This window comes from Ictidomys tridecemlineatus, chromosome 9 (genome assembly GCF_052094955.1).
Source record: "Ictidomys tridecemlineatus isolate mIctTri1 chromosome 9, mIctTri1.hap1, whole genome shotgun sequence".
In the NCBI taxonomy this organism is placed as follows: Eukaryota; Metazoa; Chordata; class Mammalia; order Rodentia; family Sciuridae; genus Ictidomys; species Ictidomys tridecemlineatus.
The window spans coordinates 112,046,952-112,187,380 of record NC_135485.1 but is presented as its reverse complement, the minus strand read 5'-3'; the positions used below and the strand labels follow the sequence as shown (position 1 = coordinate 112,187,380).

Genomic DNA, 140,429 nt, shown 5'->3' with positions numbered 1-140,429 from the left:
GAGCTTTAACTTTTTAGGTGCAAACAACATGAAAAAGGTTTGAGATACAGTCAAATTGGAGAGACAGATCTCAGTAGATTATACTAAAATTTATATATCGAGTTGAGCATTGTCTGCGACCAGAAAAGAACTCAACTGTATGATGGTAGATAATCTTATCTCCTACATGTGAAGTCATGAATAAATTCCACGACTCTTTAGTCACCCCTGCCACACAACCCTCAGTTATTTTTCTGGTTGTTTCCGTAGCTTCTGGACTATTGTGCCTGTTTCCATCCTTGCTCATAGCTTCCCATATCACTCAGTATAAAAACAACTCTATAACATCTATAAAATGGCTTCTAGGTTTTCCACGATCTCTCCTCCCCACACCCTATTCTTCCCTTACTTCATCATGGATTCCTCATCCTGCACACACTGACCTCCTGAATTACCCCAGGGCCTTGCCTTTGGAACTCTCTTTCCTCATTTATCCATGTGGATTAAAAGTCCCTTCACTCTTCTGGTGGGTGCTGCTAATTTTCCCTCCTTATTTTCCTCTGTAGTATCTATTGCCACCTGATAGTCTAATGTTTGTTTCTATCTTATACATATTATCTTAACGATTTTTCAATGTACAGTGAGTGCTAAATATAGTCATATTGTTGTACAACAGATCTTCAGAGCTTTTTCATCTTATAAAATTGAAACTCTAAATCTATCCAATACTAATTCTCTCTCCCTCAAGTCCTTGGAAATTATCTTTTAACTTTTGTGTGTTTCTATGATTTTGACCACTTCAGAGACTTTATATGAGTAGAATCATATAGTACTTGTCTTTTGTGACTGGATTATTTTGCTTAACTGCTTAACATTCCATTGTATGTATGTAATAATACATTTTCTTTGTCCATTTATCTGCTGATGGACACTTGGGTTCTATCTCTGTTGGGGCGGGCTATTGTAAATATTGCTTCAGTGACTCGGGTGTGCAAATATCTCTTAGAAATTCTGCTTTCAATTGTTTTAGATTTATACACAGAAGTGGTATTTCTTTCCTTTGTAACCAATTATCTCTTTTTCCCCACTAGAATATAAGCCCCAACAGGTTAGTAATATTGTTTTTTAAAAAATATTTTTTTTTAGTTGTAGATGGACACCATATCTTTATTTTTATTTATTTTTATGTGGTGCTGAGGATGAAACCAAGTGCCTCACATGTGCAAGGCAGGTGTTCTTCCACTGAGCTACAGCCCCAGCCCAGTAATACTCTTAAATTCATTAGCATATCCCCAGCGCATGGCACAGAGATACAGAACAGACCAAATGCATATTTTCTCTTTATTTGATGCTGTCTGCCTTTCCACTACAATTCAAGCTCTCTGAGGGCAGCATTCTTTTATGCTTCATTTACAGTGGCCTCAGTGTGAAGAATTACCCTTGGCCTGTGATAGACTCTTAATAAATATTGTTTTAAATGAATGAATTCACGTATTGATATGGGCAGATAAGAGAGACAAATCTAAACTGCAAAGAAAAATATGAAAAATTCGTCTTCACTAGTGATAAAAATATAAATTCATACACCATCACTTTGCTTTATCAAATTAGTACATTTTCAAATATAGACTAAACTTTAAACTTAGAAATTGTGAAAATAGTACAATGAATATCAGTATGCCCTTTGGCTGGATTTGCCCTTGTTATAACTTTCCAAGATTTACTTTTTCTTTCTCTTTCTCTGTGTTTATTTTACTGTACCATTTGAGAGTTTATTACAGAGATCTTGAAACTTCACTCTCATGTTAGCCTGTATCCCATGAGATAAAGGAAATTCTCCTAATTTTCATTATTAAAAACCATATTCAGGGGCCAAGGTTGTGGCTCAGTGGTAGAGTGTTCACCTAGTATTTGTGGGGTGCTGGGTTCAATCCTCAGCACTACATAAAAATAAAATAAGGGTATTATGTCCAACTACAACTAAAACAAAATATTTAAAAATGAAAACAAAACAAAACAAAATTCAGATAAATTTTTCACTAGTGTAATACTACAGTATAACATACAACCTCTATTCAGTTTCTCTAGTTGTCCCAAACATGTTTCTTATTGGTTATCTCTTTTTTTATTTAATTGAGTTTATTTTTTAAATACACAACAGTGGAATACATTAAAGTTCTTATTACACATATAGAGCACAATTTTTCATATCTTTGTATATAAAGTGTGTTCACGCCAATTCATGTCTTTATACATGTACTTTTTTGCATTACAATTCTTATTACACATATATTCCACAATTTTTCATATCTCTGTATAGAAAGTTGGTTGGCACACAATTTGTGTCTATATACATGTACTTTGGATAATGATGTCCATCACATTCCACCATCCTTGCTAATCCCCTGCCTCCTCCCATCCTCTCCCACTCCTCTTCCCTATCTATCATTCATCTATTCCACCTGTGCTCCCCCTCCCTACCCCACTATGAGTCAGCCTCCTTGTATCAGAGAAAACATTCTGGCATTTGTTTTTTTGGGATTGGCTAACTTCATTTAGCATTATCGTCTCCAATGCCATCCATTTACCTGCAAATGCCATGATTTATTCTCTTTTATTGCTGAGTAAAATTCCATTGTGTATAAAACTTAGAAATTTTTCTTTATCCATTCATCCACTGAAGGGCATCTAGGTGGGCTCCCACAGTTTAGCTATTGTGAATTGTGCTGCTATAAATATCGATGTGGCTGTGTCCCTACAGTATGCTGTTTTTAAGTCCTTTGGGTATAGTCCGAGGGGTTATCTCTTTTTCAAATTTAAGATCTGATCAGGAATCATGCATTGCACTTAATCATCCTGTCTGTAGTTGCCTTTAATCTAAAACAATTTTCCATTTACTTTTTTCCTCTTTCACTACACCAACATTTTTTTAAAGCATAGACTAGTTGCTTTGCACAATATCTCAATTAGGATTTGTCTGATTGCTTCCTTATCAGTATATTTAGTTTAATCATTTTTGCAGGAATACTACATTATTGGCATTGTATTCTCAGTGCATCCTGTTCAGGGAACATTATGACAGTTGGTTCCAAAATTTTTTTCTTAATTAAAACCCCAGGTTTAGAAAGAGTAGTTTATAATTACTTATACAGTGCTGTGTACAATTTACTAATGACTTCTATTTTATCAATTGGAAAAAAAACTTGTACAAAGTTTACTTTAATTATTTTTTTCCACATTTTTATTGGTGCATTATAATTGTACATAATGGTGGGATTCATTTTTACATTTTCATACATGCACACAATATAACATTCCCCAGTTATTTCCCTGCCTCTCTTCCTCCCTTCTCTTAGTCTCCCTCCCCTACTTTTTTTTTATCTTCTGATGTTCCTTTTGTACAGTTTAGATAGCATAGTTAAAGAATAGGCCTTTTCTCTTGGAGAAAGTAAAGTCTGTTGTTACCCCTCTTCTCTGGTAGAAGATAAAATGAAGTCTGTCATGCAAACACTGTAGCCATTAGCTATGAGAATGATAAATTTGAAATTCTGAACACTGCAGCAGTTCCTGTCATTAGTGTCCTTGGACAAATTATTTAGGTATTGGTCACCTTGTTTTAGCTTCAAAGTGATGAAAAAATCATGCCTGATAGTCACCTAATTTCTTCCATAAAGATATTGGTGGTCCAAACCAAGCAAAAGCATTCAAAGGGGCACCAATTTTGTAATTTAAATGAAAAACACACAGAGAGGCAACACTCTAGTATTATACAGACTGTTTTCATAATTAGCTTAACAGCCTTCCTTGGAAGCTGCAATTTCAATATATTGTACATTTACTAAAAAGAAAACAACAGCTGAGGCTGGGGCTAGCATATCCTCAAGAGCAAATAAAACACTTATCTCTAAAATCTCCCCTGCAATTAAGAACCTACCAAGTTAAATACAACCCTGTAATTAAAATGAATTTCCTTTTTATTAAGAAAAATTAACTGGTCTTTTGCACAGGAGTGGTTTATCAGATGAATAGGTCAAAGTCTATTAGAGTAGATATTCTCATAGTTCCAGGTGTTAGAGCTCTGAGAAAATGGCATTGCAATTATTACAGTGGTATTTGTGTAAAAAGCAGACACCATATAACTGAACAAAATCAACCATATTTTAGTTAGATGTATTCTGCAATAAAGTCTAGGCATCTGTAAAAATTGCATATAAGAGTTCTCTTCCTTCTTTGTTGTATTGACTCAAATTTTGTCCTTGACAGAAGATCCCACTCTCTATGCAGATTTCAGGTGCCAAAAGCTCACGAATAGGACTGGCATTCTTCTGTCTATTGCTTCCTGTCCTTGGCTGTTTTATTGCTGTGTGGGTTAGGTCTAGCTAGAACCTTCAAAATCCCTTTCCTGTCAATGACCTGATAATCTGACTTCTTTCCTTGATTAATTCAACCTCTTGAGTCCTTAATGACCTATCTACCACAACTCCTATAATAAAAAATTTCTAAGTATATAGAGGTTATTGTGGGACCAGCTTCAGGGCTATGCAACCTGTACAGTCACATCAAGCTCTGTGCTTAGAGGGCCCTTGAATGAAAGTTGGTTTTGCCATCTTGAAGTTCTTACTCTTGAACAAGCTCCTTGCAGTTTCAGTTTGCTCTTTGATTCATAGATTATGTAGGCAGTTGGCTTCCCAGGAAGCAGATTGTGAGCAGGAGATTAACGTAGTGGAGGTTTACTGGGAATAACTCTTGATACCCTACTTAAGTGGAAGGAAGAAAGAGACATTGAGCAGAGGGGGAAACTTGAGTTCTGATGCAGTCTCCATAGAGATATCACCAACTCCACAGGGCGCTTGGATGCTAGGATGCCTTTCAGAAATGTTCTAAGTTCAGGCCAGTTCAGTCATGTTATTGTATAACGGTGTTAACCAGCCATTGTTTGTGGGATTCCCCAAGATGGGAAGATGGCCTTGGGAAAGCTGAGGAAATTTCACTGACAGCTTATAGCTGAAGGCTGTTTCTCTGCAGCTGGAGTTGCACATCACAGTGTCCACTATAGCCATCTAACCAACAGTTTAGCGCTTAGTTCATCAGCATCATTCTTCGAATAGCCTCCAAGCATTCCTGGGTACTTTGCCATTGTGTGAACTTGCCTAACGTTAGAAATCTTCATGTGCTAACTACCAGTACTTTGGCTAAGTCAATATTCTGTTTATCTCATAATTTTCCTCTTTATAGGAACAAAGGCAGACTCTATTTCTCTTGTGTTTAGGTTGAAGCTGGGTCTCTGTTGGTAGGAATATGAGTGGATATATTGTATCTCTTCCCATTTCAGATAACTAAGGGTGGATGTGGTGCTCCACCCTCTCTTTTTATTTCCTGTTTGCCTGATGGATGTAAAGATGTCCAAGGTGGCAGAGTTACAAGTCAGAAGCAGTTCAAGTCCATGAGTCATTTCTTGGGGAAAGTATCGAGACGATTTCTACTATACTGCACTATGATAAAAAGTGACTAAAGTCCTGGTCTTCCACTTAAAACAAACAAAAAAACAAACAAAGCAATTCCTCTTCCTCAAAACTTCTGAATCAGAATTTTGCATTTTGGAGGTCAGGCTAATTTTTCTCTTGATGTGTCCTCTTAGTAAAACTTCAACTTAGGAGAAGTTCAGGCATCCATTTTTTAATTTCTATACCAGAATGACCACTGCTAGAGATAGTCACACCATTGTGTGCCTACCGTCACTGAAATGTCATGATATCCATTCTCATTTGGGGCTTTAAACACTGCCTGAAAGACCTGGGTCAGATCACTCTTAATCTATCTCTTTCCCTAGCTCACCCCTTTTCATGGCTCTCTATTCAGTCCTTATGCCATTTCATCTTAACAGAAACTTTACATTCTTTCAGAAAAAGAAATTTTCTATAAACAATGCTCCTCTAACTTCCTTTAATGATCAAGTTTTGGAAAGTAGTCAAGATAGTAGGATGCATAGTTTTCCTCTTTACGTTTCTTACATTTACATTTCCTCTTTACATTTTCCAAACTAAATTGCAAATTAATTTTGCCTGTGAGTTCCCATATGCTAGAGTTATGAGAAATTGCATCTTTATTCTGAGGTTGTCAAGGATCCAGGGAAATTGTGTGGGGCCTGGGGACTCCCATCTGTTATGGTTGCTGTTTGTGAGAAACATGGTCACCTGCACAAGCCTAAAGAATGGACTAAGAGACACAAGATACAGCAAAAAGTGAGGCTTTACTTTAATGATGATCTTTCAAAATTGGGTGCCTGGTGGTCAGGGACCCACAGATTGTGTGCAGTCAGTGTTTGTTCCTAAGCACAAGATCCTTCCCCCAGTTGCTCATTGGCTGAGTACAGTCTTCCTGAACATCACCTAGGTTTTACTATTCCTTATTGGGTTATTTAAAGAAATGTAACTTTATTTGTCCCCACCTTCCTTTGTTCCCTTGTGGTTGGAAAGTCCTCTTGGATGGAGTGCCTTTTGGTTTATCTGTGTTTGTCAGGGGCGGGTGGGGGCCTTCCTTCTCACCTTCTGTTTGTCAAGGGGCTGTGAATTTTTACTCTCTGGTGTTAACTGCTTGTAATTTTACATCTTCTTTCCCCTCCAGCTTACATCCCAAGACATTTTACATTTAAAGCTAAATACTCTATTCTGAAAATGGACCACTGGGCTTTCTTTTTTCTCACAAATCCCCCCTTTTTCCTTTTATAGCTTTTGGTCTTATTTTCATTTTTGTTTTTGTACCATTTGGCATGGCCATTCATCCTGGCCATATTCACATTTTGAGGTGGAAACTCCCATGGTAATGAGTTCACCCCTTTAAAAGTAGTTTGGATAGTCCTCAGGTGATCAGGAGCATGTAAGGTCTTTTCCAGCTTGGTTGAAGCCTGTCTTCTTTTTTCCAGGTCTTGACTAAAACCAAGTCACCAGGTTGGAAGTGATGATTTTCAAGCTTCAGAGGAGGAATCTGAGCAAGGAGTTCTTTTAACCTGACAGGTGATAAAGGGGAGGATATTGCCATTATGTATTTTCTTAGAAATTGGCCTTTAGTTTCCAAAGTATGGAATTCTATAGTTTTTCCTAAGTAAGTAAGCCCATAAAGCAACTCATTATAAATTCAGGGCTCAATAATTGTAGCAGCACAAAGATAATCCAGAAACACAGGTTAAGTCTGCCTATGTAGGAAGTTAGGAAAACTTGTAGGTCTTAAATGGACTCAGAACAAATTCATGCCTATGACTTACAATAATTCTTTAACCTTGACCTCTATCACTTCTCCCTTTTATCCACTGAAAATTGATAAGGAATAAGGAATGTCTCTTTTGACTGTACCTCCAATATTTGCTTCTCTTCTTCCCTTATCCTGGAAACATACTCAAGTCTCTGTCTTCACTCCCTGTCCCTCTTGGGTTTTTCTAGTTCTCCCTTTGCTTCCTATCCAAACCTTCTCAGAGTCAGTCTTTACTTCCTTGTTTTCCATTCACTTGTTAAGCCCCAGGTGCCTGTCTTCTGATCACAGTTCATTGAAAATGCATTTTCTAAGTCACTGTGACCTCTAGTTGCGAATCCCAGGGAAAACATTTTGGCCAGACCACCTTGCTGTGTTTGAAATTGCTGATCAGCACTCTTTCTGGAAATTGTCTATACCATTTTTACTTACAGCCTCAATCTTTCTCTGCCCTATCTATGTTGGTGATTCTTAGGGACTGACCAAGAATCATTGCTTTTCTCACTCTTCCTGAATTATTTTATTCATTCTCATGCTTTTTTTTTTTACTTTAAATAGGAAAAAAATGCTTAAAAATATATGCCAGGACTCAGAAGATGGTGGATTTGAAGAATGTGCACTCCCCACTAGTTCCTCCACTCAAGATTTAAACAGCAGTAAGACTGTACTCTTAGTTAAGGGGATTCACTGAAATTCAGCACTGGACAATAAAATAATCACACACGCACAGAAAATTGGAAACTTTGAACATAAAATAAGAAATACATTTTAGCTTAGCTGGCAGCAGTGTAAGTTCCATCATAGTGGGGAGGGGAGCATAGGAAGAGAGAGAGAGGAAAGCATAGCAAATAAAATTGGCTTGGGGAACATGCAGAATAGAGAGGGAGGCTGACCTTAACTGACCCAGAGATGGTGGGGGAAGTGGTTGAGTGAAAAGCAACCAAAATTGCTAGGCTAAGGGGTGGAGAGTCCAGTGGGTACCAGAGTTTCCAGCAGGACTCATTTATTTAGAAACCATGGAGCAAGGGGCTGAGGGTGAGATTGGGGATTCATGAAGAAAGTTGCCAGCCTGACCCAACAGTCACCGATTGTGGGTCTCAGAGTATGTACCTGATCCAGGGTGATTGAAACAGGTGCAGATAGAATGAGAGAATTGTGCCTAGGGCAATCCAGATTGGGGATACTGAGGAGAGAGAGCCTCCCCTTTCCTGGCATCCCATGCAAGCAACTGAGAGTATACCAGTAACTGATCAAACAGGAATGTCCACACTCCAGATCTCATCTTGGGTAATTCACATCCATGGTGGTAAACATGTGAGGCCTGTGGAGATTTAGATTCCTCACCCTAAAAGTAGAATTTTCAAAAGGCCTCTGAGACCCAGATGTCAGCAGAGACCAGTATCTCACCAGCAATGGGGTGAGGGGCGTGTCATGTGGAGCAGACCTTAAGTATCCACCTTCAGAGCTCCAAAATTAGCCAAGACTCAACCCTACTCAGCTGCTGGAACTTCTAATTTACAACTCTGCAACAGTCCTAATATGGGAGTACATGATTTGTCAGTACTCACAAGTCTGTCTCGTCCTACATTGGAAGATGTGAAGCTGAGAGATGCTATAACCAACTTTGGCTTTAGGCCACTATGGCTGGAGCTTGGTGAGATACACAAAGACCTGGGACATAACCTCCAGCCCTTGACCAAAAGGTTACGAAGCCCCCTCTCCAAATACATACTTACATACAAAAAATAGTACAGCAGCATAAGCAATGAACATCCATCCTTGCCAACAGTTTTGACTACATCAGCAGAAATAAGCCCTATATTTCTTATTCACTTTTTCCTTTTCTTCAAAATAAATATTTTATTTTAAAAACTTTATTTGCTTTTTTACTTTTTTCTATCTGCATGATTTCATGTGCGTATTCTTGCTGTGTTGATAGGCTCTAGAATATATAATATATATATAATGCATATATATTATATATTCATATAATTTTGATTTCATTTTAATTAGCTTTCTTTTTCACCTGCTTATTATTTAGACTTGGTTTTACTCTTGTGGGACAAAATTTTATTTGGGTTTGTCTTGTTTTGATCTTATATTTGTTTGGAACTTGGCTTTTGTTCTTCTTATTCTTTCTTCACTCTCTTCCCTCACTAATAGCCATTTTTTCTTGTTTCTTCTTCCTCTGTTTTTAAAATTTTAGTATTAAGTTATTTTTTTACTCTTCATTCTTTATTGCTATCATCTGCTACTCTCTCCTGCTTCTCCTCAGTTCACTTTTTAAATATTCCAAACCTTCTCTTGCTTTCCTACACAATTTTATTTTCACTGAAGGAACTATAATTCCATTATCTAATAGAATTATGTAGTTCCTACCCTGTTCATGTTGTTGTGATTATTAATATAGTGGATTATATGGTAGACACCTGCTGGTTTTTTTTAAGAGAGAGAGAGAGAGAGAGAGAGAGAGAGAGAGAATTTTTAATATTTATTTTTCAGTTTTCGCCGGACACAACATCTTTGTATGTGGTGCTGAGGATTGAACCTGAGTTGCACGCGTGTTTATCTTTGGTGCTGATATTAAATGTTGACCTCACAATTTCTATACAGATAGTAATTAGTATTACATGTATCAGAGTAGACACTGGACATTTTTATTAAGGCTGTACGTCTGTGGCTGGTGTTTGTGTTATTCCTGACTTTCCACTGCCTCTACAAGGGGGTGGAAAGTGATTGGGACACTTCAGGCTTACAGAGCAGAAATCCTCTACTCTGAGCAATCCTCACAACTCATTCAAGTAACAGCAAATCTCATTCCATACCTGAATTTGTCCCACTTGAACCTTGACAATAGCTCAACTTATAGAATAGGGGAGACAAAAACTCCACACCAATAACCAGGCCTCAATTGGTAAAAACTAGAGGGAGCACTCAGGTTCTACTCCTGAACTTCTACTCATTCAGCAAAAATGAAGAAAAGAGTCCCTAGAACAAAATCAATCTAACCAGTAAGCAACAACAACAAAAAGGTAAAAAATGAAGAAGAATCCATCTTAATGTAAGTGCAAATCTACAACCTCAAAAAAACATGAAGAAAGAGGCAAACAAATCTCCCTCACAAATTCACAGTCCCCCAACAAAGGAACCCACAGATACAGAAGTGGATAAAATTCAAGAGAAAATTTATAAAATCTGATTATTACAATATTCAATTAACTAAATAATCACTGAAGGAATGAATTAAGAAATAAATGCAGAAGATGAAAGACCATTTCAATAAAGTAGTAGTGATAATAAAAAGAAACCAATGAGAACTCCTGGATACAAAAGACACAATGAATCAAATTAAAAATTACTTAAGAGTACCACTAACAGATTTTATTACATAAAAAACAGATCTTCAGAACTTGAAGATAGGGTATATGAACTTGAGTACTCAGTATGCAATAAATAAAAAGAGAAAAAGGCCATGATTGGAATATTCAAGAACTCTGGGACAACAGCAAGAGTCTAAACCAGGGTGACCAGGATAGAAGAGAACATGTAGATACAGGCTAAAGGTATTAAGAACATCTTCAGTGAAATAACAGCAGAAAGTTGCCCTAACCTTAGAAATGAGAGAAACAGCCACATAAGGAAGCATACAGAACCCCAAATAGATTAGATAAATAAAGAACCTTTCCAAGACATCATAATCAAAATGTCTAACATAGAAAATAAGGAAAGAGTATTAAAAGCTGCAAGAGAAAAACATTAGGTTATATTTAGAGGAAAACCAGTAAAGCTCACTTCAGAATTTTCAAATCAGATGCTAAAATCAAGGAAGGCTTGGAATGAGATATTCTAAGCTCTAAAAGAAAAACACTGCCAGTCAAGATTGCTATATTCAGCAAAGCTAAGTTTCAGAATTGATAAAGAAAAAACTTTTTATGAAAAGAATAAACTAAGAGTTCATGACCATTAAGCCAGCACTACACAGAATACTAAAAAATATACCATACACAGAAGAACTCATAAACAAACCCCAAACCTCTTAAATAGATATAGCTCATTAGAAGAGCAACTAATGAATGAAAATAAAGTCTGAATTAAATATAGCCAACAAACCAAAATTGCAGGAAATAAAAATAGCTATCTGTAATAATTTGAATGTAAATATTTTCAACTTTCCTATTAAAAGTCATGAATTGGATGAATGGACTTAAAAACAGGATCCAACTATATACTATGTGCAGGAGTGCAAGAGACTCTTCTCATAGGCAACAACATCCATAGGCTAAAAATAAATGGATAAAAAAAATAGCATGCAAAAACAAGCAGGAGTAGCTATTCTCATATCTGATGAAGCTGATTTCAAGTAAAACATAATCAAAAGAGACAAAGAAGGCCAGTAAATACTGAAAAGGGAATAATTCGACAAGAAGATATTATGATAGCAAATACTTATGCTTCAAATTTCAGTGTACCTAATGACTAAAAAATACTTATTGACATTAAATTCTAGACAAACCCAAATACAATAATACTGAGGTGATTTTCATACACTGCTTTCACCAACAGATGGGTCATCCAAAAGTAAAATCAATAAATATATTTCCCAACTAAATAATACCATTAATCAAATGGACCTAAGTGACATCAACAGAATACTACACCTCAGAACAGTTGGTTCATTTCCTTATCAGCAACTCATGAAAAATTTTCCAAGATAGATCATATTCTAGGTCAAAATGTAAGTCTTAGAAAATAAACAAATTGTTTTTATATAATCTTATGAATTCTACCAGTTCCTAATGAAATGAAACTAGAAATCAACAGCAAGAAAAAGAAAGAAAAAGAAACCACATAAACACATGGAGATTGAACAATATTCTTTTAAATGAGGAAGGGATTAAAGAAGAAATGAGAGAACAAATCAAGAAATTCTTAGAAATACGTGAGAACAGAGACACAACATATCAAAGTATCTGGGACTGTATGAAGGTAATTCTAACAGGAAAGTTTATAACACGGAGTGCTATAGAAAAAGAAAGATTACAAATAAACAATATAATGCTATACATTCAAGGTCTTAGAACAGGAAAAACAAAATAATTTCTAAATCAGTAGAAGAGAGAAAAAAATTAAGATAGAGTTGAAATTAATGAAATTGAGAATAATAATAAAAAAAGAACAACACAAAAGATCAATGCAACAAAGAGTTGGTTCTTAGAAAAGAGAAGCAAGATTGAAAAACTCTTAGTCAAAGGGTTAAAAAAGACCAAATGAAATAGAATAGAAGGTACAGAGACAAACCCACATGCTTGACAAAAGTGCTAAAAATATGTATTGGAGAAATGATAATGTTTTAAAAAATGGTGCTGTGAAAACAGGATATATATATATATGAAAGAATGAAACTAGATATTTCTTTCTCACCCTTCACAAAAGTCAAATCAAGGTGGATCAAAGACTTAGGAGTTAGATCAGAAATCTGCAACTGCTAGAAGAAAACAGGGTCAACACAGGTACTAACTTCTTTAACAAGACCCTAATGCTCAGGAAAGAGGATCAAGAATCAATAAATGGGATAGCATCAAATTAAAAATATTCTGCTCAGAAAAGGAGAGATCAAGAGCGTGGAGACAGCCTACATTGTGCTAAGTGAAATAAGCCAGACTTAGATAATCAAGGACTGAATGTTTTCTCTCATGAGGAAGTTAAAGCAAAATAAGGGAAAATGTAGGGATGGGCAGAGGAAGGGTTTGGATATCAAAAAGATCAGTGGAGTAGAAGAAAGAGAAGAAGAACGGAGGAGGGCTAAGAAACGGGAGGAAAAGCAGAATGAATTTGACCAAGTTATACTGTGTGCATGTGTAAATATACCACAATGAATTTCACCTTTATGTATCCATAAAGCACCAATTAAAAAAAAAACAAGCAAACGAATAAGTGGAAGACCAGAAGAGTAAAGGAAGGGGAAAGAGGAGGCTCTGGAGACTGAAATGAAGAAAATTAAATTCCATGTATGTATGATTATGTCAGAATGAACCCAGCTACTATGTATAACTATGAAACACGAATAAAAGCATAAAAGTCTATGTTCAGATGTTTGCTAAATCAAAAGTCCCAATCCTAAACTCTCTGCAAAGGCCTAGACTTTCATATTCAATGGTCTACTGAGCATTTGTGCCAGATCAGGAACAAATTTATTATTGGATACTTCAAAGTGGATATAAATAGCAAATTTCTGATAGAATATGTTGTGATAGAATATGTTGTGATAGAATATGTTTTGATATCTTTTTATTACTTTAAGATACAAGCCCATGTGTAGTGCAAAAGTATATATGTGCATAATTTTGCATAAGCACAGTATAAGAGTTTAGTGAGCCCTGTGGGCTGTAACTCTTAAGATAGATTCTTACAGTGTCCCATAGGCCCCAAGTAGCCTATGGGACACTGTTAAATAAAATAGCCTGCCAAACCTTCTCTCCGAAATGGCTTTACACTGGCCTCAGGTAAAGCTTTTCATGGAAACTATTTTTGGAGTACCATAAAGGACAAAGAACTGAGACTTCATCATTCTTCAAGAATTGGTTGCATGACTATGTTGTATCTGTTTTCTAATTATGGAAGATTGAATTTTCCACAGCTGGCTGGCACAGATTTTATTTTCCACAGAAACTAAATGATCTTCTAGAATGTGACCTTGTCATCTCCATCAAGCCATGAGAATCTGTTTCTTTCACCTCCTCTTGAATCTGAGAAGTCCTTGTGGCTGTGGTGATAGAATATGGCAGAAAATGCTCTATACCAATTCTGTGCATAGTCTTAATTGGCCTGACAAATGCTGGTACCAGCTGCCATAATATGGTAAGCTCAAGCTGCTTGGAAAAGATATCTATAGGTGTCATGGCTCCAGCTGAGCTTCCAGTCAAAGTCAGCATCAAAAGCCAGATGTTCAGTACAATATGTCCCCAGAGACCCAGCAGATATGAGATCCTAAGAAAGAACAAGCTAGCTGAGACCAGTCACCCTTAGAACCCTGAGATACCATAATGACATAGTTTTTAACCCATTAAGTCTTAGGGTGGTTTGTTTTAAGAATAGTCAGGACACTAATAAATATCCATTTGTATGACAGAGCTTGGTATAAAATTTGCTTTGTTCAAACCTGACATTGAAGCTACATGGGGGGGCTTAGCCCTTATCTATTTACTTCTAAATATCATTGACAATTGAGATATTTAAAAAAAACACCAAAAGTTGTACATGCCCAAATTAACTTGGGTAGATAAGGTGACTCCCTAGTGCCTAATACACCAAGAAATATCAAAGCTCAGAGCCCAGACAGTAGGCATAAATGATGTGGTTTGTGGAATAGCAAAACTGTAGCTTCAAATGTTGGTCTAAGTCACTGGGTGCTGACATGGCTGAGAGTGCAAAAATCAGCAAGCCCACAGATCTGTAATTCTTTTGTCTTACAATTGTAATCTGTAGTTTCTATTCATTCTTTGGGATATTATAGCTTTAAAAGTCCACACAATTTGCTAGGGCATTGCATTTGTACACCGCTATTCAAGATAAAAGGGAGATAATGAGGAACTACATCCGTCATCAAATATTTATCTCTGCATTACTTATTTGCTGCTTCAGAAGCAAGCTGGAGGGGAACAACCTTGAAGAAGTCCAAGCCAATATTCTGTCCCATCCTTAAACCCAGACCAGGTGGCCTAATGCCACATCTCCACCTGAACACTCCACAGGCATCTCAAATACATTGTATCCAAAGCCAGCATATCATATTTCCTTCTAAACAAACTGTTATTACTATCTTCTCTGTCCCAGTAGGTATTAATCTCCATCCACCTGTTCACCAGATTTCTTTCTACCTCATTCACCACATGCAAATGTAAACAATACTTGAGCCCATCTAGTGTGACTTCCCAAACAATTTTTAGGAATCTCTTCCCTGACATTTCAAGATTGGTACTCTTTTTACCCCCGCCCAGTTCTGAGGCCTTGTGCATGCCAGGCATGTACCCTACAACTGAGCTACTCCAAGATTCTGCCCTTAATTATGCCTTGCCTAGAATTTCTTGATATGTCTTCACTCAGCTATAGAGTAAGGCTATGATCAGAATCTGAGCATGCCATTTCCTTCCCTATCTGTTGTCCTAAAAGCAGCATCTCCTCCCTGCCCACCTTCCCTGCCTCACTGCCCACCACTCCTGTAGTCTGCACTCAACACTGGAAGCTTTGCTCTACCCATCATGCCCCCCCCCTTTTTTTTGGCTCAGTGCTTTTTCTTACGCTGTTCTCTGCTTGGCGTGTCTTTTCATGCCCCTTTCCACTTTGCTCTCAGTTGAGCTAGTTTCTATTCATTCTTTGGGATATTATAGCTTTAAAAGTCCATTGTAATGCCCCAGGCCAATTACAACAGAATGTATATGAGTGGCTCCCAAGAATGAGTATTTTTTTTAAAGCTCTCGGAGTGACTTCCATGCCAGTTACAGCTGGGAACACTGCTTTAGAGCAGTTCAATGTTCATCTCTCCAAGGACACCTTGCAGATACGATGTTCCTCTCCTCCCCAGATTGAAATGCTCTTTTATGATCCCATAATGTTCTGGAACATCTCTATTATTGCACATTCCACAATGCATTATAATGAGCTGTTTACAAGTCTGTTTCCCCGGAGTGGGAGTTCCTTTAGGGTAGGGACTGTAATTTCATTGTGGTTTATATTTTCAGTATGCAGCTTAGTTGGTTCAGCCACCCTTTGTAAAAGAATGAATGAATGAGAGAACAACTAAGCTTACCCTAATGAACATTTTCACAATATTCATATAAAAATAAATTAAACTGGCATCCTGCTTCATTTCAGCAGTATCCCTTTTCTGTAAGTCCAAAAGCAAACAGGCAAGAGTTGGAATGAATAAAATTTGCTTTATGATTTTGAAATGAAGATATTATTATACCTGTGCAAGCACTGTGAACCTTGAGCAGTGTTCCCTTGAAGAGGTACTGACAGGCCAAAGAATGTGATGGGTTGTGAGCTGGCAGTGGGAGATAAAGTCCTCTTTGATACAGAGAAATAGAAAAGGGAAACATTTAAGATTTACTCTATAACTTTGTACAAAATAAAGACTTTTCTCCTACTTAGAGGTAGAAAAACTTCAGTGGTATGCACCGCATATATTTATACATATGAGATGGAGTGTATATAAATGTACACTTTTGAGAATTGAAAACATTGTAAAGAGGTCAATTGTAATTTAGAGCAGAATACTGAGTAAAATGACAATGTTCAAAAAACATATAAACTTGAAAAACTATACTCTGGAACATCTTTAATTCACTAACCATTACTGGGCATCCACATTTCGAGTTTCTTTAAACTTGAACAAGAAAATCCTGTGCAAGGAAACTTAGTCTAATAGTAGTAGCAATGGGAACAATCATGCTCAATAATTTTGAGCATCAACTATGTTCCAGGTATCATCCAAGGATCTTTTTGCATATATATCATCTAATCTTCACCATGGCTAGAGATAACTTGTCTTCACTTTTCTTAGAAGACACTAAGGCTCAGGGAGAGCAAGTCATTCCCTCAACATAGAATTAAGAAATAAACTTGTAGTTTTTAGGCTGTAAACATTCCTGCCTTTCATAGGTGGGATTCAACATATACACCAGGGATAAAAGTTTGAATGTGATATGTGTTGTACAAAAATAAAAGGTCATGAGAGTAAATAAAACAAAATTTTACCTCTCATTGGGATATAAAAGCAGATAGCATGGGGAAGATACCTAATAACAGACCTAACATGAGGAGCAGAATTTTTATTGTTTTGAGTTTTGTAACTCTCTTGCAGTTTTTTTTTCCTTTAGTGGTTGTATTTTGAAATATATTTGGACTCAGAGAAAACGTGTGTGGGAGACTGGAATATGCCATTTTGAGACAATGAAGACAGGGTTAGACCCTCATCAGCTTGGAGATGATTCCAGAGGAGTTGATATTAACTAGCCTTTATCTGTCCTTTACCCAAGTTGCCACCCATACAGACTCAAAGCCCTTTTCCCTTGTCCTGCTGTTCTTTGTTGAATATGGAATTCAAAGTCCCCTTTTTGAGAATTTCTCAGTCTGAGTGTCCCTTCATCTATATGAAATATAAGTGTTAATAAAATCCTATTTGTTTTTCTTTTATTCATCTGTCTTTTGTAACGGGACTGCTCTATTACAAATCTGTGGAGATTATTATTTCCCCCTGAATCAAAAAGATAATACAGAGTTCCCATATGTCCTTTACCTAATTTATCCTCATATTAATAACCACCCCCCATCTTACATATGCTTGGCACAGTGATCAAAACTAGGAAATTAATGTTGACTCAATATTATTTACTAACCCACAGATTTTGCCTAGATTTCCCCCTTTTCCATACTGATGTCTTTTTTACATCTCAGTCTCCAAGGAATAGAATTTCATCAGGAGTAGATGGAAGAGCAAGATATTCCAGGGAAGGGGAAATACCTTGACAATGAAAACAAACACAATCCAGGGTACCTAGAAGATCATGGAAGATGACAGGTTTGTTTATTGAATCTAAACCACTCTATTAACAAGTGGAGGGTTTTTCATTGCTGTTTTCCTTCCTGCCAGTCAGCCCTGTCAAGGTTGAACAGAAAGTGATAAATAAAGAAGGAAATAACTCATTTTGTGCCCTTGCTGCTCTCCTGTATTTTCCTACTGCACCAGCAGTCACAGAAGCGAGGCTGTGAGTGTCTGGGTGCTAATGCGCTCTCAATGGCTGTTCTGCCTGGGTCTGACAGCTCTGGTCCCATCACAACACTCCACAGATCAGGGGAAAATATGCTGGTCAATGCTGTTTTTCCCAAACAGCTTTTCATTTTGCACAGTGGAAAGAACCTATGATAACCTACTCTATAAAAAAGGATAAACAAAGGCATTAAGTTCATCCTGGGCCTTCTTTCTGAGAGGCTTTCAAAACAACCTATTAAAAAAAAAATACCAAACACTCCTGAACCTCATAGAACAATAATGTGGTAGACATAAATTTAAAGAGTATATTTTCATTACAAACAATTATATCAGAAACATTCACCTAAGTCCTTGGGGAAGCATAAATGACAGAAGATATTGAACTTTGCCAAGTTCTATATTAAGCACCAAATGAGTATTTTCACAAAGGAATAGCAAATATGTCTCACAGTTAATTTTTGTTTTTATGAGATTTGATGCTGTTCTCCTATGTTCATATACTTTTCCATTTTGCCCTATAAATGGTCTCTTTCTCTCATATATATATATATATATATATATATATATATAATCAAATATATATATATATTATTTTTTTAAAGGTGATTCAGGAAAATGATAGTTTTTTTAAAGAAGTTTGTTATAAGAACCCTTAATATCCACTCTCTTAATCAATTTCAAGTGTGAAATATAGTATTATTAACTGTTATCATCATCCTGTACAATAGATTTAGATCCTCAGAATGTATCTTATCAGTGAAAGTTTGCAACCTTTGAACAACAGTTCCCTGATTCCCACACTCCTCACCCCTGGCAACTATCATTCTACTCTTTCTTTCTCTGAGTTTGAGTTTTCTAGGTTCCAAGTATAAATGAGATAATATAGTATTTGTTTTTTCTTTTTTGATATAAAACAACTACTGTCGGCCAGATGTATTGGTGCAGGCCTGTAATCCCAGTGGCTTGGGAGACTGAGGCTGGAGAATTGCTATCCTCAGCAAAAGTGAGGTGCTAAGAAACTCAGTGAGACCCTGTCTCTCAGTAAAATACAAAATAGGGCTGGGGATGTGGCTCAGTGGTTGTGTGCCCCTGAGTTCAATCCCTGGTAGCAAAAAAACAAAAACAAAAAAGTTACTGTCAGCTCCCTTTTTTTGAATTTAAAATTAAAGGCATGTACATATTCTAATATAATCCAATGAAGACATAGGTTTGTAAGGTAGATGTGGCCAAACTATCATGTCCAGCAATGCAAAGGTCATGAATTGTCACTATTTCCTTTGTCGATGGAATTGCAAACCAGTACATTTTTAGTGACATTACTCATAACCACACTGTAGTTGTTTAAATTGGTAAGGATGATAATGAGTGTAATTTGTGGGTAATTAAGCTTCTCCTTTCCACCTGACAGTTATGCAAACTAGAAGGAGATGAACAGCATAGTCATGTGTTGCTTCAATTAAGAAACACTTCATGAGGACTTTGAATAGTGTGGGTGGGTGATTAAAATGTTAGAGGAAAAAGTTGAAATCGGTTATGCTTAAAAACCTAGTTTTATTGAGATATAATTTACATCCCATAAAATGCACTCACTTTAAAAGTGTATGATTCTATGAAATTTCAGAACACTTAAAGAATTGTATAATCACCACCATGATTCAATTGTAGAACATTTTCACCACTTTAAAAAATAAGCATTATGTCTATTTATGATCACTCTGTAGTCTCACCTCCAGGTCTAGGCTACCACTAATCTTCTTTCTGTCTTGTTTTTGTAGGACATTTCTAATAAATAGAATCATACAAGTGTTCTTTTGTGTCATGTTTCATTTACTGAGAATAATGTTTTTAATTTTTTAAAAAAATTGACCCATAAAAAATTGTACATATTTACGAGATCTTGTGATAGTGATATTTGTACTGTGTAATGTTCAAATCATATCTACCTCCTCAAACATTTCTGAGCAGGTAATTGAGGTTCATTCAAGTTGTAGTACATTTCAGTACTTCATTATTGGTCCTTGCTGAATCACTATTCATCTATTCTATAGTTGCACCACATTTTGTTTATCTATTCACTCATTGATGGACAGTTACTTCTAGTTTGAGGCCATGATGAATAATGCTCTAGTGATTATTTGTTTGCATTTTTGTTTTGGTGGACATACTTTTTTCCACCTCTTTGTTGGGTAGGCATTTAAGAATGGAATTGCTAGGTCATATGGTAAGTCTATGTTTAACTTTTTAAAGAAATTTAAAAAACTGTTTTTCAAAGTGGCTGTACCATTTTACATTGTCAACAGCAGTATATGAACTTCCAGTTTATCCACATCTTTAGCAATGCTTGTTATTGATTCCCTTTAAAAAAAATTATACCCGTCTTAGTGGATAAAAATGGTATCTCATTAAAGTTTTGATTTGTACTTCCCTGATAAATAATAATATTGAGTATCTCTTCACATGACCTTTTGGTTTATTGGTATAGTCTATTGGAATTCTTTGGTTAATGTTTATTCACATTTTCACATTGGGTTATTTGCTTACCCCATCTTCCTGTCACCTCCTGGAGGAAAGGACTATCTCAAATTGAGATGTCATTATTCCCTTGCATTTAAAAATTGATTTATGTATTCCTAAATAATACATTATTTTATTTTGCTTTTTTTGAGCTTCAAAAAAGTGTTTTTATACCACATAAAGTCTACAACAACAGAATCTTGAACCTTCTAGATTCAATTGGCAAAACCAATTGTTTGCCAACAATGGTATTTACAGCAGAAATTTATCTTTAAAAAATAAAAAAAAGAATACAAATGAGAACATGCAACTTCTGATTCTTGTCATTTGGAAGATTTAATGGAGTTATTGTAAGAAGGTATAAGGTTGTCAAAAGATGTCCCTAGTATTTGTGAACATCAATTGTTGGCTAATCTGATGTTAGATTATACAGCTATTTGCTTCTAAGTAGCCTTATGCTGCTTGGTTTCTTTCTTTCTTTATTTTTCAGTTTGTTATAATAATTTCTGTAGCACTTGTGTCTCTTATTTTGAAAAGGTTAATTGCATCTCTTATTCCTCTCACTGCTTTAAAAATGCTGCTTCTTATCTGACAGAGTCAGAAAACAGATAATCTGGAATTATGATAGGATTAGACTGAATAGGCTCTGATTAAGGGCCTGAGGGATTTCCTTGGGGACAAATTAATAAATTTTTAGCAGATGGACTTTTGACATTCATTTTGGTAGCAGAGGGCTTTTTTTTGTTGTTTTCTTTCTGGTTCTCTGAGAAGAAATATGGGAAAGTGAACTTGAAGATAGTTTATTGGATTTGAAGCCTTGTTCTATCATTTTGTTAACTAAGGATAAATTACTATTTTTATCCTCTAAACAGGAATAGGAATGCATTTATCACAATATGGCAAAAATTAAGATGATATCTCTAAAGTGTTAAATAAATTATAGATATTATTATCTTTCTGTAATATATAAAAAGGCTTATCATTGTTAATCTCTTAAATTGCTCTTTGGTGAGATATGAAAATAAAAACAGTTTAGAGAATAAAGATTGTGAGACTACCCACACCAGCCTGCGCAGGATCCAGGCTCACAGTTGGTCTGGGTCTACCCCTCCACTGAACGGCACCTGCTGGAGCCCAGCCTCCAGCACAGGACTGCCTCTTGCCACCAGCAGACTACTGCAGGAGCCTCGGCCTGGCCCAGATCTGTCCACACCGACTTGCGTAGGACCCAAGTCCAGGGTGGGTCTGAGTCCCTGCCCTAGCCTAAGCCTAACCCACTTCCATCTTGGGACACTGCAGTCATTGCCATAGCCTTCCCCAAGCAGCAGCCCCTAACTTTTTTTGACAGTAGACAGGGCCTAGAAGCAGCTGCATCTCAGAGTAGGCATCCCAAAGGGAATGTGAGGCCCACTCTTGCAGCCTTATCTCTGTAAGACAGTGCTTCCATCTTTGGGCACCATGTCTATTTTTTATCTCAATTTACCTCGGCTATTGCCACTATCACCTTTAGATGCAGTAGCATACATTGAGGGACACCAGTAGGGTCTGAAAGCCCAACATCCAGGTGAGGTACAGACAATCTGCAAGGGTACTACAAGAATATAGGGAAGAAACTGTAATATCTCAGATCCACACTGCAAGAAAGGAAGACATATAGACAACATGAAAAAACAAGGGGGGACAGTGCCCCAAACAAACCAGCATACTATAATAACAGAACCCATGGACAGAAACTTTGATGAAATATCAGAAAAGGAGTTCAGAAGGTTCGTGATTAAAATGATCTGTGAATTAAAGAATGACCTAAATGAGCAATTATAGGCCAAAATTGATCACTCTAACCATAAGATAAGAGAGCAAATATAGGTAGCAAAAGATTCCTTCAAGAGAGATAGAGACTCTTGAAAAAAAAAAGTCAGAAATCCTTGAAATAAAGGATACAATAAATCAAATAAAAAAATCAATAGAAAGCATAACCAACAGATTAGATCACTTGGAAGAAAGAACGTCAGATAAGGAAGACAAAGTATACAATCTGGAAAATAAAGTTGATCACACAGTGAAGATAGTAAGATACCATGAACAGAACATCCAAGAATTATGGGACAGCATCAAAAGATCAAAGCTAAGAATTATTGGGATAGAGGAAGGCACAGACTTTCAAACCAAAGGAATGCACAATCACTTCAAAGAGATAATATCAGAAAATTTCCCAAGCATGAAGAATGAATTGGAAAACCAAATACAACAGGCTTACAGGACACCAAATGTATAAAATTACAACAGATCTATACCAAGTCACATTATAATGCAAATGCCTAGCATACAGAATAAGGATAGAATCTTAAAAGCCGCAAGAGAGAGGAATCAGGTCACATATAGGGGGAGATCAATTCGTATCTCAGCAGATTTTTCAACCCAGACCCTCAAAGCCAGGAGATCATAGAACAACATATACCAATCTCTGAAAGAAAATGGATGCCAACCAAGAATCTTATATCCAGCAAAACTAAGCTTTAGATTTGAGGATGAAATAAAAACCTTCCATTATAAACAAAAGTTAAAAGAATTTACAACTAGAAAGCCTGCACTACAGAACATCCTCAGCAAAATATTCCAAGAAGATAAAATGAAAAACAATGATGAAAATCAGCAGGGGAGGTATTACACTAAAGGAAAATCTAATCAGAAGAGAAATCAAGTCAAGTTAAATACCAAAAATAAACAAAATGGCTGGGAACACAAATAATGTCTCAATAATAACCCTGAGTGTTAATGGCCCAAACTCACCAATCAAAAGACATAGACTAGAAAATTGGATCAAAAAAAGACCCTACAATGTGCTGCCTCCAAGAGACTCATCTCATAAAAAAAGACATCAACAGACTGAAGGTGAAAGGTTGGGAAAAATCATACCACTTACATGGACTGCAAAGCAAGCAGGGGTTTCCATTCTCATATCAAATAAAGTAGACTTCAAAATAAAGTCAATCAAAAAGGATAAAGAAGGACACTACATATTTCTCAAGGGAACCATACACCAACAAGACTTAACAATTATAAATATATATGCCCCAAACAAGGAGCATCTATGTTCATCAAACTCTTCTCAAGTTCAAGAGTCAAACATACCACAACACAATAATTTTGAGTGACATTAACACACTTCTTTCATCTCTAGATAGATCTTCCAAACAAAAGCTGAACAAAGAAACTATAGATCTCAATAATACAATCAATAATTTTGACTTAACTGACATATAGAGAATATTTCATCATTCGACAAGAGAACACACTTTCTTCTCAGCAGCACATGGAGCCTTCTCTAAAATAGACCATATATTGTGCTACAAAGCAACTCTTAGCAAATATAAAAAAGTAGAGATATTACCATGCATTCTATCAGATCACAATTAGAAATTAAAAATTAATGATAAAATAAAAAATAAAATCCACTCCAACACCTGGAGACTAAGTAGTATGCTACTGAATAAATAATGGGTTACAGAAAACATCAAAAAGAGATTAAAAAGTTTTTAGAGGTGAATGAGAACACAGATACAACATATTGAAATCTCTGGGATACTATGAAAACAGTTCATTGCATGGAGTTCATTCCTTAAAAGAAGAAAAAGTCAACAAATAAAGGACTTAACACTACATCTCAAAGCCTTAGAAAAAGAAGAACAATTCAACACCAAAAACAGCAGAAGACAAGAAATTATTAAAATTAGAGCTGAAATCAATGAAATTGAAACAAAAGAAACAATTGAAAAAATTGACAGAACAAAATGTTGGTTCTTTGGAAAAATAAATAAAATTTACAGACCTTTAGCCATGCTGACGAAGAGAAGGAGAGAGAAACTCAAATCATTAACATACGTGATGAAAAAGGAAATATCACGATAGACACTACAGAAATACAGAAGATAACTAGAAATTATTTTGAAAACCTGTACTCCAATAAAATAGAAAATATAGGAGGCATTGACAAATTTCTAGAGTCATATAATTTGCCCAAATTGAATCAGGGTGATATACAGAATTTAAACAGATCAGTTTCAAGTGACGAAATAGCAGATGCCATCAAAAGTCTACCAACCAAGAAAAGCCCAGGACCAGATGGTTACACAGCTGAGTTCTACAAGACCTTTAAAGAAGAACTAATACCAATACTCTCCAATTTATTTCAGGAAATAGAAAAAGAGACAGCACTTCCAAACTCATTCTATGAGGCCAGTATCACTTTGATTCCAAAACCAGGCAAAGACACTTCAAAAAAAGAAAACTTCAGACCAATATCTCTAATTAATATAGATGCAAAAATTTTCAATAAAATTCTGGCAAATCGAATACAAACACATATCAAAAACATCATGCACCACGATCAAGTGGGATTCATCCCAGGGATGCAAGGTTGGTTCAACATACAGAAATCAATAAATGTAATTCATTACATCAATAGACTTAAAGATAAGAATCATATGACCATCTCAATAGATGCAGAAAAAGCATTTGACAAAATACAGTACCCCTTTATGTTCAAAACACTAGAAATCTAGGTATAACAGGAACATATCTCAACATCGTAAAGGCTATTTATGCTAAGCCCCAGGCTAACATCATTCTAAATGGAGAAAAATTGAAAGCATTCCCTTTAAAAACTGGAACAAGTCAGGGATGCCCTCTTTCACCACTTCTATTTAACATAGTTCTTGAAACACTGGCCAGAGCAATTAGACAGATGAAAGAAATTAAAGGGATATACATAGGAAAAGAAGAACTCAAATTGGCACTATTTGCTGATGATATGATTCTATATCTACAAGACCCTAAAAGTTCCACCAGAAAACTTCTAGAAATAATAAATGAATTCAGCCAAATAGCAGGATATAAAATCAACACCCATAAATCAAAGGCATTTCTGTATATCAGTGGTAAATCCTCAGAAATAGAAACAAGAAAAACTACCCCATTTACAATAGCCTCAAAAAAAAAAAAAGATAAAAACCTTGGGAATCAACTTAATGAAAGAGGTGAAAGATCTATATAATGAAAATTACAGAACCCTAAAGAAAGAAGTCAAAGAAGATCTTGGAAGATGGAAAGATCTACATTGCTCTTGGATAGGCAGAATTAATATTATCAAAATGACCATACTACCAAAAGCAATAGACAGATTTAATGCAATTCCAATCAAAATCCCAATGATATTCCTCATAGAAATAGAAAAAGAAATCATGAAATTCATTTGGAAAAATAAGAGACCCAGAATAGCTAAAGAAATCCTTATCAAGAAGAGTGAAGAAGGTGGCATCCCTACATTAGTCCTTAAACTATACTGCAGATCAATAGTAACAAAAACAGCACGGTATTGGCACCAAAACAGATTGCTAGACCAATGGTACAGAATAGAGGACACAGAGACTAACCCACAATGGTGCCAAGAACATGCATTGGAGAAAAGATAGCCTGTTCAACAAATGGTTCTGAGTAACCTGGAAATCCATATGCAACAAAATTAAATCAAACCCCTATCTCTCACCCTGCACAAAACTCAACTGAAAATGGATTAAGGACTTAGGAATAAAACCAGAGACCCTCCGTCTAATAGAAGAAAAAGTAGGCCTTAATCTCCATCATGTGGGATTAGACCCCAACTTCCTTAATAAGACTCCTTTGGTGTAAGAATTAAAATCAAGAATTAATAAATGGGATGGACTTAAACTATAAAGTTTCTTCTCAGCAAATGAAATATTCTGTGAAATTAATAGAGAACTTTCATCCTGGGAGCAAATTTTTACCCCTTACACATCAGATAGAGCATTAATCTCTAGGGTATATAAAGAACTCAAAAAGTTAAACTCCAATAAATAAATAAATAAATAAATAAATAACCCAATCAATAAATGGGCCAAGGACCTGAACAGACTCTTCTCAGAAGATGATATACAATCAATTAACACGTATATGAAAAAAATGTACATCATCACTAGCAATTGGAGAGATGCAAATCAAAACCACTCTAAGATTTTATCTCACTCCAGTCAGAATGACAGCTATTATGAAAACAAACAACATAAGTGTTGGCGAGGATGTGGGGAAAAAGGTACACTCATACACTGCTGGTAGGACTGCAAATTGGTGCAGCCAATATGGAAAATGTATGGAGATTTCTTGGAAAATTGGGAATGAAACCACCACAGTCTATACCCTCTCCACAGTCTATACACAAAGGACTTGAAACCAGCATACTACAGGGACACAGCCACATTAATATTTATAGCAGCACAATTCATGATAGGTAAACTGTGGAACCAGTCTAGATGCCCCTTCAATAGATGGATGTATAAAAAAAATGTGACATATATATACACAAAGGAATATTACTCAGCAATAAAGTCATTCAATCCACAGAGTTTTAGAACCCAAGATTTTTAAATCATGTAAATAATTTCTTTTTCCAAGTGATTAGTATAGGATGAAATTAATTATAATTATATATTTTGTTAATAAATATAATTAAATTCTTTAGAAATATGATACTTCAGCTAGTATATGCATAGTCATTTTTGTGTAGGTCCCTCATGGACCACAGAATCTTTTTGTTACATTCTAAAATCTCTGTGGATTTGAGGACTTCAAATCAAAACAGTGATGTAGTTCATCTCTTTCTCTTCAGATGTGGTTAAAGGAGGTTTGGAATGATAATGCCATTCTTTCTTTGTGACGTGTTTTTCTATTTTTCACTTCATTCCTTCTAGTCATTGTGAACATCAGTAGCCCATACTCAGCAAATACAGAGAGCGCTTAGTGATTGTGCAGCAGTCAACAATACTGTACAATCACGAATTGCCCATCTAGGTTCTAACAATGAATACTTTTCTGAGGGATAGAACTGGTTGAGAAAGAAAGAGAGGGAGCGATGTCTCAGGCACCTTGGCTAATTAGTGGGGAAAGCAAAGATCCAAGACTTACTTACCTCTACTTAGGGACTCACAATAAAGACCCAGGATAAAAACCCAGAAAGGTGACAAGCTGGAGCAGGCAGAGCCAGGCTGTGGCAACTGGTTTAGAGAGGATTAGGGACTTAGTTGGCAGGAGGGGAACAGGACTCTGGGTGCTATCAAGGTGTGTCAGAGAGGCAGGTAATCTAGGTCTTTCCAATCACAGTTTGTTCTTTTTTCAGGTGGTTTTATTCCTTGGGGTTCACAACCAGGTCAAGGTTGACTGATTCCAAGGCTTGGGGTAAGGTAGTTCCCCTGTTTTTGCAAAGAAATCTTCCTCAAACCTCTTTTCAAATTCCAAAGAGGACTTTGGTGGAAAAGTAGCTAGCTATCTTTTTTTCCATGCAGGACACTGACGAAGAGTACACCCACCTGGGTATTTTCCTTCCTTGCTCTAAACTTTGATGAGTTATCTCAAACTCAGTTGTTTTACATAAACATATGAATTGTTTCTCTAGTTCTGTGAAGAATGCCCTTGGTTTTTTGATAAGGATTGCATTGAGTCTGTGAACTGTTTTGGTTAGTGTAGGCATTCTAACAATATTGATTCTTCTAATCCATGAACACAGGATGTCTTTCCATGTTTTTTTTTTTTTGTGTGTGTTCTTTAATTTCTTTCATTAATTTTTTTAATAATTTTCATTGTGGCGAATCGTCACCTCTTTGGTTAAGTTTATTCCTAGGAATTTTGTTATTATTTTTCATGTCTCCGGTAAATAGGATTGTTTTCTTTTTAAATTAATTAATTAATTAATTCTAATTGGGTATATATGACAGCAGAATACATTTTGATTCATTGTTAGAATTGTTTTCTTGACTTCTATTTCAGATGCTTTGCTATTGGCATATAATAGTACTATTGATTTTTGTATGTTGATTGTGTTAATCCTGAAACTTTGCTGAAATTGTTTCTTCTAATGGATTTTTTGGTGTTTTGGGGGGAGGTTTTGTATATATAAGATTGTAAATTGCCAACAGTGACAATTTGACTTCCTCTTTTCACTCTGGATGCCCTTTCTTTCTCTTGCCTGATTGGCTAGGGTTTATAGAACTATGTCAAACAAAAGTAGTGAAAGTAGAATCTTATTGCAGATCATAGCGGAAATGCTTTTGCTTTTCTCCATTCATTATTAAAAAGATAAAAAAAAAAAAGGAGATTTATTAGATTGGCTTTTGTGACCAGAAGCTGGATAGTTCACAATGGCCGTCTGCAGGCTGTCGAGGTGCAGGAACTGTGCAGTCCAAGAGACTGAAGCCTCAGAACAAGAGGGATCAATGTTGCTATCTTGATACTGAAGGTTTCTGGAAATTCCCTGGAGAATCACTTGGCAGAATCCACACCGCTTTAGAAGAGTGAAGAATCAAGAATCTGATATCCTCAGGTGATCATAGCAGCAATCAAGAATCAAGAAGAAATGAGCTTACACCTACTGCTGCTTCCTTTTCTTCCATCCAAGCCACCATTTTATTTGTCCGTGATGCTCACAATTAGAGAGGATCTTCACTTCAGTTTGCTATCTCATAAGCCAATCATTTCTAGACACACCCTCACTGTCATACCCAGAAGCCTCTTAATCATCAGCATCTGTTAATTCAATCAAGTTGACAATTCAAATTAACCGTTACAGATATGCCATTTTAATTTTTAAAGAAAATATTTATCTACTTTTGTAAAAGAATGAACAAAAGTAAAGTATTTTGCCTGCCCTTGAGGCAAGAGAGAAAGGCCATTATATTTGAAAGACTGGCCTTTCTTGTTTTGGAGGATGTGTATCACAGAGGATAGATTATAGCTTCTAAGCATGCAGCACCTATATAGTTGCTTAGTCTCACATGCTTTTTCAAAGTGATCAACACTTCTTTGAGTGGAATTGATATTCCCTCCCCTTCAATCTGGACAGAGTTTGTGACTGCCATAACTAATGGAGATTATAGATAGCAAATGCTTGCTGCTATCTGGTTTTATAAAATTAAACCAAGAGATATTTCGAAGACTCTCCCAATATCCAAGAGTGGAATAGAGACTGAAAAAGAAAACACAGACTACAGTAACCTTGTCTTTTCATAACCATGAGTAATACAAGGGCCAAACCCAAGATAAGCAGCTTGTAACAGAACTGGACAACATTTGACCACAAAGGCCAAGGTTAGTAAATATCTGGGTTGTCTCTCAAGAACTTGCAAGGACATACTGGAGAGTTTCTGAATAGTGGTGAACTTTCTTATCCACTCTTGTTGGTTCATTGTTCATCAACAGCTAGACCACGAGGAGCCTGTTCTCTGATCAGGCCTGCTAACATGATCCCTATGTCCTCTTATAGGAGTTCAGATTGCTTTTGCCCATTTCCTGACAAACTAAACTCCTGAGGGCTGTCTGAGAACATGCTCCCCTGCTCACCTGCACTGTAATTACTAGGGTTGAGCCCCTCAGGGTGAAGCATGTGAGAAAATCCCAAGCTGAGCATAATTTAATTTATGCCAATTTCGAGATGACTTTTCCACTCAAGAATTCTGAGTGATTTGTTTTTGTTTTAATAAGCGTCGACCATCCCCCCCCCCATACATCTGACATTCTTTGTTATGCTTGTACTCCAGAGAACCCAAACATAGTAAGTAAAAGTGAAAGGAAAGAATGGGGGGTGGGGAAGCCCTCTTAAAAAATTATTTTAGACTAGATGTACCTTCCTCAATTACTGGTTCTAAACATGATTTAAGAATTCTGGATAATAGTTGTTCATCTCTTCACACCATATACTATCATACCACCTTGTATTAAATCGTTTTGTTTTATATACATTTTATATAATGTACACTTTTTTCCTGTGTTCCTTTATACAATGACTTTTCATGATATTCTCCAGTTATCAGAGTTTAGCAATTATAGGATTTTAAAAAAAAGCATGTTAGTTACAATGGTGGTACTATATATCTAGTGACAATTAGTGATGTTATAATACAAGAGACTATAAATACACAGGCTATAAATAAACAGGAGTGCAAATATACTCTTAGGCATTCTGTGTACTGTTTTCCTCTTTCTATCCTTTATTTTCATGATTGAACTGTTTAGACAGGGGCAGGACTTTATCTTCTGGGCTCCTATACCAATGGACAGTATCTCTATTATGACCCTTCTCCTATTGCTGTGTTGAGCAGTTTATATATCCAAAAGTCTCTGGAGGGTAAGCCTGTGGGTCTTAGTTTACTAACACTTGCAAATGCTGCATTATTTGGTGAAGATGCATAATATATGTATAATGAATGGAAACTAGTTCTTCTGATGTCACTTTGAATCTATTTGTGTTTCAGAGTTCAGATTCAAATTGCATTTGACCTAGTATAGAAAATTCCCCTAAATATATGTGGAACTTGTTACTATGCTTGGGAAATTTCTCAGGAGGAAATAGGATCTGTTTCTGCTTTTGAAAAATTGAAAATTCACCTTCCAAGTCATCTGTGTCAGTGCTTATTTCATTAGTATTTCTAATATTTTTCCTGTAACTTTCTTTCCTTCTTTAGAAATTGCTTTTACATTAAAATCTCTCCCCTTAGCTTTATAAAGGTTCAGGTGACAAATAAAACTTGTATCTAATTTAAGGTGCATGATGGAATGTTTTGATATAAATATGAATTTTGAAGTGCTTTATTACATTCGAGCCTTCCTCTTCATCTCTTCACCTTCAGTTGATGTCTCTTTTTTTTTTTTCACATTACACCTCCTTTTAAAATAAACAAAAATACCCTTCTCAAAATGAGATGATTGGAGGTTTTCAAGATGGCGGAATAGAAGTTACTTTCCTGGCTGCTTCACAGAGTAAAACCAAGAGAGCAGATAGGCAGCTTCTCAGCAAGGTGGGTCAACAACAACAACAGCAGCAACAACAACAAAGCAGGGGGAGCTTTACTGGAATTCAAAACTTTTTTTTTTTTTCGGAATATGGACATAATACCTTTATTTAATTTATTTATTTTTATGTGCTGCTGAGGCTCAAACCCAGTGTCTCACATATGCCAGGCAAGCATTCTATCATGAGTTAAAACCCCAGCCCCACTTTACTGGAATTTAAAAGTGGATATTCAAAGCAGATTGGGGACCCAGGAGGTCAGATATAATAAAACAAGGAAGAAATCCTGCATGGTATAGCCACTGCCACAGCTGGGCTAAAAGTACCAGCCACAGTGGTCCCTCAGAGAGCATCGTGGAGGGATAAGAGAATTAAAGGATCCTAAATTTTTGGGAAGCTCAAGGCATGTCTGGGTGTGAAACATTTAGAGACCAAGCACATTGCCTGGCGAATCTGAAAGATGCGTTCCACAATGTCTAAGAAGCCACCATCTCTCCAGGCAGTGTGTGGAGGTCAAAAAAAGGAACCATTTTGTAGCTGCTGAGTGAGGGCCAGCAGCTGAGGGGGTTGATTCTTGGCAAACCTGAGTTTGGCCTGAAACACAGGCCCAGGAAACACACAATGTAAGAAATAGACTGTGCTGAAGTGACCAGGAGAAAATCAAATCTGAAGAGTGGTTTACACAGGGGACAACTGGTTGTGGAAGCCCACCCAGCTCACTTTCCTCTCCAGTCTGACTTGTTGCAGGACTGGCTGGGAGAGATTTACCTGGCTGGGAACTAGGAAGCGTGGGGTTAGGAGAAATTTTTTGGAGACTAAACTCAAGATTAGGAAATGTGGGGTCCAAAGGTGAAGTAGGGGTCTAAGAATTGGGTCCCCCACCAAATGAATGGAACCCAGGGTAGATCCCTGGGGTACAATCTTCCAGCATGGACCAGTAAGTATTTGGCACTGGAGGTGAGCTGATTTTAAAATCTCCGGACTAATTGGCATCAGTAAGGAGCCTGGAGCCCATCTAAACCCAAACCCTGCCTTCAGGAATTCCACCTATAGGATTACCTCTCTCACTCCAGGAATCCAGAGGGTGGAACATTGCACTACAGATGACCCCACCTAAAACTGCTGAGAAGAGAAGCTGAGAATCTTTTGAATCCAACAGAAAGAATTCTGTAACTTTTCATCAAGGTCTTTTTTTTAAAAAATTCATTTTCTCTGTTTAATTGTGACCTTAATGGTACATGGACATTTATACATATTCATATTTGTTTCTTTTCCCTCATTTCTAGCATTTTTGAAAAGGGTTATTTTTCATGGGTTAGTTTTTTGTGAACTAGGATGTTTGATTAGTATATTTTAGTTTTACTTTGTATTCTTTTATTTTTATCTTAAATTTAAAAATTTTTAAAATATATATGTATTTTTAAATATATATATTTTCTTCTGTTTCCCTTGATCTCTCTTTTCTTCTGCTAACAGTCAATCTCTATTGTTCACTCTTCCTTTAAATTTTACTTCTTCTTCTCTCATAATCATCCATCCTATATCACTTCTGTTCTTTCCTTGTCCACCATTTGAAATTATAAACCCTTTGCAAACTTGCTATTTTCATTGTAGGCAATAGCTGATCATATTATTTCTTTTTATTGTGATAATTAACATTATAGATGTCATAGTAGGAACTACTTGATTCAATGCTGTAAATTGTTTGCATTGGTTTTGTTATTATTTGTCTCCCCCTTTACAGTGAAGTACTGGAAACTTCAGGGACACTGTAAGTCCACAGGGTAGAAACTCTACTGCCTCAGATCCATACTGTTAGATGGGTAGACACACAAACAACATGAAAAAGCAAGGAAACAGGGGCTGGGGTGTGGCTCAGTGGTAGAGCAATTGCATATGTGAGACACTGGGTTTGATTCTCAGCACAGCATATAAATAAATAAGGAAACAATAAAGGTCCATCAACAACTAAAAAAAAGTTAAAAATAAAGTAAAAAAAAGCAAGGGAACAAATTGCTCCAAACAAACCAAGATACCCCAATAACAGGATCCATTGACACCATAGTGGAAGAAATGTCAGAGAAGGAGTTTAGAACATACATAGTTAAACTGATGCGCAAAATAAAGGATGATGTAAAAGAGCAAATGCAGGTGGCTAAAGATCACTTCAATAAAGAAGCAGAGATTCTGAAAAAACCAGAAACAGAAATCTTTGAAATTAAGGAAACAATAAAGTACATTAAAAATTCAATAGAAAGCATCACCAAAAGACTAATTAGACTACTCAAAAGACAGAACTTCAGGCAATAAAGACAAAATACACAGTCTTGAAAACAGAATTAACCATGGAAAGAAGATGTTAAGAAATCATAAACAGAACTTCCAAGAACTATGGGATAACATGAAAAGACCAAATTTAAGATTTATTGGGATAGATGAAGGTGCAGAGATGCAAACTAAAGGAAAGCACAATTTTTCAATGAAATAATGTTAGAAAATTTCCCAAACCTAAAGAATGAAATGAAAAAATTAAATCCAAGAGGCTTACAGGATCCCAAGTGCACAAAATCACAACAAACCCACACCAAGGCACATTATAATGAATATGGCTAACATACAGAATCAGGAGAGAATTTTAAAGGCTTCAAGAGAAAAATATCAGATTAATTTATAGGGGAAAAACAATTCAGATCTCAGCTGATTTCTCAACCCACACTCTCAAAGCTAGGAGGTCTTGGAATAACATATACCAAGCTCTGAAAGAAAATGGATGACAACCAAGAATCCTATATCCAGCAAAATTAAGCTTCAGATTTGAAGTTGAAATGAAAACCTTCCATGATAAACAAAAGTTAAAAGAATTTGCAACTAGAAAGCCTGCCCTACAGAACAGTCTTAACAAAATATTTCATGAAGAGGAAATGAAAAAAAAAGTGAAAGTCACTTAATTCAAATTAAAAACTGGAAATAAACCCAAATAACTGGGAATACAAGACATATCTCAATAATAACCTTGAACATTAATGGTCTAAACTCATGAATCAAAAGAAACAGACTGGAAGACTGGATTAAAAAACAAGACCCAACAATATGCTGTCTCCAAGAGACTCACCTCATAGGCAAAAACATCCATAGACTGAAAGTGAAAGGTTGGGATAAAACATACCACTCACATGAATCACATAAACATGCAGGGGTTTCTATCCTCATATCAGGTAAAGTGGACTTTAAGCCAAAGTTAATCATAAGGAACAAAGAAAGCCATTTCATATGGCTTAAGGGAATTATACATCAATAAGACATAACAATCATAAATATTTATTCCCTAAACAATGGAGCATCTATGTACATCAAACAAACCCTTCTCAATTTCAAGAATCAAATGGACCACAACACAGTAATACTGGGTAACTTTAACATGCGTTTGTCACCACTGGATAGATCCTCCAAACAAAAACCAAATAAAGAAGCTACAGAAGGAAAAAATACAATTGATAATTTAGATTTAACGGACATATGTAGAATATTTCATCCCTTAATGGCTAACTACACTTTCTTCTCAGTAGCACATGGATCCTTCTCTAATATAGACCATGTTATGCAAGCTATCACATATGTTGGCATGCAATTGTAATATTACTTTCATATATTTTTAGCAATTTGTAGGGTTATTTTGATAGCTTGCTTTCCATTGATACTAATTTTTTTTGTTCTTGCTTTTTTCTTGATTAGACTTTTTAAATCAAATTTTATCTGTATTATTTCTTCTCTATTTCATATATTTCTGCTACTCTCATTTTTTCCTTCTACTCTTATTTTTTCCTTCCTACTACATAATTTGAAAACAGTTTGATTGTTATTCTGCCTTCTTTCTGGTACAAGTACTTCAAGTTATAAATGTTCATCTGAGTACAATTTCATTCCAGAGATCCCGATATTGTAAGCTTTTATTATCACTTAGTTCAAAACACTTTTTATTTGCTTTTATTATTCTTTCTTCCTTGACTTCTGAGATATTTATAAGTGTGCCATTTAATTTTTAAATAGGTGATATGTGGGGGTGGGGTTCTATACATCTTATGATGATTTATTTCTAATGTAATAAATTATGCAGGAAACAGTCTGCATAATTTCAAATAAGAAATAATGTAAACGTTTTTATATTGGTTATATTGATCACATACATTTAACAACTGATCAAACTGTAAATATGAACATTTTATTATACTTCAATTTTATCTTAATAAAGCCATGGAAAAATGAAATGATTGTATCACTTATAAATTCCTAATTATATTAATGTCTTGGTCTATGTATTTGGTCAAGTTACTAGGATTTGTATCTTATACAGCATTTCATCTTCAAGAGAAAAAGGAAGTTATATCAGGCCTCAGTTCTTTCATACAAAAGGCTGGTGATATAATTAAAAATTTATACCTTCCAATACTTTTATTAATTATTTTAAAATATGCTCATGACTTTTTCATTTATTTTATGAGTTGCATTTATAAAGCTCATAAATATTTAACTTAATAATTAATTATTAAACACTAGTGAGGGAGAAAGCAATCTCATTTGCTATAATCTCATTTGCTACAAGAGCCAATCAGTAACTATTAGTGAATTTGTGCAACAGTGCTTCAGATTGAATGTAAAACAATGGCTTGGGACAACACAGATCTTTTTTTTCTTCCCCTTAAATAAAAGCAAATTATTTTATATAGTTTCATTGAGCATTTCTTTTTTTTTTGCATTCTTAGCATAAAATAAATTGTTGTTAATGTGAATGTGAGATTTGCATAGAGGATGAATGAATATTTTGATACTTTACTCTGTTTTTTTTCCTTTCTGCTCTATGTCCAGTATTTAGAAGAAATATGTTTGAATGAAAAATAAATCGGTTATTTTTTAGGAGTAATTGGTATTACAAACTGCTCTGGGTTTCGTCTGACTGAAACCCAAGGTGTCCCTCAGGCCGCAGTTCTCATCTAAACTTGAGGGTCCTCTTCCCAACTGTCTGGTTGCTATAGAACTTATTTCCTTGCAGTCGTATACTGGGTTCCTGTTTTCTTTCTAGCCATCAGCTGGGGACTGTTCCCAGGTCCTAGACAGTCTCTGAGATTCCTGTAGTGTGATCTTGGCAGGGAAATGACACAGGTTCTTGCTTTCTTACAGAACAATTAGAAACTGGAAGCTGTCTCTCTTGTGACTTTTTCTTCTGAGACCGTCAAAGAAAACTCTTTCAAAAAGCTCATGTGATTATGTAAGGCCCAGATAATCTTCCTGTGTTACGGCAAACTGACTTGGGACCTACTTTATACTTAGCAGTGATTGAATAAATTGAAGAACTTATGCACATCAGTTGCTGGGAATCTTAGGGGATTTCTTGGGAATCTGAAGACTGCGGCGGGCCCCAGTAAAGCACAATGACCTTCTCTCCACAACCTGTGAAGAGTGTGAAGTTCTTGCTGACCTCTAAAACCATGGTAATTTACAGTTCCTAGACTAGCAGGAGCTGCAAATGCAGATGGATTCATTGGTTAAATAGGTTACCGTGTTCAATCATGGCAAAGATAACCTTAGTGACAGCATCTATTTAAGTTTTAGAGACCCATTGCTTGATTTAGCCACAAGTCATTTGAAGTTGCTATTGTACTCTCAACTTAGAACCAAAATGCCCAGTATCACACAGTAATCGTGTGGTGTGGGTTCTATCCTTACCAACTGTTATGCTTTTAATATATAGTTATTTTTTTTTCTTCTTCTTGTGGTGCTGGGGATCAAACCCAGGGCCTTGTTCATGGGAGGCAAACACTTTGTCAACTGAGCTATATCCTCAGTCCCCATCTCTCTATATTTTTTCTGCCCAAAGGTCCATTGTAATTGAAGGGGTGGTGTGGAGGCTAGTGCTGTTGGGAGATGGTAGAAATCCTGGGAAGTGGGGCCTACTTGGAGGTCTGTAGGTGAAAGGGGGTGTGAGGTAGCTCTCATGTGATCCCTTTGGTAATTCTCATGACAGGATTGTTACAAAATGGCAAAGCCTGGCCCTGCTCATTCTCTTTCCCTCTCTGTTCTAGTTTGAGATGTAATCACCTGCTTGTTCCTGCGTGTGTTTCTACAACTGCTGTCCACCGTGCTGGGATGCACCTGAGCACTGGCAAACGCCAGCGCCTTGCCCTTGAACCTCCAAAATGTGAAGGAAAAAAATTCTTCTTCATAAGGAGCCTGTGTTAAGGTATGCCATTATACTAATGTAAAGCTGACAAACACAATAGCCCTATATGGAAAAAGGTAGCGATTTTGACTCTTTTTCTCTCCTAGAAGACCTGTTTCTGCCAAATAATTTGGTTGAAGACTAGGGAGGTAGAGAAAACAAGAGGGACTGGAAAGTTAATATTTTCCTTATTGGTGGACTCTCTGAATGTAGCAGGTATTTCTATCTAACTTGTTCTCCTAGGATTTCCATGGATTCTTCAGAAAAACCCTCTTCCTATAGCTTCTTACCCGGACTCAGGCATCGCCGATTTGCAGATCTCCAATTTATACAGCTATAATCACTAGTAGCCTGGCTCTTGCATGTTCCCATCTCCAATTTGCTGATCTCCTAATAAAGGTGAAATGTTGTAAGGAAGGCCCAATATGACTATAGTTGGGCTTCCTGGCTGAGACTTCCAGTGGGCTATGTTTTTAGGATGTGGCTGAGGTCACAAACACCCTGATTCAGCATAAGTACTCAAGGTCATAAATATCTGCTTGTGAGCATGCATTCCCTTACGTAACTTGTTGGCACTGTTGCTTTTTTGACTTGCATATAAAAAGGCTTATGGAAAGACTTGTGAGGCTGGGGACTGCTGCTGCCTGGAATACAGCTGGTCTACTCTTCCAGATGGACCTCACGTCTTCTTTCCCCTGCAGGGATCCCAGATCTGTTTCCCAGGGTCTGACTCTCAGCCCAACATGTGCTCTCGCTTAACTCTTAAACATAGCCTTCTAATTCAACTCCTATGAATCTGAAAGCTCTTTTCCAGTAACATTAAACTGCAGGAACCAGAGATTTGTTAGTGTATTTTCATACCTTTATGTTGCTTGCTTATCCTGTTTGACATTAACTAATCTCTATTGTATTGCTCATCATTTTAAACTGATTTGTAGGTGTTCTTCCTATTTTCTAGATTCCAATATTTTGTCAGTTATATTTTCTACTTTCTTAATTTGCATATAGGCTCTTCTCTCATATCTAAGTTCTAAATTTTAATATAGTTAAATTTACATTTTATTTCCCCTTTTCCTTCATTATTTGAATTGATAATATTTTTTGTTGGTATTTGAGTTTATATTTAAAAATAGTATTTGATGTGACAAAAATTAATCAAAATCTTTTCCTAATTCTTACAGCTCTGACAACTATAAATACTTGGATGTATTTTCTTCATGCTTTAAATATAAAAGGAAATACTTCTAAAGTCAAATTGGATGTGTCTCATAGTTGTGTTTAAAACTATTCCTAGTATTTATCAAGATTTATGAGAAATTTATTAGATAGAAGAAAATGGCAAAATTCCATGCTTTTGACAAGAGATTGATAAAATTTAAACAAATAAGAAAGCAAAAATCAAAGGATAGGGGAAGGAAATGACACCTTTTTGCCTATATAATTTAATTCCTTCAATTTTGCAAAGTCAGTATTATTACCATCAATTTGCAGATGAATGCACCGAGTCTCAAAAAGACTGTATGATTCAGCCAATTAATTCAGCTGCTTTGACTCAAAGCTGAGATTTGAACCCAGGGTTTTTTGATACCAAGCCTGAGTATGGACTGCTATATCTCATCTAATTTGTATGTCTCAAGTATCTGACACTTAAAAAAAATGGACTGAAAACCAGTGCACATTTATTCCCAGTATCATCCAAGGTTGAGACTTATGTGTAAATTCCCAGCAGAATTCTTGGCACATAGCTTTAATTTTTTGTTTCATGTGGTGCTAAAAGAACAAAAATAATAAGCAAATACTTTCTAGCACTTCATGAAATCTTATCTTGGTTTTGCATACCTATAATATTGTTGGAAATGACATTCTGCTTTTTTATATTTAATTTTTTTTAATGGCAGGCCAAGGTTTTTGTGCAGTTTGATTGAAAGGTGTCAAATGGGACTAAATAAAGGTGTAGGAAAACATCACTCTGGTGATGCCAGAACTCCCATCAGAAATCTCTGCAAGCACTTTTAGCTTCCATCCTGACAATCTGAATTTCAACTATGTTCATCCTTCATGATATATTTAGAAAATTGGCTGCAGAATATTATTAAGACAGTTATTGGGTTCTAAACATTTTAGAACTCTGTAAATTTGCTCACTGATAATTTAGAATGGTGTTGAGAAAAATTAAATAGTGTTGGCACTCATGAGTTCATTAAGGATGTGTATGGTCTGAATGTTTGTGATCACCCCAAATTCATGTTGAAATCCTAACTCAGGTAATTAGGCTATGGGAACAGATTCCAGGAATGGCATTAAAGCCCTAACAAGAGAAACCTGAAATAGAGCCTGCCCTTTCCACCACGTGAAGATACAGTAAGGCAACACCATCTGTGAATTGGAAAGTAGATCCTCACCAGACACCAAATCTGCTTTGATCTGTTGGACTTCCAAGCTTCCATGAGAAGTGAATTTATGTTGTTTATAAGCCAACCAGTTTATGTTTGTTTTAGCAGCCCACATGGAAGAAGACAGTGTGGTAGACTAAAAGTGATCCTATAAGATTTACAAATTGCAGAACACACTTCATAAGAAATTAGGTATTTTTGAGTTCACAATCAGTCCAATGAAACCAGATCATGCTAAAAAGGCTGGTTTTCTATGTTCTACTCAACACTGAAGATGTGGCTGAGTGGGAACAGTTGGCTAGAAATGGCACCTAATGAGACCACCAACTGCTGTTACAATAAGAACAGCTAGAGGCATAAGATAGATTCTCAGCTGCCCTGGGGACTATTGCCTGATTAGCTTCTCCATGAATGGCATTTATATCTTTGGAACTGCATGAGTTTAATTTTGCCAAGAATGAATGTCTAAGTATGCAAGAATTGGATAATGGCAGTCTTGGGATGTTATTTAAGATTGAAATAGTATGAATTTATACATACACATCAGTTGGAGGGAGTGTATGAATCTTGTAGGTTTAATATCTGTGGAAAATAAATCATTTTTTGAGATCTTGTATCTCTCCTCATTTTTCATAGATCTTGTATCTCTCCTCTATAATTCTTTGGTGAATTGATGATAGATGCAAGGAGACAAAAAGGAATCAAATTATGGCATTAGTTTTATTAATGGTCAAGCCAACGTGGAGGATATGGCTGGAGTTTTTAGAATCTAAGAATCTAGAAAGCAAGATTCCATTTACTTGCTCAGGGATAGCTAGAGAGGCTGGAACTGCACAGAAGATAGCTCAATGGCTCAGGGTAAGAGGTAGCTGAGACTGGTCATGAGACATTCCAAGTGCCCATACCCCATCCACTTGTATGTCCACCAATACTAACCTCTCATCACTTTCACCAAACAAGAACAACAGAACACACACACACACACACACACACACACACACACACACACACACAGCTTTGCCATCAAATACAGAAAAAACTGCTGCTTCTGGTGACCTGGAGACATTGTTTATTCTAAGGAATTATATTTTAATTAAAGGTAAAGAATTCCTTTATCGTAAATACTTTTAGTTTCCCTGCAGATTAATAGAAGAAATTTGTTCCATGGAAAATCAACTGACTGTAAATATACAGGGCTAAAAGGACAATTTCAACAACAGCAGTAACAATATCAACAAAAGCCAGTGAATTTTATTCTATATAATATTTATTATGGAAAGTGAAATGCAAAAAAAATCATATTCTAATTTTTTTGAGGGTGAAACTAAGTCATAAGTTGAATTTTAGTATTTTAACATCCATTCAAAATCAAATTTGAAATGAAGGTGGGAGTACATTTAATCCAAAATCTTTATTTTTTTCTTGTATAAATCATAACATTCTTTTTTTCTAGGAAATTAAATTTTATTGGCCAATATCTGGGGTATGGGAACTTGCTTAAATAAACCATTTTATCAACCGTGTACATAGACATTATGTCAAGACATAACTTTAGATTCTAATATTTGGTACATTTATAAATAGACTTTCTATTTTGAATATTTTTATTTCTTTACTGATTGAATGTTAATGTTTTGGTCTTTCTCAGCTGAGTATTTACATACAAACGATTCTCATATTAACAGTTATAATTTTTTGGGGTGTCATTTAAATTAATACATTTTCCAAAATTACATAAATTCTCCTTTTACTCAACAACAAATATTGACAAACATCAAGATTTTAGGTATGTTTCTCCTATAAACAAGTATATTTGTATTAGTTAAAAAACATTGCCAGCTATAGCTGTACATGTAGTGTTTATACTTGGTTAAGCTTTTCTTTTTATCTAGGTTAAAAAGATGGCGCATGATTCTCTAAAACATGAATATGTATTTAAATGTTATTCTTAACTCTTACTGAGAGGTGGTTATATTTGTACTTTTCCAAATGAAATTCTTTATCAAGGGGGTGATTGTGGTGTTTCCATTCATGTCTTCAGTAACCAGTTTTGTGTTGAGAAATCAGAGTCAAATGCTATTAGGCTTTAGGAACCAAATCAGACCTTTTGGATCCCTAACAGACCATTTTGTTAAGAAATGAGAGAAATTTGAACAATATAAATTCACAAATTAGAATTGTGATAAGTTGAAAAAATCTTGTCCAGTGTTAACACTTACCCACTCATGACATGAGGCATTCTAAGTGCCCCATACTCCATCTACTTGTATGTCCACCAATACTAACCTCTCATCACTTTCACCAAACACGGAATCTCTGATTTTCAACAAAAGTAATTTAGTTTTTGAGTCCTTCTTAAGGAACTCCCAATTACTCATAGTTTATTATTCTACTGACACCACAGAAGCCTTTGACTTCTCTTTGGTGTTAGTAAAATTTATTTAGCTGATTCCAAGAGAATAATGCCTGAAACTGTCTTCCATTTTGAGTGATTATACATGCTTTTGAAATCTAGGCATATAATTCTGAAAAAATGTAGGGCTTTTATTAGCCTGCGCAAATAAACACATTGATATATGTCCAGATGGAGTCTCCCAAACACAAGCGGTTTTGCCTAGTGTTTGTCACGTCTGGATATAAAATGAGGTGTTCAAAGACAGCATTAATATTTGGAAGCTTCTCAGGTACCAGGTTCAGTAAGATGCCAACTTGATTTTTATAACCCAGAGGGCTGACCCTTTCCTAAACATGAAATCTGCTACCAGAAAGAAACACCACTCAAAGGGCAGCATTGGGGTCAATATTAATTTTTGTAAAACAGAAAAGGAGTGTTGTAGCTTTCAATTAGTTGTTTTGTGATTTATTCAAATATACCAGTTTGAGTATGATGCATTTGTGTGTGCATATATAAATGTGGATAAGCTATTTACAGTTATGCCATGTATACATTTTTATGTGTAGAAAGTGAAAATACCCATTGATTAGCCCTTTTGAGGCTTTTGAACAACTGTTTCTTCTTCCTGCTTTCCTGCAACTGCTCTGAGGGTTTAGATAATTCATACAAGGTATGTACACAATCACACCCATAGTATGTACATCCTAGTCACACACTTAGCACACAGAGGATGTGTGAGGAATGTAAATCTTCCCAGTGGTCAAAGAACTGACCTTACCTGTGACAAACAGCATGGGTAATTAGCTCTGGCACATTTAGTAACATGCCAGTGTACTGATTACTGTATTCAGCCTTTGTGATAATTATGGTATCTATTCTCGGAGATGAAAAAGAAGCAAAACAAAATAGCCCTTTCTGACCTTGGAAAATGAAAGGACGAATTCCATTATTGAACATGGACGCATGCTTGTGTGGCCTTTATTCACTTTCATAGATATGCCTACCTGACAAGAAGAGTCAGCCTTTAAATGGGATATGGCATGTTATTTATTTTTTTCTACACATAAAAATAGCAAGCCAATCACTTACAGACTGTATACACTTATGGAATGCACTGACATACCACAGCAGCAACGCCATTATGCACAACATATTGTTCACACATTAGTACAGCAGAGATAAATACATTGAGAAATTTAGTAATTGCTAAGAGATATTTTTTTTTGAGTTGTCAGGTCATACTGACCTCTTTCAACCTCGAGAGAAAGGTATCTCTAGATGCCCTTAGAGTCAGAAACAGTCTCTCCTCTCTTCCTGGGATTGAGGAGTAAGATCATAATACTGCAATCTCCAGATTTACCAGCATCATTTTAAGACATGATAGAAAACAATTTGCTCATAAGATGTGGTTGAAAATAAATGCTAAGGAATCTAAACTAAAATCATTAAGGATACTGATTAATATGAGTAAATCCCTTCTACTCATTTTCTATAGTTTGCTCTACACATAGCCTTTACTGTTATTAAAAGCAGTGATAGGAATCTGAAAGAATTAACTGTTAAAAAGGTTTTTTTTTCCTAAAGAAGAGACGATTTAATTTTTAAAGTAACAAAGAGCAATACTAGCAATAATGTCAAAAAGTAAGCTATAATTTTCTCCCCAGAAATAAATTGATGACATCTCCACATATTAAAAAATCAAGAAAGAAGTTAGTATTTTTATCCCATTTAATTTTCCCTAACATACTTAAATCAGTAGGGTATCTCTTATAATTATCACCTTATTGGTTGATTACCAGTATCTTTTTCCAAAGAAAAAATATGTGATTTTAATACTTTTTTTTTTTTTTGCAGCCAATTAATCTTTTGAACTTCAACCCAGAAAGACACTTGAAGAATTGGTATTTAGAGATAACCATCTGGAGCATCATTTTCTGTAAGGCATTATTTGTGGCCCCTTTGGATACAGGTCCTCATGTTTTAGTGACTTTACATCTGGGAACCCATTTTTCATAGCTAAGATGGGCGATCCTCTGGGCAGAGTTGACAAAATTGCTTTTGAACGTGCTAGGGTCCAGGAAGAGGAATTACCATAAGTTTATCCCCTTCACATGACAGAAGTTTCTGGATGGCGTTGTCTTGAGTTTTAAGACAGCAAACCTTTTAGTGGCTCCTCTTCTCTCTTGGCTGGCATGAAAACAGACATATTGCCTGTGTCTCTACTTATGCTCACTAATGCTACACCTCTTTATGGAATTCCCAAACAAGTTTACTCAACAAGAAAGCAGAAATTATGCCTTCATTTCTTTTATCCTCTGGGTTATAGTCAAGTCTTTGTAGAGCAAACCATAGTTATATAACAGTGTGCCTGTAACAGATGCACTTGCTGGTATAACTGCCTCTTTTTGGCACATTATTGCTTGGCTTTAATTTCATATTCAACAGTCTTTATTCTCGTGATTAGTATCTGAGATATCTGTTAAAAAAAAAAACTGTAAATAACATCTTGTTGCACCATTCTGACCCTCAGAGTCATTTCACCAAATCCCATGGTTATTTGAATGTCTTTTATATTATCATCACCTTAATTTTCCCAGTAGCCCAAAAGTAATATTTCAGGACTCTTTGTTGTTTCCATCTACACATATATACAGGTGTATTGGATTTACTTTGAGAGAGGTTATTTGGTTGTGGCAAGTGAGTAGTTTAGCTGGTGAGTATTCACAGTTAAAAGTAGCTGTGATGACCTCTGGCAGATGTCACTGATTACTTGTGAGACAGAATTTTTCCAATCTCAGTTCATCCTTATTTATATCCTTGGTCATTGCTTATTCAATTTCTGTAGCCAAGGAGAAAACTTTTTTTTCCCCCCCAAGATCAGGATAAAGTTCATAGAAATTTGTTTCAGTATTTATAAGACTATTTTTTTCCCTTTTGCAAAAGTGTTCAAAATTGTGTTGTTATTCTTAAGCCCATGTGTCTGCACAGATGACATTTGTAATTACTGAGCCAGTTGCAGAATTTCATTAAGGAGGATACAGTTACAGGATGGACAGGAGATTCAGTAAACTGCCTGTTATTTGCCAGGTGGCAGCAGCTAACCTACATTTGGAGAGAATCAACCCAAAGGGCTACATATGACATTGAGAAACACTGCTCACAGAAAACAAAATGCTCAGATGAATGGGAAAAGCAAAAGTTGGAGTGGATGTGGAGACTTCTGATTCACTGGGTAGACAAAACAAGGGCTGGACAAGGTGATCCGCTCACTCATCTCAGATGCTGCTGAGCTCACTGTGTTATCACAGAAGGAAACTCACAAGCTTCGTTTCTCAAACACCACTCAGGACAAAGGAGGAGAGAGTACACAGCTTCATCTCCATGGAGCATTGTGGAGAATTAGTCAATCAGGCAGGTACGAGGTCTATACAAGTCTACAGGTGCCCAATTTTCAATAAGCACACACGCACACAAGTACACACACATATATATGCAAACCTATCCTAATATATTATTTTTCTTTATACTGGTTCTGGAAAAGTTCACAAGGAATATGGTGAATTCCGTGGTACCAGAGGTGGACAATTTCTTTAATACTTGCACAATATGTAGGAGGAAAAAAAGACAATAATTCCTCACATTTTGGCAACAAAACAGTAATAGAGTGAATATAGCAAAGGCCAGACAAGTTACATTAACAGCACATTGTATATATCCTCTGTAAACAAATTTTAAAGTCACTGTTTATTCTATTCTTGGTGTTATATATGTACAACCATTCCCAGCATGGCAGAAATTCCCTAAAATGAAAGGAATAATATTAGTATAAGCTAGGAATAGTAAAATCTCAATACTTTGGGATACAACCAAATGACAATTTCTTCTTTTGCTTTTTCCCTTAAGGTTGCAAGATTTGGTTTCAAAATCTAACCTGTAGGGTTTATGTTACATATATGTACTCAGTCCTATTTATTTCAATTTTTATGTTTAACTTATAACATGGAGAATATTTGTACCCCGAATAATGAGTATCAGATGATTCTCAAGACTAAAAAATTATCAAAGGTCAAATTATATTCAATATAGTGGAATTTATAAGGTAGAAAACATAGTAATCCATTTTACCAACACTTCATTTTGGACACAAACAAAAAGGTTTCTGGTTAACCTCTACTTAAAAATATTCAACTTATGCTACTAATTCAAAACAGAAAGGTTAATCAGGATTTTATTGTATATAAAGTAGCTAGTCTGTGGCATCAAAAGCCAGTAATTCAAAAAGACATGATTAGAAAGGCATTCAAGATAAACATGTGGCAGTGAAGCAATGCTATTTTTCTTATGATAATAAACCTAGAAAAATTAATACTTAAATAAAAATTCTAGTGTTCATTTGGTAAGTGGTATAACATCTTCACACTTTAAATGTTGAATGACCTGCCAGACACTAAGTTCTAACTCACTTCTTTTATTACTGGCTTAGGGATATTTTCTATTTCTCAATTGAATAAAATATTTCCTCTCTAAAAATCTAAAAGTAGAGTGTATTAAAATGGACAAATCACATTAAAAGAAATTAAGGACAAACACAAACAACTTTTAACTCAGTGGGTATCATGCAGGTGAAGCAAGGAATGATTGAGCAAGTTTAAAGTCCACCAGGATTATATTATATTTCAACTTCCTTTGTTGAATGAATCCAAGACATCCCAAATGACATACTAAATACCTAATTCTGTGTCACAGACTGATGTAAGGAAGAATCTCAAACATGGTTTTATTTTGAGAGTAGCTTAGGGTAGGTACTAAAATGTAAAAAACACTATCTTAAATAGCCTCCCATCTCATATATCTATTTGATGACATATTCCTGTTACTGTTTCTAAAAGCTGCTAGTTCTATAAAATTTGATAAGAACAAAACAAACAAGGTTTTGAACTATCTTATGACCATTTGTAGAGTGTTGAGAAATCAAGAATTTAGTTCTAGCACCAAAGAAAACCAAACTTACTACAGCAAACATTTTTGATTAAAGTTTTAGTTTGAGAGGCACAACTACAATACCAAATTGAGTGGTTCTGATTAACAATGTGTGACAAATACCAATGTTTTTCTCTTAGATCTCTGCTTCATCTCATTATTTATAAATCGTGTGGTTACTCTAATCTCATGAAAGTAAATATTATTGCCGGATTTTGAATTTTTCTTCTCTCCTATGTTAATACAGGAACAGCCTGTTCTAGCCACTTCACAGCAGAGGATTACCTGGGGCCCACCTATCTGGAGTAGGTGCTGTTGACAGCTGCTCCTGTGTGCACAGGGTGTACTCTGTGTATACACAGCAAAGTGTGCCATCATGTGATAGAAATGGCCAGTGAGAAAGAGGAGACAGAATAGTTGTGGCCAAGTTATCTGAGACAAATAGGTGCTTAAGTCCAGAAGAGAGAATTTTAGACTTAATCTCTAATCATTAAATGTAATTTGATGATAATTTCTACTTTAGATAGTGTTCTTAAAAGAGGCCAATGAGTAAGAAACTAAAAAATGTGCCTTATTAAAAAATTCATCATAAGTTCCAAGCATAACAACTGTAATTACCATTCTCAGGCTCCAAGAAGGCTGTCACTGTGGTCTTCTTATGCAGGCTGTATATACGGCTAAATTGCTTTGAAAGAAATCAAAGCTTTTTAGTAATTTAGTTAGTTCCCAGTGTAGGTTGCACACAGGGTAGAGTTTAGGTATGATTTTTCCCCCCTCATGTTCAGAACCTGCAAAGAAGAATTAAATTGAAATAAGCTAAAACAGATAATGGGAATTGACTGTACCAATGGTATTTGAAGAAAATTGCATGGTCAAATATTCTTTTTTTTGTCTCATCTGGGGAATGAGTTTAGAGAAGGCAACCAGTACCACTCCAACATCTAGCAGTCAAATTTTCTAAGGGCAAGATGGAGGCCCTATGATGAATCCAGGAAGGGAAGGGTTCCTAGGGCCTTGACTAATGCATTCTTCTTTCCATTAGTCAAAGAAAGCAGCTGCTGGTGGCCTCTGGCCAGTGTCTTGGAGGATGCCCCTATGTTTCAGGGATACCCTCCTCTTCTAGAGAGGAGTGAGTGCTGAGCTCAGATAGATGCCAATGTTCTCAAGGAATATCCTACTCCAAACTCAAACCATGCTTACATTGACCTCTTTTTTTGTTGGCTTTGAAGGTTGAGATATGATGGTATTTCTCTTAAAATCAAAAGTATAAAAAAGTTACCTATTTTTTTTTTTTACTCCAGATGATAAACAGGTGATATTTGTCTACATGTAAGAGAACTTCTGTTCCCTTTGGTGTTGACCACATTTGCTGTTAGAAACTACTGAACCAAATCAAAAGAAAGCCAAAAATTTTATGCTGTTTACATGAATACAGATGAAACATGTAGTTTTTGTTACTTAAAGGCTCTTCCTTTTATCAACACAGATAAAACAGATTTTGGTAATCTGCTATTTATAATTCCTTTCCAGAACCTTATAATTCAGTAGAATATCACTGGAGAACTTCTGTATCACATAAAATTTACTATTATCTCTCATGTGATGACTCTTCTCAAGAATCTAGTTCCATATGCCTCCTTTAGGGTAAGAAAATATGAATTCAATTTGGTTAGCCTCACAGAGATGCACCTTGCCTTCTGTGCAGGAACATGTGTATATGTAAGTCCATGTTGGATGTAATTGGACAGTATTCATATCTAAAGCCTTAGCTAATTCTCCTCACATAACTTATATTTTCTAAAAGCTATACAAGGTGTATGAAAAGGGCTATCTGCAGATGTTTTCAAATACAAATTCATATTTGGTATTTTACATATGTAAAAATTTTGTCTCAAATTTTTACATTACGGTTCTTATTACCTACTTAGATTTTGTGTGGTAACAGCATTCTTATTTCAATAGGACTAGAAATCATAACGTTTTTGCTAATAGTGTTTTTGCTATTTTTAATATAAAGTAGGGATTTTAATGCAAATACCATCATGTGATACACATTGAGGCAGTAATACAAAATGACGCATGTATAATGGTATTGTTATTTCTATAAGCAATGTCATAGTTTAAAAAAAAACAGTGAATATGATTTCCACTTAATTAGGGTTGCAAATCTGCAGTGAAGCTTGCTTCTCTTGTTCTTTCTTTCCCATTGAAATGGCATCTTTATTTATGAACCCTCCAGGGATCCCACGATTTTTAATAGCAATTTCCTATAGTTAATACTTGCTTTTTCTTCTTGGTCTCTCAGAAAACAACTTAGGCTTTGACATAGACAGACACATATGATACCATATGTGCATACGCGGACCCCCACCCCCCACCTCCATAGGTGTCCCCTTTCAATCTAACACAGAAGAAGGGGCAGGGCGAACACAGCAGTTGGGGCGACGGAAGTTCTGCAGCATGGACTGGAAAACGCTGTGCTGCCTCCCTTTCAGCTTCTTATTGGAGGAAGTGTCTGAGGAAATGGATCTCCGGGTCTGGTCGCTTTGCGTTTTGATTAATTTCTCATGTTCCCGAATTTGTCTCTGTAAGTGGTTCTGGATGGCGATCCCCAGGGACTCCGGGTCCAGGGAAGCCCCGTACACTTCCCAGGTCATGCCCTGCTCGTCCCACACCACGTCCTTGACCCGCTTGGACTGCTTCAGCTGGAGTTTGGCCTCTGTGCTTAGCTGCTTTTTCTTCTCTCCCGGTGTGAGCCCCACCTGAGCAGCAGCTGCTGTCACGTTCAACTCCTTGAGGAACTCGCTGACCCGGCTGGCCCGGCGAGGGCTGGCTTTGACCGAGCGAGAAGGGGTCCTCTTGCCAGAACCTGGGCTGGAGTCCCCCATGGCGTCCGGGGGTAGGCTCAGGCTGGTGGCTGTCTTGCTCTGTCGGTTTTCCTCTGAGACGCCCTCCTGGTTCTTTCTGTTTGGGGAGGGTATGGGATTGGCAGCTGATCCGGAGCCTCCGTTTTCTTGAGCTTTGGGATTGAGCAGTAGGGTTTTGGCATCTAGAGCATCGGTGCCCGCAGGCTCCTTTTCTTTTACTATCGGAGGAGACTTGTACTTTGTCTCCTTTGGACCTCCTTTACTAGTGGCCTCCAAACTCCTGGACTGGTCCTCTTTGCTCTCAGGGCTGCAGGAGTCCGATCGTTTGTAGTCTGGATCAGTCTTGTGATCAGATGTCTTGGCTTCAGAGGTCCCCAGTTCCTGGTTTATTCTAGACTGACTACCTGCACTGCTAGAAATCTGGTCAATGGAGCTAGCTTTCAGGGAGCTGAAATTAGCATCTGAAAGCTGTCTAGAGGTTGACTCTTCCCTCAATGGAGTCTCTCCTGCTGGTCTCCCATCTTCTTTACAAGTCTCCTGGGCCTGACTGCAGGCCCTGCTGATGGGTGAGGTCTTCAGGATCTGCTCTGGTAGGCTTACTCCTTTAAATTCCCCTTGGAAAGCTGTAGAGACAGGTGCAGCTGTCTGGATGTGCACCTGAGCCATGATGCCACAGCCCTGCCCTGCCTCCTGGGGGGCTTGTATCCTGTTAGAGAGCTCCAACACGTGGCTGCCAGTGCCACTTCCCTGGCAAAGGACACGCAGCTGCTCTTGATGTTCCAAGCACTCAGCAGCAGGGGTTTCCTTTAAGAAAGCCGCCAGGATGCTGGGGCTAGTGGAGACCGATCTGCTTTCCACGCTGGCCACCGCCTGCACCTCGGCATCTTGACGAACCTTGCTGGGGGCCTCCTTGATCTCACTTTCAGCTTGGTTGGTCATGGTACTGGCTTCTTTGAACCTCGACACCTGTTGTGTTGGCCGCAGTGCCTTCTCTGGATCTAGTGTACGTGATGAAACTTCTCTAGCGAGATGGGATAGCTGAGGTGTCCCAGATGATGTACCTTGGGTGTCTGAGGCAGTGGCAGATGGTTGTTTGTTCTCTGAACATCCATCTTCTCTTGCTGGAGGCTCACAGGACCTCGTTGCGGAGTGGCAGATGGCTTGCTGCCTGTCCCCTTCAGGCCCACCTGCAGGAGGGGAAGAATGACTGAACACCTCGGCTGCTGTGCTCTGTACCATTCCCTGAATCGTTGCTTGAGAAGGAAAATCACAGGATGCCTGATCTTTGCTGCTGCCACAGGTGCCCCCTGCAGGACAATTTGACTTCTCCGTTTGGGCTCCATTCAAGGTTCTCGGAGATTTCACCAAGGAATCTTCAGGTTCTGATGAGGCGCTGGCATTGGGCCGATCACCTGGGATGGCCTGGTGGGTGTGCTGATTGGCTGGCATTGTAAATGGTCTGTGTACAAGATCCTTTGCTGCCGTAGGGCTCGGGGCTGGTGCTGTGGGCTCTCTGCTTTCCAGCAGTTGGGGATCTCCAGGAGAATTGTGTGTGGGAGATGCTTTCTCCACCTCATTGAAGACACCAGGAGCAGACATGTCTGGTTGGGTGGTCTCATGCTCACAAGCCTGCATCATGGCCTCAGCAGCAGTGCTGGGGCTGAGGCTTGGTTCTGCAGGGGCACTTGCCAGGCCATTGGTATTCTTTCCCGGTTGAGCTGGTCGGCACTGAGATAAGGAAGCCTGCAGCTCTCCTTGAGCCTCCTCTTTTAAAGAAGCTGCAATCAGGGAAGTTTTAGTGGATCTCAGAGGATCAGGTACAGTCCCCATGGAATTTCTTTCCAAAAACACGCCAGAGCTCTCCCTTGGGTGGTGTTCCTGCTGGAGGCAGTGGGAGTTCAGAGTGAAGACACAGTCAGAGATGATTCCTCCGAAGAATCAGCCTGGGGATCAAGGAAACAGTACTGTTAATACAGCACATCATTTAAGTACTAACAGTGTACACAATTGCCATTTTTATAAGATCACATAAGCACATTGGCCTTTTCTTCTTATATCTGTGGCTGTAAAAATAGACCTTGGAAAGAAAGATTTTGACAAAAATGTTTTAACTTTATAAATATTATTTTGGTACTTTAGCTTCTACTTGTACCCAAACGCTTTCTAGAAAATAGGTTTTTAGTGTAAGTACTTACATCTGATAACTACTTTAAAAGTCATTTGTATAATCTAATTTGCCAGAGATCAGAAAATTGTGTAAAGCTACTATAATTATATCAGCAAGTATTGAAATAAGCCCAAACTTTATATCTGAGATAGAATATCAAGAAATAGATCAAAATGTAAATTTGAATTTAATATATGCCAAAAAGCATATATTTTGATTTAGTGGCAAAAGGATACACTACTTAATAGAAGGTGCTGATAAACTGCTTATTCATCTGGAAGAAAAAAAGAGTTTTTATCTTATAGCAATTATAAAAATAAATTGTATATAAATGGATCAGAGTTTAAAATAAATAAATAAATTAAAATTTGTAAGAAAATCTAGAATTCATCAATATAGGGATAGGACAGTTGGTTATTTTTAGACAAGGCAGAAACAATAAGATAAAATATAAATATAGGTGACTAAAATTCAAAACTTTTGCATGATAAAAGATGATAGATTTGAGAATTTGTTAGATTATATAATATAGCAAAAGGTTTTAAAAATTAAAAGGAGACCAAATAATCTGTTGGAAAAAGTTGGGTAAGGAATATGAAAACACAAATGAGAAGATAAGAAATCCAAATAACCAAGAAGCTTATAAAAGGATGATCTAATTCATTTTCGATCAAATAAATGCAGATAAATTAATGAGATTTTCTTTTATGCCAACTGCACTTGGAAAAACTTAAAAAAAAACCCAAACCAAAAATAGTATTATAATACAGTGAGACCTGGGGAGATGTAGGGAAAGCAAGTATTTTTACTAATTTTAAGTGAAAGTTTTAAGGGTATTGCTATAGCTTTTTTTAAGGAAGCAGTTTAGTTTTTAAAACTAAAAATGCACACGTCTTTGATCCTGTGATACAATCTCTATCAAAAGAAATAAAAACACCAGTCTATAAAGAGATAGGGATAAGTAGGTTTGTTTGTTTATTTATTTATTTTTGGTACTGGGGATTGAGCCAAGGGGCACTTAGCCACTAAGCAACATCCCCAGCCATTAAAAAAAAAAAAAAATTTAAACTGAGTCTTTCTAAGATGCTTACGGCCTCTCTAAGTTGCTCGGGCTGGCTTTGAACCTGTGATCCTTCTGTCTCAGTCTCCCAAGCTGCTGGGATTGCAAGGGTGTACCACTGTGCCCAGCAGGATAAGTGTGTTTATTCAAATGCTGTTTGTAGAAGAAAAAACTGGAAACATGAGTGAGGGAATGGTAATTTGTAACGAATAACAGGTGCCTACCTTAAAGTACTAAGCAACAATCAAAACAAGTTAACTGATTACGTTCTAACTTTTCACTTGGGGAGGATTTTCCCAAGATATGGGTACATGAGAAACGTAAGGTACAAAAAAGGGCACATATATTTTTATTTCTGTAAAAACAATTACCTAAGACACTTCATCTGCATGTACATGCACACACACACATACAGAAGGTTGTATGTGATTATATAGATTCTAAAAAAATTTAGAATGAGACATATCACTTATTTATTAAATGAAGGAGGAGCGATGAGTTAGGTACAGGGAGGGATGATGGAGGTCCCCAAAGTGGGAAAGTGATGAATTTTTTAAAACCTATCTGATATAACCTGGGGTATATGCTTATGTAAAATTATATATACATTTATGTGTAAACATTTTTAGAAAGGATAATTTGATATTAAGGCATGCGGATAAAGCCACGGGTCAGAAATTAGTTTAATATTATCTCTATCACTAAAAGGCTATGTTACCTCAGACTAATCACTTAATCTCTCTGGGTCCCAAATTAATTCATTGGCAAAGTGGATTATAAGCTTTCTAAGGGCTTTTCCAATTCCAGCATTCAAAGTTCCTTCTTCTTTGCATGTGATTGATGATACATTAAACAATCTTAATTTGGGCTGCGAAGTATCAAAAGAAGGCAAAGTCCTATCTTGTTTGGCTCAGATTTTGAAAGTACGAAATTTTATTTTTGATTCAATGCTATTTGACTGATCTTGTATTGTATGAAATCTAATGATAAATCAAACATTTTCTTCTGCAAACTAGTTTATCTTGTAACATCATTATTCATATTAATGGACTAAATATTTTTTCCATTGTTGGTCTTGACTGCTTTCTGCTCATTCAAACTACTCTTCTAGGTTTCTATTCCACTTCTCCTTTCTCTAGTTTTCTATTCATTTTCTGTACCCCAAGCCACTTTCCCTTTCTCTCTCTTTTGCATCTGTGTTGATCATTTGTTTCCTCCTACTGTTAGCTTTCCTTATCCTAAAAAGCCCACTGATTCTTCAAGATCCCACTTGAACCCCATTTCTTTTCTGAAGTTCTGTAAAGGCTTCAAATCAAAGATTTTATTTTTCAGAAACTCCTACAAGTCGGTCAGCTTGTTCTTCGTCTTGTGATTATATGTTCTGTTTTTGTACCATTCTTATCTATTTAAGTGTCCTATTTCTCCACAAATATTAAAAAGCCCCAGGAAGGCAGGGAGATGCTTATTGATTCTTTTCTGCTTACTCCACAGGATACAGTGCAGGGTTTTGTGCATAAAAAGTTGTTAATTGATCCTGTTTTCCTCTAAAATGGTCATTATTAAAAGCCCTGTTAAACTCCAAAGTAACAGGAAATATTTAGCCATGACATAAAATATTAATGGAACCACAATTAAAAGGAATAATATTTTTGGAAGTAAGAAAGTGGTAGTATCTTATTTATTTTAAGTTTTGTATCTGGAATTCAAGTTTAGACAATTTAAACCAAGAACACCGGACACCTGCTATGAAAAGTTGGTAGTTCTCATAAAGCCAAGGGTATAGCCTGTCTCCTATGTTACATGGCCGGAGCCCAGAAATCCTGTTTGCCAAATAGGACTGTAAAATAGAAACAGCACAAAGTTCAGCAACTGAAAATGAAAAGACTTTGATGAGATGACTTCATAAAATCCTCAGTCATTGTGTTTGCTTCCATTTCCCACACACAGCTGAGCGTGTTAGTTTAACTTTGCAAGGGCGTTTTCTTTCATTTGCTTTGCTAATAGAGATTAAATGATCCATCAATTTAAGAATCAAGAAACAAAGTCCAGATTGCTTGCCTCACACCTCTTAACTTGAAATCTATTGATTTATTAGTAGATAAGAAGTCATCACTGGTCTCAAACGTAGCTGCTAATGGAATCATTGCAGCATCTGTATGAGTCCAGGAGACACTCTTCTATGTTCCAAAACTACTTCTCTCTCCTTTTCCCTCCCACACCAAATAGGTAAAATCTACCTTTCCCTTGGAGCAGACACACCAAATAATTAAAAGGAATTATATGGTGGTTCAGAGTGAGGAGTATACAGCTTTATTGTCAACTAGACTCCATTAAAAATTAGATTTAATGACTTTAAAGAATAAGGTTGGGGGCTGGGTTTTAGCCCCTGTGGTAGAGTGCTTACCTTGCATGCATGAGGCCCTGGGTTCCATCATCAGCATGACATAAAAATAAATAAAAATAAAAAACAAATAAAAATAAAGATATTGTAAAGAAAAAAAAATAAGGTTGCAAACAGGTAGCCTCCAGACTAAATAAATTTCTTCGATAAGGGTGTGCATGTGTGTGTGTGTGTGTGTGTGTGTCCTAGATGGTTTTTCCTTCCCTTTCTTTTCCTTCTGAACTGAAGTGATCTTGCATAAAAATACAGATTTTTCCCTGTGTGCTTCTATTTCAAAATTTCAAACTTTGCATCTCTAAATGGAAACAACTAGATGGCACTGAGAAGGGCCTCTTGATGGGCATAGACACTCCAAGTGGCCCATGTCCCCCCAGGATCCTGCTTTGCTCATTAATATTAGGAAAGTCCTATGTGCAGCTGAGTTTGTTCCCTAAGGGTATTGACAGAGTAGACTTCCCTGTCTGATGTCCATTCAGTCCCCTAAGGGCAGTTTGAATTGGAGCTCAAGAACACAAACTTGGGGAGGCTCCCCTGAGTTGGAGTACTAGTTCCACTACCCAGCTTTATCTCTGCGGGCTTGCATAAGTAACCTTCCAGGGAACAGTTTCATCTATTAATTAAAGATAATGATGATAATACTGCCTCAATGCATTTTCATGAGAAACAGGCTTAGCATTTAGAAGAAATAGCATCTTGGCACATAGCATGCACTATGTAAGTGTTACCCTCTTTTAAAAACCTCAATATTTAAGCGTTGTTCTGTATTAAAGAAGAAATTATTTGGATATATGTTAAAACAGAAAAAGGAAGACTTTAATCAGGTCTCTCACAATTAATGTCAAGATGATCACAATAGGGGAGAGAGAGAATGGGCTCAAATCCAAATATGATAAGAATATGTAGGTATTTTATAGCCAAAGAACAGTTTGAGGGGGTTCATGGACAGAAAATTACTAAGATGAAACATTAAGGGTAGGGGCAGTTTTATGGATTGTATAACAAGTTTCTTGGTGAAGGTAGACCAGCTGATCAGGTATCTGTGATGAGGGATTCTAAGTTGGTTTAGCAGGGCTCTGCAAGAATATCCTGAAGCCCACAGTTGAAACAGAGTAACAGGAGGGCTCAGAGGAGTCTGACTAAAGTTTGGTCTAGGAGACAGTCTTTGTCACCTGCAGCAACTAATAGGATTTTCTTATAAGGTTGTCTGTAGCCTTACAAATCCTTCCCAAATTAGGCAAAAATCACACAGAATCTCCAGGTATCTCAAAGTGAGTCTGTATTTAAGTAAAGGGAACTGTGTTTTCAATAGCACAGTCCTTTGATGTTTCTGTCCTTAAATTGTGAGAAAAGATATAAAGCATTGCTCTGACAACACAGCCAGACTGCAGGGTAAACATTATCTACCTTTTATAGAGAAGGAAACTGAGGCTCAGAGATGATACCTGATAATTCCTGTTGAACTGAATTCTAATGAATATTCATGTTGGGGCCCTTTTTATTATCTATAACTATAGAAAGAAGAGGAAGAAAAAAGAATACACACACACACACACACACACACACACACAGAAGAGGAAGCATTTTTTTTTCAGATGGTTCACAGCCCAGGGGTAGCCTAGCTGGTGTTAACACAAATTACAGAGCCATTCATAACTGGTCACCTTATGCAATGCCAAGTTTACTGAAAATTGACACCACCAGTCTATGCCACACAGCCTGTTTTCATAACAGGCACCTACACTAATAAGACAGGCAGCAGGGAGTCTCAGCCCTTTGTGACTTCCTGCAAAGGGTGCTGGCAGGAATGGAGAGTGTCTCAGTGGCCCAGACCAGCAGGATACTGATGTACTGTAGGTCAAGGGGATACTACTGTGAACAGCAATTACCTTTTCCCACTGCAGAACTGCTGCATTGCTAGAACAAGGGCAGGCTTGTTCTAGCAGTCTCTGAAATGGTGTCATGTCTTCTTACGTGACACTGAGGCAGTGTTGCAGGGGCCTCAGTTAAGCACATCCATCACTACCCATCAGACAGCAGATATTAGTCTTCAGGTGACTGATGCAAAGACCCTTTGGAAAAGAGTGAGGCAAGAAGTGAGACTACTAAGCCTCAAGAGAAGGACAAAGACAAAAGGTCATCTGGCATCCTTTTCAATCTGTCTTCTGCTCCCTTTAACAGGAAGGATTTTCTCCTGCATTGGCATTTCAGTCCAGCAGATCCTGCCAGTGCATGACTTTAAGGAGAGGTGATCCAATCCCAAGAAATACACAGGTTGGGAGGAACAGTTCCTTCTTTCCTTAAAAAGGTCATACCCTGGCACTAACAGCACTAAATGCCAAATGCACTTTCCTAAGACATTGGCTGAAAAATGGTTTCTTTCCTTCCATTTGTGGCTAAAGCAAATCTGAAGGTCTGAAAGAGGCTGCTCTGCCTGGTGCCACTAACAGTGGCAGGTGCGCTTTCAATTAAAATCTTCACTATAACAAGAGAGTCATGAGAAATGTATTGTATCTTTTCTCTCAATAGATTTCTTTTGTTCAACAATTTCCAGAAAAATAAGAACATGGCCTGGTCTTTCATTGGAATACAGTAGGACTGGATTAAAAGCAGGAAGTTAAAATAAGGCTTCAGGAATCATGAAGATACCAAATAATCCATTTTTGTCAAATGCAATTCCAACAGACATTTTCTATGATTTGGAGCAGCTAGATCTTATGTGTTGCTTCCTATATTCCACACTGTTCTCTGTGAAACTCATTGCTCAGAACAATTCTATTCTAGCTGTTGAGAATGCACAGCCTTTAAACCATGTTACCAGTTCAAGCTAATAAAGACAAATTAAGAATAGAGAAATTTCTTCTCTTCAAACTGATTAATCTCATTCGGACTTTTTTTTCCCTTTTCTTTTCTTTTTTCTTTGTGGTGCTGGGGATCAAACCCAGGACCTTGTGCATGCAAGGCAAGCACACTACCAAAGGAGCTATATTCCCATCCATGATTTGGACATTTGAGGGTTCCAGATACTTCTGAGAAGCTGAATAAAACTATAAAACCTCTCTCAAGGAACACACATTTGTGAGTACACATACACATATTTGCAGATAATTTTAATACCTTTTTTCAAGGCATCAGAAAAATGTCATAGAATGGAATTTATTTTCCTCAAAGAGATATGATAGAGCTTAAGTGAAATAGTATATGTTAAACAAGTTTCATGATGCTTAGAATATGAGAGATAAAATGATGAATTATCATTTTTAAACATTTTTATTTTGGTACAGTTTACCTGTGAAGGCAGGAACTATGTGATATAGTTTATGTAGTCCATTTTCAGTGGTTCAATGTTTAAATAAGTTTACTATGTGTTCTCACAAGCCTCAACTTAAAGACTATCATTTGAAGAAGTGACAGCTAACTTACAAATTAACACAATCATGAGTCCTCTTCTGTTTTGTACAAGTAAAACATATATATATATATTTGGCAACCTTTTCAGGAAAATCAAAAACATTCTGATTCTAGTAACCTTGAGAAATTAATCTCTTAATTTTCCTGTGGAGATAATTCACAGATAAATATAAATTTGGTAATAAAAATTCGTAGAGTAAGTTTTTTTTTCTTATATATGAACTCTTCTTGAGATAGCTAAGCCATTTAAGTTTTTTTATTTTTTGCCTTCTCTAATCAACCTGGCTCCTTTCATCTACTTGGTTTGCCTAACAGATATTCAAATCTGAATGTTTCTCTCTCTCTCTCTCTCTCTCTCTTTCTCTCTCTCTCTCTCTCTCTCTCTCTCTAATCTCAGCTTCGATGGACTTCAATTGCAAGCTTATTTTAATTGCAAAGAGCAGGTAACAGGATCTCAGGGCTAAATGATGGTTAAATAACAAGCTAATAGAAGTAAACTAAGTTATGTGCATTTTAAAATCTCATGTTAGATAGGATCAAAGCTGCTCTGCATCCCAATTTTCTGTAGGATATATTTAGTACCAGTAACATACCACTCAGCCTTACAGACAAATATTCTTGACTTGCTTGTTCCTCTGTGACCTCCTTGATCCTGCTGCTTTTCTCCCTGGCTGTCTCCCCACCCCCAAGTCCCCAACCATCCAGGTTCTGCCCCAACTGCTCCCCTTCTGGCAAAGGCATCTTCCAACTGCAGAGGTGAGCACCTAAGTGGGAGACCCCTGCTAACCCAGTAGCAGGCTGATCGCTTATTAATGATTTCTGTTTTTAGCTCATGTCAAGCACCAGCGAGGAGTCTCTCTTCTGGTTCCCACGCTCGGGTCTTTAATCATGTTGAACGATGGCAAAGTGTCTACTGGCAATGTTTGCGACGATGGAAATAGATGTGAAAAAGGAGCTATACACGGAGCTGATCCATTGGGGTTGCTCTGCTCTTGGGGAACACAGAAGCCTCAGAAAAAGCAAAGTTATGAAATCCATCTCTCAGGTCTTTCAGTTTATTCTGCTCCTGTGCTGCTTTTCTGTTGTTTGTGTCTGAGCGAATCTGGGGTGCTCTGCTCCTGAAAATCAATGTTTTTTTTTTTTTCCCCCTGGGGTCAGAACCTTTGGGTTTGGCCAGTGAAGTGTGTATGTGTGTGTATGTGTGTGTGTGTGTGTGTGTGTGAGAGAGAGAGAGAGAGAGAGAGAGAGAGAGAGAATGAGAATCAACAAATCTGTCACTCTCTATAAGACACTAAATCAGGTATCACAAGTAGATAAAAAGTTTTGCTTTTTGCCCTTAAGGAGATTTCAATCCAACGGAGGAGTCAAGACAAATTCAATCAGAAGCTGTAAGTGATCGAGACTGTATATAATTAAGTGGCTTAATACTGTGATAATAGGCTACACTTTATAGACATTTGAACCAGGGAAAAGACCGATATTTCTAATTCAATTGACATTTCCTGACACAACTATTCTGTGGGACAGAAGAAAATTGCCCATGTAAGTTTAGAGAAAAATGGACATTTGAAATTAAGAGAATGCAAGTAAGGGTAAAGAAAAAAGGTCTTTGATTAAAAATAAAATAATTTCTTAAGTCACATTGAAACAATTAGGAAATACTCTTAACATCCACTCATTTAATAAGCTAAATGCCTTTTTTTTTTGTGCTAGCCATTTAGAAATATAAGTAAGATCAATGTAACTCATGTTTTTGAGGAGTTCATGCTTCCTGAAAATCATTACATAGAACTGAAGTGTTGTAAGAGGAAAAAAAACACAAAAGAAAAAGAAAAATGGAAAACAAAAATATACCCCAATGCACTACGGAAGTAGATTCTTCATTTTATTTAACAAGTAAGTTAGACTAGAGAATCCTAAGCTTTGTAAAATGTATCTAATGTGATCAGTAGAAAGTAGACATTTATCTAGGATAGAGTTTCTCACCTTGCCACTACTGACATTTTGAACTCCGTAGTCCTTTGTAGAGAGGAAAAGAAGGAGATATTGTCCTCCCCTGGAGGATGTCAGCAGCATCCCTAGACTCTACTCACTAGATGCCAGTAGCACCCTCACCTCCACTTGGGACCATCAAAAATATCTCCAGATTGTGTCAAATGTCTGCTGGGGATAAACTTGTTCCTTGTTGAGAACCACTGATCCAGAAGGGCAGGAGAGTTAACTTAGATGGAAAGAAATTTCCTTAGAATGAATACCTGTGAATAATCTCCAAAATACATTTTAAATACAATAACAACAACTGAAACAAAACCTAATAATAATAAAAACCCTCAATATACAGAGAAATATAGTTTTTTACTGTCTATATTAAAAAGGGGAAAATGAGCATCTCTGCTGAATATACAGGAAATATTTCTGCAAGGATAAATATGATACTGTCATCAGAGAAGTGGATTCACGAGGGATATTATAAGTGGAAGGCTTTTTTGCTCTATATGCCTTTGTGTGTTTTGAATTATAAAGTATGAATGTATTACCTATTCAAAAAGGATGAAAAATTTAAAAGTCAGTTCTCTTCACACAGGGAAAACTTAACATCCATGTACTCTTGAGTTTTTTTCTATTAGTGACAATGGATTTGCACTGCCCAGTTCTCCAATCCTCTGGTTTTTGTGGTGAAGGTCAACCTGACCATGAAGCTAGTTAAAGGAAACCATAATTTCCATGTTCCAGCTTGGTTATCTACAAGTTCCCAGCTAGGTAATGTTAGTATTTTTCAAAATCAACAGCCAAGAAATGTTTTTAGACGGATGTCTGCTAGGCCACAAAATAAAGGTCTTAAATTACTTTTCCCAGACTTTCTGACTCCTGTTTATCAGTTAATTTTTCCCCTCTCCCTCACTTTCCTATTCCTGGGAGCTCTTGCAGTTAGTCTTTGAATTATACACCCCTCAGATAGTAAATCCAAAGATGACCTAAAGTCAAACTCTATGATGTTGGATCAAAACATCAGCGGAAATGATTAAGAAAAAAATTTCATTTATTTTTATTTTTCTGTCCATATTTTGGGAACTGATTAAATGTCAAGATGTTAAATCTGAAAAACATATTTTAATTGCCTGTTATTAAATCCACCTGTTTTGTTTATCCCAGGCTTAACTGAATTATACTAACATAATAGGTTTCATTCAGTCAGTTATGAAAACTTATCCCATTTCTCGCCAATGTCAGTTTTATAAAATAAACATGCAAATGCTACTTCTTTGTGTAAAAATTCTAATGGCTTCCCATTGCCCATAAAATATGGCACATATATGTTATCAGTTTATATCATGTCCTCACTATCTGACCCATTTCTTTTTCAAGATTGCTATCATTTCTGTCATTTGTCAGACCCTGTATGTTATTTACTTATGACAAGCTTCAAAGGATTGTTGTCTTTGTACAGATGAGGAAACTGAGGCTGAGAGAAATTCAGCTCACCAAATGCACACACAGTTAGTAAGTGGAAAATTTGGAATTCAAAACCAGGTGAGTCTCATTTCCAAAGAAGTCCTTCCAGACCAGGCTACAGCTAAATTGCAAGTCCTTTGACCTCCACTCTGTTACTTCCGAAGCCAGCTGTGCTCAATTGTTATTCTGTTCTGTACCATTTTTCATCAAAACATTAACCCACTTTTTGTATTATACATTGACAGTCTTTCCCTGCTGGAATGTGGGCTCTGAGTGGCAACACTTTTGTCATTCTTGTTCATTGATGTACCCCGAGCACCTACATCAGTGAACAGCCCACAGTATGGCTCCCAGCAGACAGGCACTGAATGGGAGAATGCTGTCTTTTCATTTTGGCTTGCCTTCACAGTGTGCCACAGTTTCTATGAGTTTCACTTAACTTTTACTAATTACATTTGAGGATAGATTCCCCCCACCCCCCGCAGGGCACATCTATAGGTGAGATAGCCATATACCCTGGATGTTTTAGAAATAATTGTTCCAAATTTTGACTTATATTGCCACAATAGTTATTCTTATATTATCCTCAATTTTAATTTAAGGAGATATGGTTTTAATATATGTCAGTGTTCTTTTGGGTACTGGCTAATTTAGATGATAAATTCTATTCCTCTAAAATTATCTGCTATGAAGACAGGAAATCTCTAATTCTTTTCCTGGATGGGGTAAATCTTATTTGGGGACTTGTACGGAACTGATTATACTACTTCTTTTTGATTAATATACATTGAAAAAGATTAATATATACATTCACTTTTAAAAAAAATACTAAAAATTAAATAATATCCTTTATAGATTGTCTTTCTAACTTAGGGAATACACATATCTGCCCAATGGTTCTTCTCTTAAACATAGATATATGTTATGATTTTGTACAAGGCTGTTAAAGTGTTATTTCATTTCCAGTAGCATTTCAGCTGATTCTTATTGGCCATGTTATTGTAGCCATGGTCTCCTTTCCTTCTCTCCCTTACTTCCCTCCCCCACCCCCAATATTTTTTGTTGGTGTAAACCAAATATAATTTATTTATGAATACTTTATAATAGATTATAAAATAAGAAAATAAATCAATATGCTATTTACGTGGCTTATTTTATACCACCGTAGTATACTTTGTAACTAAAATGGTAAGACACAAAGACTTTAACAAGATTCCTAGGTGAAGTAGATGTGCATGCAGTTGAGAATTATCATCTTATATAATAACATATTCAGGTGAACTAACACTAAACACTATATTTTTGCTTATTTAATTGATGAACATTAAAAAAAAATTCAATGACTTTAAGGGCAGGGTGAGACTGGCATTGCCAGTTCTACTTGTGGGAGTACAAATTGAGTGATGAAAAATAGCATAGACATCTATGTCCTTTGAGCCAACAATTCTACCTCTAGGAATTCAGTCCAAGAAAGTAAAGAAAATAACTGGTATGTGTATAATGAAGTTCATTGTACGGTTATATAGTAGAAACTTCCTAAATAACCTCCATCTACTGACTAGCTTTCCATCCCCAATGTCCAATTTACTGAGGAGACCACCACTCCTAGAACTCTGGCTGTTGGCAGACCCCTCTCGGAGGGCATGCCCAGCTCTGCTCCTGTCAATGCTGTATTTATTCACTAATTTTTAAATTTGTTCTAACTAGTTATACATGACAATAGAATGCATTTTGACACATCATACATATATGGAGTATAACTTCTCATTATTCTGGTTGTTCATAATGTAGAATCACATTGATATGTAATCCTATATGCATTTAAGATAATGATGTCCAATTCCTTCTACTGTCATTCCTACTCCCATGCCCCCCTTCACTCCACTCTGCCTAATCCAAAGTATCTCTGTTCTTCACTAGCCCCTCCCCTTATTGAGAATTAGCATCCACATTCATATATCATAGAAAACATTTGGCCTTTTGTTCTTTGGGATTGGCTTATATCGCTTAGCATGATATTCTCTAGTTCCATCCATTTACTGGCAAACGCCATAATTTCATTCTTCTTTAAGGCTGAGTAATATCCCATTGTATATACATACCACAATTTCTTTATCCATTCATCTGTTGAAGGGCACCTAGGTTGGCTCCATAGTTTAGCTATTGTAGTCACTAAATTTATTCACATCAGTTCTTTAGCCACCACATAATTTGGCTATTACTCTATTATATTAAAAGGATGAAACTTTGAGTGCAAAAAAACATTTTTGTTTCTTTGAAACTAAGTCAAAAGCTTTAGAAAAATTTGACAAAGGTGGGTCCTGAAAAAAAGTTATTGCTATTGAATTCAGGGTGAGGAGACAGTTATAAAAGATAAGACAATAATTGTAGATACTTAACACTCTTATTTTTAACCGGGACTGCTTTGTATTTCCATAATAAAGTGAAGTACAAAATTACTGAGGGTCCTATGAATTTATGTAGGGAAGATGTAACAAAGCTCCAAGCAGTGGGTCCATTCTCAAGAAGACATCTGGCCCTGTTTCAAAGGTTAGTGAATACTACAGTCAAAAGTTATAAGCTGAAAGAAAAATTTTAGGAATATTTGTATCATTTTTGTAATTTGTTTTTATTCCTTTTTGATAAATTATATTGGTTTAAGTTGTGATGTTATAGGCTACAAGAAATATATATCTAATATAATATGTAGAGAAAAGATATTTAGTATATTAGAAGGGAATATATTAAAATATTAATGGGTTAATAATATATGGTGGAATTATGGATGATTTTTAAAACTTTATTCTTTAGAATTTTAAAATCCTGGAAACAATCTTATTTCAATTATGTGAGATGTAACAAAAAATGTGAATAAGAGTAAGAATAAAGAAAGAAAATTACTATCAAATCTATGGCTCAGAGGTTTGTTATTTTAAAATCTACCTTAAATCTTTGAGTTTCCCATTGTGAATTCATGCAAATAGGGAAGGATGTTCTCTGGAGTTGTGCATTTAAGTTTTCTTTATCTCAAAGCACTTTCTGGATTTTCCAATATTACAACAGCTCTTTGTCTAAACCAGCTCTGTACCCGAGTTCCAATTATAAAATGAGACTCCATTAGAAATCTGGGGTTAAACCGGCCCAGCTAAGGTAGTCACGCTGCTTCCCAGTGTGTAGCCGGCTTTAGAAGATTTGCTGTGACCCTGATACAGAGGCATGTGATGGCCCTGGTTCAACAGCCTTTTCCAGGAGTTGCTTATCAGGGCTCTTTCTTGGTCCTTGACATTCTTTCCAGTGTAAGCCCCTGTCGGTTTCTGGCTTCTGGTTTAAGATAGATATCACAGTCATTCTCTTTTACTTGTGATTTTTTTTAATCTATAGTGAATACTACAGTCAAAAGTTATAAGCTGAAAGAAAAATCTTAGGAATATTTGTATCATTTTTTGTAATTCATTTTTACTCCCTTCTGGTAAAGTTTAAGTTGTGATGTTATAGGCTGCAAGAAATATATATCTAAAACAATAGGTAGAGAAAAGATATTTAGTAAAGATGTTAGAAGGGAGTACATTATGATATATTCCAACTATACAGGAGTGAGGACTTTAGAGGCAGCCACATAGAGAAAGGTGTAGACATGGGACAGAGATATACCACTTATTCTGGGCAGGGTGCACTGTCATGAAGTTTAAGTCTGAGGATTCATTAAAAGTATTTAGTAGATGCCTGATGTGCCTGAATTATCAAATTGGCTGCTATTTGTATACCCACTGATGCTGGGATACAGTTGCATAAAAGTGGCTACTACTGGGAAGTAAAAGCTGACATGTTAGAGTCACAATGGCTTTGTTAATGAATCTGGGCTTTCCTGAAAGGTAGTAGAAAACTACTAACAGTTTCTAACAGATCCGTGAAACAATTAGGAAGTTCCTGAAGGAAGCATATTTAAAGTTGGACTGACTAGTAGTGAAGAACCCACAATGGAGAGATCCTTTATGAGGATATTTCATACAAGAGGCTAGGAGAAATCCGTGAATATTGTTAGTAGGAATATAAAGATAAAAGAGATATGGAAACTACTGCAGAGGTGTCACAGGCATATAGGAAGCAAGGCTGGGGAAAAAAAGCAGAGATGATCCCAAGATTTCCAACCAAAGTGCTCAGGAGGTTGATGGAAAGATTGCCAAGATGATTGAGGCATTGGGAACAAGGTTAGACCAGAACCCATCCACAAGTGACTATGGCAAGGGTGGGTGAATGGCATGGACAGGGGAGTTTTGGCCAGTCTTATCTCTGCTATCATTCCACACCGCCTGACTCACATGAAAAAACGTTCAGTCTATTGAAAACAGTGACTATTGTGCTGTGCGGCTTCCCCTTCTAATTAGGTTGGTCCTGCAATTCCCTTCCATGTAGAAATTCTGGACATTCCACATAAGTGGTGAAAGATTGACTGGCAAGCCTGGAGAGGTCTCACACATCTGACTCTGTGCAACTCTTGCCCTTTCCACCATTGGTGACTTCATGAAGGTAGCTGGAAACTGGCTATGGTGGGAACACTTACACCATGGAAATTGGCAAATTATAAATCCAGGCACTCTTCCCACCCTAGAAAACCAGTTGTTGAATATTTATGTGTCTGTTGAGGAACTGGTTATAAAACCAAGAAAAACAGTGAAGTGTTACAAAAGCCTTTGAATGATTGTAAGGTAAAGTTTCAGAATATTAATTGGAAGGAGAAAAGGAAGACGCACCTATGATTTTGAGGCACACTGGATGTACATGGTTATCAAGGTCCAGAGAAGGTGGCATAACAAGATTTATTCATCAACTCAGAAAAGATCTACAGATATTTCTAGATTAGTCTTTGGTTCCTGAGGGTAAATTTTCTTCTGATTTTAAAAACAATATTTAATATTCTTGTACTTCAAAGATGACAATTGGACATGCTTATTGTTTCTCATTCTTCCTGAAGGAATGATCTGGCTGGATTTCTCTACCATTTAGATGAATAATTCATTTTAGTAATAATGTTTTTTTTCCAGCAGGCTAACATGCCGAATGTATGAAGCAATTATTAGAGAGAGAGCAAATCACCACCACAGTATATCATTAATCTTCTCTTGCAGCATACTTTTTTAGAACTAGATCTGTGTTAGTGTCTAACATCCCTTCCACAAACCTTACTAGTAAGCTTTCCTCTACTTTCTACAAAAAGCTATGAATTTTGCATTTACTCTTTTCATAATGAATCAATTCTAAGATATAATCCCTGAATTGTGAAATTTATTACAAAAATTGTACACCAGACCAGGAAGGATGCAAGAGCCCATTTTTTCTAAATGATATTTTAGTAGAACTGAGGTTAAGATACTCCATATCTAAACCCACATTCCCCTATAGAAGACAAATGAGGTTCTTCAAGTCTACTTAGAGTGTAAGGAAAAAAAAGAAACCTGTAGAAAATGCAACAAGAATTCCCACTTAACTTTCAAGATAATTATTACAAGAGAATTTAGTCTCGTTACAGAGTTTGACACATAATTGGTACTCAAAGATGTTTGTGGAAAGAATGGAATACTTTCCTGTTGCTGTAGGATTTCCATTGAGCTAAACTTTAAATCAAATATTCAGGGGATAAGGGAATAAATGTCCCATTCACTTAAAATATTGCTTAGAACAGACAGATTAATTTGCTTGATCAATAGCATGTAAATCTTGAGCATTAATTAATTCTTTCAGCCTGAGTACCTTTAATTCTCATTAGAAGAGAAAATGTTTCACAAGACTTGTTGATTAATTACCATTTTAAAATCACCCAAACAGAATAAATGGTGACATTAAAAAAATATAAAGTGAAGAAAGAGATATGTTGAATTTATTTACTACATAAAAGCGGTGGGGGTGGGCAAGAGGCCTGTGTGGTGGTGCATGCCTATAATCCCAGAAACTTTAAATTTGAGGCTAGAAGATTACAAGTTCAAGGCTAGACTGGGCAAATAAGCAAGACCCTATCTCAAAATAAAAAAAAGATAAAAAGGGCTGGACATGTAGCTCAATGATATACACTGCTATATTCAATCCCCAATATTGAAAAAAATAAAAAGCATCTACAAAAAGTTATTTTAGATGAGCAGTAGAAGAAGTGTTGTCAAATTCCACATGAATCCCTTGAGGTTCTTTTTTTTTTAATTGACTTTTCTGATTAGTTTGGCAAGAATGCCTTTCTTTACAACACTCTAATTTATCCTCTGGGAACATTTATTCAAGGTTTTGTGACTTTTAGTAGAGCTTTGAAAGGCTTATTCATGTCCATTTTGTGTTACAGGTAGTCCTAGGTAATTTATGCATTTTGTTGCTATTATAAATCTACTATGTTTCCATTTTCTTTTGTATAATTAAAAGCTGTTTGGATCTTCATGTTTTATCCAATCCTTTATATGAATACTTATTAATTCCAATAGCATTTTAATCAATTCTTTGTTCTTATTGTTGCAAATAATAGTTCTATTGCTGTATTTTAAAAAATATCTAGACCAATATTTTTGTATGAAAAAAAAAAGAAATGGGAGAAATAAAGATAGAAGGTCTGCCTTCCATCTGATAGTGGTCCAGCTTCTCAGGGATGAAGAAAGTGGATAAACATTGGTAACTTTCAAAGTCTACATAAAATCTGGTGACTAAGTCAGTCTCCCTGCACTTCTAGGCCAAGAAAACATAGGTGAGTTACCTAAAATCAAATAACTTATTCAAGTTGCCAGACAAATATGGTATCTCACTGAGTGTGGAAATCCAAATGACCCATCTATTTCTTATTCTTTTAAACCTCTTCTTTTGTCTGTATTCATTACATTGTGTTTGGTATTTTGCTCTTTGTTTGCTATGCCAGCCCTCTGGTAAATTTCATCTTCAAGAGACACAAAGGAGAAACAAAAACTATTGAGTTCTCTTGCTAGGGGTCAAATGAATAAAAGAAAGAAAGTCCTATGCAGATGCTGCAATCTGGTGGAGTCTATAAGAACAGATACACATCCTCTTTGAGGAAGAAGAGGACCTAAACATTTAAAAGGTTACAATGCTTAAGGCATATGTGCTCAGACAATGAAGCAGGATCTCAGTAACATTATGGACAGGCTGTGAAATGCCTAGACAGTTCAGTGGTGGCCTGAAGAGCATATACCCCATCCTGTAGGATGGCAATGTGTTATGACATGAAGACACATTTTATTGAGCATGAATGTGCTCTACCTAGTGTTCTAAAGATTTCATAAGCATTATCTCACTTAAACCACAGAATAATCCCAGGAGGTAGTACTCACTGATAAAAAGTTCAAAAGATCTAATTAACTTACCTAAAGTCAAATAATTAATAAGCAATACTGCTGGTTTCAGAGCCTGGTTTCATTCTTTATCAATTTTTTGTTGGTTTGTTTGTTTTTTGGTACTGGGGATTGAACCCAGGGTGCACTCAACCACTGAGTCCTAATCCTTTTTTGTATTTTATTTAAAGACAGGATCTCCTGAGTGCTTTAGGGCCTCTCTACATTGCTGAGGCTGGGTTTGAACCTGTGATCTTCCTGTCTCAGACTCCAGAGGCACTGGGATTACAGGTGTGCATCACTGCACCTGGCCTATCAGCTTATTGACAGGCTTCTAGGATAAGAATGGTCAGATGAAAGACCAGTTGGTTGTACATCGGGAACCTTCAGGGGACTGAAGTAAGGGGATTGGACAAATGGTTAAAACAATAGTACGGTCAAACATAGATAACGGCAGTAGAAAGAGAAGGCCATGGATGGATGCAATGTTTGAAGAAAAAATTATCAGGCTTTAGATTCTGCTGTAGACTTACTGTTTATGTTCCTTCCAAACTCAGATGTTGAACCCTAATCCCCAAAGTGATGGTGTTTGGAGGTGGGACCTTAGCGGGTGTTTAAGTCATAAGGACAATGCCCTCATAAACGGGATTGTTGTTCTTATAAAAAAGATCTCAAGTGCTCTCAAATTTCCTTCTGCCATGGGAAGATGCAGAAAGGAGAACCCACAATGAACCAGGCAGATTGGCCAGACACTGAATCTACCAGTACCTGATTGGACCTTCCAGCATCCAAAACAGTGAGAAATCAATTTCTGTTGTTTAGAAGCCACCCAGCCTGGCATTCTGAATTAGTAGCCTGAATGGAATATAGCAGACTCCAACAGGTTCAGGAGGATGATAGAAAACGTAAGAACCTGGATTGTGCCTGAGTGGGAAGGCTGTAAAAATTAGTTTTCTAATAAAAGACTGAAGGAAATGGGCAGAAAGAGGGAGGTGGTAAAGTCACAAATTGGCAATGGCTATTGTTGGGATTTGAAAGGGATCTTGCTCGACCACACCACATACACACTTCTACTGACCCTGTAAAGCATCTCCTTTTGAAATTCATGGTAAGTCATACCAATATGGTAGTTATGATTATCACAGCACTTACTAGTTAAGAATTTATAAAAATGAAGTTTTCTTTTTATTTTCTCCACTAATCAAGCATTCAACTCAAACTTTTGTTTCTCCTGCATTTGTTTCATAGTTTTCTGATGGCAAGCTTCTAACTTTAAAAAAAAAAAAAGTTTGTTTGTGGTAGCACATGCCTGTAATCCCAGGGATTTAGGAAGCTGAGGCAGGAATATCACAAGTTTAAGGACAGCCTGAACAACTTAAAATAATATATAAAAAGAGCTGGGGATGGTGGTTAATGGGACTTTTTCGTCAATTGAATATTTAGGATATTACAAATTTTCTTTGTCAATCAGTTATACCTATAGATTTCAAACTTTTTGACCCAATTCAGTGTAAAATTGTATTGCAACCCAGTATACACATTCACATTCAACTGCTTATCTATTTCACCAAAATCAAATGTTAATAAAAACAATATGCATTTTCTGATATTTTTATTCAATGTCATTCCATCTAAGGTTGCTATCTGATGCTCACCAAATTGATGTCTACAGTGACCCACAGTTGGAAATAGTAAGCTTACCTCAGAGCTCCACATGGCTAGGAACCCATGTGTGCAGTGCAGCTCAGACTCTACCACACTGAATTTCAGAAATGCTGAAGAAGAGAGAGGAGTAAAGCATATCATAATAGCACTAAGAAATTACTTGCCCTTCCACGTTGATACTTGCACTGTTGTTACAAAAAAAGGCAATTATTTGTTAGTAATGTGCTGCAAAATGACATTTCGGTCAAGGACAGGCCAGCTGTATGAAGGTGATGTATGAGATCTCCTGAGAGTATAATGGAGCTGAACGATTCCTGTTGCGGAGTGATGTAGCATCGTAACATGTTATCAGAGCACATTGCTCCCTTGTCCGTGGGAATGCTGGTGTATACACGCCTCCTGTACTGCCATTCATAGGAAGGTGTAGCACATAAAAGCACAGTGCATAAAACTTGATAATAAATGATAATGTTACTAGTTTATTTGTTTACTACACTATAATTTTAACTCATTATTCTAGAGTGTACTCATAAAAAATGTGCATCGTAAAGCAGTATGCCATGGTACTCTGGCAACAGCCTCTGAGACCTTCAGTTCACTGCATCTCTTGATGGTATCTAGGGCCACCTGGAGTGACTGACCTACTCCATCTAGGCTTGTGCAGGTGTACTCCATGATATTCCAACAATGGAGATCTTCCCCAAAATGCATAATTAGGAATAGCTCCATTGTGAAGTGTCATGTACCTGTAATTATTCAAAATTTCAGAGTGTCCCTGAATGCATTTCCAAAGAAATTCAGAAAGGCTGTATTGGGCAATAGGAAGAACATCATTGTTTAGAAGACACGGAACTTCATCTTTGGGGCCTCAGAACCTTTGTCTGGGAAATGAGAAGGTTGACCTGGATGAGAGGATCCTAATTTAGCTGTGCATCAGAATGGTCTGGAAAGCTTTAAAAGAAATTCTGCAGTTGGTTTCATTCCTCCACCTCTGCAGAATCAATCTGTGGTTAATTAGGAACCACTTCATATGGAAGCCAGCCAAGATGGAGATGGACTTGCACCCTACTATGGAATTTCATTTGGTCTAAGTGAGCCTTTTGCCGGGTTAGCAGGTCATCCCTCCTGCCAAAAGGACTTCCTATGCTCAGGGTCAAATTTTTCTTTGGAAAGCTATTTTGATCTGATCCAAAGGCTCTAGGTTATGACACAGAGCTGCAATGGTTTAACCTTGGAAAAAAATATTTATGTAGTATTATTATTGAACACCCTCATAAAAACAATTTCAAGAAAACATACATGAAACCTCCAACGTTAAGCACTGAAGCTACCTGGTAAACACAGAGCCAGGTAACCTAGTGGCTGGCTTCCTGTGTCAGAAAGCCCTCTCAGGAACACATTTTCTGAGTTCACTCTCCCTCTACTTGCCAAAATATGTCTGGAACTCCCTGAATCCAACCACTCCCATAATGTCCCTTGCCTGGATGGGAGCTGGAGAGTTGGCAGCGACTGAGGCAACAGGGACATATAGGGTTAGGGCAGGCAGCAGCTTAGGAGAAATCAGTCAGGACTTAAGGGACCAGACAGAGATTTGTCCTGCCAGGATGATGCTGGGGGAAGGTGGAAAGACACTGTCTATGCCAGTGATTAATTCATTCCCAAACCCTTGTCTTCCCAATGCTTACTATTCTCCTGATAAGATTTATAGCTAATTAGATCCACACCGAGATAGGTGGATAAAGAGAAGGAGGCTGCTCTTCTACCCTGGCAATGGTCAGTTACTGACATAGATACATGGTTAGCTGTGGATGGCCCAGAGATAGGCACCAAATATGACCCTTGAGGCAACCCAGGTACGGGAGCTATAGATGTTGGTCAGAGAAACTTCATCCTCTTTGACAAGTACCATATCCCAATGGCCTCTATATTACCCAGTAAGGGGACTAGACAAAATTATGCATGTGTGTATATGGTGTGTGTGTGTGTGTGTGTGTGTGTGTGTGTGTGTGTGTGATTTGCGCATCTGTAGGTGTGGGTGGGAACCATTATCCTAATAGTAGAACAATGTCCTTATTTGGGAAGAAGGCTGGATTACAAGATAGGTTTGGCCTTGTGGTTTGGGTAACAGAATGAAAGCTGGATAGCTAATTTAAATGTTTACTGAGATGCCTGCATTTTTCTAGTCAAGATATTCTAACCAATTTAAAATGATAGTACCCTTCCTAGAGCCAGCAGCCTCTCAATGCTAGATGGAGTTCTCACATTCTTTGACCTTGGGTTTCATGTATCTTTGAATCTGTAGAAAAAGGAATCAAAATAGAAAAGATGAAAGGGTATTCTTCTTCCTTCTTGAAAACAATTCCATGACAGATGGGTAAGATTTGCTTGGGCAGTTCGGTGGCCTGGCTAACAAAATAATCATTGCATCTCCTTTTGGAGGAGGAGGAGCAGAATGTGGCTGTGCTTCCACATGGCCCGTTTCCCACCAGCCCTGCAAGGAGCTGCAGAGGAACTAAATGGGCACCCCTTTCCTTGGTTTGAGATTTTTTTTTCTTTCCTTTATTGAAATAGACCTTTTGTTTGTCTCCTTGTCCACGTCCCTAGCAAGGACTAACTGTAATGCTATCACTGTTAACGCAATCTGGAATACTGACCGGCCAGTTTGATATTTGCTGCTGTATTTCATAAAAAAAAAGGAAGAACAAGACTCCATTATGCCTAACTGATCTTAACAGGGGTTTGGTTTTATGTGGGGTTCTCAGTTTGATAATGAATAATATCTACAATTAACCTAGGCCAGGGAGACTTCATTTCAAGGAAAGAGTCTGTGAGCATTACCTGCCCCAAGAGAACTGGATTCCAGGAAATTCTTGCTTTAATTAGTAGAACAGAAAAAAAGCAGTAAGCTCTTTCTCTGAACTCAAAGCTATCTTGTCCTTCTGTCATGCTACGAATAATATAGGATATCTGATGTTAATAATGAATTTTGACTACATCAATCATTCTTCCAAAAAAATGTATTGAGCACCTACTATGCACAAGAAATAATCATGTAAAATTTTATCTTATATAACATTTACTTATTTATTCTACAAATTGTCCAGGTGTTAATCTTTAGGGCTCCTTTGGAATATTTATTTTAGTAAGATCATTCTAGCTTTTGCTGATGATAGTTTAATTCATCTTTAATATAATCTTTCTTAATTATTATTTTAGTCAGATTTTTGTATCACCATGACTGAAAGACCCGAAAAGAACAACTTAAAGGAAGAAAGTTTATTTTGGCTCATGTTTTCAGAGGTCTCAGTCCATTGATGTCTCACTCCATAGCTCCGGGCCCAAGGTGAGGAAGAACATCATGGCTGAAGGGCATTAGCAAAGGACAGAATGATCAGGAAGAAGAGAGCTCTACTCACCAGCACAAAACATATACCCCAAAGTCACACTCCCAGTCATCTACCTCCTCCAGCTACACTGTACCTGCCTACAGTAGTTGCCCAGTTAATCCATATCTGTGGATTAATCCACTGACTAGGTCACAACTCTCATCATCTAATCAATTCACCTTTGAATGTTCTTGCCTTGCCTCACACATGAGCTTTAGGGGACACCACATATGAAACCACAATAATTATAGACCCCTTTTATTAATTACTGTTGTACTAGTTACTTCTATTATTACTTAGAATTTAAGCCTTGCCTTTGTTTGAATCTGCAGAAAGACTAGCAGTTTCTGCCGAAACTAGGTATCTCTCTTACACTCCTCTACAGAAAACACAGGTAAGCTGTTTCATATGAGCAGTGTACCTACCCCTCACCCTTCCTGCAAGCCTTGAAAGAGAAAAGAGAAGTGCTATGGTTTCCATGTGGTTTGTTCTTCAGTGGTTCTTGGGTTGGAGGCTTGGCCCTTGATATTAAGAAATGAGGGGACATTTAAGAAGTAGGCCCTCAGAAGGTGGGGCATATGCCTGCAATCTCAGCTATTCAGGAGGCTGAGGCAGGAGGATTGCAAATTTGAGGTCAGCCTGGGCAACTTAATGAGACCTTATCACAAAACATTTTTAAAAATAAAATAAAAAGAGCACTCTTCATTGGAAGAGTGCTTGCTCAGTGGTGAGGCCCTGGGTTTAATCCCCAGTACTTACAGAAAGAAAGGACGGAAGGGAGGAAGGAAGGAAGGAAGGAAGGAAGGAAGGAAGGAAGGAAGGAAGGAAGGAAGGAAGGAAGGAAGGAAGGAAGGAAAGTGGAAGAGGTGGGGCCTCACGTGAAGTCATTGGGCAAGCTGCCCTTAAGAAATTAAGTTAGTTCTGGAGATAGAGTTTTTAATAAAAGAGCACCACTGGCCCCTTCTCACTCTCTCTGGCTCTTATCTCTCTGTGTGATCTCCCCTTCTGGCATATACTCCTGCCAGATGCCATCTGCTGTGATGTGATGCAAAGGGCCCCATGCAACAGCTGATGCCATGCCGTTTAGACTTTTCAGCTTTCAAAACTGTGAGCCAAATAGGCTTCTTTTCTTCCTAAAGTACCTACACTTAGGTAATTTATTATAGCAATAGAAAACAAATGAATACAAGAAGAAACATAAACATATTAGAAGATAGTGTGAGTACATTGCAACTTGTAAAGAAACAGGGGGGAAAGGCAGAGAGTGCTATTTGTCAGACATTAACATAATCCAGTGTTTCCCAACTTCTCCTCCATTACCCATGATGGAAATTCAAAGTTGCTGCCTCATTCCTCCAACTCTCATTTGTAAGTGGGCACGTTGGTGGGTGATCCTCTGCCCACCAGAGTCCAGCAGGAAGACATGAACTCCTGCAGCTCTGGTTGGAACTCATCATTAACACACCCATGTGGTGTGACAGGTATGTTCCATGAAATGAAAACTCATAAGAATATGTGTCAAATATGCTGGTTTGGGTAGATATAAGTATGATGATTTGTTTCCCTTTTAACAAATTTTTAATATCCTTTTTTCTTTTCAATATTTCATTCTGATACGTAGGCTTCTCAAACATCATGAGAAGAGCCTTTGGCCTAAACAATTTTTCTCTTAGAACCATTAAAGTTGGGGGTATGGTGGCTTCTGAAGAGTCCATTGAACATTTCAGATGAAACTGGGGGTCAAAAACAACAACAAAAAAGAAATTGGGGGTCATGGTTAGGTTCTCAAAATGATTTAAGAATTTTAGTTTTAGGTTCAAATGGTGACCTGCATGGCCACCATTCCTTCCTCTGAAGGCTGAACTCTGAAAAAGTGGCAGAGTTGTGTCTGGGTGGGAAGCCAGCTGATCCCAAGGGCTTTCTCTGTTGGTTTGGGCATGTGAAGAGAGGGACCATGACCTCTTGGGAAAGCAGGCTTTCCCAATTTCTTGGCATGTTTTCTGTCTCAGAACCATTTGAGCTGCCTGTGCTGATTCACAGGTCACTGTCTATGGCTGTCTAACCTCACTTCATCCATCAGATCTATAGCTTGGCATCACTCTCTCTGTCTCAGAAACTTGCATAGTTGGTGGACAATACTGACCTTAGACTACTTGTCTACAACAAGGAGATTATCATTCTGTCCTGTCCATTAACAGATGGGACACCTTACAAACATATCTTGATAGTTTCACACCTTTTCCACCCTCTGGGGTATCTGAGCCTCCTGGACCCAGAGTCTGAACCTATCACCAGTAACCCACTATTTGACTCATAAAGCCCAGCCTTCAGCACTAGATTCCATTTGATATCATACAACAATCATGGTGACCTTGATCTGGATGAATTTACAAGACGTTCTGCCACCATTTCAGTTGTGCATGTTTTTCTTTGAAATACAGGCTTGTCTTGTCCTCATGAACCACAATCTATTCATTATCTTCTTTTTGCCCATTATATCTTGGCTAGCTTCTCCTCCTCATCTCTACAGGCCAGACTTCTCAGGTCTACTTTTGGCCTTTTCTACTTCCCTATTTTAATCACTGGGTGATCTTACCAAATCCCTTAGCTTTATAACTCACTGTCTTAGTCTGTTTTCCATTATTGTAACAAAATACCCAAGACTGTGTACTTTTTAAAGGAAAATATGTTTACTAAGTTCACAATGTTGGAATCTGAAAGCCCAAGATCCTAGGGCTTCATCTGTATAGTATCTGGTGAGGGCTTTATGCTGGATGGCATCACAATGGCAGGAGTGGGTGCAGGAAGATCACATGGTGAGACAGGGAGCCAGAGAGTTTCAGGGGGGGGGGTTGGTCTGCTCTTTTTATAACAACCCTGCTCTCACAAGAACTAACCAGGGTCTAGAGACTACATTATTCACTTCTGAGGGTTTGCCTCCAATGACCTACTGCTTTCCACTGTCCCTCCTCTGAAAGTTTTTGCCATCTTCCAACACCACCTCACACATGGGACCAAGCTTCCCACCTGTAAATCTTGGGGAAACACACTTAAACTACATCCAAACCACAGCACCGACCCTATTAGCTATTGGTGTGACACTGGTGTGTATCAAACTATCCTGAAACTCACTGTCAGAAAGCAGCCAGCATTTTTCAAGGAGGAAATGAGAATCAGTGAGAAAAATTAACTTCTAGGGGGTATAAGTGATGTGGGCCTCCAAATCTGATTCCTGGGATGCAGCATTCCCCATTGTGTTATGCACTTGCACAGAAAGGATCTATCATCTATCTCATTTCTGTCAGCAGCAAGGTGGAGCTACTGCATTTCAAAATAATTGGAAAAACTCTCCCATATTTTTTTGTTTTCCAAAATTTGGTACAAACATGCCATTAACACCTCTTGTTATCTTCCTTTATTTGATTCTTAGATAAGAGCTTTTACCCATTTGCTACAAATGGCATATTTAAATCTCCTTCTCTCTTCAAACTGTCATATGTAGTCAACCTGTATCAAATCATTAATTTTGTCTACATTTTCAAATTCAGTATGATAAAATGCTAGTAATTTGGAAAAAAAAAGAGGTGTCCATTAGGATTCTTGGTGGTGCATAGCAACCAAGATAACAAATTATCCTAGACAACTTATAGGAATAATAATAACCAACACCTATAGCACTTACTTTGATTCAGCACCATTCTAAGTATTGGACTCATTGATTACTAGAACACCCAATAGAGTAGATACTGTTACTAGTTCTGATTTACAGATGAGAAAACAAAAGCACAGAGATGTTAAGTAACTTGCCTTGAGTCACTTAGTTAGGAAGGGGCCAAACCTGGATTTGAACTCCAGCATTTAATTCCAGAGTCTTAGGTACTACAGCCAGTCTAAGGATCTGCAACAGGCATAAAATTGAAGGGAAATCTAAGGAAACAGGTTTGGAAAAGGGTAGAAACCAGGACATAGTAGGGAATTATCACTGGGATAAACTCTAGTCACCCCATTCCTGAAACACTTGTTCCAATTTAAAGGTTCCAGTTTCAAAGTCCTGGGAGGGAAGTCCAGGACTTTGACCAGGAGAGGACAGGGAAGGGAGTGCAAGGCACTCCACTAAGGCTGAATGCAGAGGAGAAGTAATTCCCCAATAGGAAACAGCGGTATTGCAGAGAAAAGGAACAGATTTGGCAAGGGTGGGCAGTGAGCAAAGTCCATGTCATGGAGCATGAATGAAAGATTTTTATTTCGTATTAACAAAAATTTCAGGGGCAGTTGTGTGAGAAATCCCTCACCTTCCTTAAAAACATGTCTCCAATAGGATTCTTTATTTGGAAGAGATGTCGTCACTCCTTGTCTCACCACCTGCCACCTGCAAACCCACTCTATGAAGCTCACCGTTTTTCACTTGAGTTGGATCACAGCTTGGTCAAATCTCTAATACCAGGAAAATGCTGTCCTAACCCATGGAGCTATTTTTCCTGGTTTTCTTCTTTTCTCTCTAGAAGTCCTCTTCCTGATGCCATTTCTTAGATTTTCTTTTTCCTCTGTTTATTTCATAAATATTAGCATTTCCCAGATATTCTTCCAACTTCATACCTATACCCAGGGGACCCAATTACTAATGTGTTCATAAATCTCAAATCTGTGTCCAGCCAGAAATCCCTACTGATCTTCAAAAGTAGATCTCCATTTTGAAGTCTTATTGATATCACTAGTTAAATATGGCCCCAATTCCTTTACTTTTACCTCTAAGCATGTTCTTCCTTTTATGGATCTCAGTGAATGTCACCTCCATCTCCTCACTCAAGTCACAAACCAGGAAGCCATTCTTGCCTCCTGTGCACCACACCTAACCAACCACCAATTTGTAAATCCCTTCTTTGTAATATCTCCTTTATCTACCCACCACCTGAATCTCCTTGTGCTGATGTAACATAGGCTCTTTTTATTTCTTGCCAGAATTATTTCAAGGACTTCTTAAATAATCTCTCTGCTTCCAATCTGTACCTTTTTCAATTTTCTATACTGTTGCCAAAGAGGTTTTTCAAAATGCAAATATGATCATGTAACTCCCAGAATTAAAATCCTTCAATGGCACCCACACATTTCATGATGAAGTTTGAATTCTTGAGTTTGGTACACAAGTCTCTTTGCAAAGAGACTTTTATTTCCTCTTGAGCTTTATGCCTCTTATTAGGACCCCCCCCAAAACTTTCCATCCAACCATCTGAGAGGGATCTATGTATGGTTGGTTGTGCAAATATGACGCAGATTCTGCCTTCAGACACACTGCTTTCTGTTTCTTAAATGTCCTCCCTACTGGGTTGAATACTGTCCCCTAATGTTTAGGTCTACGTAGAACCTATGAACATGATCTTATTTGAAAATAAGATTTGCATGATATTATCAAATTAGGAACGGTTCATATTGAGATATAAATCCAGTATGATTGGCGTCCTCATAAGAAGAGTGAACTTTAGATACCCAGGGGAAAATCCTGTGAAGACCTAGAGACTGGAGTGATGTATCTATAAACCAAAGAATGCCCAGGACTGCTGGCAACCACAGAAGCCAGGAGAGACCATGGAACAGGCTCTCCCTCAGAGCCTTGGGAAAGAAAAGCCCTGCCAACAGGGCTTATCAACCTACAGATCAGGGACAGAACAAATTCCTGTTCTTTTAAACCACCCAGCTTGCAGCATTTTATTAGAGTAGCTCTAGGAAGCTAATATGCTCTACTTTCTCTTTATTCCGTTGTAAACATCAATTTGATGCCTTCCCACCCCAAAACCATCCCAGTCCCTGATTTGGAGGTCTTTTCTCTGTTCTCTTGTTGCATCCATGCTTCTCTATATCCTGATGCATTGCTAGGCTTTCTTCATCTTTTTTTGTCTTTTCAGTTAGATATAAACTTCAGGCACAAGAGAGGGTTGCCTGTCTGGTAGCCCCAGTATCTTGTACAGCACTGGCAAGGGTTAAAAAAAAAAGTGTGCAGTTAATGTTTGGTGAATGTCAACATGCCTCAAAAGATAAGATCTCACAGCAGACTCTAATATAAAATAACTGTTCTACTACTGATGTTAGTTTTATTCACTAGCCATGGTGAGAATGATGTGATGATATCTCAAAGGAAAAGCACATATCGCAGGAGTATCTAAATGATAGAAATATCCTTTGCAAATCAAAAGATAAGTAGAAGTCAGGGATGTTTACAATGTGCTGTGTTAACCTGACCGTGGAGGAGCTGTGCTCTCTCATTTTGCGTCAGTGGGGGTGCTTCCTTTATTGGGATAGGCCCACAGATACAGAAGCACTCATTAAGAAAGGAACAATCCAATGTGTTTAGAGTGGCAGCCTGAGAATTGCTTGTCAGAAGTATAGGCATTTATTCCCTAAAAATTAATTCTTGTGCCTAGTGTGGTGGTGCATTTCTATAATCCCAGTGGCTTGGGAGGCTGAGGCAGGAGGATCATGAGTTCAAAGTTGGCCTCAGTAACAGTGAGGTGCTAAGCAACTCAGTGAGATTCTGTCTCTAAATAAAACATAAAATAGAGCTGGGGATGTGGCTCAGTGGCCAAGTGCCTCTGAGTTCAATACTCGTTACCAAAACCAATTAACCAACCAAACAAAAAAACACTAACTCTATGGCCTGAGGTGGATTAGCTAGTTATTCCCACTTTGCTATCTCAAGACCTTCGAATCAGTCCCCAAATTTTCATTACAGATCTCACAATTTGGTGGAAATTCTCCTAATATAGCTATAATAAGCTGGAGCTGTTTACCTTTCAGAATCCATTAATTTGATGATTTCTTATAATTGCAATGATATTACCTTCAGAAGGTAAAGAAGACTTTTATTTTTCCCCCTAAAAGTGTTAAGAATGTCATCTACATATGTTTGGGCCTAAGAAGACCACCTATTGACAAGAGTTGGCCAAGAGCTTTAGTATTTTGCTTGTAAAATCCCTTGCTTAATTGAGGGCTAAGGGATGAGCTAAAACAAGTCCTGTATAATAATTATTTTTCTAATTTGCACTATGCAGCATCACAGAACCTAAGTACTAAACATGAAACATATTATTTTTTGGGTTGTCCCAAATCGTTTAACATCTACCACGTGCCAAGTCTGTGGTGGGTCCTAAAGAATCACAAAGACAGTCAAGACTCAGTCTTGCCTTCACAGACATCTGCTAGGGGGAGGGCCATTTCAGTGCTAGAGATTTTAACACAAGAGAATGACCCATTCCAACATTTGCAATTAGAGAAGGCTTCCCTGGGTGTCAGTGGAGATCTGCTGCAAATCTGGTCACTCAAAAGCCATAGGAACAGTGTAAGCATTAAACAGGTCAGAACATGTACAAGTGGGCTCAATCTCCCAGCTCTTGCCTTCAGGAGGCTCCTATCTAGTGTGGGAGGCAGAAGCAAAGGGAGACCAGTGCAAGGTAGTGAGCTCTGTGACAATGGCTGGCAGGGTGTCATGAGAACACACTGTTGCTGTGTCCAGCAGAGGGGCCACCGTGGCCTCTGAATGCAAACACTGGCAAAGCTGGCTGAGTTTGCCAAGGGGAGGAGAGGGCATTTCAGGTGCACATGAACAACACATGAACAGATGCACAGACGGATTGCTGGGAGGAGTGGCCGGGAGTGGGGTGGGGCTGGAACAAAGAGTTGTTGGGTGTCACAAGGCAGCCATCTGTTAAGAGACAGGGCTAAAGTGAGGACAAAGCGAGACTAGAGGGCACCAGGTTAAGGGCAGTCACTGAGGGTGTGGTGGGGCAGGTGTAGATTAGAGGCGGAGGGACCTTTCACAAGGCAATTGCAGATGGTGCCTGAGAACCGGTATCAGGAATAGGGAGGGAGGAACTGATTTAGAAATTCTTATTAAAGAGGTCAAGTCAGCTGGGCCTCACGAATGTGAAGGAGGAAGAGGGGCCAAAGGCTGCAAGCTCTCAAGATGAGGCACAACACTACCAGGGTGTGGTAGGTGCTATGACATGTGCCCTCACAGGGTTCCCACCTGAAGACTGTGAGATCAGGGACCTGGCCCACGAGAGGAGGCTCCAGGGAAGTTATGCTGAGCAGGATGACACCTGAGCCCAGACCTGAAGATTGAAAAGCAAGCCAAGTGAGGGGCAGGGAGGGTGGAAGGAGGCCATGAAGACAAGAGAAACAGCGTGGACAGAGGCAGGAAGCTGGAAATGACCAGCAGCTGACACAGAGAGGTGAAGAATGTGCTTCCAAGTATCAGAGGACTTGGGTTCACCAGCTGTTTGCCACTGACTAGCTGGGTGGCCTCAGGCAAATTAACTCTGGTGCCTAAGGCTGAGAGCACTTGCCACACAGGGTCAGCACAACCTTCTCATACAGTTTTGGCAAGCTCTTGGAAGACAGAGTAGCACAGGCCACGTGGTAGCCCTGGTAGCAGCAGCACTAATAGCGCCGAGGATGGGAGAGTTACCTGGGCCTTCTTGCTAACACAAGCTCATCACTAGGTCTATTTTCTCACTCCACTCCCCTCTTTTCCTCACCCCATCCTCTCCATAGGCCCAGAATAATCCAAATATCAAGGTCTATATTTTGACATTTAAATCTAAAATTCAGAAACTTCAGGCTGCATTGCGAAATTCTCACATCCCTGTTTCATCTCACGCTATGCTTCTTTTTACTTTTCCTAAATCCATCCTATGCGTATCTCCTTGCTTCATAATTATTCCCAAGGGGCATTATTCAATTATCACCTGTATGAGAAGAGAACTTGGTGTTGGGAAGGAATTATTATGGACAAGTAGCTTGTTAGACTATCCATTCTTTTGCCTAAATGTATAACTCTGCTGCTCCCACTACTTAATTTATCCTCCAGGAAAAAAAAGTAATACTCTAGTTTTCATTTAGATGAATCATTTTCTAGCTTGACTTCATCAGTTACTCAGATTCTTAGCTCTTTGACTTTTTTCCCCATAACTGAACATATCCTTTTCTTCAACTTTTAGATATTATCCTGTTTGTAGAGGCCATTCAATTTTATGTATGGATGTATGTGTGTACATGTGTGTATATATAAGTATATAACATATATATTATGTACATATATACATAATATATACAAGTTTTAAAACTCTTAAGAATAAAAATTCAGAAAAGCAATGCTTGAGTAGCAGCAAAATGAAGCAAAAGTTAGGAAGAACACCAGTTAGGAAGATGTAACAATGTTTTATGGGAACTGTGGCTTTGTTGATGGTCTTATTGAAGGCACACAAATGAGACTATCAGGTAGGTGGTGTTCATTATAAGCCCTGTGCAATGATGACCGCCCAACACCCTGGGCTCATTGTTTTGATTCCTAGTCTTCTGTTGGCTTTGGATCCCCTCCCAGCAAGTGCACTTCTACCAGTGCTTTCCTATGTTCTGCCTCTAAGATTTCCCATCATCATATTCCAAGCTTACATAAGAAGTTGTATAATTTTTCTGTTTTTCTCCATGGTTTTTAGAATGGGACTCCAAAATCATTTCCTATGTGCATCTCCCTGCCACTTACACATTAACTTCCCTTTTTTTTTTTTTTTTCATTCCTTGAATTGAGTTTCAGAAGCTTCTGGACGTTCAGAGTAGAAAACTCTCTTCCCCCACCCCCACTCCCTCTCTCTCTATATATTCACCAAGTACCGATGGAGAATATATATGCTTATTCTTATTATAACAAAGATATCAAGACACTTAAAAACAACTGTTGATATTAAAATAATTTGGAAGTGGAGCTATAAAAATATTTACAAAGCAAATTATTTTTAAAAAATCTATTCCAGTCTACTAATCTTCAAATGTTCAATATTGAACTCAGTGGAAAACTGAACTGAATTCATTGAATATATAGTGAGATTTCCTATGTATAGGGCATTATAAGTTCTGTGGGAACTATACAGAGATGTATATGAAGATATATAAAATTTGTTGCCCTCAAAAATTGAACATTTCAGGGAAGATTTATACCTATATTTATATAAATGCACACATACTTAGATACACACACACATACACACACACACACACACACACTTTATTTCCGTAAGCCACAGAAAAATTTAGGTGGTGTGTTATAGAAATTAGCTCCCTATGGTTCAATTTATTTAAACTGATTAAATTGAACTGTGTGCTATTTCTTAGCACAGCATAAAGATTTGAGTTGGGTTTGCAAAGCTGAGCCTTTGAGCAGAGGGAGGAGCCTAAGCAAAGGTTACAGACAAAAAAGTACAGATTGTGGTCCATTGTTGTCTGGAATTTACAGCGCATGTGAAGAAAAAGAGCTGGGTGGGGGGTATGTGAGTTAGGAAATATGGTTCTAAGATCAAAAGTACACTCTGAATAGACAATGCCAGCTTAAATAATTAGATTTAGTTTTAGAAATTATTTTAAAACCCTGTACCTTGAAGTGAGTGAAAAATGAATGACCCCATGAAATAAAATGTGAAATGAAAGAGGAAAAAAAAAAGGTAGGGTCTGTACAAAAATGTTTCTTAAGTATTGGGAAAACCATAGTGAATCCTAAGCTTAAGAAGACTGATGGAATGATTCAATAATCTTGATTTTGACTGACTTTTGCAAATATAGAAGAAAATGTTCACTGGTTTCAGTGTAAGGCCAACACACATGTCAAAAAAAAAGTGTTTATCAATTATCTTGGGAGTGACCATGATTTCTGATGAATCACTTGAACATATGGAATAATGTATCATCAAGGACAAAGGTCCTTAAATAACACTGTATCTGGCTTCTTGCATTGGATAGTTTTGCAGATGTCCCTGGGCCTTTTCTGCTTTCTCACTGTGACTCCTTAATTGCATGCATTTTTAAGGCCACTGATTTCAGAAAGTTGAAATATGAGATATTGGAAGAAAGGTGGCTTCTAATTTTTTTTTTTTTTTTTTTGCAAAAGCAAACTAGCTCTTGCTGGAATCAAGCAGAGGCTCAGCCTGTTAGATCAAAATTAAAAAATAACCAATATGGATTCAAACAGATGGATGATTATTCTATGCTATCTTGGTCACTGATACATAATAAATTTTGGAAGTGTATACACCATCCAATATTCTATTTAATTTTTTCCTGTTCACAATTATGTTTTCATAAATGCACATTGCTGCCACCTTCAGGGCTGGAATTCAGCTGTCATCTGTGCCACATTAGGGCAGAGGAAGGCTGATGAGCATGTTGCTGTTGTCCTGTGTACCTTGATAGTATTCAACTTTAGCCTGGATGAAGGAAATTAGTTTTCCATGGACACTAGCATGAGAGCTACTGAAAAACAATATGCTCTTGTCAGAACAGGATACAGCTCTTCTAAAACTGGGGATGAACTGCTTTTTACCCTTTAAAGGTCAGGAGATGATATTATGCAGCAAATTTAGCCTATGATTTATCAAAAAAAAAAAAAGCAACACTACATATAACCCTCACCGAGGTCTGGGTTACATTTTTTAAATCCCTCAAGGATGCTGAAAATGAGAATGAATTTTCAATAACAATACTAATAATAACCCCTACTTTTAAGCCTACATAGGAGATGGCACTTAGCACCGTCCTTTGCTTTTTCTCCACGAAACCACAAAAAGGTATTATTTTTTCAATTTTAAGATGAGGACATGGAATTTTATTCCTCATCTCCATTGATCTCCAGGCATTATTTTTACTGCTGGTCACCTCTCCCTGATGTTTTCCTTTGCAGATTTCCTTCCCGTTTTCACATGATCCTTTGTGGACTTAGCTCAGACATTCCTTCTCTGATGGCTAAACACGGGTTTTATTAGGAACTTTCTTGTTTTGGAACTCTCCATTCCTGTCTATATATCTTTTAGGCTATCTGATGGTGTTGACTCAAAGGTTTCAATTCCAGGTCTCTTTCTTTTCCTCTCTTCCTGGTCTTCCTCCATCCTCTAAAGAATGGGCCAGATATCTAACCTGCCTCTTGTGCCTGTGACCCAAATGCAATGTTCAACACTGGAGTTGACATCATTCTGCCAAAGTAAACTTTCCCTCTTGAGATCTCTATTTCTGTGTTCTCCTAGTCAAATTTTGTGTCATTTTGACAGCTTTGACCCCTTTTACCCCTAGAGCCACAGAATCATCAATTTCTGTCTCATCTCTGCTAGAAATACTTGCAACTTTCTTTCCAATAGTTGACACTCAAATAACAATACCTGCTATCTTTATATAGCTTTTTAAAATACACAAAGCTTAAGAAATGATTAAATATTTTATTTTTCAAATTAAAGAAACCCCCAAATATACAAAGCTTCCAAAGATATCATTTCTTAAAATTTCCACATTAACCTTCTAGGAACCAGAAACCTAGGTGATCTGTCTGACTGTCTGGCTTCATCGGAGCTCTTCTGACCCCTGCCCTCTAAGTGCAATATCCCGACAGCTGCAATCACCAAGTCATGCTTGATGTGCACTTATCTCAGACACATTCTCTCTGCTTTGCTCCAACATAGCTTATGTAACAACTAATAGTCACTGTCTAATAATCACTGCCAAATGACATCTTCTGTGTGTGTGTGTGGGGGGGGGTGCTGGGGCTTTAACCCAGGGGTGCTGTACTACTGAACCACACCCCTAGCCATTTTTATTTTTATTTTGAGACACTGTCTTACTACATTGCCCAAGCTGATCTGGAACTTGCTATCCTCTTGCCTCACCCTCTAGAGTTGCTGGGATTACATCAAATGATATCTTCTCAAAACAGATTTGGTCACATTGTTCATTTCAAAATCCTTCAGAGATGACTTCTACTGAAAAAAAAAGTTCAAGTTGCTTAACCTGGTACTTTCCCATTTGTGTCCAATATAACTTTAGAACATTACTTCCTGTACTCCCCTTATACTCCAGCCAAAATGAGCTACTTCCAGAATTCTACTTGAAACTTTTGCCTGTACTCCTCGGCATGGGCATGGCCCTCTGGAATGTGTTTTCTGCCTTTGAACATGCTGTCTTGCCCTTTCTTTGTTTCTTTCTGTCATTTATTAATTCTAAACTAATTCATTAACTCTAAACTAAACTAATTCTAATCGACAGTTTTTCAGCCACTGGCTGTGTATGAGGGGGAAAGCAAGTAAATAAGGCAGAAGGAATTTGTTTCTCAAAGAATAGAGAATCTACAAATTTCTGAATCAATGCCAGTCTCCACAAAATAATCCTTTACTGATACCCCTGGCAGGAAGTGATGACTTCCTCCTCTCCACAGCCATAGGACAGCGAGGGAACCTCGATTATAGGATTTACCATAATCTGATTGAATTACAGTTATGGAGGCACATTTCTTATCTCTCATGCTCGGTTATGAGCTCCACTTTTTGCTGGGGACTCTAAGTAGCTCAGTGTTTCACCCTCAGAATGTGTCACGCAGCACTTCTTATATAATAAGACCTCAATGAGTAACATTGGAACAACTAACTTCTTTTGGAGTCTGTGATCCTGAGAGTGAGGAGATAAGTGGCATGCCCCACTTGCATAGGCAGTAGAGGACACACCATACACACACTATTCATATATACTTGCATCGGGTGGTTAACATGACATTATTTTAGGCAACAGAACTGTCAGTTGATATCCAAAGTCCTGTGGCACTTTCCTTCACCCATTTAAATAGGGCACAAGGCGAGCATCTTCTCCATAGGGCTTATTTCCTGACCTCAGAACCAGATGGATGCTATATTCTAGAATGTAATTCTAGAATGAATATTTTTTAAAGTATTAAAACATTTGGTTGTATTTACTTTCTTTTTGTCATATAGGTCTATGTGTTCTGACAAATGCATAGGGCATAACCAACACCACCATCAAGATACAGAACACAGATGGTCCTCAATGTATAATTTTTTGACTCTGCCATTGGTGTTAAAGCAATACATGTTCAGTACAAACCATACTTCAAATTTTGGATTTTGATCTTTTCCCAGGCTAACGATTTATGTGATATTACACTGTCTTGAGATGTTGGGCAGCAGCAGAGAACCACAGCTCAATGTCAGCCTTGCCATTACCAGTGTGGACAACCAGTGCTCTACAGTGTGCTGTGTTGCTAAGCTCTGGTGGTCAGTAGGGCAAAGTGCACTGAATGCATTTCAAATGAACCATATTTTCAGGTTATAATAGATGTAGCAGGAGATATCCCCATTGTAAATCCAGGAGCACCTGCAGCCTGGTTACCTCCTAAAGAAATTCTTCTTGACTAAGCCTTTGTCGTCAAACCCTCCGTCACTCTTAACTGTTGATCTGTTTGTCACCTTCAGGTTTGTTTTCTCCAGAATATCATACAAATATAAAGGCACACAGCTGCTTGACTTGGGCTTCTTTAGTTAGCATAGTATATTTGAAACTGTGTGCATTGATAGTTCAGTCTTCTTATTTGCAAAACAATGTTTCCTTGCATTCATGTGACTATTTCCTAGTTGAGGATATTATTTTTTTCCAATTTTTGGTGATTATGAAAAGAGCCGCTATAAATAGGATTTTTGTGTTAGTATAATTCTTTATTTCGCCTAGTTAAATAGGAATAGAATTTTCAGGTCATATGGTAAGTGAATTTTAACTTTATAAAAAAATGTCAAAATATTTCCATGGTGGCTGTACCATTTTGTATCCCCATTAGCAACACAAAAGAGTTCCAGTTGCTTCACATCCTTGCCAACCCTTGGAATTGTTGGAATTGTTAGGGATTTATTTTTGTCTTTGCCCTTCCAAGCATGTAGTGCAGGACAAAAATTTAAAGCTTCATAGTTTTATAACCATAATAACTTCCCTTCCATATTAAGCCGACACTCAGTACTTCTCCTTTCCCTTTAATTGTTTCTTTGTATTATGCCTCCCACTAGACTATTGATTCTTTTTCTGTCTCTATGATGTTCTGCCACCCCATCCCAAGTGTAGGAATTTGCAACAATAGGCGAATAACACATCCTACATAAGCAAATATTCCCATATGGTCAGATTACACCAACACATTTGTTAATACAATTAATGCATCTAAAGTTTAATCTAGTATTGCCTAATTTTTTATAATATTATATTTTTTAGTTGTAGTTGAACATAATACCTTTATTTTATTTGTTTATTTTTATGTGGTGCTGAGGATCGAACCCAGGGCTTGCACTTGCTAAGCAAGTGCTCTATTGCTGAACCACAACCCCAACCCTTGCCTAATTTTTAACCAATTTTAGACTATCAAAGGAATTTAAATAAAACTATACACTTTCCTCCCTTTCATTTGTTTTTCTGGGAACTTATCTAACAGTTTTATTTTGGGGATGGTGAAATATTTGATGATCTTCCTGTACTCATACAAAAGACAAGATTTTTTTTTTTTTTACTAGTAAAAAAGTAAGAGATCATAAGATCATATTTATTTATTTATTTTACAAATTTGGTTCATTTAAATGTGCTTTCTAGATGAGAGAGAGAAAGTTGGAATTGCAGGGTACTTGCCCTGTAAACATAAGTTATCAAGTGATTTGGGGTTTAAAAAAAGAAAAAGAGGTTGAGAGTCACTGCAAAGACAATTTTTAAAATAGAAAAATTCTCTGAAGATGCCCAGGTCAGTCCCCCCGCCCCATTTACTGTAGGAACACTGGCTCCAGCATCTGGTTGGATGCCTGCATCATTGGTGAGCGTGGCATTTTATACACCACCAGTGTGGACATCCTGACTAGCAAGGATTTCCAAAAAAACCAAAGAAATAAGAGAAACACTGGGATGAAGTGTCTTTCTAACCGAGCTTGTGCTTTTCTATAACATTGCATTATAAGGAACTTCTGTGGCACCTACAGAAATCTGAAAATGGAGTCAGGAATCTACTGTGGCAGAAATACCTTTGTCACCACATCACTTAGCCAGGTGCCAAGTGCTGTATGATACATACATGGAAAAGAGGCACTGGGTGATTTAGGTGACATCAGTCTTGGAACTTTGTAGCTACTCCTTCTGTAACTTCAGTTTTTGAACAGAAATAAACCAATGATGTATAGTTGTGTATAGAAGAAAATTGTCAGAGACTATAGAAGTCTATAGAAAAAAAAAACCTCTTAAATGCAATCCATGAACAGAATAGATTATGAATCCTTCAGTATTCAGTACTCATAGGTATCTAGTAGAACTCAAGTGCAAGGGACTTCTTGATATATTGTCACTGGCTAGCTTCTCTGGTGGTTTTGTAGGGCTCAGCTTAGGTTGACTGAAAACACATTCCCAGAATTCTCTTTCCTAAATGGGTCTTCATTACAGCTGGCTCCTAGGGAAATTTACTTGAGGTTTGGAAGGTAGCAGGAAAACAGCAGTGCTATACTCGGAAGGTCTGTGTGGCACAAGTTCTGCTCTCCGACCTCTGGCTTACCTGGTCTGTGACAGATAGCAGCCAGGCTGCTGGACCATTGCCTCCCACCAGGTCTCTCCTTTGGCTTCTGAGCCAGGTGCGTGAACAGCTTTGCAGTGCAGAGTGCCAGGTCCTACGGTGCTCTGGGTCACTGACTTTGGAGGAGGCATGACTCAAACACAGGTTCTGGTTTGTCGCTATGGGTTTCAGTTTGTCTCACAGGTTTGTTGGTCCTTGTTTGGCTCCCATTCAAATCCAGCTTTGATTTTCAACCAGCTCTACTAACTTATGATGACATCAGGCCCAACAGTACATGCAAAAGCAACCACAGAGCTCCCATAATTGTGAACGGTTTAGAACTTACAATAAATGCATTATTTCATCTCACTATTTATATTCCCTGATAATGGCTTCCATCAAATCCTTCCTATTCAGAGTATACTTGATTACAAATATTCTTTTGTATATGCCTTTTAAAAAGTTATGGTGATATGAAATGAAATGGTACTAATTTAATGAGCCTAAGTACATGATTTTATTTACCTTGTTTTTGAGATAGAGGCTTGAATATACTCTTTTGCCTAATTCCCTTCAAAATCAATAGGCTGGGAATTGGGAGTTTGGTCTATGACCTGAGAAAAATACAAAACTCATTTGAACTGTTGTGCAATAATTAAAGTTAAAAATCACCTGAGCTCACTAGCTCTTTCTTGAAATAGTCTTAATGTTATGATACTTGGGCAGTTGTGTTTACTTATAATAAAATTTAAACATTAAAAATTTGAAATCAATTTCAACTGATCAACTTTCATTTCAAGGTATTGCAGTGAGAGTAAATAAATATTGCTATTGAGAGATTCAAGTTCTTTGTTTACATTCTTCATTTTTTACTTAATTTTTCTAAGATTTTATGGTCCTTAAAGGCAGGGATGCCTGTTTTATTTTTAATCTTTACATCCACCCATATTAGCACACACATAAGTCCGTACTGAGTATCAATTGAACTAAGTAAAAAAACAAATTTAGGCTTCCTGTTTTTTACAGAAAAGAAAAGAGCAGCAAAGAATGAGCAAACAACCACAACCAACTGCATCCTCTCATGCTGTTCTCACTATTATATAGAAACTCCAGCAGGAAACCACAGCTATATCCTTTTCACCAATTCAAAGCTCATGAATTGCTGGCAAGCATAAAACAGATATATTGACATTACATAGGTACTTGTGACAGTTTATACTTACTATACTTTAAAAACAATTAGCAATGTTTTTCAAAGACAACAATCCCAAGAAAAAAAAATAAAAATAATAGTAATACTTTCAGCACTTGCTTTGGCATAAATTATATGAAAAAACAATAAGTACTACTGAAACTTGATTCTCCCTCTCAGTATAGCTGATTTTTAAAAAACCCCAAATACTGACAAGTGTTGAAATTCCTTATTTGACTCAGACTTGTAAAAAACTGCTAACTGATCAAAGACATATTACCCTCCATCCTCAAATCATGAAAATACTAATCTTTTCCCTTTTGCACTTAAAATGACCCAAGAATTAGATATTTCTATCCAGCTATGAAAAGTAGAAACCCCATTTGTCTTTTCTCATGTATAATCTCATTCAGAATGTGCAGCAACACATGTTTTAAATTTGTAATATGAGCCTCAATAATGCTTTTTATCAATGAAGAGACTTTCTACTGAAGATCTCTTAACCATCCGGGAAGGACAAAGGAAAGATTATGGCAGAAGTCCAGGGCTTTCAAGGACTTTTGCTTCAATGTGAATAACAGGCATGCATTCTCATTTAACAAAGGAAGAAGGCAAAGGCATAGAACTCTGTAGCTTTCCTGCACGCCCATGTTACTGAGCAGGTAAACCTTCCGGGCAACGTTTGTTTAATAAATTCATTTGTGAGTGAATGAAAACATACATGCTTGGCAGTGATGAGAGAGGGAGGTAAGAAGGGTCTAACTTCTAAAAAAAAAAAAAAAAAAGCTGAAGGTTTCTCAACTCAGAAAATGTGCCCAAGATTAAAGGGAGTTAAAAAAAAAAAAAAAGAAAAGAAAAAAAGAAAGAAAGAAGAGGGAAGTCAGGAAGAAAAAAAAAAGGGGGTGGGGGAGAAATGCAAGGTTATGGGGGGGAAAAAGGAAGAGGCCATTAGAGCTAAATTGATTGTAGGAATTTTTGGCTTCACTGTCTCATCTCATGTGAAGTGCCTTCGGCAATGACCTGACTCTGTACCACTTTCATAGACTGTGACATCTGTTTACCACTTCCATGAGTTTTGCCTTCTGTGCTCCTTATCAAAACTATTTTTTTTACTTAATATTTTTCATCAAACTGACATTAACTGAAGCCCCAGTTAAAAATACCCACCTAGTACTGAGAAATAATATCTATGAAATTATGGGGCTGATGTGACAGTTGTATATGTTTTCATAGCACATATTTTTAAAAGTGTGTTTTTACATTTACTCTCAGCATATTTCCATATTAAAATAAAGACATAAGCAATAAGTAAATCTGTGTACTACATCAGATTGTGTCACAAGTCATTGTTGAAAATCTCCTGGCCTTTGAAAAGCAATGCCCTTCACTTTGGTACATCTTGGAACAAAGAATTCGGATTTTGAAATGACACAGGGTAGAAAAGACATTCTAGAAAAATGACAAGGAGCCATTTAGTAAGACTAATGCCTAAGGATGACTTCTCTCCAATTTTTTTAACTAGAAAAAAAATCAATTTCTTATTAGAGAACTAAAAAGAAAAAAAAGAAGCAGAAATTATGACTTTCAAAAATAGTGAATTATTATCTTCAAAACGGTCACAGATAGGTATATTTATCCTCCTATCAAGTACTATTCATACATTAGAACTATGGTTTTAAGATAAAATTTGTCTTAGATGGGTCTCCTGTGCCTTTTATTCTGTCTTCAATTTTCAACTAGAACACTTAGCTCTAAGCTATCAGAGGGAATTGCTTAACTTTCATAAGTAAATGAATGTCATGATTAAAACATCAATCACGGAAACACTAGTTCTATAAATAGTTTCTGAGTACAAAGTCCATAGATAGAGTTAAACAAAAACACATGCCTGGTTTTATTGTGGATGTGTGTGTGCACGTGTACATACACGTGTGTGTGTGTGTGTGTGTGTGTATGTGTGTGCCCACTATGCATGTGACTGTACAAAATCTACTTACTTTTTCTTTTGAGAAACAAAGAAATGTTGTTTGCTGAACATGTGTGTTACCTGGATATTTTGATAAAATTTATGTTTGTCAATTTTATTGCCTAAACAATGATTTATAGAGTTTTAAGTTAAAATGCTTGCCCTTGAACATGTCCTGTTTGTTTAAAAAATGTCCTAGGACTGATTTAGAAGCTTTCACATTTGTTTTTAAAGCAACATGAAAAGAGATCCAAGACAGAAGAGAGCAGTCCATAAAATCCTGCCTATGCCTCTTGTTTTGGCCAGTATTGTTATTATTATTATTTTTTAATCACTGCCACTCCACAGAATACTACATGTGGCATAGAAAAACTTGTGGCCTTTGCAGTTGGATGACTTGAAATTCACTCACAGCTCTGTCAACTACTTTCAGTGAGATCTTGGGCAAGTTATTTAATGCTTCCTCATTTGTAAAATTGGAACAGTACAAACCTTATAGATTTCTTTAAATAAAACATGGTAGTTTAGTGGAATGCCATGAGCAGGGAGGCCTGAAGAACGAAGTTTTGAAAGAGTTCTACAGATCTGTAGTTCATCTGTCCCCCACTGTTCTGTAAAGCAGGTGGATAAAGCCAAAGGAGCTGTCTTATGTCCTATAAACAAAGCAGCAAAGCGATGCCCATTAGCCTCCTGCTCCCTCTTTATCCCTTTTACGCCTCCTTCACCATGTGTTTGATAGTTTTTTTCTCTACAATTGGGGGATCCTATCCCTTCTTATTTTTTCTGAGCCACTAACCTTCTGGGCTACAAGGCTAAGAGGTTCTCCTCCCAGTTGGGGTAAATACAGAGATGGAATCACTCGCCAGGCATTCCGGAGGCATGAATTACTACATGAACTTCCAGGTCATGGCCCTGGAGAGGAGGACCGCAAAAGAGTTATGAGCAACTCTTTAGGGAAAAAAGATAGCAAGAGAGCCTGGGGCACTTCAAAAAGCAGCCATGGAAACTGTTGGGTATTTTCAGCGTCCTGGTCTGGTCCACCCGCCAATAATGAGGATTCAAGATCATCCCCCAAGGGTGGAGGTGATCCCTGAGAGTCTAAGCAAACATCTCAACCCGCAGCCCTTAAACAGTGTTGAAACTCGCTCATGTATCACAAATAATTTATGACAATGATAAAGAATCAGTGACAGCCAAACATTTCTTAAGGGAATAATTGAGAGTTTTCTCAAATGTCTGTTATCCTAACTTCCTAACATTCATTATTTCTGTGATAATGTCACTCTCACTCATCTCACTCAGAGATGTTTTCTTGAACTGAGAAAAACTGGGGGATGAAGTTACACTGAGGTTCTAGCAAATTCATGAGGAAGGAATTTCATGGAAGTGGACGAGCTGCCGGTAGAAATGCCTGAGATTTCTTCATCATATACCTGCCTTGTCTGTGTCACTTCATCTGCTCTGTTTCTTACTTGTTTTTAGCAGAATGAAGTAAAAAAAAAAAAAAAAAACCCACGTGTGTTGGAGAATTTATTTTTTTTTTATAGCATTAAGAATAGGATGAGAAGGACTTCTAGTTTCCAGGGTGGCCTAGCTGGAAGAAAGAAACCCAGGTGTGGTGAGCAGGTGGTGAAGCTCAGGAGGAGGGGAAATGAAGCTGAATGACTGGGGCCTACAGGAAGGAAGCGAGCTCATGGGAGTGGGCAGTAGTGTCAGAGGAGGGACCCTTGTTTGTCTGCAGGGGAATTCCCTCAGATCCTCACCAGGAAAACAGCCCATTCTAACTTTGATGAGTCATATTTATTAATAAGCTTATTCCGATAGCCTGGGAATCACTTCAGCGTTCAGGCTATGTTTTATTCAACTTTGAATCCCTAGCTCATGGCACAAGGTTTATTGAACATGTCCAGTGCTCAATACAGATTTACTAAATGATCCAAGGAATACGCCTTCCTTAAATCAGGGCCTCCTGCCAGCCACACTTCAAATTATATACATCATCTCCTAAATAAATTCCTCTTTCTAGTTGGAGAAATGCTTCTCTAATTTTTAAAGCAGAAGGAACCCTCAAGCCAATCCAATTCAAGTCATTAAATCTGACCATCCCTGAGACTTAGACTCTCCACTCAAAAGCCACAAACCCCAGAGGGATGATCTTTTAACAAATCCCTTATTATAGTTTTGTAACAGCAAAATAACCACCAGGGGAACTGAAGAATAGTTTCCTCATCAAAGTAGAGAAGTTTCAGTGGAAGTAAATTTGTGTTATTTAAAAATCATAAGTAAAACTAAGTAAAAAAAAAAAAAAGAAAGGAAATGACTTTATCCCTAAAGACCTTTAGCACCACGGTCCTTTATACATTATCAACACATTTTATATATTATCAACATTCATCATTTAACAAGGAAATGCCACTCTCCAAAGAAAGCAGGGAGTTAAGGTAGCACTGTGTCCTCTGTTAGCTTCAATTGATACTATTCTCAGCGCTGTCTTCTCCAAGCCAAGCTGTTGAAGCACCCCGCCACTTAAGGATTAATAATTAGATGAGAGGATGTTTTTAGAAGTAAAGTAGGAGGCACGATGAGGGGGTGGCACGCGGTGAAGCGTGCGCGGGGAAGGAAAGTGGCAGCAGAAGTTGAGAAAGAAGGAGAGATTTCAGAGAGCTCTCTCTACCGAAGACATGGGCCTGGGTTTTGCATCTCAGAAGGGCATTTGTCTTCATTTGCAGCACAAATAAATCAACGCTGACACTGAAGTAGTCACTTCATTTTTAGTCATATTAAAAAAGCAGTTTTCACAGTCCAGAGGCCAGACCCCATAGTGATCTAACTCCAAGAAGGCTGCATGATCAGCCGGCTGCCATCACTGGATGAGCTTTTCACAGCTGTCCACACATAGCCACAAACTGAGATAGGAGTCGACAGTACTCCTGAAGATTTAGCTCAACTGCTACTCTTGCTGAATACAATGCACTATTAATTGAAAGACTGGACTTTCAGGAGGCTATGCAAGTTGGGTATGTATGGAAAGAGCTCTATATAAATATATGGTGCACTTAAAACTAGGTAAAGCAATTCAATGTAAAATCTTACTCATGGGTCCTTAAGGTAAAGAAAAAAAAATAAATCATTGTTAAAACAGTTAATATTTTTACATTTGCCACATATCGGGCAGTAAAAAGTAAGCAAACAAACAAAAACTTCACTATTCCGCTGCTAACAGACCGGTTCAACTCGATTTGTAGTGACAGAACTTTCTACATATTTGACTGATGGAAACTTTTTAGGCAAAGTTATTATTTATGGGACTTAACTGTATTCAGTATAATTCTCTCTGCTTTGTAGGGAACACATCAATTTCATGAGTACAGTCATAGAATTTTAGAACTTGATGGTACTTACAGAACACCTCGTCCAGAATTCATAAGCTCAATACCTATGGGTTCTAGCTATGTAACAGTATTTTTGAAGACACAGAGTACAAGGGACCCACGCAAAGCCTCAAGGTCAAAGAGACCACAGGGAGAAATAGGGTCAGCAGTGAAGCTACTGTTGGTAGCACTTACTGTGGTTCCATTCCATCCCAGAGAATGTGGGCCAGGGTTTTATTGTACAACAGATTTTCTGATTTTTAAATATTGGCTTAATTGCACATAAATTCCTGCAGGCCAAGATTTTCTTGTTGGGCCCACAGATTGCCAGTTTTCGGTTTCTGAGCTGGTATATACATCCCCAAACCTGAAATCCTGGCAGATTAAACCAAGGGTACCAAGTCTCTCAAATGCTTGTGGCAAAGATCTGTTCTGTTCTAAGAATTCCCATGTGTAGACAGGAAATGGTTCCCCATGTGAAAGGGGATTGTAAAGTCACCCCCGCCCCCCGTGCCCCCCCCGCGCCCCCCCCTTTAATCACAGCTCAGCCCCTGACCCTGACATTGACAGATTTCTGCTCTCTGACTGCTTTCAGAACATGTTCGACATGAAAACAAGAACAATTCTTCACACCCATTTGTAATAAGCAATTTTTACTCATCCAAGGATGCAGGCGAAAATGTGTTCTCATTTACTAGCTTTACCTCTGATTAAAGTTCTTATTAGCAATCAAAATTCTAGTTGCTCCATTTTGGCCTGCATTTTTCAAGCAGAAATAGTTTATAGAATAATCCAAGGAAAGCCATGCTTAAAGAACAATACAACTAAGTGTAAATAAAAATTCATGCTATGTATGAAACAGTTTTATATATGGGTCCTAAGAATCATGGAGGGTTTGCTGAAATAATGGAGTTTTAAGACATGTTTGAGTAGATTGAGAAATTAATTTAGAAGGAAGAAATGAGAACTATAAAATGACATAATGGCAAACTTAAAAGTGGAACCTACATTGAAACAAATATATTTTGAATTTTAAAATAGTTAAGTCTCTCATGGGAAAGCACATTATAACATGGAATAAAAATGAAAAAAAAATAAAAAATAAACCTATATTATATTTCATATCCCTGTCCTACAGAGCCATAATTCAGACTAAAAATCCAGAGGCAATGCAAAATTCTGAATCTTAATAATATTTGACATCTTATACTTACTAAGACAGACATACAGGCACAGGCTATTACATTTTAGAAAAAATTTCAACAACTGAAACACAAAGATGCTCTGAGGACTCAGGAAATGTAGTTAACACAAACACTTTACTCCCTCAAGGGTTTCATTTAACTAAAGTTGTATATTATAAAGACAGAGAAGAGTCTTCCATTGACAAAATATGGTTATTTTAATTTTGGCCTATTTAGAAATCAATATCCCTGAAAAACAATCAAGAATCTAACAGCATAAAGTATGTGATTATTCCCCATAAACTATATCTCCCACTTTGATGCGCTATTTGTAACTCATGGTTAAAAAAAGATTTTTCCGCAACTCTTTTTTTCTCTACAAAATTACTAGATGCAAATGTGATTTTTTAAGGAGCCTTGGAGATCTCTGTCCAGCTGTCCGTTACTGAATTAGTAACATAGCTGAGGTCCCTGGAGATGCCTGTGACTTGGTAGGTTTTTATTCTCCAGGTTTTAGGTCCCCCCAATCCTCAGGGATTTTAGTTGTGCAAGAGTTATAGATTGTAAATCTTAATTAATCCAATCTTCTTGTCAGATGCTCAGGTATCCATTCTGTTTAGGATCCAAGACTTAGAAATTTTAAGTAGAATCAGTGTATATGTGTAAGAACCTGTCTTGCTTCAAATCACCCAGCTGATTCCTGCAATGTTTCTGCCACATCAGATCCTTGAGACAGAGATGGAGATGACTGCACTGTCATTTGGAAGAATATACCACACTGACTCTCAATTATAGAGGAAGGATGCATAAGTTACTTGATTCTCCTTCCATCCCCACGGAGGTTCTCTGAGGTCTTGTTCCTGTTCTCAGTATCTGAGAAACAGTAAAGAATTAGCAAAAGGAATTCTGGATTTTAGCACCTGCTGCAACAGTGACCTAAAATAAGTTATTAAGTTCCCAGGAATTCATCTGTAACCATTTTATTTCCCTGTAAATAAAGGCATGGACTTCAAGGTAGTGTACAAATCTGGCTGTCCAAATCCTTTTGGGACCTCTAAAAATACAGATTTCTAAACTTCCTTCCAGATTTGGATTTGGATTTGTATTCAAGAGGTCAACTGCATTTAACCTATGGCCAAGGATCAGTTATTAGTGCCTGCTAGTAATAATTTGGAACCCCGATTTTGCTGCTAACTTTAAAATAAAGGCAACAATCAAATTACAGGCATGAAAAATTAGAAAGCTGTTACTGCACTGCCAACTCCAATATGCCCAGTTAAAAAGCTGTGAATAATTTTCTCTCTGGCAGTCAAGACAGTAAGTAATTTAAATTGTAAGAAACACGCGCGCGCACACACACACACAGACACACATACATACACACGTCTTTTCAATTCAAATGCAACCTTTACATGATTTTATTATTTCAAACTAGACTCTTATGCCAAAAAGTTAGATTATCACTAATTGAAACACTCTGATGTGGAAAAGGAAGATGAAAGAAAGAGGCGTCCAAGATATGTGTGTGTGGATGCAAATTTCTGTATTTGACTGCTGTCCAAATCAACTAATTCAAGTCAATGAGTCTAACTGGCACTGTTCTTCTGGTTAAAGGTATAGTTTCATTCAAGGGTACCAACATCACAATATTGAGAAAGCCAATAAAGTTTTCAGAAGCACAAAGACTTTCTTCTGATTTTGTCTTCTCAAAATAATTATTAGGCTACCTATGACAAAACACAAGGATGCTCTTTTCTTAAAATATATATAAGCACATTTAAATATGCAAGAAGATGGACAAGTCATAGAAAAATTGAAAGAAAGAAAACATGGTAGATGCTCCTTTTCCCTTTGGGATGCATAGCCCAGTGACCTGCACATACTCATAGGGCGGTCAGTGCCTTGCATAGGACTTTGCCTCTATCAAGTTTTCCTGGGAGGAAGTTTGTTAAAGAGAATAGGACGGTCACCTGAGCCCCCTTTCACCCTCTGTGACAGTGACCGTAGTTGTGTTCTGAGAAATGAAATTATCTTGCTGCAATGTGGTGTATGTCGTAACTTCAACAGTTCAGCTATCATATTCAACTAAATTAAGGTTCAACCAGTAAATGATTGCAAAAGAATGAAAAAGATGGCAGAGAATAACATATTGATGATGTTATAACCATTCCATCCAGATTTTCTTGAAGCAGCAGGATTAGGAAGAGAAATCTTAGATATAAAATAATTAACAACTCCTTAAAAACGAGATTACATATACAGAAATAGAGACTAAAACAATAGTAGGAGCAGGGAGGAAAAGAGGAGAAGCAAGTCAAAAGACATGAAGCAATAGATATGTAGGAGGAACATCTAAAGGTCTAATGTACAACACGAGGAGGACTATAGCTAAAAATAGTGTATCACAGGGTTGAGGCTGTAGCTCATTTGTTGAGTGTTTGCTTCACGGGTGTGAGGCACTGGGTTCATTCCTCATCACCACATAAAAATAAATACATGAAAAGATATTGAATCAATTTACAACTAAAAAATATTTTAAAAATAGTGTATAGCATCATGATTTCTGTTAACAAATGAGTAGATTATAACTACTCTTGCCGTTGATGGTAGACTGGGGGTAAGGGTATGAAGAATGGGATGAGAAATGGGTAATTATGGGAGATGATGGATAGGTTGATTTGTCTAACCATAGTTACTATAGTAACTAGGTAATATCAACATCATATTGTATACCTTAAATAGGCATAACTTATTAAATTTATTAAAAATAATAGCAACCATTGAGTAACATTTCAGTCTAAACAGAAATTTCACTACCATTATCTACTCCAACTTGATAATCACTTTTTCTCCAAATGATTCTTGAAGCTACCTCCCACCACCCACTTCATTTTTTGCTGTCTCTTTTTATGTCACCACCCCTTCCTCAGTGCCCAACCAGATCCAGACATCATTCATAAACTAGCTCAAGTTCCCCCTCATTCCTGAAGTTTTGCAGACCAATTCAGTCCCTGAGGAGCTTGCTCTCAGACTTTACTGGAATGCATTTCATAAGACACACTCTTGCCTTTTTCAGTGAAGCAACTTTGCTTTTCAGAATATTGCATAAATACTTGTGGATCTGAAGTCCTGGTAAATTGTTGGCATCTTGCAAAGTAGCAGCATCTCTTCTTTGTGTCATTTAAAGCAGTAGCCTTTGGACTTTCTGGAACATGATGGTTATAATAGGATATATATTTTACATCACGGTCCATTACGTACCACATATAAGTACTTAATTTTAAAATTCCCATGAATAGTACTTATTCTTTTACGCTGTCTTACCTTATTATATTGGGGGAGGGTCCTAGGGTATGAACCCAGGGGTGCTTACCATGAACTACATCTCCAGTCCTTTTTTTAATATTACTTTTTGAGACAGGATCTTGCTAAGTTGCTGAGGCTGGCCTTGACATTGTGATTCTCCAGCCGCAGCTTTCTAAGTTGTTGAGATTACAGGCGTGCACCATCACACCTGGCTCTTTCTTGTATTTAAAAAAAAAAAAAATGCTGATCATAGTCACTGACTTCACAATGGTTTGAGACCTGCAGTTTTAAAAATGCAATACCAGAAGGGCATTTATTGATTACCATGGAATTGTTATAGCCATTTCTCTCACTTAAAAATTATTTAAAAATTATATGTGGCCATTGGGCTCTTTAAGTAATACTCCCAATTTAGTTGTTTGTTCATTCAATGTTTCATGCCTTGGTGCATTTGCTTTTTCCAGTTTTCTAGAACAAGTAAATGCTTGGTATATACAATTTCCCATCTTTCCCCCTATACACTCTTATTATAAAATACGATTCTCTGCATTTCTAAATTTCATTTCTATGAAACTCAAATTTCCTTTCCCTCATAATCTCTTTGACTTTCACAATGTGCAAAGTGGGTCAGAAATTTCATGGATGAAGTCAATGAGACTCAATTATGACTTACTCAGGAACATTTTTCTTCTTTAACAGGTGATTATAAATCAAGGTAAATATGGTTTGTAGATATTTGAAGGATATGAATTTGGATCATTGAAACCATAAAAAGCCTGAATATGTATGCATTTACTTCACCTCTTCAGAGCCAATGGTTTACTGACCAGATGAGGTGCTGCCCGCTGGACTCATAGGTAGATCCTGTCTTCCTCTCCATCCTCAACTTTCTACCTTTATGTACTCGTGTTTATTTGTTTGGTTTTCTGTTCTTCGTGATTCTGGAGATTGAACCTAGGGTCTCACATATGCTAGGGAAGCACTTTACCACTGAACTACTTCCCCAGAACTTTTTATTTTAAATTTTGAAACAGGGTCTTGCTAAATTGACCAGACTGGCCTTGAACTTGGAATCCTCCTGCTTCAGCCTCCTGAGTGGCTGGAATTACCAGCATACATCACCACACCCAGCTCACATTTTTTTTTTAACAACTTAGAGCTCCTTGTTTTTCTGGGACTCTGAATATTTTGCCCTCTCTTGTTCACCTGGTGAGTTCCTCTCATCCTTCAGAGCCACTGTAGACTTGTCTTGTTCTCTCTACCTTCACAATCTGGTTTCTTTAGCACCTTGCAATAGCATGTAACTAGCTCTTACTATCAGTCTCCCCCTCAAGTTTTGTAGGATGAAGCTACGTCTTGTTCATCCTTTTATTCTGCATTCAAGGACCATGTCAATTCAAGAAAAATATATGTGGAATGCATGAATGAAAACGGTCTGGCTGAGGGAATGAATGAGGGCACCGAGGCCACATGCAGCTGCCACAGAGAGAGCTCCAGAGCAAGTTTGGAACTACAATTGTGTGTCCTCACTGTTTGAGGCCAGTATTTTATGATTTTGTAATTCCATCACCAATATATCAGTGTTTCCCTGTAGGCTGCCGAGTTTGTGACTAGCAATTCAAACAGTGAGAGATAGATGGATCTAAATATATTCTTTCAAGTTTATTTGGGGCATAATCAAGAAAATGTTGCAGGAACAAATAATTAAGTGTATTGGGCAAGTCTTTAGAGGCAATTAAAACACTCAGATTTCCAAACAGCTTGCTGGAATCTCCCCTCCCCTCCAATTGAGACTGATTTGGTCACAAATTGCTTCAGTTCTACACTCTGTATGTGAAGCTGATGCACTAGTGATTTGATTCTTATCATTTTCATAAGTGTAGTTACTGATGAGGTGAAGCCTCACCACAATCCAACACAACGTCCACGTTTCTCTATGAGTTCAACTGCTTTGTGTCCAAAATAAATTTCTACCATATCACATTCTAGACCATGACAGCAATCACTACTTTTTTCTCTGTGAATCAACAGTACATCCCACCCTCCAAAACACCTACAAACTTGGGGGGGAAAAAGACTCTTTCCAAAGAACATTCTCTTATGCAAACTCTGGCCATTTGGGGATAGCAATAGAGAAGATTTTATTCTTTGTACTGTGACTCATGTATCTTTATTCCCACAACTGTTACTTAAGGCAGGTCAATGGTGAACCCAATGGAAAAGAAAGAATAGTTTCTAACTGGAAAATAAGCACATTTGGGAGAAGTACATTCAAAGCATTATCAAAGTAAAATATGCAGCAGCACCAACAGGAGCAAACAAAAGCCCACGCAAGAGATGTGTAAATATTTCATGAAGCTGAGCCTTAATCAACTCTCTCTCCAAATCTTTCTGGTGTTGTAAACACTTCAGTTTCTTCCAGTCCCACCATGACCCAGATTCCTTGCAAAAATAAAATGAAAACACAGTCCAATGGATCATTAATAAATGTGTTGTGAAAAATATTTAAATCGAGCATATCCAGGCACAGTTTTAACTGGAGGAAGAAGACACCTTAATGAAAGGTGGCTGCTACTTGAGTGACTACTCAGAGCTTGGTTTCTCCCCTCCCCCTTCAAGTCTTCTCTTTCCCCCCACCTCCTCTGCTGCTTTGTGGACATTCACATCATCTTAACCTTGAACTGTCTACATTCAAAGGCAGTGATTTCTCTGAATACCCCTCCAGAAGGCCCTAGAAACCTGACCTGCATTTGCTGTCTCTCTCCACCCCAGATTCACTTCCCAATGTCAACTATGTACCCCTCCATTTCCCCTCTTTCACTGACCATTGTTGCATCTGAAATTTTGCCTACATCTTTTCCATTTGCCTGGATATCATGAAGATCTGCTGTATCGGTTGACTATCTTCTTCAGACCTTTTTCTAAAATCCACATCTACAGAGCTGTTTATCTGCTCTAGTCTCTATCTTGACTTAATGTGGTTCCAAAGTTCACCTCCAGACACTGAACAGGTCTCTACAATGATTTCCCTTTATCAACCTCTGCCAGCCCTTCCTATTCTCTCCCCGCCCATCTCAAGAAAAACTATATATGTGTAAATATATATATACACACAAACACACATGAAAATACTTATATATGTCCAGTGTTTTGACCTTAATGGGAATAAACGTAAGAAAAATAAGAAAAATGCCGCACACACATACACACACGCCCCTCTTTCGATATTCTCAGTGTGCAGACCCGACTGATTGTAAATCCCCCAGCTCACGAACATCAGGAGTTTGCTCCTATTTACCTTCAAAGGCAGAGAGCTTAAGGGAGCAATGACCTTGCAGAGAAATTCATTACCTGCGAGGATGGGATGGGGACAAGAGCAACAGGCAAAGGAACCCCCAGCAAAATGTGGGACCAAATCCCTCCCCCATCAATATACAACACACCGCAACGCTCCGGCCCCCAGGGTTGGCCACTGGGCAGAGTGGCGGAGGAGGGGGGGCGTCTCCTCCTTACGCCGCAGGTCGCCTACCTGCTTTCGCCTGGCTCTCCCCGGCGCCGCGGGGCCACTGTCTGCGCTGTAGCAAGGGCTTCCCGTCGCATATCCTAAGCACAGGCTCTGGGCGCCACACCGATGTCTCTGGTTGGCGAGCTGTGGTCCTTTTCAACCCAGTCCCGGAGCCAGCTCTGTGCGATCAGGAACTGAAATTACTATGCAAAGAGCTGAGGCGGCGCGCTGGAGCGGGGCGGGATCGCCCGGCAGCCCCCGCCACTGGGTTGCAGCCGCCGGTCGCCGCCACTACCAGGCGCAGAGCAAATTTGGTGATGGGAGTTCACGAACTCGACTGTTCATCCATCAGGCCCCAGGTGCTCCCATCTGTCCGGAGCTGCCGGGCTTGAGGACCCGAGCCAGGGGCTGCAGCCTTGCAGGCAGTGGCGGTGACGGCGGCGGCGGCGGCAGCAGCAGCAGCAGCAGCAGCAGCAGCAGCAGCAGCAGACGCCGGAGCTCCGCCCTCACGAACCCCCTCCTCTGCCTAACCGGTCTCAGGGGAAAGAGTTCCAGCCGCGCCTGCTGCGCGCCTGGCGGGGTAGCTGGGCGGCGGAAGGCAGGTTGTGGTTCTGCTGCAAGGAGACCAGCGACAGGAGATCAGATCGAAAGTTAAGAAGAGGATTGGGCAAGCGAGCTGGTGACCCAGAGCGGCAGAGTAGGAATTCTGGCCCTTGCCTTTTCTTGCAGGTCATTAGACTCCAAGGCTGAGTCTCGTCTCGACTCTAGTAGACGTGTTTTTAATAAAGCCACGTGCGGCGAAGATCTGAGAGCAAGGAGGCCGCCCGACGTTTAATATTTGTTGTACCGCGTACAGTATCCTACGTATTTGGAATTGGCATTGCTAACGGTCCTCCACTGAATAGAATACCCCTCTTCCCAAGAGGCGTGGATTGCTTTGGAAACTGGCCCTAGTGAGCAGCTCCAGCAGTTATGAATGGGTGTGTAATATGGTTAGCGCTGTAGATGGTGCAAAATGAGACAATAAGGAAAACTATTATTAACTGAGTCTTTGTTGGCAGGCCTTGTGCACAGCGCCTTATATGCAGCACTCAAATTCCCACAATGAGCCATCAGATGTGTATTATTCCTCACTTGTGTATGAAGAAAATGAAACTTAGATGATTTAGACACTTCCCCTGGTTTATGGTTGTAAGGGACACAGCTGGTATTCAAATCACTCCAAAATACCCTCTTTGACCAATTTCCAGGGCTCACCTAGAGATCTTGTTGAAAATGCTGTTGTGATTCCATAGGTCTGGAGTGGGATCTGCATTTCTAACAAACTCTCAGCTAATACCCTTGAGGCTGGCCAAAACAACAAACTTTCTAAGCCACTAAGTCAGGGATTTTTAAGTAAGTGTCTTCTCCAGTTGATTGAGAACTACATCCTAAAGGTGGATTAAAAAGGATACTAAGGCTATATCTTGGTTATTTAGCAAAGAATGCTGCAAATTAATTCATTATACTTGTTTTGGCTGATGAGAAGTTTGTGACAAGGGTGCGGGATGGTAACTTCTAAAACATCTTTATTTCAGGAGTGGTTATGGAGCAATATTTACAGTATTTGAATATGAAGGATATATGCCTTTTTTCCAGTCTGTGGCCTCATTAAGAAAAATTTACAAATGACTTAAAATCGGCATACTATAGTAATGCAGCCACATCAATGTTTATAGAAGCTTAATTCACAATAGCTAAACTGTGGAAGCAACCTAGATGCCTTTCAATAGATGAATGAATAAAGAAACTGTGGTATATATATTCAATGGATTATTACGCAGAATTAAAAGAGAATAAAATATGTCATTTGCAGCTAAATGGATGGAGTTGGAGAATATCATGCTAAGCAAAGTAAGCCAATTCCAAAAATCAAAGGCCAAATGTTCTCTCTGATAAGTGGATGCTAATCCATAATGGGGCAGGCATGAGAAAAATGGAGGAACTTTGGGCAAAGTGGGGGGAGGGGAAGGAGTATGGGGCATGAAAGATGGTGGGATGAGATGGACATCATTACCCTAAGTACATGTATGACTACACATATGGTGCAATGCTACATCATGTACATAGAAATGAAAAGTTGTGAGACAATTGTGTACAATGAATCAAAATGCATTCTGCTGTCATATATACCTAATTAAAATAAACTAATTAATTAAAAAAATTTAAGCCAAAATTTTGCATACAACATTTGTATAACATGAAACACTTTACAAAATGCTCATATGAAGAATTTTCTCTGTGTTCATAGGAACACTGTACAGGTAGATAAAATTTAATTTTATAGGAAAAGAAACTGAAGTAATAATTTTTCCTGAGGTTACTCAATTATTATGCATGCATTAGATGCTAGATATAACAGATTCTAGTTTGTGGCTGTTTTTACTATATCACTATATTAGTTTTCTACTACTGCTATATCAAATAACCACAAAGTTATCAAATTACAAATTTATAATCTTCCAGCTCTGGAGGGCATAAATCTGAAAATAGATCTTTTAGGGCTAACATCAAAATTAAAGAGGCAATTAGGGCTGTACATCTTTTCTGGAGACTCTGAGGAGACAAGTTATTCCTTCTTGGTATTTTCCAGTCTCTAGAGGCTGCATGAGTTCCTTGACTTGTGACCACATCACTCTGACTTCTACTTCTATTGTCTCATCTCTTCTGATTCTGCATCCCTCATAGAAGGACCCTTTTGATGACATTAGGTCCACCTGGATAATCTAGAATCATCCTTCTGTTTTAATGTTCTTCACTGAATCACATCTGCAAAGTACTTTCTGCCAGGTAATGTAACATATTCACAGGTCTCAGGAAGTAGGATGTAGATGTCATTATAGGATTATTATTACTCTGTATATCAGAATCACACTTGGTACTTACCCTATAGATTCTTTTTTACTTGATTAATTCTTCTCTCTGCTTGATTTTTCAGACTGCTGGAAAGTTCTTTTAATTAAAACATTCACGTGAAAATCATTTGTGAAACAACAATAACAATGAACATTCCTAAAACATGAAAAGGCTATGAAAAGGGCTTATAAGATTATGGTCTTGAAGATTTGATTGACACTGAGGTGACCCATATGGGAAATTCTGAAAGCAAGTAGAAGCTCTAACAATGCAGAAAATTTAAAAAATTTTGCTATTCAAGGAATATACAATTGCCCAATAAATAAAGCAATTCAAAACTAGTAAAAAATAGAGTATGACACTGAATTCCAAGTAGTTCAGTAGCTTTTAGAATGATGGTAAATGCTAAAACAGTACATCAAACAAAACCAATAGATATTATTGAACACCTTTTATGCTCAAGGCATAAAAGACTGATGATATACAAAAATTTATGATTTCATTAGGGATGTAGAATTTATAAAAACTGAAATCCTAGAGGATTTAGACTGAAGAGACAATAGAGGCAATATGAGATGGTACATGATTAATTGCCAACTGGATGAGATGAAGTGAAAATTTTATTTGAAAATTAGTTACGTCTTAGTTACCATAAGGTAAGTAGAAATAAAACTGGAAGGGTAGGTTGGAAGGTTGTATTTTAAGAATCTTAAATGTCAAGCTAAGGATTTTAGACTTTATCCACAATAATAATGAAAATCATACCTTACTTTCATGTAGTGCTGAATAAATTACCAAATGTTCATGTATTTTCAGTTATTTGACTTCTTCCCTTCCTCCTACAGAACATCAGGGTAGTGGATATGCATGTGTATGTTTGTGCGCATGCACATGCATGCACATGCCACAGACTACACGGAGAAAGAAAGGAAAGCGTCTTATCGAAGATTTCTTGACTGCTATATGTAAATTAGCCACGCTGCCCACTTATCTTGCATACTTTTAATCCTCCTGCTTTATGTTTTTCTGTCAAACTTATCACTACACTTTGTATATAGTAAATTTGTTTCTTCTGTTTCACTACCTCTGAGGCCCAGAACGTTGTCTCTCCTGTTCATGCTACATTCCTATGACCTAAAACAGCTTCTAACATTTAGTAAGTGCTCATTAAATATTCGTTGAAGGAATCATCAGCTCCAATTAACAAACTAAGAAACCTAAATCTCAAATTATTATGTGAACTTTATAATGTCCCACAGTGATGAACTGGCTTTATTTACCAAGCCTAAAATTTAATGTCAATTTTATGCATTTTTGATATTTGTTTTCCCCATGTAAAAGTCATTTGTGGTGTTTAAAAAGGGTCAGGAATGTGTTTAACATATGTAAGAAACTGAGGTTAGACTCCCCTAAAATGTCACATTTTTCCTAAAAACTTCTTCAATTTAGGTAGATTAACAGGAAGCATTGGCAGGATGGAGTTATCAACAGTGGAATTTGGAGGCTGGCCATTGAGTTTACAGTATTTGGCACTGACTAATACCGTAAATTGCTTTGCAATTGTTCTTGAGTTAATTCATTTGCATGTCTTGATACCTTGCATTGTAGGGTTTGGAGGCTGAGGGACTATAACTTCTATTTCTTCTACATCCCTGCATTCTGCCCAGTATTGTGCTCTGAACAGATTGTCACTGAAGAGTTGTAAGATAGCTGCCATTCCTCTTAAAATCATATCTTTACAAACCATGCTCAAGAAGAAAAAAATTCAAGTGGAAAAGAGTTTCTATTTTTTTCTTTTTCCACAAAAGTAATTATCTCCCAGGACCCAGTCACTGGCCAGAATTTGGTCGCTAGATCAAACAGTAGGTCTGTGAACGTGGACACCCAGTATGGAGGAATAAACTTGCTTTGATTTTTCCAGGCTGGACATCTTGCTGCCCCAATAAAAACTGAGTTTCTCTTGGTGAGGGAAAATGAAGGCAGGTGGTAGGATCATTCCATAGTAAGATCTTTCACAGAACATCAATACAGAAACTGATGTCTTTTTCATATTGCCTGAGTACATCTGGATTTCTGGAAGACCAAGGCAAGAATATAAGTCAGGCTCTTGCTTATTTTTCTTTCTCTTCCATCTTCCTTTCCCCCTCCCTCCCTTCCTTCTCTGCCTTTGCTTGCTGTGTCTTTATCGTGTTAGTACATCTTAGTTACCATAAGGAGATACCAGAAGCACTTAATTTAAAGAGAGAAAGGGATTCATTTGCTAATATTTGGGACAGTCAAATCTAAAATCAAGCGACCCTATTGGCTGAATCTTTGATGAGGTGGTAGATGAGAATGGCAAGAGCACATGTTGGAGGAAGTGATCGCATCTCCATCTAGGAGAGAGGGAGGAAGGCACACTCCAGTAACCTAAGGACCTGCCATAAGATCCCACCTCCTAAAGATTTTATTACCTCTCAATGACACCACCCTGGAGACCAGGGCTTCAACCCATGGATCTTTTGGAGACACTCATCCAAACTCTCTTTCTCTTTGATGCTTGCATGGGCTTTTGCCATACTTAGTATTGCATTGCGTACCTAATCAATGCCCTATTGTTGAATGTTTAGATTTTCTCCATCTGGAATACTCTTAAGGTAGACTTGTTCAACTGATTGGATAATAGACACTTGAATCACTGCTTGTCCTACTGCCTCAGCTCTTGCTGCTCCTAAACTACATTTTTTTCTTTTCTAAAATAGTAGTTTGTATAACACACTTGTGACATTTTCCTATAAACCATAAATTTTACTTTTATTTTGTGCCTCCCACCCTGCCAAGCCCCACTGGAAATGTTCTTTCCTCAAAGTCACTTGTATTAGTGAGGGTTGTGCAGAGAAACAGAACTGATAGGAGATATTGAAATAATCAGAAAGAGATTCATTATGAAGGATTGGCTCTTGTGATTATGAGAATTAACACCATCTGCCAGGAAAGCTTGTGGTGTAATCAGAGTCTAAACCCGAAGGACGGAGAATCAGAAATGCTAACACTCCTGGGCAGGACAAGATGGACATCTCAGATCAAGCCATGAGCAAATCTGCCCTTCTACTGACTTTTCTGTTTTACTTAGGGCATCAACAGATGAAAGGATACATAAAATGTGGAGTAGCCATACAGCAAAATATTAGTTAGCAACAAGAAGAATGAAATACTGATATATGCCCCAATTATAAAATGAATAAAAGATGTGAATAGACATTTCTCTACAGAAAAATATACAAATGGCCAAAAAGCACATCGAAAGATGTCCAACATTATAATCCTTCAGGGAAATGCAAATACCAACCATCAGGAGTTATTATATAAGATACCTAATGGTATGAGATAATAACAGAAAATAACAACTGCTGGTAAGGATGTAGAGAAATTGGAACACTCATTGATTACTAATGGACATGAGAATGAGGCAGCTACTTTTCAAAATAGTTTCAAAATAGTTTAATTTAAAAGGTTAAACCTTACATTACCATATGATCCATAAGTTCCATGTTATGTAGATATCCAAAAGAAATTTAAAATATGTCTATACAAAAACTTGTCCATGAATGTTTAGAACAGCATCACTCATAGTAGCCAAATAGTAAGAGCCACACAAATATCCATCAACAGATTGATGGGTGGAAAATAAAATGTGGTGTATCTGTAAAAGGGAAGTTTATTCATAAATTAAAAGGAACAAATCATCGATATATACTACAGCATGGATAAACCCTGAAATTGTTATGTAAATGAAATTTGCCAGTCACAAAAGACCACATATTGTAGAGGACCACTGTAATGAAATGTTCAGAATAGGCAGGTCCATAGAGACAGAAAGTAAATGAGTGGTTTCCTAGGGTTATAAGGCCAGAGGGAGGAGGGAAGGAAGAGTGAGTGGGGAGTGACTACTAATGGGTATAGGATTTATTTTTGAGGGGATGAAAATGTTCTAAAAGTTGTTTAGAATGATAGTTTCATGATTCATGAATAAATTAAAGTCATTGAGCTGCATGATTTAAAAGGGTGAATTTTATGGTATGTGAATTATATCTCAATAAATCTATTTACAAATATTATCTGAATTACTTGTTTAGTCTGATGGAATACATTTAAGAATTTTTTTAGCTCCCATTACACTTAGGCTGAGCTTATGGAGCAAACTTTAACCATCCAATTCAGTTTTCTTGATGTGGAAGGAAACTGACACTTCTCCTGCCAAGCATGTCAACCTGTGGAAATAAACTGATACTCTTATGGTTCTCATGTCAATTTCCTGTAAGTTTTTCCAGTCTAAATAATTAACCTAGAGTTTGATTATACTGGAGGTCAACTGAGAAAATTGATTTTAACAAACCACAAAGCAAAAATACCTGGTTTGTGTTAACTTTACACAGGTAGTACATCCCCAAGGGGCCCTGTCTAAAATAGTCAGCCAGCCAGCCAGTTGGCCTCTTGCTCTTTCCTTTGACAGTTTTGAACTAGAATACATTGGATGGAATATAATTTTTTAAAGCAGAACTGTAAAGATTTCTGGTTGGAATGTGTAACATCACATCACAAAAGAAAAAATAAACCAGAAATAAATTAAGATATAGTTTTTTTAAATTTTATTTTTTATAATAGGTATAAGGGCATTGCAAGAACAAATAGTGATTAATTTACCACCACTACAATATTTGTTACTAATAAGGACTGATTATTAAATGAATTCATGCCACAACATGATGTTTATGGATTGAAGAATATATTCAGTGTACCCCAGATGAGTTAAGTTTATCTAGTTGCAATGATGTTGCACAACTTAAATCCTACAATATGTAAATGGTGCCCTGTAGAAAGTGTTAAATGAAAATTCCAGTTTATCTAGTAGTTCTTCTAGAATGGCAGGAGATTCCAGAAACCCAAAAATAATGCTTCTTCATATCTTTTCTGTTGCCTATTACACAGAATATGCACACACACACACACACATACACAAATACATTTGTGTAGGGATCTATAAAGTCTAAACATAAAAGTAGTATATTTTATTTTTTATATGTGAAGGTGTTTCTGACAAAATTACATTTGTCTAAATGTTGCTGGATTTTATGGAAATCATATACATATGGAAGGTGAATGGAAAAGGTTTTATCTAGCTAACAAAAACATTAGATTTTCCTGTCAACCAGTGGGTAATTTTTCAGTTTGTTATTTCTAGGAGTAAATGGTCTCTCTCAATATCCATTTACTATGTGGAATTTCCATTCTTTTCTGTAAGATATTCATAGAAGTAGTATGATAAAGCATAGCATTATGAAGTGGACCCTTTATTTCTGTACTAATAATGTTATAATTAGACCTGGATTCTCTGATCATGAATTGAATAACAAAATGACTCAGAATTTAAAAATTAACACTGTATCACAGAAACAAATACTAAAATCTCTACAGTAATTTCAAATAAGATTATGTACTAAGTTCTGTAAAAATGATGTAAATAAGATGTGTATATCATTATTTAAGGATTCTCCATTTACTACAATGTACAAATGCAACACTCAACAATTATAACTGTTGAGTTTTATTTATTTATTTAAATAAAAATCCCCCTCTAATAACCATTATATTCTTTATATAGGATTTACAGAATAATTTTATTTGCACTCTTACAGTTCAGAAGTTCAGAGAAATAATGTTTTGCCAAATTCTTATTAAAAATGCTTAGAAAAATTTGAGTGGATGAAATTTTGTTTTCCTCTTGATTTTCTTGAGGCAAGTGGAAGTCTTTAAATCGTTGAAAATTCTGGGCTAGCAGATATTGTTACAGTTCTATGATATGCCAGACACTGTACCTTACGATGAGGACACAACATTATATCTAGTAACACATCGCCCTGTCTCATTCCTGTGCAAAGACAGCCATATAAGTAGCTGACTTCCAAACAGACACATGCATGAGGTCCTGAGGAGTGTGGGGCTGCTGGAGTTTTGGGTAAACTGAGTCTTGAGATGAGTCTTTAAGATGGATAGGATTTAGTGGAATAAGGAAGTGAAATGATCAGATGATTTTTTAGAGAGAGAGAGTAATATGGACTGTGTTGAAGATGGGAACACCAGAAAAGAGACATTGTAGCATTTGCATATTTGAAATCCTTGTTAGAAACATAATTCATTCAATAAAATGATTTCTGAGTGTTTTATTAGATGCTGGGCAATGTTCTAGGTGCTGCAGACCCAATGGTATAGGAAACAGAAGTCCCTGACCTTTTGAAACTTATATTCTGGTACAGCAAATAGATAAAAGTTCGATGCACAAATATATCTATATTATGAAGTCAGAGAGTGATAAATGTATAAAGGAGAAGACGTGAGATAAGGGACTGGAAAAAGAGACTGCTATTTTAGATGGGGATGTTCTAAGGAAAATCCTCTCCGAAGAAGCAGTTTTCAACAGAGACATGAATGAAGTTAGGGGATAATCCCTGGGAATATCTAGTGAGGAACAACATTATTAAAGATTCTAGGAACAGTGTACAAAAGCTCTGAAGTAGGACCATGGCTTATGTTTCCATCCATTTTGTATTGCTATTATAAAATAGCCAAGGTTGGCTATTGTGAAATAGGTTTATTTAGCTCCATTTCAGAGACTGAGAGTCAGAGATTGAGTGGTCATATCTGGTCAGTCTCTCATGATGGTCTTCTGGGTGTATCCCCATATGGTGGGAATGTGTGTGAGAGTGAACTATGTCCCATGGCAAGAGAAAAAGTAAGAGACCATGGAGGGTTAGGCCTGCTCTTTTATAATAACCTACTCTCGCAGGAACAAAACAGGATCTGGGAGGACGATGTGAATCCAAGGTGATGACTTCATGATCAAATGATTTTCTATTAGACCCTGTCTTTTAGAGATTAACCACCTCTCAGTTCTGTTACACTTGGGAAAGAGTCTCTAACCCATGAACCTTTGGGGGACAAACAGTACCTGAACCTTAGCAGCTTGATATTTTTGAAGACCAACATGGAGGCCACAACGCCTGGAGTACATGAAACAAGAGGAAAGAACAGGAAAGGATTTGGTACAAGTGGTAGAAGAGTATAACCAGAAAAGCGTTGGTAGAAGTGATCATAAGACCTCTGTGTAAGACCCTTATGTCCATCCATACTGTTTTCTCCACTTCTAACTTATGTGGCCATGCTGTATTTCTCAGCATTCCTAGCAGTGAGGTGTGTAATCAGATCTAAGTTATCTGGTCAACAGAATGCAGTTGCAGAGCTGTATGTTACTTCAACTTACTCTTATGAGTCTTCCACATGGGCCTTTCTTGTCTCTGCTGGCCAGATGTGGAGGCTTCCACCAAGGACTCCATCAATGGCCCTTGGGAGTCTTGAGTCTGTAGTTGAAAGCACAAAATACAATTGATTATGGGAAGACACCAAGTTTTGGAGGTTTGTTTACCATCCAGAGATTCTAACTAAAAATTCTTTGTAGAAATTAGGGTTTGAAAACAGGTATCTAATGAATTTGATATTTGATGTTGTTCTATTTTCTTTAATATTTTTCCTATATCCCTCCAAATTATGGAAAACCTAAAAAATGAAAGTGAACATAGAAGATCAACTTAAAAGTTTTAGTCTTAAAGAGAAAAAGTCATCCTACTACGTTAGAGTGATGCTAACGGATATGCACATGGATTTCAAGACTTGCAGGAATCATTAGCTGCAGCTTCTTCCAACAGCAACATCCACCTGATTTTACTTTTACTTTTTGGTACTGGAGATTGAACCCAGGAGTGCTTAACCACTGAGCCACATCCCCAGAATTTTTTACTTTTTATTTGAGGCAGGTTCTTCATAAGTTGCATAGAGCCTTGCTAAGTTGCTGATGTTGGCCTTGAACTTGCAATCCTTCTGCCTCAGCCTCCTAAATTGCTCAGATTACAGGTGTGCGCCATAGTGCTCAGCTCCAACTTTTTAAAAGTCTCTTCCTGACCCGTTCCAAGAATAGCAACACTGACCAGAAGTGTAGAAGAAGAAAAATATAACTATTTATTAGAAGTTGGAATATCTCCTTCATAACTTACAAAAATTTATATGAGGAACAGGCTGGTTTATAGTAGGATTTAGATCATTAATTAATATTAGTTCATCTAAAACTTTATGTAATATTTTTTCTGCATCTTCATCTTTTGGGTATAAATTGTAGCTAAATTATAGTTATTTTATACTTCCCAATAGTACTTTTAAACATTTCTTTTTTCCTCCCTGTAGAAATATTCCCCTAGCTTCATTTTAAATTTTACTGTCTTTCCAGAGTGTTATGGCACTACTGTGAGCATTAAGTGTTTCATTGTTTTTTAAATTTTTAACTGAACATATGCTCTGTTTCTGGCACTAAATGCTAAAAATTCAAAACTTCCTGCTTTTATGAAGCTTGGGAAAAAATGAAATATGATTATAGTATAAATTAGTTTGGTTTTATTTTTAAATTCATTTCTGGTTGCTAAGGTAAAAGAAATTACCACAAATTTAGTGGTTTAAACCAATACAAATTTATTTTCTCAGTGTTCTGAAGGTCAGAAACCTGAAATGGGACTCATGGTGCTAAGATCAAGTTACTGGGAGGGATGAGTCGGCACCTTGTTTATTCCAGGTTTATATGTCGTTTTTCCTTGGCGTATGGCCACCTTCCTCCAAAGTCCTCTTCTGTGCTTAGACTCCCTTTTCCTCTGTCTGTCCTTCCCTACATCCTCTTACAAGGGCACATGTGACTTTGTATCAGGTCACCTGGATAATCCCAGACAATCTTCCTATCACAAGGTCATTAACTTAATCACATCTGCACAATCTCTTTTGTCATGGGAGATAACCCATTCACAGGATCTGGGGAACAGAACCTGGGTATTTCTGGGATGGGGGAGTACCCTTTTGGTCCTGCTATAATTTTTTAATATTTCAAATGAAAGAAACTGCTTTCTTTTGGAAAGCTTCCTTAGGGGTGTCATGGAAGTTGTTATATAAAAGAATGACTTCCTTCTTTTTCTTATAAATTTCAGGCAGGTCCCTCCAACCTGAAGGCACGTGTGAGCCTTCATGTCTAGTCTCAGGAGCCTGACAAATGCCTTAGTCTGTATGATCTTTTTATCATTGTCTTAATCTCTCTACAAAGGTGATAAGGGTACCTCTGTTAATTGTTGTCTGTTGTCTGAGAATCAACTGAGATAACCATGAAAAGAATTCGGTATATTTTGAGCAGGGTCTCTCAAACTGTCATACACAACTTCTAGGAAATTCAGAGGTGCATATAATCCCATGAATTGATATGGAATTTTTGTTTATACATACAGACATATATCTCTATTTTCAAAGAGTCTTTAAATTTTGTCAAATACTAAAAATCATTGTAGTAGATAATTATAATGATATTTCCCTGTTTCTTTCAACTTCTTCTGGAGTCAGAGAGATATACTCCCTTCCTTCATCAAGGCCACCAAATTGACCTTAGGCAAACTCTTCTGATGACTAATATAACAACAGCGGGGGTGCATTCTCTCTCTCTCTCTCTCTCTCTCTCTCTCTCTCTCTCTCTCTCTCTCTCTCTCTCTCTCTCTCTCTCTCTCTCTCTCTCCAATGTTAATAACTAGAACATAGAACATGTTTTGTTTAAAGTAGGTAATCTACCTATTTAAAATAGCAATAGCTTCATACCATTTTTGCACTTAAAATTTTATATTCTATTGCAACATTGCAACATTGCAACATCCACTATTCCACTAAGAGAAGCAAACATGATTAGCAACTTAAACTTGATCTGTCTAGATTTTTTTTAAAATCACATTTCCAGTCATATATTTTAAAATTCATCAAGCCCTCTTATCTTTACTTTGTCAACAATCATTGGTAACTTTTTCCACCTACCCCTTTTCAGCTCAACCCATTGAATGGTTAGTGTATTTTATAGACTAAAGTGAGTTGAATGGAGGCAGTTTATTGAGTCCCTGTTAATGGCTGGCTTATTCCAAGACACGATAACCTCCTTAATATTGTGGTTCAATGATATGATATTATCACATTGATAGAGGGTGACCTTGAGAGTAGAACTCACATTTTGTCCACTCAATGTCAGGTATGCTTGGGAAATGTTTGTCATATTAAGTCAAATATTTATTAATACCCAACTCATTGTCTCCTCCTCATGAAACTCACCTTTCTTTCTGTTTTCTTTTCAATTAATGGTACAAGCTTCTAAACATAATATCCAAGTTTGAAATTGTGGTAATTGGTGTCAGGGGTCAGCAAACTAGGGCCCTCAGGCCAATTCCAGCTGCCACCTGTTTTTGTAAATAAAGATTAATGTGGAACACAATATGGTTAAGTAGTGGTGACAGAGACTGCAAGGGCTAAAATATTTTGCCCTCTATAGAAAACGTCTGGCACCTGCGCACTGATGTGATCATGCCAGCAAGGATACCTCCTGGATTGGAAAGAATTTCTGTCCATATTGCTTTTTAAAATAATGACTCTGCTTCCTGATTCTTCTCCAACTCTAATCTCCTCTTGTCCCAAGTGCCACCTCATTGTTGAACTCACCATAAGTCAGGAATAATAGACGTGAGCCTGGAGGACAGGGATGGCCTTATACTTACCTCATGTCCTCAACTGAACTCAGTTACTATTTGTGTGAAGTGTGTTCTTCTCCAACTGTTGGATCAATATTTAATTGTCTATGGGCATATCTGGGCTTTTGTGAAGGTATTTCATGTGGAGCAGAGTTTTTTTTTTTTTTTTAACACGAAATTTACCTGTGTCTTACTATGGCCTCTGCATAAGTCAGGGCTCATGAAAATAGAATTGTTATAGTGGGCAAAAACCTCAGAAATGGCACCATGAAGAACACCAAAAGGTTAAGAATAAAACATCCACTGGTTTTCTATAGTACTTTTAATGATTTTAAGATGATATTATCTAGCAACAAATTAATCAATGTAAAAAAGGAAAAGAAAATCTATGTAGCATGGAGTCATCCTTTATGTCTCAAATTTATCTAAAAAGTAGAAAAATATAAACTGCTAATATAACTTTATATACATAAATATAACTTTACTTATTAATGTTAAGCAAAACATGTTTTATTCTAGACTGGTTTAATAACATTATTAGCCCACAGAGGTTAAGATAAATATTTAAGGTTTTAAAATTTTCTCTTTTAGGACCATCTCCAGATGCTCCTGATGAGAAGGGTTGATTTTCTTATCCTCTGTGTTGTCGGACTTAAACTGATGTATCTATTTCCTCATTTATTTTGCTGGTCTCAGGACAGAGGAATATAAATTTTCTTAGGGCTTCCTAAAGCAGAAGGAGATTTATTTGATGTTAAATTTCTGAACTTTATGCACTTACATGCAAACCTCTAGGCACATGTGGGACATTTTTTTCACCTAATGGCTATGCAATAGCATTAAAACCATCAGATACATTGAGATAAATGAACTCATTCCACACCTGATCTAACTACTATACCCAGAGTAAGATAATGAAGTTTACCTCAGGGTAGGGATGACAGTGTGTATGGGGAATACATGGGCAAGAATATTTTTTTCCTTATTTTTAACTTTTTTTTTTTAACTGGTGGTGGCAACTGGCTTAATTTTATGATTAATAGATGTTAATACAAAAAAAAAACCCTAAGGGCCACAAATATCCAGATATGAGCTGGCTGATGGGTATTTATAAATTCTGAAGTCTAGAGATATTTCACTTTATTAAAATTGTGTCGAAAATAAAGTGTGCACACATCACCAGCAATACTTATACAGACTTGTGTGTATTTGCCCATATCCCCTGTTCTCTCTGCCATAGTTGCCCTATAGTGAATGGTAACTTTCAGAGCAATTATTGGCAAGAACTCATAGTTAGATTACAATTACAATAGTATTAAGTTCTCAAATATCAGGGAGAATAGGAACAATATTCTTTTTGTGTATTGCTATATAGTTAAGGCCTAGAAGATAGAGAGGACACATTGTTCACTAATAAGCTGCAAGGCAGGTACTGCTTACTTTTTAGTCCACTCTGGTCTATTATTGCCTTTGAGAATGAGTAAGTTCACTTTTCCTAGGGTAAATCCAAAAGTTTAATTCATTACTAAAATCTTAGAAAGGCAATGGATTCAGAAATGTTGTTTTGCACAGATTTAATATATGAACCAACTCAATCATTAATCTCACCAAAAACATAAATCCTAATTCCTCTTGGGAAATACCTCATGTTTACATGATTATTGAGAAATTCTGGGGGAGATTAACTTCCATGTTATTGTGAAGGGTAGGTCAATTTTTATTGCTGAGGGAGTCAACATCATTATGTAATTTTTTTGCAAGGAGTTAAAAGACAGTAATAAATCTCAGATCCTTTGAGTCTCTGTATATACCTTATTCTAACCTAGTAACTACTCCTCTGACAGCTCACGTTTAAATCTTATTAAATATACACTTAAAATTACACCAAAACTGCACCCTGCCAACCACACTATCACCCTCATCACCTCCTACATTCCTTCTATCTTACTTAGTATTTCTAAAACCTTTTTAATCTTATTGTTTCCTTCTCCCACTCTATCCCCAAGTTAGTACTTATTTTTGCTCCACTTTTTGGATTTGAATATTATTCTGATTAAAAAGTGTCAAGCTTCAATCTCTAAGTTTTCCTTTGCTCAAACATCTTCTTCAGCCCACTCAAATGCTTATCTCACCAGGGTCCCCATATGACCTGCTGAGTTTGTCTAGTAATGTGGATATTACTGCTTTTCCTATTAAAAATGGAGAACAGGTCAAGTAAAAAGCATAACTACAAGCAACAGTCTCATTTTGGCCTTGACAGCTCTTCTTTGCTATTGAGTCCCAAACAATGAAAGTGAGCAACCCAGCTCCAGTGCCAGAGCAAAGGCATTCACCCTGAGGGTGGGCATCATTTCTAAATCTTCACTTTAGGAGTAATAGAGCAAATGGAGATTGTTAAACCAGAACACAGTTAGAGAAGAGGAGTCTGCAAAGAACTCCCCAATCAGTTGAGACACAAGTGGTAATAGTTCCTGTCCTTAACTTACCTGTGTGACTCTGGGAAACTTATGGGCTTCTCAGACTCATCATCTGTAAAATTAGCATCAAAAGACCTATCTTACGTGTGCAAGATGTTATAGCACACAGCATAGTCCCTAGCATAGAGGGGGAACTCATTTAGTGGCAGTTATGGTTATAATTCTTCCCTTCAGAGGGACTAGGGCTTATCAATGAATAGAGAAAGAATTAAAATTTCCAGAGGCATTGTGGCAGATAAATATGGAGTGTGTATATATATATATATATATATATATATATATATATATATATTGGAGTATCAAATAAATATGAGAGGGAGTCTAAAGTATTTGTGACAAGAGTGGTCTTTAGTATCCAATTAAAAAGCCATATCCAGTGAATGCACCCTAGGGTTTTTTTCATCAAGAGCTCTAAATGCCATAACAAGTTTGAGAATCCAGTAATGTGTGATTTACTCTCATTTCTATTGAAGAAGTGGAAAAAAAACATAGTAATTAAAAATCACAACTAAAAGCAACAGCCAGGGTCCCTCTCTTGATCTTTTATACCTTGTTCTTCTCCAAAGACCTGCTTCTCTTTTTGCTAAAATGTGGTTATATTGTAGCCAGGCTCCAATGGCACCTCATAACTTTTATTTCCTGTTGGAGTACCTAAAATGTAATTATGATGATCAACTCCAATTTGGGGCAAAAGATGTCTCCATTTCTTGAATGGGACAACATGGAGGGAGAGGTAAGAGGCAGGCTACTGAGTTTCCTTCCAAAGGCAATTATCATTATCTTAAGAGATTCAGGAATATCTTTTTTTTTTTTTTTTTTTAAAGAGAGAGTGAGAGAGAGGAGGACAGAGAGAGAGAGAGAGAGAGAGAGAGAGATTTTTAACATTTATTTATGTTTTCTTAGTTCTCGGCAGACACAACATCTTTGTTGGTATGTGCTGCTGAGGATCGAACTCGGGCCGCACGCATGCTAGGTGAGCGCGCTACCGCTTGAGCCACATCCCCAGCCCGAGATTCAGGAATATCTTGAAAAAATCTTCATTATTCGACTCTTGGAAATAGTTTTATTCAATCCATTTGGAGAAAGTCGCTTGCACAGGATTCATCTCTGAGGGACAGAGATGAAAGAAGCAGTGTGATTCTAGGTGCTGGTTTCATTTTTTTCAGGTCCCACTATGAAGAGCATCTTGATTGAGGTGGGGCAACATCTCTGGGTTCTACTTTTCCTTTGACAGTTTATCTGACCTCAGACAAATTGCTATCTATCTGAGTCTCATATTTTTCACTTAGAAAATATGGGAGTTGGATTAGATGACTACATTCCTTCTAGCCTTAACATCATATCGACATCGTTGTTTGGATTATTGTTCTGACCCTTCATATCCTCCAGGGACCATGGACACAGGAAATGAAAGTTGGACAGGAAGGTAGGAATTCTGATCTCTTAATGGCTAGTGGTGTTGTCATGGTCACCTCATTCGTCTCACATTCTCCAAGCCTCAACTTCCTCTTTTGTAAATGGAGTCTGGTAAAGAGCAAGCCAGGCATATTCCTTGCCCAGAGAATAAAGCCAGAAAATGAGGTCAAGGTTCTTTCCAACTCTTCAATTCTCTGAGTTGTCTGAAGTCTCTTTGTCCTCCATTACTCCACCAAAGATGACACAGGAAAATCACATAGAATCTTAATTCCTGTTCTTTGTTCCGTATTGGATATATTATTTATTTGTTTGTTTATTTTGATTTTGCTGTTTGTTTTGTTAGTAAAAACTCTTGATCAGTTGAGGTAAAGACTGGCTAATATGGAGAAGACAATAGCTAAAAATCTTTTAAAAATCTGATCTTGATATTGTATACAAGGATTTTTCATAAACCCAAGAATCAAAACAAAATTAGAAATAATAGAAAAAAATAGAAAAACAAAATTTAGCTACAGAATTGTTTTTTTAAAATATATATTTTTTTTAGTTGTAGATGGATGCAATACTTTTATTTTATTTATTTACTTTTATGTGTTGCTGAGGATTCAACACAGTGCCTCACACATGCTAGGCAAGTGCTCTACCACTGAGTTACAATTCCCAGAATTGTTTTTTTGTTCAAGTGTATGCCAAGTGTTTAAGAAGCAATGTTGGCTTAATATTTTTTTTAACTCTTGCCCTAATTTGTTGAAAAAAAAAAAACCACACTGGGTTACTATATATTATTGACCTTACTGATTGCTGTTTCTCAGAATTACAAAGAACAATTAATCTTAATAATCAAAGAAACATAATCATTGCTGTTGGGCAAGGGGTGATTGGTATAAATGCAATTAACTGCCCTTCTCAGCTCAGAGGGCCTTGGAGGTCAGGAAGGACATGCCATCAGTTTCTGTTTAGTGGATGCAGATTTGTAAACAAGAAATCGGATTATCTTGTGTTCAGATCTCAACTGAGCAGCAAGGAAGATAAACAAATAAAACTAAATATAGTTTGATAGGAAAAAAAAAACTTTTCCAGTTTTCTTCAAAATTTCCCAAGCTCAGATGTCATAATAAATATGAACTAGAATACTTTCTTTCAAGTTGTTATTATCAAGAGGCCACTAGTGCTTATTTTAAAGATTATCTGCGATCAGCCCAATGGAATCATTAACAGATAAAGATATTATAGCTTTGTATTAATAAGAAAAAAAATACATGGATAAAACTGCTAGACTGTGACTTTTTAAAGTATGATATTTATTCCTCATGAATTCTTTATGATTCTTAGCCCACAGGAAGTTTAGGCTGTACTGAATTCTTTTTGTTGCTAATAGTATTAATAATTTTTCTGTGGTTTCTGTCTTGACTGCTATAAAGTCAAAGTCTAAGTAGCTAGAGGAGTTTTTAAATATAGTTTTGGTATTTTTTAAAAGTTAAATGAATAATTCAAATGTTCTTAGTATTTTTAAAATGTAAAATAATCTTTCAGACGACATTACCTTTCATTTTGAGAGTATAAAGCTAGCCCATTACAAAAAAGAAAGAGAGTAAAAAAGGATTTACCTAGAATGAAAGCTGGCTGGATGGTTTAGTAATAAATGCTACTATCCTTGAAGGAGAAAAGGCTATCTTTCTTAACAGTTCCACTTCATAAGCTTTATTTCTTTTTCAAGAGTATTTTCTTCAGAGATATATGGCCACATACCTTCCTGATTAATTCTCTTCAGAAGACATCCAGGTAAATTGAGAAGTAGAAGAAACATCCTGCCAGAAGTACGTAGGCCTTTTCTTTGCCCTGCCAAATCCACACAAGTGAGTTGTACATTGGAAACCTTGGTGTGGAGCCATCGCATCATGAAGTCTTTATGATTAAGCTCATGAGCCTTGGGTGATGGACTTTGAGGGGGCCTCCAAGACATCATTCCCAAGTCAGCAGCATCCTTGAAAAGCTGGGCATAAGCTGGCTTAGAACATTCTAAGAAGGTCTTGTAAATATAAACTAGTGTGCATGTGCTGCTACATTTCCGGACACTGGGGATTTGGGGAACACATAGGATTTGTCTAATGATGGCAATAACATTTCTTTGATTTTTCTGTTCTTTAGAATTCTCACAGGGATCTGCATTCTCCTTTTTTTCCCCCTCTCACTGTGAGGTTCCTGGGGACTTCATGTTCTTTGTGGGTAGCTATTACAACTTTGTTGCTGCTGAAACCCAGATCATTCCAGCACTGCTACTATTACTACTGCTGTAACTCTCATCAATACCCCTCCCTGTTGCTGTCTCTCCCGTCTCTACTTTCCCTGCCTATCAAAAACTTATGCATTGTACCTTATGGCTGGTGGGAAGTATCTTCACCACTGATTAATGTTTTATGGACATCCAAGGCTCAAACTTCTGTTTCTTCTTTACTAATACTGTATTAGTAATTTTGAATATGCTTATCAACACCAATAAGTAGCACAACAAAACTATTCCTCATCAAAGACTGCTCAGTAACACAAAATGAGTCACATGTATTGCCTGACATTTTAGCCTTATATCCCTGCCCTCTCTTGTTGGATACTTTGTAGCCTCTCTCCTGCCCTCTGTCTTTGCATGGGTGTGCTGACATAACCAATCTGAAGTCCAGGCCCAAAGTTTCCTTCCCCAGAGCCCAGGGGATTTTTCTGAAAGAACTTTGTCACATGGATGGAAGTGTGTGTGGATGGAAGCTGACCAAGTCTGTAGTGGAGAATTTGCTCCTTATTATTCAGATTGTTGGCAGAATATGATTTCTTGAGCTTATAAGATGGAGGTTTTATATTTCTTGTGACTGTTGAAGACCTTTACCAGTTTCAAGAGGACACACAGTTCTTGGCTTATGGCCTTCTTCCTCTGTCTTTAGCTAACAGCAGGTAAGTATTTCCTTCTGTGCTTAGAATCTCTTCTCATTCTTCCATCTCACTTTTTGACTCTTGTCTCTCTTCTGATTTTAAGAGTTTGTAAGATTGAATTAAGCCCTTCAATCTCAAAGCCCTTATCCTTAATCACATTTACAAAGAATAACTTTCTATGTAGGATAATGTATTCACAGATTCTGGGGATTAGGACATGGACATCTTTAGAGCATTCATAGTTCTGCCTACTGTAGCATCATCTCAGTGATCTACATGGGCTTAATATTTCCAGAAACATGACTGGTGTCAAATAGATAAATGCACAGGGAGATTATGCCATGTTATTAGAAGTCTTCTGATTAAGAAATTGAAATAAGAAGAAAAGATATTTGTTAGGTCATTAAAGGTGATATCTAGATAACTTCAGACATAGATAGAATCAGGGGTTCGATTGTCTTTAGGAATTTCCTTCTCTTTATCTTTCTTCTAGGCTAATTACAGATTTGGATAGCTTATTTCTTTTTCTTCAGGATTTTGCTTTATCATTCTTGTAACTTCAGTGGAAATAAAGGTTCTCTTTTTCAAGAGTTCCAACAAAAGCTTGGGGGACACTTCTCTTTCAGCCTATTAAATGATATGACTATCTTAGAACCAGTCACTTGTGCTAGGGAGATGCAGTGCTTTGGTTGGCCAGGCCAATCAAATCTTGACTCAAAATCCTAGTGAAAACATCCAGCATTGGACCTAGGAGGCAGGGTTAGACTCATATTGATCATCTGACTGAGAATGGTCAGAGGTATTGTTTCCCAAAAGGGTGTGGATACTGGCCAAGCAAAAACAAAGTTATCTACCATTGTTTCCCAGAATTTTAAGGAAATACCACATAGAGATTTAGTAGCTAAAGATAAAAATATAAGTTGCAGAAGTAAGAGAAAACAGAAGTAGGTAGTATTTACATGATGCAAACATAACATAATTCTGAATAAAGCCAAGTGACTTTTATCTGTCATGAAAATATTACACATCGATGTGTACCCTTCCATATATTATCAGTGCTGTGTTAAGCAAATCACTTCATGTTGAGTTTCTTATATGTAAAATACAGGTAATAGTGCTTACCTTTGGAGTTGTTATTAGGACTAAGGATAATGCACATGAAGAATCCACCAATGTTTGGCCTAATGTTGGTGCTTAATACATGGTACCTATTATTATTATTTTAATTAATATCAGCCTTTCTCACTGTTGTAAGAACAGTTTGAACTCAGCAATTTTTTTACATTTCAGTTTTCCTTCAGGGGAAGTCAGTTCTTCTGTGACACCCTGCTTTAAATGGCAGACATGAAATAAAATTTTGATCAATTTGTTCTAAAGTCATTTGGCCTTTATTGATTTAGTGCTAAAGAAAACCCCAATAGTTTTAAATCTATCCATGCTGGTTAAAGTTAATTTCATTTTTGCATAAACCAAAGGCAAAGTGAGGTTGGACTAGCGATGTCTCCAAGGTGAAATTCACATCCTTCTAAGATGTCCTTTCATTGCTGTTCTCCATGGAAACCAAATTTTATTTCATTAGCAAAGATGGATATGATTTTGAAGCTTTATAGTTTTTTTATGGATCCCACTTCTTCTATGGGGTGGGGGAGGTTCTCCTACTGAAAAGTAGAATTGCTAAGTCTTTGGCACTCTTTAGCATAGACAGGCAGCCTGGTGTGTGGATGGGAAGCTCACCATGCTGACGAGGCCCACGCAGGGAGAGAGAAGCAGCAGTGGGCAGGTGGTGCTGTGGATTCTGGGGCTGCAGAATCACCCAGGCTTCTTTCTGGTCAGTTAATTAATGGGTCATACTTAATCACGCTCCTATAGAATGTGAGGGTCTTGATACATTTATCATGATGTTTTTAGGACAGGAAAACCTCAGGTTTGCAGTACAAAGACGTTTTGTTTCCTATTACACAGATTAGTAAGTGCCACAAATTTAGTGGCTCAAAACTACATGGAGTTATTATCTTGCCTTCAGGAGGTCAGAAGTCTAAAATGAGACTCAAAGCTATGTTCCTACAGGAGGCAATCAGAAAAAAAAAATCTTTGTCCTTGCCTTTTCCAACTGTATTCCTTTTCTCTGTCTTCAAAGTCATCAAAGTAGCATCTTCAAATTACCCTTTTTCTCCATCTGAGCTCTGCCCTGGCATCATATCCCTATTGCTTCCCTCATTTCCTTGCAAGGATCCTTATGGTTGCTTCCACCCAGCTGGATGGTGATCCAGAACACTCTCCTCATCTTAGGATCCTTAGTTTAGTCACAGCTGCAAGAGTCTTTTTGCACTTCAGGCAATACATTTACAGGCTCTGTGGATGCCATGTGGGCATCTTTCATGGGAGACATCATCATCTACCACACTCGATGATGCTGTGGCTCTCAGCACTATCCCAAATATACAGCAGGCCCAGCAGTTTTCCTTCAAAGGCAAAAAAATATTAAATGACGCTTGCCAGAGAACGCAAGAGAAATCATAGAGAAAGAATAATGTTTTTTTTTTTAATTTTGAGACAGGTTCTTGGTAAGTTGGTTATGGATTCATTAAGTTGATGAGACTGACTTTGAACTTTCAACCCTCCTGCCTCAGCCTCCCAAGTCACTGGGATTACAGGAGCGTGCCAGTGCTCCTGGCAAGAATAATTTTTGCACAGAAATTGCTACTGGTCTGTAGGATCTATATAGCATGGGCTTCAAATGTCCAACAGCAAGAGGTTTATTTCCTATTGTAACATCAGTTTCTAGGATATTTCCCCTTTAATATGTCTTCTCAATGCCCAGAGGGAATTAGTAGATATGGTAGAGGTTGATATGAAGCCTTTTATACTTGGAGAATTAATCTCCAAAATAAGTACTAAATTCTAAACATACTGTACTTTGTTCTTTCCTAGACATACATTCCTGTGATAAAATTTAATTAACAAATTAGGCACAGTAAAAGATTAATAGCAATGACTGTAATAGTATACTGTAATTAAAGTTATATGAATGAAAATGTGAATGAAATTTCATATTTTCAATTAAAGAGCACTTTGTGGCAACTCTTTGCCATATCCAAATTGCAGTATCATTACTCTATGTTTTGTAACCATTATTAAGCAGAATGTGGGGTTCTTGAAAATACACACTGTGATATTGCAGTAATTGTTCTGATAACAAGATTTTGGCTAAGAGGGTAGTATATAGAGTGTAGATACACTGGACATAGAGATCATTCATGACTAAGGCAGACTAGACAGGATGATGTGAAAGTTCATCATACTACTCATAACATTATGCAATTTAAAACTTAAGAATTGCTTATTTCTGGAATTTTCCACTTACTATTTTTGAACTGTTTCTGACCATGAGTAATTGAAACTAGAATAGATATGAGGAAACTAGGAAATTTCAAAAACTTTCTTGAAATCATGGTCATTTATGGGCATAAACGGAACCTTCCGCTCTACCCAACCCCAGTTGGGGATTGTATTAATTTACTATGGCTACCATTACTTATTTGGAGACTTCATATCCAAATACAGCTTCAGTTTGACATAGTGGGGTTAGATATTCAACCTAGTGGGGGGCACAATTCAACTCACAGCTGGGACTCACTAAATGTATTACTATACATTATCTGTTGATGGTGTAGTTTGTTCCAGCTGCATCCATTTCTCTTCCTGGCTAATAAGCTGCCTTGCAGATGCCATGTATTAGTCAACATTTTTTGTTGCTGTGACCCAAATACCCGACAAGAACCACTTAGAGGATGAAAAATTGTATTTTGGGCTCACATTTTCAGAGGTTCAGTCTATGGCCAGCCAACTACATTGTTCTGGGCTGGAGGTAAGGAAGAATAGCATGGTGGAAGAGCACAATGGAGGAAAGCTATTTAACTCATGGCAGACAGGAAGAAGAAGAAGGAGAAGGAAGAGAAGGAAAAGCAGGAGAAGGAGGATAGAAGGGGAGAAGAAGAAGGGGAAGGGGTAGAAGAAGAAAGAGAAAGAGAGATAGATAGATAGAAAATAATACCCAAAGGCACACTGCCAGTGACCTCCTTCCTCCAGTCACACCATACCTCCTTGCAGGTCTACCCAGAAATCCATCCAAATTATTAATCTATTAAGTGGATGAATCTGCCGATTAGGTTTTAGCTCTCATAATCATTTTACTCTGACCATCCCTGCGTTGCTCCATGAACTTTCTAGGTGGTACCTCATATCCAAATCAAAACATACCAGATGCTATTTCCAAACCTGGGGCAGTTATCAGCCAGTGTCACATTCAAAACCAGACAGAATAAACCCATTATTGAGTCCATGTTTTTGTTAAGCCAGGCAGTGCCTTGGAGACCTACAAGGAAGTAATTTAAAGTTATCAAAATGTTATTTGTTCCTTTTAAAAAAATTTTCATGTTAACTCACAATCTTTGTAGGAGAGAAGATTGAATTTTTTTTCTGTTTCAGGCATTTTATTTTCATAAGTGGTAGGCATAAGAGTTATTTGATTTTGCTTGAATTTTTAAAATTTTATTTTTGGTGCATTATAATTAGAAAAAGCCTACAGAATGGGAGAAAATCTTTGCCACCTTCACCTTAGAGAGGGCACTAATCTCTAGGATATATAAAGAACTCAAAAAACTTAGCACCAAACCAAACAAAACAAAACAAAAACCAAACAACAAATAGCCCAATCAATAAAGAATTGAACAGGCACTTCACAGAAGAAGAAATACAATCAGTCAACAAATATATGAAAAAATGTTCAACATTTCTAGCAATTATAGAAACTACACTGAGATTCCATCTTACTCCAGTCAGACTGGCAACAATGTAGAATACAAGTAACAATTAATGTTGGCGAGGACATGGGGAAAAGAGTACACTCATACATTGCTAATGGGACTGTACACTGGTGCAACAACTCTGGAAAGCAGTATAGAGATTCAGTTGACCCAGTTATCCTATCCCTCAGTTTATACCCAAAGGACTTAAAAATCAGCACACTGCCATGAAGAAGCCACAGGAATGTTTAGAGCAGCTCAATCCATAATGGCTAAACTAATGGAACCAAACTAGGTGCCCTTCAAAAGATAAATGGATAAAGAAAATGTGGAATATATACACAATGGAATATCACTCAACCATAAAGAAGAATGAAATTATGGCATTCACAAGTAATGGATGGAACTGGCAAATATCATGCTAAGTGAAATAAGCCAATTCTAAAGTCAGCGTTTTTATCTCAGGATGAGATTTAGATCTCTGCAATGGAGGAGCCAGGGGAAAGTTTTCTGGTCCATATTATGTCTTTCCATCCTCCTTTGCCTTCTTTGGTGGGGTCATGTGCCCAGGGTTGAATTTACTATACAGTTAATGAAGCTCAAATTTCAGGACTTCTCATTTTCCAGGCAACTTCTGAGGTCCTGAAAGGGGCCTTCGTGATGTATTCACATGGTCACACTTTTTATAATATTATGAAAGCAAAACATTTTAGCAGCCATTGATGGAGGGCACTCCTGCTTGCCACTCAATTTTCCTCTATCAGACTTTCTGTCATATAAAGTAGGTTTGGGGCATTTGTAGGAATTTTAGTGAGGTGAAGTTGACATGGGGATAGTTTCAGTTTGCTTTTAATGTGATATATTTATGTGATTTGCAATCACTTTTTTGAATATTTAAGTTAAATGTGGGCAACCTTGTGCAGGAAGGTTCTGGAAATATTCCCATTGCTTCCAGCAACTTACAATGTGCAGAGCATATCATGGAGTGTGGTATCAGGGCATGATGCCAACAATGCATGCTAGAAGTACAGGGGGCTGGAGGAGAAAAAGCTTAGGAAAAAAGCTTGTTGAATAAAGAGCAAGCAGAAGATTCAAATCTCATTAACCACCCAACATCTGGACATTTTCTGATCAGGAGGATGTTCAATAATGCAGCATATACAATTTTTAAATTTTATGCATATATATATATAATACACACACACACACACACATATATATATATATACACATGTATATCTATATGTATATTGTGCAAAATAGAAGTCCTGTGTTTGAAGGGCACAGGCACAAACAGCAAGAACATCTCTGTGCAGAGTGACATGTTTTATACTTTCCAATTATGAGTCATTTTTAAAAAAAGACAGTCAGCTAAGGTCTTCCTTGAGTAGAGCCTTTTTGTTTTCTCTATAAAAAAAATTACAAAGTAATTATCATATGAAGTTATAATCAAAGAGAATACAGGCTGAAAGTTAGGAAAAATGTCTTATAAAGATATAGACAAATATTAATAAAAATTTTCCATTATCCAGACTTTGTGATACTTGTGGCATTTGTGAATTTTTTAAAATAATTTGTGAGCTTTTATAAATTTTTCTTTTCACAAAATATTCACTTTCCTTTTTAGATTATATCGATCATTTTGTACTCTTTTAGCCTAAAGTGGCCTCCTGGGATTCTCTCAATTTCAGCCCCTGTGAACCTGATCTGGCCTTCCTTGTGCCCCATGAGCAGTGATCATTGTGTGTAGGCATGATGGCACCTGGATTCCAGCTCTGAGGGAGCACACGCTGCACTTTCCTTGTCTACACCCCAGGAATACTACTGACCAGTGTTCCCCAGCTGGAACGTTTCCACATACCTCTCCGTATTTCTGAATTTCAGATGCATCTGATATCCAGTGACACCCAGGATACCTCACTGGTATGCAGGGGCATGTAGGACATTGGGCAGAGTGCCAACTACACCTGGTCTTTCTAAACAACCCTCCATGCCGACCTACCTATTGCTCTATTGTGTGTGTGTGTGTGTGTGTGTGTGTGTGTGTGTGTGTGTGTGTGTGCAAGTGGTGGGGTGGGGGTAGTTTCCTGGATCTCCTGTGGAGCTGTCCTTCCTTTTTCTTTTTGGTTAAACCATGCTTTGTTTATTTGATGATCAAAGGAAGACAGGATAAGACAGGACTCCCAGGAATTGCCAGAATGGTTGATTTGGCATAAGACCAATTTTGTTAGTCAAGAATGACAGGACATATTGAACAGAGGTGTTGGAGCTATGAGAAGTGCATAAAGCAGCAGTCCAGAGCAGAGAGGGCAGCCAACTAATGAAGGCAGGGACTTGTGCTCCAGGAGAATGGTGTGGACTTAGTTCTATCCCTGGAATCAGGCTCAGAGAATGAGAACTATTTCCTTAGGAAGACAAAATAACAACACCATGACTAACTGGCCAGTTCTGCAACCATTCTATAAGTGTGAGGCATATTCACAGTCTCCTCTGCTTTGGAATTTCTAAACATGTTTGACAATGTTTTTATCTACACTCTCCAAGTGTTTAGATCTCAGATGGTAGAGAAGTCTTCTGCTTGCTGATGCTCTTCAGTACTTCCTCCCAAGAGCAGGACCAGTTTTTTTCTGGCAGTGTGGTATATTGGTTAAGAGCACAGAATTGAGCCAAATCAGAGAGACTTAAAAAACCAGTGCCATCAACTACAAACAGTGTAATATTGGATTACTAACTTAACCTCTTTGAACCTTAATTCTGTACAAAAGGTCCTTATAAAAATGAATGAGTTAATAAGTATGGAGTACTTGGAATGCAACAACTACTATCTATTATTACTTTTCTACCTTATAGGATTTGCCCTCTGCCATTTCTTGAATGTTTCTTGATCTATGCTTATAGACTAGAGGAAAAACCCTATGTTCCAGCATCTAAGCTTTATCTCTTTACATTTAAAGAGAAGTTTTGGGGATGTTGAACACCTGTTCCTACCTCAAAGTTCAAGTAGTTTCTTTTGAAAACTTGGATATCAGGATTATTGCTCCTGAAATAAATTTGAAGTATGTATTTGGAAGTCCAGAAATATGAAGAATATTTTTCTTTCATAACACCTTCTTCTCTGAGCCAATGATTACTTCTGGTTAAAAGGAGGAAGATTGTGAACAAAGACCTAAACGATGCAAAAGCGAAAGTAACAACATAATTTCAAATAGCAATAAAATAGAAGCAGTATTTTAAATTTTTCCTTTATATGTGCCACATATCAAATCATAAAATTTACATATATATTGCTTAGCTTAATTTTGATAATATTCCATTTTACAGATAGTTTTATTTTACTGTTGAGTAAACTGTGGTTTGTAGAGTTTTGAGTTTTTGCCAAACTATTACTGTGATGGGAGTGGGTCATGATTCTGGCTGTCATTCTAAAATGCATACTCTTTCCACCCTTTGCGCCTGGCAACCTGACCCCTGCTCTGTAATATTGAATTCTCTGAAAAGAAAGCATCTGACTGGAAAAGAGCATTGTTCTGTGAAGAAGAGGTTCCCATCATCAGCTGGAAGCTTGTCAACTGTGGGGGAGCCTCTTCCCAAATCTTTGAGCTTTCCTGCAACTACAATAACCACCTCGATTTAACCAGAAGCTTGGGTTCTGGCTTGTCTACATGTGTGACATCTCTGTGTGGTTGCATAGGTAGTTCTAATCAACTCTCTATTTCCAGTAAATTCTGCCCATATATTGATTTAACTTAAGAATCAAGTGGTTCTCCTGGGAAAATCTCAACCCATCTCTCTCCAATTATTTGTGGTTTAGACTTTAAGGACTCCTTATCACAAATTCCTCAGAAAAATGTCCCCTGTTACCATAAGGAATTAGATTGATTACACCTGTGATGGTGACAATGAAAATATAGACACAGAATATATGAACTCCTTTCTCTAACACTAGAAATGAGCACCATTTTTTTTTTTCATTTTGCTTCCCAAGTGAGGTTGTGAGGAAGACAGAATTTGTCCTCTTTTATTTCTGAGTACCTGGCCTTCATATCCCAACCATGACACTACTACAGCTAACATGTTCATTCCTTCATTACATCTCTCGTCCAAAACCTGGCTTCAGAAAGGCTCCAGTGTAGTCATTTCTGCCACTGTCATGGGGCCTAAGTGTCTCCCCTAGACCTTGCTTCTAGGTTTCCTAGAGAGAGATTTGTAAAGACATTCCAATTCCCACTACTCTCCATCCTTCTCTATGCAGTCTTTCTCCTCTGTTCTGCAATTTAAACATTAAAGAGTGAGGAAGCATCCCAAGTATTTCTGTTTTGCCACACAGACGTGTAAAAATAAATAATTCTGCTCACAATCAGATTATGATTTATTTATATTCTGTAAGTTCTGGTTAATTAAATGAAATTTAAATAGAAGTAAGTTGTACATAAGTTTTGGAAAAGCAAAGACAACATTATTATTACTTATAGATGTGAAGACACACCTAGAAATATTACTAACCCAAAGTATTATAATAAAAATTCAGCCAAATGGCATGTATGAAAGCTATCTAACAACAAATGTATGCTATTTCAGCAATTCTCATTTAGAAAATAAAATAACAGAAAAGCTCACTTACAATATTAACAATGTACATGCTGAAAGTTAGAAATAAACTTTTCAAGCCCTTTTCAAGGGCTTATATGAAATAAGATAAACTTTAAATAAAAAATATATACCTTGAAGAGAATTGGAGACACATGCCTTACATAAAAATATGAAGAATCTGAACATGACAATGATATTATTTTCTTTTAAATAAACATTTTTGTAAAATTAACTAAATAGAACTTCAAATGGCATTTGAAAACAACAGCTTTACAAATGTCTCCAGTGTTTATCTGGATAAAAATAATTAAATTTATTGCTAATAAAACAGCAGGATAATTTTAAAAATTGCAGGCCTCATAATGAAAGGGTCCAAGTCATCTGTGTCTTAGCCAGCCCTGTTCTCCCATCTTTCTTTTTCATTTCTTCTCCACAGTCTCCATTATCTTTTTGTCCCCCACAAAAGCTCTGTGCTCACAAATCACACAAAGGGCTGGACAGATCCTAAGTGCAAGTTTATGCTAGGCAGAGACACTTTGCTATATAAGAACCAGCCTAGTTGTATTATAAATCATCCATTGGCAGTGATTTATTACAGCATATTAGGGTCAGACATCATAAATAGTTTAACAAACAAAACAAAACAAACAAACACCCCCCCTCCCACACACACACACAATTTCTCTCCTCAATCAACTTGCTAGAAATTGCAGATCTTCTTCACAAAGGTACTGTGAGAGGACATACCAGGAACATTTCTAAAATAAACTACATTTTCCTAATTTTTTTTTAAATAAAAAAGCTGAAAGGGAGAAATAAATCATTAATCCTCATTAAGTTTGTAGCTGAGAAACTCTTGTCACAATCAGATTAACACAAGAAAAACAAGTTTGTCTATGTGTGCTGTGCCCATAGGCACAGGAGAAAAGTAACTGTCTGGAAAGTGACTCTGAAAGCAATGACCTAGGGGCATTGCCTAAATAGCACTTTCACAGAGAACCATAAATCTTAGAGTAGTTAAAAGACAAAGGAAGCAGGAAATCCCAGCTCAGGAAGGCAGGAAACTGGGGTGAAGTGAATGTATGGGAGAATCCATTCAGAGACTCCTCTAGTGTTGGCTGGGACTTGCCATCTCTGGGATATGTGACTGTCTCCTGTAAGATGGGTTTATGTATTGCTTTTAGGTAACAGAGGGAAGGCCTGAAGTTCCCAGTATGGTACGGATTATTTTGGTTTTCTTTAGAACAATTAAATTTACTCTATCACAACTTGTTCTCAGATAACTGATGTTAGATCTTTTGAGTTCTTTTAACTTTTTAATGTTCTTAAAAATCCACTTAAGAGTATTTCTTTTTCTTTTTTTTTGGTACCTGGGATTGAACTCAGGGGCACTCAACCACTGAGCCACATCCCCAGCCCTATTTTGTAGAGACAGGGTCTCACTGAGTTGCTTAGCACCTTGGTTTTGCTGAGGCTGGCTTTGAACTCAAAATTCTCCTGCCTTAGCTTTCTGAGCTGCTGGGATTATAGGTGTGCACTACCGTAACTGCCATTTAATAGTATTTCTGAGAATCCATATCGCTAGAAATTTAGAAGGCAGTGAAAAATCAAAGCATTAGCCTATCTCCAGTCTTTCAGAAATTCTCTTCAGATCTTCTAAGATCTGCCATGGTGATTCCCTACCTTCTGCCTGAAATCTGAAAATAGTTGTTGTGTTGTCTACATGATCTCTATATTTTGTACTGATCTGATACAGATTTATTGAATATAGACTTTTAACTGGCCACTGTGTTAAGTATAGATTGAAAAAGGTGAATAAAAAATCTTATTGAAAATACTCATGGTTTAGTGGAGAAGAGAGAAACAGATTTTTAAACCGATAATGGTGATGATGATGATGATAATTATGATTACATATGATAGAAGTACAGTGGGGAAAGGATATTTTTATATTCAATCAATAGTGCTGGGATAATTGACTATTTAATTGATCTCTATCATGCACCATACTAAAAATCAATTCTGGATGGACTGTAGATTTAAATGTGAAAGTTCAAACAATGACATCTCCATTACCAAGGATTGAAAAATATTTCATAAACACTTCCTGAAACCATATTCTCAGGACAACATACTTTCAGACCACATTTTCTGAGACTGTTTGGAATTATAAACTGAGCCCTGTGCCTAACCCCCTCTCCCCCCCCCCTGTTTTTTTTTGGTGGATGCCAAGAGCTGAGTTTGAATGTTACAGAATAAAAAGGGTATGGTTTTAAAGGAACGTGATCCTTTACTGAATGTACAAAATGGTTTATTGATATCACTTTATCTCCTCTCATTTATACAAGGGATCAGAAATGTTAGTTTGAGTACTGCCTAAGAGAGAAATGATGAGATAATCTGATGCACATTGTCCACAGTATATTTTTGTTAGTGTTGCTGGAAAAGAGACACAAAAGCAGGATTCAGACTTGGACTATGAGAGATGAGGTTTACTATGATTCAAGAGGAAGCACGAGTATCAGTAGCAATGGCACAGATGATCATAATTGTGAGGAGAAGTGAGACAGGGAGTGGAGTATGGATTGTATGTGGCAGGTTAGGAAATGGAGTCATTGAATATGTGTTGGACATTGCTTTAGTGTGACACCCTACTAAGACAGCAGGTCAGGTGGAACCTGATTGCTACCAAGTATGCATTCTTGTTCTCACTTTGAGATCTGAGAACTTGCTTTGTGAGATTCAGTTCTAATCAAGGGTATAGTGTGATTGTTTTCTACTTGAGTAACTTCTCCAAAGTCCTGTGATTTCCCTTTAGTAGTGTTCTGGGTTGATCATCTTAAATTCTCTTTTTAATTTGAAAAGAAGTGAACCAAAAGTGATCTGTTGGCCACTTGGTTTTGGCCACTGAATTCCTTGGAAGTAATTGTGAAAATGTCACTTCTTGGTTCTATCTATGACTTCATAGGTCAGAATCCTTTAGTAATAAATTCTAGCGTGTGTGTGTGTGTGTGTGTGTGTGTGTGTGTGTGTGTGTGTGTGTTTTGTTACTGGGGATTGAACTCAGGGGCACTCGACCACTGAGCCACATCCCTAGCCCTATTTGTATTTAGAGACAGGTTCTCACTGAGTTGCTTAGCACCTCGCCATTGCTGAGGCTGGCTTTGAACTTGTGATCCTCCTTCCTCAGCCTCCTGAACTGCTGGGATTACAAGCATGCACATTAAACAAAGCACTTTTGTTGATACTTATGCATTCTAAACTGGTAAGGAACTCTCCTAAGTGTCCTTTTCCCAGGTTTTCTCTTCTTTGGGGCACTGACCTCTTTTCTCCTGATGTCTGCAGACCTAAATATATTTTCTAGGCAAAAAGTACAACACTAAACAAAACCAAAAAAAAAATACAGCTCACAGGATCTTTTTTAAGACAGATGTCAGACTGGTTTAAAACATCTAATAGCTTCCCAAATGAACTGGAATACAAACACCACAGTTGCATGTCCTTCCTTTCAGATCTCACCCCTGCTATCTCATTTTTCCTGCCTTGATAACCTTCAGTTTTGCTGGCATAAAGTCAGAAACTTGGACCTGCAGAGATAGTTCTGTGTGGTAGCCTTTGAGATTATTTATCTCTGCTTGGGAACTGTTCCGTGGCTGACACCATCTCATCATTCAGATCTAAGCTCCTGCTGTATGTCCTCAAGAAGCCCCTGTCTTCCCCTGCTAGTGTGTACACTCCACAGGTCACCCTTCATCCTGCTTCAGGTTGACTTTCTGGCATAGGTCACTTTCTGAAATCAGTTAGTCAATCAATCAATCTTTCTATCCTTTTCTTTCTTTAAATTATCTGCCTCCCTATCCCCAATACCAATCAAATGAAAAAAAAAATCTTACTCTGTATGAATCATTGTTCTAGTTTCAGTGCCTAAAACTTTTAAAAAATCGAGTGTGCAATAATTATTTAGTGAATGTTAAATTAAAAACAGCTAATGTTCAAAACATTAAGGAATTATTAAACCTCCAAATGAAACTGTCAAACCCACAGTGCACCAAATTCTCCCAATTTTGTGACTGCTTCCTCTTATACCTAAGGAATATCCCTCCAACCCTGTGGTATCCGTTGCTAATTGTGTTCCAGGGAAAGGAAGGACCAAAACCTAGGTAATATGATGGGCAATTCTGCAAATGAGACCTTGCTTTTTAATATGAAAACTAAACAACAAATACCTATAAAGTATAAAAATGTGTCTTTAATTAATCAAATTATTCAATATTTATTGATAGTCTCCCCAAATTTTTAGTGCCACTCTAGGCACTTGGAACACATGAGAAACAAAATTAAAAAGACACAATTCCTCCCCTGGAAGAGCTATTCATAGTCCTACCTGTTAGACCATTTGGTTCAATGATGAATATTTTCAAGTTGTGAAGAGCTTGTCCTTCATGCTGCATTACCTTCCTCTTTTTAATTAAATAATAGGGCTGTTTGCATGAAAACCTTGACTTTTCTTATACATGTAAATAAGTTGCCTTAAAATGTACATATATAATATTCCCCAAAATATTATGCCTTATAAATTGAATATATATCAATATCATTCCCAACATGAAGTTCTCTACATAATAATAGTTGCAGAAAATACAGGAGGTCTGAGCAAGAGTAACATAAATTATTCTGTTAAGAGGTAGACTTATCATTCAGCTACTAGGTCTATATTTTTTGACATTATATATCAACAAT

At 37.3% G+C, this 140,429-nt stretch overlaps 1 protein-coding gene across 3 annotated transcripts; it reads right to left on the bottom strand.

Moving 5' to 3' along the window:
* Positions 1-43,392: 43,392 nt before the first annotated feature.
* On the bottom strand, positions 43,393-106,134 carry Gprin3 (GPRIN family member 3). Of its 3 annotated transcripts, none has more exons than XM_021734705.3 (2): positions 105,993-106,134; positions 43,393-52,153 (listed from the first exon to the last, which is right to left on the bottom strand). In XM_021734705.3, exon 2 carries the CDS (start codon positions 52,038-52,040, stop codon positions 49,740-49,742), a length of 2,301 nt encoding a protein of 766 aa, XP_021590380.2. In that variant the 5' UTR covers positions 52,041-52,153; positions 105,993-106,134; the 3' UTR covers positions 43,393-49,739. The 3 variants fall into 3 exon arrangements, with proteins under 3 accessions (XP_021590380.2, XP_077878047.1, XP_077878048.1); XM_078021921.1 differs by lacking the exon at positions 105,993-106,134 and adding an exon at positions 57,725-57,747; XM_078021922.1 differs by lacking the exon at positions 105,993-106,134 and adding an exon at positions 55,842-55,862.
* Between the last annotated feature and the right edge of the window lie 34,295 nt (positions 106,135-140,429).

Excerpts from the sequence above, each read along its gene's own strand:
- Gprin3 (XM_021734705.3), bottom strand. The coding sequence starts at position 52,040 with ATGGGGACTGTACCTGATCCTCTGAGATCCACTAAAACTTCCCTGATT.